This window comes from Myotis yumanensis, unplaced genomic scaffold (assembly GCF_028538775.1).
Source record: "Myotis yumanensis isolate MYYU_CA2020_CCGP unplaced genomic scaffold, mMyoYum1.0.hap1 SCAF_28, whole genome shotgun sequence".
NCBI classification, from domain to species: Eukaryota; Metazoa; Chordata; class Mammalia; order Chiroptera; family Vespertilionidae; genus Myotis; species Myotis yumanensis.
In genome coordinates this window covers 316118-460296 of record NW_027223779.1, presented here as the reverse complement: position 1 = coordinate 460296, position 144179 = coordinate 316118, and the positions used below count along the sequence as shown (strand labels likewise).

The window sequence follows — 144179 nt, the reverse complement described above, 5'->3', positions numbered from 1 at the left end:
AGATAAACAATCCAATTAAAAAAAATGGGCAAAGGACCTAAATAGACACTTTTCGAAAGAGAACATACAGAAGGCCGAGAGACATATGAAAAATGCTCAAAGTCACTAATCATCCGAGATGCAAATCAAAACATCAATGAGATACCATCTCACACCTGTCAGAATGGTCATCATCAATAAATCAACAAACGACAAGTGCTGGTGAAGATGTGGAGAAAAAGGAACCCTTGTGCACTGCTGGTGGGAATGCAGACTAGAACAGCCACTGTGGAAAACAGTATGGAGTTTCCTCAAAAAATTAAAAATGGGATCAGATCCTCATCAGTTCCTAACCAGAACTCCGACCAGAACTTTGGCTGGAGATCCTGGCTATAGGTCCTGACTAGGCTGCTGATCAACTGAAGGCTGTCTTCGTGTCATTCCTTCTTCGCCGACTCCGTCCACACCTTTGGGGACCCCTGGACCCGCTGGGATTGGACCCCAGCAGTTGTTCATGAAAGAATGTCTCGGTTGTTGAACAACACTTTGGTTCTCTGCCTAACAACACTTTCATGCTGATATGACTCAGTTTACCACTAAACCTTGCATTGTTAACATCTCATAAAATTGTGCTTTGGCTATTTTTTGTGCCTTTGTTGCTGCTTATTATTATTAAACTAGGGGCCCAGTGCATGAATTCATGCACCTTGAAAGGAACTGTGGGCCGCGAGGCTGCAGTAGGCACAGGGGCGGGTCTTAGCCCATACTCCGCGTGCCTGCCCAGCCTCTCCAGCCATGGCCCCCAGTCCCCTGTCTGCCAGCAGCCCTGCTCCTGCTGCTGCCACTCCCATGTGCTGGCAGTGCCAGCCCTGCTCGCACCTGCTGACAGTGTGGAGTGATTGGGGCCGGCGCCAGCAGTGGATGTGAGTAGTGGCTGCTGCCCCAATTGCCCCTCAGGAGCAGGGGGAGGTGGAGAAGCCCCTCAGGGGTGATCAGGGCTGGCAGCCGCTGCTTGCACCCGCTGATGGCGCTGAGCAATCGGGACCGGTGCCGGGCACCGGCACCTGGTGCGAGCAGGGCTGGCCGATTCCCACCATGTTCCGCGTACACCCCCTGATGGTCAACGCACATCATAGCGACTGGTTGTTTGGTTGTTCAGTTGTTCTGGTTGTTCCACCGTTTGATCTATTTGCATATTAGCCTTTTATTATATAGGATTGTACAATAAGTCATTCTAGGTCCTAAGAAGGTTAGTGATAACAGCAAAGTGAAAAGGAAAGATGTGAGAACAACAGTAGAGCTTAAAAAAGAAAAATTTAAAACATAAAGAGGCCATCAAGAGTGCTAATGTTGCCTTAGCCACTTTGCTCAGTGGTTATAGTGTCGGCCCACAAGCTGAAGGTCCCAGATTTGATTCCAGTCAAGGGCACGTACCTCAGTTGCAGCCTCGATCCCTGGCCCTGGTCAGGTGCATGTGGGAGGCAACCAATCAATCTGTCTCTCTCACATTTATGTTTCTATATATATATCTTCCCCTCCCTTCCACTCTCTTTAAAAATCAATGGAAAAAATATACTCGGGTAAGGATTAACAACAACAACAAAAAGAGTGCTGATGTTATGTTGCTAAGGGTGTGAAAGTGCTGATGAAACAACGATCACGAGTAATTGAGAAAGGTTAAAACAGAATCCTTTGGGGATCTAGAATGGATTAATCCCATTTACACTATTTCTAATGGGAAAAAAATGATTCAGTTTTTTAGCAAATCACTTCTTGAACAGCCTTCTGGAACAAATTAAGTTCAAGAACTGAGGTTCCACTATGATAGCTTCAGCCCTCTCCTTCAAGCCTTGTTCCAGAGAAAATGATGAGGGCATTTATTTCAATTTGTTTAGTTATTGAGTATCCTTATATAAAACATTATGTTATGCAAAGCCCTTTGAGCAATTGAAAGATAAACACTTTCTTGCCCTTAAAGAACTTCCAGTCTGAGGGGGATGAAAAAGGGTACGTATGTATGGTACTCTAAATTTAAAAATGAGTTCCAAGGCCCATAAAAAGGATGATTAAGGAGGGCTTGAAGAGATTGTGGGTATCAGTAAAATTTTCATGGGATTAGCATTTCAGAGGACCATGAAGGATAGGTAGGATTTTAGTCCCTTTATTTCTCTGCTCTTACCATAGTTAAAATACTTTAAAGAAAGAAAGAAAGAAAATGAAACATTCAAAACTGACAGCAGGAAGAAGGAGAAAGAGGAACACTTGGACAATCCACATGTTGGATGATGGAGCCCACTAATAGAGACTGCATTTTTCCCTGCATGCTTATATCCCATGGTCTAATACATTCACATCTTTTCATTCATTTATCAAATATTTACTGAAAACCTATTATATGCTCAGCACCATTTTATAGGCTTGGAGTACAACAGAGGAACAAAAGAGCCCTGCCAACATGTAGCTTACATTCTAGAGGGGAAAGCAGACAATGAACAACAGACACAATAAATTATATACTATGTTTAAAAAGTTAGAAGTACCATGGAAAAGGAAACGAAGAGCAGAATAAGGGGGACAGGAAGTGGTATTGGGGGAGGGGGGTCAGGGAAATGCAGTTTTTGATAGGATATTTCGTATAAGGCCCATGGAGAAAATCACATTTGAGCAAATCCTCAGTGGTGAGGGAGTCAGCCATGCAGAAATCTGGGGGAAGAACATTTCAGGTAAAATCAGTGCAAAGGTTCTAAAGTTAAAATGTGCCTGGTGTGTATGAGAAACAGCAAGGAAATCAATCTGTTGAAGCAGAGCGAGGGAGGGGCGAGAGTATGTAGGGGTTGAAGTCATAGAGGTAAGTGGGACACAGGGTGTCTAGTCATGGGTTCTTATTGTGAGTGAAATAGAGAGCCATTAGAGAATTCTGAGCAGAGGAATGACATGATCCGACTTATTTTAACAGGATCACTCCAGTTACTGAGTTGAACGAGGCTGCCAACCATAGAAATGAGAACTAGCAAGAGTGTCACATTATATAGTTGTGTGGTGATAGTGGCATGAACCGAGGCAATAGCGTTGTAATCTAGATATACTATGAAGGTAAAACCCTCAGAATTTCCTGATGGACTAGATTGGGGAAGATGGGGAGCAGTGTCCTGTTCTGTAGCCCCAAGTGCCATTGAGGACCACTTTGTAGCATGATTGATAAGTTGCTGTTAGACTAAGGCATCAAAAACACATGACCAGGTTGCTTTTAGCTTTTGAGTTGAAAGCATAGTCATTCTTGGAGGACTTTGTTGAAGCAAATTAAATTGACAAAAAGAGAAGTAACAAGTTAGTGGGAAATGAGAGTGGTGTCCCTGACCCTTGAGGAGCCTGAGGGACAAGTCTCTGGCTAAATGTTGTGAAAAGAGGAGCATAGGTAAAGAAGGGGAGGAAATGAGGACCTATACACTTGGAGCCTTCTAAGGAGCCTTCTCTTCTCTAGGGGAACATTTGGACTTGGCATTTTAGAAAGGTCTTTTTCAGAGTTCTAAGCAAAGGGTCATCTCTGAGTCCCTTTGTGTTTCCTAAATCCCCTAAGGTAGTGAGTGAGTCACTGATGTTGGAATCTTATGAGATGGCCCAATTATTTTATTTCCTGAGGTTTTAGAGTCAAGTGATTTATAGCCTTCCCCACCTCCCTATTATCTAAAAAAAAAGAAAAGAAAAAAAAATGGAACTCCCATTTGACCCAGTGATCCCACTTCTAGAAATATATCCCAAAAAATCAGAAGCACCAATCAGAAAGGACATATGTTCACAGCAGCACAATTTACCATAGCTAAGATTTGGAAACAGCCTAAGTGCCCATCAGCAGATGAGTGGATTAGAAAACTGTGGTACATCTACACAATGGAATACTACGCTGCTATAAAACAGAAGGAACTTTTAGCATTTGCAACAGCATGGAGGGACATGAAGAGCATTATGCTAAGCGAAATAAACCAGTCACAGAAAGATAAATATCACATGATATCACTCATTTGTGGAATATAATGAACAACATAAACTGATGAACAAAAATAGATCCAGAGACAGGGGACAGACCACCAAACCTCAGAGGGAAAGGGGGGTAGGGGGGAGATAAGAGCTCAACTAAATAAGGAAGAATTAGAAAATCTAAATAGACCAATCAGCAGCGAGGAAATTGAAACAACCATAAAAACCTCCCAAAAAGCCAAAGTCCGGGACCAGATGGCTTCCCCAGTGAATTCCACCAAGCGTTCAAGGAAGATTTAAAGCCTGTGCTTCTCAACTCTTCCAGAAAATTGAAGAAGAGGCGACACTTCCTATGAGGACAACATAACCCTGATACCAGAACCTGGCAAAGAAAGAAAACTACGGACCATTATCTGTGATGAATACAGATGCAAAAACCCTAAACAAAGTACCAGCAAATCAAACACAGCAGTACATCCAAAAAACAGTACATTACGATCAAGTAGGGTTCGTTTCAGGGGCAAATCAGTCAATGAACTACACAAAATTAACAACAGAAAGGGTAAAAATCATATGATCTTATTGATAGATGCAGAAAAACCATTTGGCAAGATACAACACCCACTTATGAATAAAACACTCAGTACAATAGGACTAGAAAGAAAATACCTCAGCATAATAATGGCCATATATGATAAACCCTCAGCTAATAACACACTCAATGGTGAAAAACTGAAAGCTTTCCCTCTACAAACAGGAACAAGACAAGAATGTGCACTCTCACCACTCTTATTCCACATAGTTCTCGAAGGCCTAGTCAGAGCAATGAGGCAAGAGAAAGAAATAAAAGGATCCAAATAGAGAAGGAAGAAGTCAAACTGTCATTTTGGCGAATGACATGATTCTGTATGTAGAAAACCATAAAGACTCTACCAAAAATCTATTAGAAACAATAAACAAATACAGTCAAGTTGCAGGATACAAAACCAATGTGCAAAAATCCATTGCCTTTCTGTATACTAATGTTACCGGAAACCCCCGGTTGGGCTCAGGCTGCCTGTGGCTGGGTCCAATAACGAAGGCAGGGCTGAATCATATTACACATTTATTGAGGAGGCCAGCCAACCAAGAAGACAGGGCGCTTACAAGCATCAAATCCTGCCTTCCAGCAGGTGCAGGGGACAGGACTACATGGGGGGAGGGGCTAGGGTGCTATGTGCAGGCCCGCGGGTCCGTAGACGTCAGCTATTGTCCTTAGTCATCAGGTGATGAGATGATGTTGATGAGATGATGTTTTGATTCCTGGTGGGTTGCCTAACCGTGCTTATCGGTTCTGCTTGCTGGATTCACAGCTCAGTCACCTCCTCAATCGCTTCGCACAGGCCTTGGAAAGGAAACTTGAAGAAAAGCTTAACCCTCTATTCACATAAACATATGTGTTCTAAGATTTAAAGTAATATGATTACTTTTCTGATTAATTCAGGTTCTCTATCTATTACATAGAGTATAAGTCCCCCCATTACTAACTGTGGGGCACGGTTATGGTGTTTTGGCCAGGTTCAAGCCTCGGACTAATGAAAGGACAGGGTCTTCTCATTGCCATGTGCAAGTCCCAGCTGGAGGGCAGGGCCCTCCCAGCACAATCATAGCCAACCGCTGTGGTTGTAAGTTTGAACCTATGGTCCGAACAAGTAGCCCCACGTGCCTTGTGATAGAGTTCAGGTGCATGTAGTTGAGTGAGGTTGAAACTCACCAGAATGCTGTAAACAACGTGATCACGCCCCTACTTTGCCTCGTGGCATCTGCTATAAAATAAAGACACGGCTTGTGGGCCCAGGCGCTGTCTCCTCATCAGGAAGCAGCGTCCCACCGAGGCCCAGCTATTATTCTCTTGTCTGTCTTTCCTTAATCCTTTCACCCCCACCACTCGGGATCACCCTTGGTCATGCTGGTGTGGCACAACAAAACTTTAGAAAAATAAATGAAAAAAAATCATTTTGCAATACAACCAAAAGAATAAAATACCTAGGAATAAACTTAACAAAGAACATGAAATACCTATACAGCGGGGCCTTGACTTACGAGTGTCCCGACTAACGAGTTTTTCGAGATACCAGCTGTCTCTCGGCCAATTTTTTGCTTTGAGTTGCGAGCTAAAATTCGGGTTACGAGCCAGCTTCAGATACCCCACCGCTAGTTGGCGCAGTGAACGTCACAGTGAACGCCACAACATCAGCCCAGCATCATGTGTCTCACTCACTCACTTTTGATTTGACATACGAGTAATTTGAGTTACGAGCTTCGTCACGGAACGAATTAAACTCCTAAGTCAAGGCTCCACTGAAAATTATAAAGCATTATTAAAAGAGATCGAAGAAGATATAACAAAATGGAAAAATATCCCATATTTGTGGATTAGAAGAATTAACATAAAATGGCTATATTACCCAAAACAATATACAGATTCAATGCATTCCCCATCAAAATCCCAATGTCATTTTTTAAGGAAAAAGGAGAAATCATCAAATTTGTATGGAACCACACAAGACCCCAAATAGCCAAAGCAATCCTGAGAAAAAAGAACTGACTTCAAATTATACCACAGAGCTAAGATCATCAAAACAGCATGGTATCGGCAGAGAAACAGACACACAGATCAATGGAACAGAACAGAGTCCAGCTATAAAACCACATGCTGATTTTCAACAAAAGAGCCAAAAACAACCAATGGAGTACAGATAATCTCTTCAATAAATGGTGCTGAGAACACTAGAAAGCCACATACAAACAAATGAAACTGGATTAGTTTGTCCCCATGTACAAAAATCAATTCAAAATCGATCAAAGACCTAAATATAAGACCTGAAACAATAAGTTACATAGAAGAAAATACAGGCACCAAACTTATGGACCTTGGTCATAGAAGATTTTTATTAATGTGATCCCAAAGGCAAGGGAAGTAAAGTAACAAATAAGCAAATGGGACTGTGTCAAACTCAAACGCTTCTGCACAGCAACAGAAACGGACAGCAAAACACAGAGGCAGCAAACCATATGGGAGATGACATTTGCAAACAGTAGCTCCGACAAAGGTTTAATTTTCAAAATATATAAAGAACTCATAAAACTCAACAGCAAACAACCCAATCAAAAGGTGGGCAGAGGACCTGAAAATACACGTCTCCCAAGGAGAGCTACGAACAATAAGGATGTTCAACGTCACTTGCAATTAGGGACGTGCAGTGAGATGCCACCTCACACTGGTTAGAGTGGCCATTATCAACAAGACAAGCAATAACAAGTGTTGGAGAGGCTGCGGAGAAGAGGGAACTCTCATCCACTGCTGGTGGGAAGGTAGACAGTGCAGCCACTGTGGAAAGCAGCCCGGAGATTCCTCAAAAAATTAAGAATAGAGCTACCATACGGCCCAGCAATCCCTCTCCTGGGTATACACCCGAATGCTCCATATTCACCTCAGCATCATGTATTCCCAAAGATACACGCACCCCTGTGTCCACTGTAGCATTATTCAAGGTGGCCAAGACACGGAAACAACCAAATGCCCACGACAGAGGACTAGATCAAGAAGATGTGGTCCATCCACACAATGGCATCTACTCAGCAAGAAGAAAGATGAAACAGCTCCATTCGCAACACCATAGATGGACCTTGAGAACATATGCTAAGTCAGCGGTTCTCAACCTGTGGGTCGCAACCCCTTTGGGGGGTCGAACGACCCTTTCACAGGGGTCGCCTAAGAACATCGGAAAACACATATATAATTACATATTGTTTTTGTGATTAATCACTATGCTTTAATTATGTTCAATTTGTAACAATGAAAATACATCCTTCATATCAGATATTTACATTACGATTCATAACAGTAGCAAAATGACAGTTATGAAGTAGCAACAAAAATAATTTTATGGTTGGGGGTCACCACAACATGAGGAACTGTATTAAAGGGTCGCAGCATTAGGAAGGTTGAGAACCACTGTGCTAAGTGAAATAAGTCAGACAGAAAAAGCTAAAAACCATATGATTCCACTCAGATGTGGAATATCAAACTGAAATTCATGTACACAAACAGCAGTGTTATGGTTGCCAGAGGGAAGGGGGTGGGGGGAGAAGGGAGCCTAATATAAGGTGACAGGAGAAGATCTGGCTTTGAGTGGTGGGCACATGGGCAATATACAGATCTTGTCACATAGAACCCACACCTGAAACCTATGTGTTCATTTGACCAATGTCACCCCAATCAATTTAATAAATATTACATATATATAATCTTTTTTTGCTGCTTTCTCCTTTTAAAATATTTAACTGGAAAAATATACTTGACATTGTCTCATTTTAATTTTTAAATGTCCCGTATTTAGAGAAAGAGGAAGGGAGAGGGAGAGACACCTGTGCTATCCCACTATTGACACCTTCACTCTGGCCAGCTGGGACAATGCTCTAACGCACTGAGCGGCCTGGCCAGGGCCATGACATTTTAAATAAATGCTCAAGAAAACTTCGGTTGCTTTCAATCACCATTCCTGTTATATAAAAGTAAATATAAAAAAAGGAATAAAGAAGACGTTTTAAAATTCTTAGAGACTTTATATCTTTAAAGAGAAGCTTTGTTCTTACAAGAGAAATAATATAATAGTTTCCATTTTAAACTTGGGCCGTACATGGTAGCTTCTAACAAAGCTAATGTGATAGAATTGACCTGGGAGATGTCAAATTGTTGGGGAACATAAAAATACATTTGGGGGGAGGGGGGCTAGCAATCTGAATCTGTGCCATAACCTGCCTTCTAATGCACATTCTTGCTAGTTGATAATTAACTCACTGCCCTTCCTTAATTATCTGGTCTTGCAAGACCTATTTACCTAAATACTCCCGTTTTACAGAGGCTGTAAACCATGAACCATACACAACCCCTGGAGGTGCTATCAGCGCTGGCACCAGGCCAGGCCTTCAGGTGTGGTCTCACAACCCCCATCCCAACACACGGGGCTTTTTGCAGAGCCTGAGAAAGGTCCGGAAGTCTGATCCTTATTTGGGGGACAAAGAAACCAAAGGGTATAAGGGGAAAGCTTGCTCCATATTCACAGACTCAGGATTTGGAGAACTGAGCCCCTGAGTCACTGTACAAGTACAGGTGAAACATCTGAAAATAAATGGGTTCATCCTGAATCTCTGAGTACTCCTGTGTATCTTTTGGTCGCCTAGTAAATTCTGTAACAAAATCAATAATAAAATAAAATAAAAAAGCTGTGGGACATTTATACCATGGAATACTATAAAAAAGAGGGATTTGCCCTAGATGGTTTGGCTCGCTGGATAGAGCATCAGCCTACGGTCCAAAGGGTCCCGGGTTCAATTCTGGTCAAGGGCTTGTACCTTGGTTGCAGGCTCCTTCCCGGCCCGGGCTCTGGTCAGGGCTCTGGTCAGGGCTTGTGGAGGAGGCAACCAATTGATGTGTTTCTCTCACATTGATGTTTCTCTCTGTCTTTCCCTCTCCCTTCCACTCTCCTTAAAAGTTAATGGAAAAATAGCCTCAAGTAAGGACTAACAAAGAAAAAGAGAAAAGAAAAGAAAGAAAAAAATAAGAGGGATCTCTAACCCTTTGGGACAGCATGGAGGGACTTGGGAAATATTATGCTAAGTTAAATAAGCCAACTGAGAGACAAATAGCACATGATCTCACTTATTTGTGGAATCTAATGAACAAAATGAACTGACCAACCAAGTAAGACCGGAAGCAGGGAGGCATGGAACAGACTGACATGCTTCAATGTGGGGTTGGGGGACGAGAAGAGATAAACCCAATAACTTACATACTTCCATGCACAGCCCATGGACACGGGCAATAGGGGGTGAAGACCTGGCGGGGGCGGGGGCGGGGGGCGGTAGGGGCTGGGAGGAGAGGGATAAGGGGGGATGGGAGATATCTGTAAATATTATCAACAATAAAAATATATTTAGCCGAGGCCGGTTTGGCTTAGTGGATAGAGCGTTGGCCTGCGGACTGGAAGGTCCCGGGTTCGATTCCGGTCAAGGGCATGTGCCTGGGTTGCGGACATATCCCCAGTAAGAGATGTGCAGGAGGCAGCTGATCAATGTTTCTCTCTCGTCGATGTTTCTAACTCTCTATCTCTCTCCCTTCCTCTCTGTAAAAAATCAATAAAATATATTAAAAAATATATATATATTTAAATGCAAAAGTAAAAATAAATAATATAAAAATAATTAAAAATGAGAAATAAATATTTTAAATATAGAAACTATCTTTATGTACAGAGGACTAGTGAGTATACTGAAAATTCATCAGGATGAATATATATACTATCGAGTTCACAATAAAAAATTGTATATCATTTAAAAAGTAGTTCAAAATGTATATTATTCTTGTCTCAGTATGAAAAATTTGTAAACTTGGATCTTATCTGCAGAAAAGCAATCACAAAATTCAGCAAGTAAGAGAAAAGGAAGTTTGAGCAAGTGATGAGAACTGTGTTTTCTCCTCAGAAACGCTCTGACTGTTTCAACCGTGAGTCGGCAGGTGGGTAAGCACTCTCATCACTTACACTGTAACTTACGTGTGTGTGTTTCCGCCTGGGGGGCCGTGTGAGCAGAGGCTGCAATGCAGATCCCTCATTGTCAGAGGAGGGCTTGGTTGGGGCAAATGCCAGGAACTGACACCACAGGAACCCGAGGCCTGGAGACGGGGAGCAGACCGAGCAGTCTCAGAGGGAAGGGGGCAGGAGGAGATGAACGAAAGAACTTACCTGCAAATACGCATCCGCCCTGGGCACAGACCGCAGGGCGGTGAAGGCCTGGGCAGGTGGGAACCTGGCGGCCGGGGGCAATGGGCGCGGGTATCTGTAATGCTCTCAACAGTTCAGATTCAAAAAGAGCTGGTCACATAAATTCATGTGTCCATGCGGCCGCCTGTGATTCCTGGTGCCAGCTGCTTTCGGGGTGACAGTGTGGGAGGGGAACAGGCCCCCGCTTTTCCCGGCTGCCCCTGCGGTGCTGCTGGGATGTGTTCCGTGTGTCAGCGCAGGTGTGGACACTGACTCCGCCTCGCGTCCCGGTGCCTCTTACGCCGCGCCCTTCGGTCCCCTCGCTGTCCGCAGTGAGCACAGCCAAGTCTTCCCGCTGAGACTCTGTTCCGCAAATGTAGCCGTAACTATTTTCGTGAGAAATGGCTGGAATGGCATGGCCGCCGAGAGAAGTCTCAAATCGGTGATAGTACCGGTCATAAGCAGTCACCCATCACAAGGCCACCAGGCGGTGGCCCCTGGCACTGCTGCGCTCTGTGTCCCGCCATCCTGTCCGCCCTTGGTACCGGATCCCGCTGTTTAAAAGGGCGGTGACAGGGTTCTTTTAGCCGAGAATACTTTATGCTGAACGACTGGGTCCTCTGTCTGCTCTGACCCTACAACCTGCGAGTGAATTACCCTTTGATAAATTCCTTTATATCTTTTTTTTTTAAATCCACACACGAGGATATTTTTTCCATTGCTTTTTAGAGAAAGTGGAAGAGAGTGGGGAGGGGAGAGAGAGCGTAAGAAATAGAGAGACAGACAGAGAGAGAGAGACATCAATGTGACAGAGACACATCAATTTGTTGCCTCCCACATGCGCCCCGACCAGGCCAGAGATCGAACCTGCAGCCCAGGTACAAGCCCTTGACTGGGAATTGAACCTGTGACCCTACAGGGCGTCAACTAACTCTCTAACCTTTGAGCAACACCGGCCAGGTGTCATGTTCTAGTAAATAAATAAAAATAAATAAAATGCGTTATTAATGAACAACCATATGCCAACCAGCTGGACAATGTAGATGAAATGGACAAATCCCACCCCCCCAAATACAATCTTTCAAAACTGAATCAGGAAGAATCAGAAAACCTGAATAGGCCAATAACAACTGAGGAAATTGAAGCAGTAATCAAAAAACTCCCAGCAAACGAAAGCCCTGGTCCAGATGGCTTCACAGAACAGTTTTACCAAACTTTCAAAGAGAGCTAGTACATGTCCTCCTCAAACTATTTCAGAAAATCCAAGAGGAAGGAATACTTCCAAGCTCTTTTTATGAGGCCAGCATTACCCTAATTCCAAAACCAGATAAAGACACTACAAAGAAAGAGAATTACAGACGAATATCCCTGATGAACACAGATGCTAAAATCCTCAACAAAATATTAGCAAATCGATGAAGCAATATGTAAAAAAGATCATACACCATGACCAAGTAGGATTTATTCCAGGGATGCAAGACTGGTACAATATTCACAAATCAATAAATGTGATACACCACGTAAACGAATTGAAAGACAAAAAACACATGATCATATCAATAGACACAGGAAAAGCATTTTACAAAACCCAAAACCCTTTTTTGATAAAAACTCTCAGCAAAGTGGGAATAGAGGGATCACACCTCAACATAATAAAGGCCATATATGACAAACCCACAGCCAACATCATACTCAATGGGCAAAAACTGAAACCATTTCTCCTAAGAGCAGGAACAAGACAGGAATGTCTGCTTTCATCACTCTTATTTAACACTAGAGGCCAGATGCACAAAATTTGTGCAAGAATAGGCCTTCCTTCCCCCGGCTGCCGGCATCAGCTTCCCTCTACACCCAGGACCCAGGCTTCCCTCGCAGCCCCGGCTTCATCCAGAAGGTTGTCCGGAAGGACGTCCAGTCTAATTAGCATATTACGCTTTTATTATTATAGATAGTACTGGAGTGCTAACCACAGTGATCAGACAAGAAGAAAACATAAAAGACATCAAAATTGGAAAGGAGAAAATAAAGCTCTCATTATTCGCAGATGATATAGTATATATAGAAAACCCTAAAGAATCCACCAAAAACCTACTACATTTAATAAACAAATTCATAAATGTAGCAGGATACAAAATTAACACCAAGAAATTGATGGCATTTTTATTCACCAATAATAAATTCTCAGAAAGAGAAACTAATCAAACAATCCCATTTACCACTGCAACAAAAATATTAAGATACTTAGGAATAAATTTAACCAAGAAGGTAAAAGACTTTCACTCAGAAAACTATAGGATATTGAAAAAAGAAGTAGAGGATGATATAAACAAGTGGAAGAATACACTAAGTTAATGGATTAAACATTAAAATGCCCATACTACCCCAGGCAACCTCTAGAGTCAATGTAATCCCTATTAAAATGCCAATGGCATATTTCACAGAACTAGAACAAATACTCCAAGCATTTATATGGAACCACAAATAGTGGCAACAATCTCGAGAAAGAACAAAGTTGCAAGGATCACAATACCAGATATCAAGTTATACTACAAAGCCACTGTAATCAAAAAAGCCGGTTACGCACAAGAGTAGGAGTATAGACAATGGAACAGAACAGAGACCCCAGAATTGACCCAAGCCATCACCCTCATTTAATATTTGACAAAGGAGGCAAGAGCATACAATGTTGTCAAGACAGTCTCCTTAATAAATGGTGTTGGGAAAATCGGACAGATACATGTAAACAAAACAAAACTAGACCACCAACTGATTCCATGCACATGAATGGATAAAAGACTAAAATAAGACTAAAATAAATGTAAGCTGTGAAACCATAAAAATCTTAGTTGAAACCATAGGCAGCAAAATCTCAGACATCTCTAGTAGCAATATGCTTACCAATGCATCTCCTAGGGCAGTGGTCAGCAAACTGCAGCTCGAGAGCCACATGTGGCTCTTTGGCCCCTTGAGTGTGGCTCTTCCACAAAATACCACATGCGGATGCGCACGTACAGTGCAATTGAAACTTCGTGGTCCATGCGCAGAAGTCGGTATTTTGTGGAAGAGCCACACTCAAGGGGCCAAAGAGCCGCATGTGGCTCACGAGCCGCAGTTTGCCGAGCCCTAGTTTGCCAACCACTGTCCTAGGGCAAAGGGAAGTGAGGAGAAAGTAAACGAATGGGACTGGGACCACATCAAAATAAAAAGCTTCTGCATAGCAACAGAAACCATCAGCAAATGGAAAGGGAGCCCGCTGTATGGGAGAACATATTTGCCAATGATACACCTGATAATCTCCAAAATATATAAGGAACTCAGACAACTTAACAAAAGGAAGACAAGCATCCAATCAAAACGTGGGCAAAGGACCTGAATGGACACTTCTTCAAAGAGGACATACAGAGGCCAAGAGACATATGAAAAAGTGCTCAAAGTCACTGATCATCAGAGAGATGCAAACTAAAATGACATGAGGTACCACCTCACACCTGTCAGAATGGCTACCATCAACAAATCAACAAATGACAAGTGCTGGCGAGGATGCGAAGAAAAGGGGACCCTCGTGCACTGCTGGTGGGATGCAGACTGGTGCAGCCACTGTGGAGAACAGTATGGAGTTTCCTCAAACAATTAAATTTGGAACTGCCATTTGACCCAGTGGTCTCACTTCTAGGAATATATCCTAAGAAAACCGAAACACCAATCAGAAAGAATGTGCGCAACCGTATGTTCATAGCAGTGCAATTTACAATAGCGAAGATCTGGAAACAGCCCAAGTGCCCATCAGTAGGTGAGTGGATAAAAAAGCTGTGGTTGCCTGACCAGTGTGGCTCAGTGGTTGAGCGTCAACTTATGAACCAGGAGGTCACAGTTAGATTTCCGGTCAGGGCACATGCCCAGGATGTGGGCTCAATCCCCTGTGGTGGGGTGTGCAAGAGGCAACCGATCAGTGGTTCTATCTCATCATTGTTGTTTTTCTCTCTCTCCCTCTCCTTTCCTCTCTGAAATCAATAAAAAAAAAATACTTTTTTTAAAAAGCTGTGGTACATTTACACCATGGAATACTACGCAGCAGTGAAAAAGAAGGATCTCTTACCCTGTGAGACAGCATGGCGGGACCTGGAGCGTATTATGCTGAGTGAAATAAGTCAGTCAGAGAAAGACAAGTATCACATGGTCTCACTCATATGTGGAATCTAGTGAACAAAATAAACTGATGAACAAAATAGATCCAGAGACATGGAAGCATGGAACACACTGATGAATCTCAGAGGGAAGGCGTGGGTGGGTGGGGAGAGATCAAGCAAAGAACTTGTATGCACTATGCATGGCCCATGGACACAGCCGATAGGGTGGGGAGGGCCTAAGGTGGGGAGGGGGGCTGGAGGGTGTCTATGGGGGGGAAAGGGTGACATATGTAATACTTTCAACAATAAAAAATAAAGTAAAATGCTTTATTAACCCGATAAGTGCACTTGGCTTTTTGAATCTTTTCTTCATAGTGAGTGAATTTTTAAAAACCTATTCATTTTTTAAATTGTAGCTGCGGAACATTTAATTATATGATTCAAATGCATGACTTACATATTTCTCTCCGTTTTGATAATAATGGTGCTGGCGCCATGTGCACTCCTGCTGTGCTTCCTTGTTGTGTAAGTGAAGTGTCTGCTCAACAGCGGGGCCAAACGTTTGAAAAGCACCTGCTGGCGAAGGGCTGATGTGGCCCATGCTCTGCCCACTCTTCAAATTTGGGGAAAATGTTGGTCAGCGACAAAAGTTTCAGGGCAAAGTCAAGGAGACATTTACTAATGTTTCTATTGTCTGCAAATCATGCCACTGAATAATCGTGACGAATGGAGAGCCAATTGCAACATTTTCCTTCATTAATTGTGTGGAATGGCATTTCCTGAACGCGCTGTGTTCCAGGCCTTTCCCACGGTCGGAGGCGGCGGGAGCCGGTGCTGTGGCCCCTGCGGGGAGTGGTTTGGCACACAGGGTAGCCACCCGCAAGGCAGGGGTTCTCCCGGGACAGAGACTGGGCGCTGCTGCCCGGGAGCTCGCACAGCACAGGGGGTGCTCGGTCCCCTGGGCTGGAGGCAGAGCCGGCTGCGGCAGCCTGTGCCCCCGCCCGGCAGGCAGTCCCGCTCTCCAGGCTTGGGGCTCCCCGCGGGACAGAGTGGCTGGGGCAGCCGTGGCCAAGCCCCGCGTGTCCTCTCTTTCCGGGTGTGTGAGGCGGGCACTGTCCCGCGTGTCCTCTGTTTCCTGGTGTGTGAGACGGGCTCTGTCCCCGCGGGGCCAGCGCACAGTGGGGGGCGGAGGGAGGAGGGGCTTGGCGAGCGGCTGACTGCGGGGAAGAGGAGGCAAACCTCAGCGCCTGCCTCTCCGCGGCTCCATCCCACCACTGACCCCCGACTCTGCAGCTCTGATCGCACCCCAGGCGCCCCCAGAACCCAGACCCAGCCTTCAGCTCGAGGAGCTAGTGGCCTCCAGTGTGTGGGCCTCCGCTCACAAGGCTGCCCGGGTTGTCCCTGCTTCCAGCCCCGCTGCCCCTGCCCCCGCTGGCCCCGCCCCCGCTGTCCCCGCCTCCGCTGGCCCCTGCCCCCGCTGCCCCTGCCCTCGCTGCCCCTGCCCCCGCTGGCCCCGACCCCACTGCCCCTGCCCCCAGCCCCTGCTCCCAGCTCCACTGCCCCTGCCTCCGCTGCCTCTGCCCCCAGCCCCGCTGTCCCCTGCCTCCGCTGCCTCTGCCCCCAGCCCCGCTGTCCGGAGGAGGGCCGGGCCCTGGGCGCCTGGGGGTCTGCTGAGGCCACAAGGGAGGGCTCCAGCCCAGTGGGGGGCAGGTGGCTGCCAATGACCCGGCTCCCAAGTGGCCTGGCCGCCTCGCTGGCAGGGCGGGGGTGGGGAGTGGGGTGAGGGTGGGGGCTCAGGGACGTAGGGGTCCGAGCACCGCGGAGTTCACCCCCAGGGCAGCTCACTGGGTCCTCAGTCCCGAGCACCGTGTCCCTGGTGCCCCGTAAAGCCCCCCAGACTGCGGCGGGGCTGCAACCCCCAGGTTGGCAGCTTGTCTTCGGGAGCCCCAGGTGCTCACTGAGCCGGTGTGGTGGGCGCTCCTGGGGCTGGGCTCCCCGGAAGGTCTCGGGGACCCTGCACAGCGACGGCTGTTCCACGCTGAGCAGAGGGGTTCGCTCCCGCTGGCGGAGGGCCCCGCCCCGCATCAGGGAAGTTTCTTCATGGAGGACGGGCCCTTCCCAGCTTGGCTGCGGGGAAACTTACCCAGTGAGCAGGGCCTCCTCTGAGCCATCACCGCAGCGGGGGCGGCACTGGCTGCGGGACCTGCTCAGGGCAGCGTGGGGGGGAGTGGGGGAGGGTGGGTCGTCAGGGCCGGAGGGGCTTCCCCAGCCGGGCTTCCTGGCCACACTCGGGGCATGGAGATGCCCCACGGGCACAGGGTGGGGTCCTGTCCCCCAGGCTGTGGGGCAGGTGCTGCACCCGAAGGCCTGGTTCCCCTTGTGGCTGTGGCTTTCTCCCCCCACCCCGCCCCCACCCCACACGGCCTGAAGCCAGGCCCTCCCCCAGAAAGCAGCCGCAGGGCTCCCGAGGGCGCTTTGCCCAAGGAGGGTGGGAGGGCGCAGCTGCAGGGCGCCCCCCAGAGGGAGCCTTGTCTGTGGGGGCGCGTGGCCAGGACCCGGATTGTCCCCTGTTCGCACCCTAATGATTCTTCTGCCCTCGGAAACACTGTGCGCGGTTTGCTATCTGTAGCTCCGAGGATCCAGCAGCCCCAAGGAATTTTTTTCCCCTCTTTTTCTTTTTGGGTTTGTTTTGGCATTATAAATATATGTATTATTGATTTCAGAGAGGAAGGGGCAGAGAGAGGGAGAAACATCAGTGATGAAGAGAATCAAGGATCGGCTGCCTCCTGCCCACCCCCACTGAGGATCGAGCCTCTGCCCTGACCCAGAATCCAGTCTGCAGGCCGAGGTGCTATCCACTGAGTGAACCGGCCAGGGCTGTTTTAGCAATTTTGGCCTCAGGGCTTGTCCGCAGTGAATGGACAGGGACTGGAATGTTTGCAGGCGGCAGAGGAAAGAGGCTAGTGGTGAGAAAGGCTGCCTCGCAGACAGGCTTCCCACTGGGCACCATGCAGGCCCGCCCTGTAGCTCGGGGGGCCCAGCACCGGTGGCCCCACCAGGAGCTCAGAGAGCAGGGCCTGCGCTCGGGTTCCCCACCAGGAGCTCAGCGAGCAGGGGTTCCCCACCCGAGCCGACTGAGGCTGCAGTAAATGCCGAGAGAATCAGAGAGGCTGAGGCATTTGGAGAAAGAGGTCAACAAAGTAAGAGGGAGTGACTGTCGGTTAGGAGTCTGTACACGGGGACCTGACAGGGGAACCGGCCAGGCCTGGGGGAGCCTGTGAGGGTGCTGGGCTGGGAGCTGGGCTGGGGGCAGGGCTGGGCTTGGCCGGAGGTGCACCTGAGCCTGGCGGCCCGCGGGCGGGGAATAGCGGGCTAGGGCAGCCACCAGCTGATGTGCGATCACGATCACTTGGCTGGATGGCAAACTGGTCCCGGCCGGTCCGCATTGGAAGCAGGTGAGGCAAGAGGCACGCTGAGAGCCTCCTGGCCCTGAGCTGAGAACGTGAAGGTGCAGTCTTTCAGCCCCGCATCTCCACGGCCCTCATGAAACTCCGACCGGCTCCAAACAGCCCAGGTTTCCCAGGAAGCCTGGCCTTGCCTTGAGCTCAGCAGAGCCTGGTGGTGAGTGTGCTGGCCCTGCCTCCTGGCACGAAGCACTGTGTAAAGACAGTCTCTCCAACACACGGTCCTGGGAACATTGCACAGTACATGCAAAAGAGTGAAACCAGACCACCAACTCACACCACACACAAGAATAAACTCAAAATGGATAAAAGACGTAAGTCATGAAACATAAAAATACTAGAAGATAATGTAGGCAACTAAATCTCAGACATCTCACGGAGCAGAGTGTTTGCTAATACATTGCCTAGGGTTAGAGAAACTAAGGAAAAAATAAACAAGTGGGACCACATCAAACTCAAAACTTCTGCACAGCAAAATAAACCAGCATCAAAAGGAAAAGGGAGCCCACTGTGTGGGAGAATTTATTTGCCAATGATACATCTGTAAGGGGTTAATTTCCAAAAAACTAAAGTGCTCATACAAGTCAACAAAAGGAAAACAAACAATCCAATTAAAACAGGAGCCCTGGCCGGTGTGGCTAAATGGATAGAGTGTCAGCCTGTGGACTGAAGGGTCCTGGATTTGATTCTAGTCAAGGGCACATGGCCAGCTTGCGGGCTCAATCCCCAGTACTGGGTGTGCAGGAGGCAGCCGATCAATAATTCTCTCTCATCATTGATGTTTCTATCTCTCTCCTCTCCCTTTCTCTCTGAAATCAATAAAAAAATATATTTTTTAAAAAAAATATGAGCAGAGAACCTGAATAGACATTTTCCTAAAGAGGACAAACAGATGGCCAAGAGACCTATGAAAACATTCTCAATGTCACTACTCATCTGAGAGATACAAATTAAAACGACAATGAGGTACCATCTCACACCTGTCAGGCTGGCTATCATCAACAAATTACAAGTGCTGGAGAGGATGTGGAGAAAAGGGAACCCTCATGCACTGCTGGTGGGAATGCAGACTGGGGCAGCCACTGTGGAAAACAGTGCAGAGTTTCCTCAAAAAGTTAAATATGGAACTGCCATGTGACCCAGTGACCCCACTTCTAGGAATATATCCCAAGAAACCCAAAACACCAATCAGAAAGAATGTGTGCACCCCTATGTTCATAGGGACACTATTTACAGTAGATAACATCTGGAAACAGCCCAAGTGCCCATCAGCAGATGAGTGGATAAGAAAAACTGAAGTACATTTACACCATGGAATACTATGTGAAAGGGCGAGGGCTATGCCCTCCATCTTGCCCCAAATCCTCCATTTTTGGGCAGCAGCCATGTGCTCAGCAAGGATCCTCTTCCTGGAAGCCCAAGCCTCTGCTAGCCACACCTAGGATTTCTTTAAACTAACCAATGATAATCAAGGGATGTGCGCGCCATAGATATGACCACATCCTGTGTAACAAGACACCGACTTGCGCCTGGCCAATCAGCAGGGCCCACAGTCCTCTCTCCTCCCCTTACTCCAACCCCCTATAAAACCCCTCTACCCACAAAGCTCTCTCTCTCTCTGCCCCCTGCTGCTGCGTCGGCGAGTGTGGTGGACGGAGAGCACGAGCTAGCTCGAATAAAGACTCTTATGCTTTTGCATCAGACTCGGCTGGCTCCCTGGTGGTCTCTTGGGGATCCTGAAATCTAGGCATAACACTATGCAGATATAAAAGAGAAGAATCTCTTACCCTTTGAGACAGCATGGAGGGTCCTGAGATGTTTATGCTAAGTGAAATAAGCCAGTCAGAAAAAGACAAATATCACATGATCTCACTTATATGTGGAATCTAATGAACACAATAAATGATGAATAAAATAGAACCGGAGGCATGGAGACATGGAACAGACTGAGGCATCTCAGAGGGAAGGGGGGCGGGGCCCAGGGGGGCAGTGGGAAGAGATTTACCAACGAATTATATGCATATGCATTGTCCATGGACATAGACCGTAGGGTGGTGAAGGCCTGGCACGGGGTGGGAACCGGGTGCATGGGGCAATGGGGGAAAATGGGGGAGAGATTTGTAATACTCTCAACAATAAAGATTAAAAAATAAAAGACATCAATTAACTTAGGTCGCCCATTTAGAGTCTTGGTGATTAGTGCATGGCTTTAGTGCGCTCAAAGCCGAGCAGTTTAATTACCCACTGTCCTTGTCAATGTTGAAGAAGGTGGGGAAACTATGGGAGATATCAGGCTTGAGCAACTTCAGTCGCTTTCGTGTTGTTGTTTTTTATTTTATATTCACCCTAAAATATGTTAATTGGCTTTAGAGGGAGGAAGGGTGAGAGAAAGAGAGACATCAACGTGAGAGAAACAGCAATTGACTACCTCCTGGAGGACTGAATCAGCAATGCGGGTATGTGCCCTGACCGGGAATCAAACCTGCAGGTTTCTGGTGCCCAGGACAATGTTCCAATGAGCTGAATACGGGCCAGGGCTGCCCCTTCAGTTTCTCAGAATGCTACCTCCTTTCTTCCCATTGAGGGCATGGGCAGGAGCCTCTGTTAGTCCCACAGCCTGTATGGGGCTGGCGATGGCGTTAATCCCCACCCCCCCCCCCCCCCCTTGTTCCCAGGCCTGCAGCAGCTCCTGGACCTCCAAAAGGGGGATGTAGAGTTTCAAGACTTGCTTTCTCATCTTTTTTCTTTTTAAAAAAATATATTTAATTGATTTTTTACAGAGAGGAAGGGAGAGGGATAGAGAGTTAGAAACATCGATCAGCTGCCTTCTGCGCACCCCCCACTGGGGATGTGCCTGAAACCCAGGTACATGCATTGACCGGAATTGAACCTGGGACTCTTCAGTCCACAGGCCAACCTTCTAGCCACTGAGCCAAACTGGTCAGTGCTCATCTTTTTTCTTGTTTCTGAATTTTACTATCTGGGAGGGAGGGAGATTTTTTCCACCTTTTTGAACCATCAATTTAGATCCTTTCTGAGTAGAAAACTTATAATCTAACAACATGAAAGTTTGCACATAAGAGATCTTATTCCGTCTACTAGACCTTTAGCCAAACAAGTCCAGTTCGTTATCGGCTTATAGCTGTAAGTCGAACAGGCAGCTAGAATGCGACCTAATGGACACTCTGGTGTAATTGCGACTGAATCACCCAATTTAAAACAGAAACAAAGTTCAAAAGACAAAAACTAAGTTCAAAGAAACAAATGATCCCAACTCAATCCTGTTGGGAGGAGGGCCCGAGACACCCGCCTTAGGCGCACCTTACACCCATCGATGCCATGAGTGACCTTCACGAGGCCCAAATGCCACAAAGCCAAACGGCAGCAGCACAGGACTCCCGGGTGCACAGACAGCAGCCCCCGAACCAAGTCTGCCAAGTATAAGAAAGCAAGCAAATAGCAACTGTAACCAAAGAGACATTCCAGACAGATGGGGCTCTCAAATCAAACCCAAAATCCTCCCGTGGGAAAACCCGATTAAAGCCACTGAGCTCTGTTCCTTGCTAACCAACCCGGAAATGCCTCGTTGCTGAGTCCAGACAGCAGCCAGCCCAGGCGGCAGTGAGAGGGCTTTTGGTGTATGCCAGCTGGACTTGCTCAATCTTGGAGCCAGCTGACCCCCCAAAGACCATTTACTTTCACCAGCAAATCATTTATAGGGCGCTGATGTGGTGAGAGGGACAGGGAGAGTCCCTGAGATTTAAAAGACCCCTCCACAGCTCTGGGAAGTCCCTGTGAGTTCCTGGCACAGAGTCAGAGGGCCACAAGCAGCTGAGCGAGCCTCTGGGGCTGCTCGCCAAATCCTGATTGCAAACCAGGTTCAGCTGCTGGCCACTTTGAAAGCCGGTCCCAAGAGGCAGGGGCTGGTGTGAGGAAAATGGTTTATTCAAGTGCCAGCTGCCTGAGAAGATGGTAGACTCCCATCCCAAAGACCACTCTACTGTCCCGTTCATGCAGGATTTTTATAGGGAGGGAGAAGGCAAGAGAAACAGAGAGACCTGGCGGAGGGGCTGTGAACACGCGGAGTGTCCTTGCTGGTCCTGATACAATCTTCAATGTCAGCACCTGGAACAGGTCCTGCGAGCCACATTCCTGTGGTTGAGAGCCTGTGTAAGCCAGCATCATGTGGCCAACGCCATTCCTTGTACAGCCTGAAGCTGCTGGTGCCTGCAGGATGCTCATAAGGAAACATTAGTGTAGAGGTCCTTCGTGTAAGTTCGTTAGTACATTTTATTCTAGTTCAATTTCATGGTTAGTCAGAGTATAAAGTTATTATTCCCCGTCACATTACTAAAATCATTAGATATTGTATGTCTAAAACAAACATAGAGAGGCTCTGAAAGGTGGAGAGAATCAGTAATTAATGAGAGATCTCCAACCCAAAACATGAGAAGGTGAGGAGTGGCTGGGGTTTCCTCTCACAGTTACTTGCGAGTGAGGGTGTTGGGAGTGTGTCCTCATGCGCCAGTGCCTGTCGGAATGTGCTTACGAGCCTCTGCCTGGGGTTTCTGTCTGCGTGTTGTCTGACACAGACTTGGTCCCGAAGAAGCTTGTAACCCAGAAACACAAACAAGTACAGACAAAAATGCCCTTCAAAGAAGCCGCTTTCTCTATCCAAAAAGCTAGGAAAGTGGTATCTCACAAAGACAGAAATCTTTTAGGTAATAACTACCCTGCTTCATCCAAACACCCTGGCCTGGGCCGCCATGACGCACCGGGTGTGGGAGATTGTAGCTCCACTGCAACAGGAATAACGAATCCTCTGACCCTTCTGCGGGCCGGGCCAGAGAGCTGAGCTGGGTTTCTAACCCCAGTGGTGTAGGGCGAGGGGGGCGCTCGTCCATGGGAAGGAACCTGCTCCCTCCAGCGCCAAGGAAAGCTGGGAGGAGACTTGAAATTCCCTGGAGGGTGTCAGTCTGCCAGCTGCAGCGGGAGGAGTTAAATAAGCCCGAGTCTCATAGCACAACAACTGCATGTCCAAGTTTCAAATAAATATTGCTCATTGTGCCAAGAAACAGAAAGCCCTCAATCTAAACTAAAAAAAAAGAAAAGTCAATAAAGAAATGCCAGTGATATCAGGATTATCTGACAAAGATTTTAAGGCTTCCATTATGAAAGTACTTAAATAAGAAATTATAAACATGTTTGAAGCTACTAAAAAGTATAAAGCATTCAAATTTCTGTAAAAAACACCAGAATATATAAGAACTAATAGAAATTTTAGAACTACATATAATACAATTTTAAAATTATATAACTCTGTCTGGGGTGTTGGAACTAAGACAGATTGGAACTAAGACAATATATGATGTAAACGAACCAAGCAATGCTTAGAGAGATGGAGTTGCACTTTATTATTATTATTATTATTATTATTATTATTATTGTTACTAGAGGCCCGGTGCACAAAAATTTGTGCACTGGGGGGGAGGGGGGGAGAGGGGTCCCTCAGCCCTGCCTGTGCCCTCTTGCAGTCTGGGACCCCTCAGGAGATAACGACCTGCTGGCTTAGGCCTGCTCCTGGGTGGCAGAGGGCAGGCCCAATCCCTAGGTGCAGCCCCTGGTTGGGCTCAGAGCAGGGCTGATTGGGGAGTTGGGGAGCCGCCCCCTGTCATGCACAGAGCAGGGCCGATCAGGGGGTTGGTGCGCCGCACCCTGTCAACCACAGAGCCACAGGGCAATCAGGGGGTTGGGGAGCTCCCCCCATCAGGCACAGAGCAGGGCTGATCAGGGGGTTGGGGCACCTTCCCCTGTCACGAAGAGTGCAGGGCGGATAGGGAGGTTGTGGCCCCGCCCCCTGTCACACACAGAGCCCCAGGGTGATCAGGGGGTTTGGGCGCTGCCCCCTGTCACGCTGATCCAGTGCCAGGAGGCCTCAAGGCTCTGCTGATCCCAGTGCTGGGAGGCATATTACCCTTTTTCTATATAGGATAGAGGCCTGAGGGCCCGCTGGTTTGCCCTGAAGGGTGTCCTGGATCAGGGTGGGGGTCCCCACTGGGGTGTCTGGCCAGCCTGGATGAGGGGATGATGGCTGTTTGCAGCTGGTCACACACCCTTCAGGGTGGGGGTCCCCACTGGGGTGCCTGGCCAGTCTGGGTGAGGGGCTGAGGGCTGCTTTCAGGCTGGCGGTTGTTGACTGAAGCTCCCAACCACTCCTTTTTTTTCTCTTTTTTTATTTTATTCTGGGCCAGCTTTAGCTCTGGCTCTAGCTCTGAGGCTTCCTATCTGGTTTGTTTGCCGTTCTATAATCGAAACAATGTATAACTTCAGCTCTGAGATCCCGGCAGGCTGAAAGCTGGTTTCTGGGGTTTTGTTTAGCTTCTTATTTGCAACATAGTACATAGTTGCTTAGAGTTGCAACTCAGAGGCCGGCAAGTCAGGCGGGGAACGTTGGAGTCTGCAGTCACTGGAGCAAGCAAGCCTCATGTTCGCTTCCAGCTGCCTGGCTTCCGGCCGCCATCTTGGCTGACAGTTAATTTGCATAAGGATATGCTGATTAGCCAATGGGAAGGGTAGCGGTCGTACGCTAATTACCATGTTTCTCTTTTATTAGTGTAGATTATTATTATCATGTGCAGGCTGAGAGAAAACTGTATTTCAAATTCTGGGCCCCAACATGGAGGAACTTTCCCTATTTATACCATTTCACCTTCTTTGTCTCCCAAATATGGGGTTTTTCCGGTCCCCTTTGCAAGTTCTTAAAGAGCCCTATGTGCTGGGGCTTTGAGACCTCAACCAAAGGCTTGGCCTGGTGCCAGCACTGGTAACTTTGTCTGGGGAAGGTTTATGGCTTCTCTGAAATGAGAGTAGTCTTATTTTCCTTATTATTTAAGCAAGCAAGTATTTACAGGAGCCAAAACAGCACAGTTAAAATTTTAAATAGCAGTTTTTATATAAGACTAGAGGCCTGCTGCATGAAGAGATTCGTGCAATAGGCCTTCCTTTCCCCTGGCTGCTGGCACCAGTTTGCCTCCAGCACCTGGGGCCCAGGCCTTCGCTCTGTCTGAGTTCTGGGTGGAGCTGGCCCCGGAAACGTTAGGCTTCGCTGCTCCGCCAGCCCCGGGGCCATCAGGCCTCGCTGCTCCGCTGGCCCAGGAAACGTCAGACCTCGCTGCTCCGCTGGCCCAGGAAACGTCAGGCGTCACTGCTCTGCAGGCCCGGGGCCATCAGGCTTCGCTCCACCACTTGGAGCCTACTTAAGCAAATTAACTGCCATCTTTGTTGGCGGTTAATTTGCATATCGTGCTGATTAGCCAATGAGAGGTGTAGTGAAGGTACGGTCAATTACCATGTTTGTCTATTATTAGATAGGATGGATGCTTCAAAAGGAAAGCAGACATAAATATATTAATATCAGATCAAGTTGACCAGAGAAAATTACCAGCAAATGAAAAAGATATTGTATAATGAATCAATTTTTCAATAAAACAACATAGCAATCTGAAATGTGCATGCACCAAGAAACAGACCTATAGTCCTGAGGTGAAACCTAAAAGAACTGAAAGAAATGAACAAATTTACAATGACATGTGGAGACTTCCACATCACTCAGTTCACACCACTAGACAAAAACCAACAAAATACACAACTCAAAAATACCACCAGCCAAGCCCACCCGACCCACATTTACAGAGCACTGTACACAACACAGGACACGCGTGTTTCCAGGCCACAGAACATGTGTCTGTGCCGTGAATGAGCCTGCGCCCACCTGAAAGGACCAAGGCCGCCAGTGTGCTGCCAAACTGCCTGGAAACAGAGCAGCGAGCACAGGAAGCAGCAGAAGGGCCACGGCGCACTGAGCTCACCCGGTCACAGCAGCGCCTCTCGGTAGCCCAGGGTCAGAGGGAGCCAAGGGGAATAATATATTGAACTAAATGAAATACAGCTGAGGTGGCACGAGTTGAAAGAACTTCTCCCAGATGGTATTTCCTTGCTGTCATGCACTCGCTCACCCAAATCCCTAATGATGACCTGATGCTCCCCCCACCCACACAGAACCCGGAATACTGACGTTCAGAAGGTAAGAGAATTGTGGGTAAGAAGCTGGTGAAGAGACTGTGAAAGGCCCTCGCTGGTGTGGCTCAGTGGATAGAGCCTGTGGTCCTGAGTTTGATTCCGGTCAAGGGCACAGGCCTGGGTTGCGGGTTCAATGCCTAGTGGGGGGCATCCAGGAGGCAGCTGATCCATGATTCTCTCTCATCATTGATGTTTCTATTTCTCTCTCCCTCTCCCTTCCTCCCTGAAATCAATTATATATATATATATATATATATATATATATATAATTTTTTTAAAGAGGCTGTGGAAGACTTGTCAGGACACTTCACTGGAAGATACAGAAAACCCCATGACCAGCCACAGGCTGCCCTCGCGCTGTGGACACTGTCTCCTCATTGACAGAGGCACCTGGCCAGCAACTGGGAGCTGCATGAGGATGACACGCTGCAGAGCTGGGGCGTCAGGAGGGAACGTTCGCACATTCTTGTCACAGTCACTGTAGCTGCTGCCAGCAGCTCCCAGGCTTTCTCAAATAGGATCCATTGAAAGAAAATAGACTGCTGTGTGTGTTATAAAAATTAGTGCTTTTTATTTATTTTTAAAGTTTACTTCAAGGAGAAAGCGTGGGGGACAGACTTCCCAGTCTCTCCAGGGTGACCTCACCGCCTCCCAGGGACTTGGGGACGGGCCGAGCCAGTCAGTGACCCAGGAGAGGAGACCGCTGCTCCCTGACCTTCCAGGGACCCGGGGAGCCGGGACCCAGGCCCTCGGGCGATTTCGCACCTTCTCCCGCTTTTCATTTCTTAAGAAATGACTAAACGTGCTCAGAGCTTCCGGCAAGAACTGGAAGCGAGGCGGTTCCTCCCGCGCCTGGAAATGAAGTCGTTGGTGAGTGAAGGGCTGGTCCCGCAGGTCCCCAGCCGCCCGCACAGTCACAGGAGGGACCTGTCACTCAGGAGGCAGAGGTTCTGCCTCCTCACAAGCTGCCACCTCCCTGTGGTCAAAGGGCCCCGCTCCGCCCTCCCCTGCCCTGGCCCTTTCTGCCCTGCCCTCCCTGCCCTCCCCTGCCCTGCCCTGCCCTCCCTGCCCTGAGACTTTCTGCCCTGCCCTGCCCTCCCTGCCCTGCCCTGCCCTCCCTGCCCTGAGACTTTCTGCCCTGCCCTGCCCTCCCTGCCCTGCCCTGCCCTCCCTGCCCTGAGACTTTCTGCCCTGCCCTGCCCTCCCTGCCCTGCCCTGCCCTCCCTGCCCTGAGACTTTCTGCCCTGCCCTGCCCTCCCTGCCCTGCCCTGCCCTCCCTGCCCTGAGACTTTCTGCCCTGCCCTGCCCTCCCTGCCCTCCCCTGCCCTGCCCTGAGACTTTCTGCCCTGCCCTCCCTGCCCTGGCCCCCCCCCCCCTGCCCTGCCCTGCCCTCCCTGCCCTGGCCCCCCCCTGCCCTGCCCTGCCCTCGCTGCCCTGGCCCCCCCCTGCCCTGCCCTGGCCCCCCCCCTGCCCTGCCCTGCCCTCCTCTGCCCTCCCTGCCCTGGCCCCCCCTGTCCTGCCCTGGCCCCCCCCCTGCCCTGCCCTGCCCTCCCCTGCCCTCCCTGCCCTGGCCCCCCCCCTGCCCTGCCCTGGCCCCCCCCTGCCCTCCCCTGCCCTCCCTGCCCTGGCCCCCCCCTGCCCTTCCCTCCCCGGGGAGAATCCCGCAGCTCCGCTGGAACTTTCTGAGAAGGGCGCACGCTAAGCCTTTCTCCCAGCCTCCCCTCTCCCCACCGGCGGCCAGTCTCCGGCCCGACAGCCCCTCCCGTGTCTCCCCGCCCCTTCCTCCGGGAAAGCTCTGCCCAGGCTCCTTCTCCCCAAACAGCGAGCGCCACCCCCTTGTGAGCGACCATCGTGCTTAAGGCCCCAGCACAGTCCCACCTGCAAGGACCTGTCAGGGTGCAATATTTGAAATTGGCAAAAAAGGAAAGAAAGACACTCACATATCACAAAGGAACGATGTCAGTGACTGAAACTGCTGGAAGGCAGGGGCTGGGAGACTGGGGGGCTGCACGGAGGAGGGGGCTGGTGGTGGATGTGGCCAGCAGCCACCTTGAAGCCGCTGACGCTGCAGAAAGGAGCCGCTTCCAAGGGAAGGAACACCTGCGGCTCACCTAGGGCAGCGCAGAGACACCGAGGAGCCCGGGAGCTGAGGCTGCAGGCATCGTGGCCGCAGGCTCTTTAGGCAGAGGAGCCTGCAGCAGCGGAAGGGCAGGGGAGGCACCAATTGAAGACTGGGTCAGGCAGTATTTGACCTTTTTATTTTATTTAAAAAAATATATATTTTATTGATTTTTTACAGAGAAGAAGGGAGAGGGATAGAGAGTTAGAAACATTGATGAGAGAGATCGATCAGCTGCCTCCTGCACGCCCCCCACTGGGGATGTGCCCGCAACCAGGGTACAGGCCCTTGACCGGAATCGAACCCGGGACCCTTGAGTCTGCAGGCCGACGCTCTATCCACTGAGCCAAACCGGTTCGGCGTATTTGACCTTTTTAAATCTCAAAAAACGGCAGTGCAGTCCTGGCCGAGGCTCAGTGGTTAGAGCGTCGGCGTGTGCACCGAAGGGTCAAGGGTTTGATTCCGGGTCAAGGGCACCTACCTCGGTTTCAGGCTCGATCCCTGGCCCTGATCAGGGAGCGTGCAGGAGGCAACCAATCAATGTGTCTCTCTCACCGATGTTTCTCTCTCTCTTTCCCCCCTTCCCTCTCCTACTCTCTCTAAAAAAAAAAAAAAACAATGGAAAAACATCCTCGGGAAGGGTTAACAGCTGTGAAAGACTGGAAACATATTTAGACTTTACCTAAAAGAGATGAAGCACTCGGCACCAGGCAGTTAGCACTTTCCCTCCTGCCTCTGCTCAGGGGCCCGGGCAGGGCTCCTCTGAGGATGAGCCCGGGGGACAGTGGCAGGAGCTGCTGAAGCTGGGGATGCTGTCTCCCAGGCGACCCCGTTTGAAATCTGCGCTTAATGTCCGCGCCCCACATTCCCAGGGCAACACACTGGGACGTTGGTGAGCAGAACGGCCCCTCCACCCCTTCATGGTGGCAGGGAAGATGCCCGCTAAGGCGGGGTCAGTCTGGAGGCTGCGAGACTTTCTGGCGGAGGTACCACCTGGGAAGTCTGAGTCCTCAGCAGCCTGGCACAGAGCGGCACAGGGGCAATGCTGGGCTCACTGCACAGCGAGAGAAACCCGGTGCCAGCAGCCAGCACAAGGTGAAGCCAGCACCCAGCACGAGGTGAGGCCGGCACCCGCTGCGGCCCCTCCCGCCCCAGGGAGAGGCTCGCCCGCAGGGAAAGCTCCAGGAAGCTCTTCTGATGTCAGCTGTGGCCCGGCTGTGTAGAAACGGCAGCTTCTACTCAAGTTAAACACACCTGTGCCAGCAGCTCAGTGCCCAGGCACACACTCAACGCACATGTCCACACACAAAAAGGGAGCATTAAATCTCATCGAAACTATTCATAACCATCCCAAACGGGAACCAACCTATCTGTCCATCCAAAGAGGAGGAATCACACAGACTAGGAGGCTTATTCGGGTAAATGGCACAGCAATTGAAATGCATAAACTACCGACTCCCACAACTCTATCAAGAAATGTCAAAAACCCGTGTTGAAAGGATGAAGCTGGCCAAGAAGGGTCCATAGAGGCATGAGGCCAGTATATAAAGTTCAAGGACGGGCAAGACTTGTTCGTGACAACAAGTCAGCACCCTGCTCGCCGCCGGGGCCTGAGCTGGTGGTGAGGAATTGGGGAAAGAGGCAGGAGGGGCCTGCTGAGGTGGCGGGATGTTCTCTTGATCTGAGAGGTGTTAGGTTAGGTGGCTCAGGAGGCGGCGCAAGAAATAGAGAGTCCAGTGAATCAGAAAAGAAAGGAAAGGAAAAGGTTTATTTGTGCGTCCCCGGGAGACCCACGTACCCCCAAAGACAGGGCACGTGGATTCACACCAACAAGGAGGGGGCGCCTTTTCTACACTGCGGTTGGGTGAGGGGCGGGGACATGAGCTGAGGCATTCAGCGAGGAAATCTCAGCTGCAGGGGGGCCAGCCAGGTATTCAGGAATGAGTCAGCATCCGCGTGGGGGTTGGTGTTGATTCAGGGAGAAGCCAGTATCTGTGTCTGGCATGCTGATCTGCCAGACATGCCAGGGGGGTCCACTATCTCGTCACATGTCTGCATGTATCCGATCCTGGGCTCTCTCCGACCTAAGAGGAGTTACATGGCGTCCACCAAGATGTAAGCTTAAGATTCTGCATTTTACTGCATGTTCATTGTGCCTTAATTTAAGAAAAAATTATCTGGTGAGACCCATTAAATATCAGCCTAACCTCACACTTACAGGAAAGAACCGAGCCCCGAGAACTGAGTAACTCGATTCGGACTTGGAAGTTGGGTGGAATTGCAAGCTGGCCTGTCTGGCTGGAGGCACGAGCGGCCTCCAGCAGGTGCAGGTTAACGAAGCTCAGTTCTGCCCGTGGTGGGGAAGGCCTTCTTCCCAATGTCACAGCGGCGAGCTCAGAGCACCGAACGCTAGCTCTGAAGGAAGAGAGAAAGGAAGGGTGGTTCCTGGACACTTGCCCCAGGTTCCTTCGGTGGCACCTCTCAACTCCCCACCTTTGTGGGCACCTCGGGACCAGGAAGTGCCCTCCGGGACCTGGGATGGCCCCTGGCTGAGCTGCCTTCCCACTGCTCTTCCTTCTGGCAGCATCAGGAAGGCGTGTCCTGGCCCAAAGCTGGCCTCTCCGCCCAGTCCCCTCGGGACATAGGAGCCGGCACAGGAGGCCCCTTCCTTTGCCTGAACATACACGTGAGGTCCTCCCCCTCCTTCCCCATTGTTTTCCTATTCCCTCTGGGCTTCCTTCTCCTCCTTCTGGATGAGGGGCTTCCTTCTCTTTATTTTGTAAATATAGACCTTCCGCTGTTCCCAGCTCCTCATTCTATGGAAATGCACCTGTTGTAGCTTTTCAGCTCCCCATTCTATGGAAATATACCTTCTGCTCTGCAGCCCTGTGCTTCTTCCATGGTCCCCTTAATTTCTAAACTTTCCTAAACCTGTCTTTTTCACCCCCCAAAGTTCCTGTTTCAGTAGTACCATTAATGAAAACAGTGAATGAGGGAGGAAGAGTAAGTTTCCCTGAATATGGATTTAATTTTTCACCCATTCAATCTGAAATGCCAGATAAGCATGTAGCTTGGAAGACTGGTATGTGTTGAGAACAAATTTGTCATAAATATATGAAATTTAGAGCAATGAAAGAAGACGGCAAGAAAAAGTAAACGAAGTGAGAATGAACGTAGGCCTCTAAAAACCTTCCAACATCTAAATTAAAGGTTTTTTTCGTTTCAATGCTCACAAAGCCCACTGAGACTCTGCAGGCAGCCACGTCTTCACCTCTGTTAAAGCCACACCTGCACGTTTGCACGCAGTTTAGAGGAGAGGCACAGGCCTCATGATGCCCATCGGTGTAAGGCCTCCTGGTTTAAGAGAGGAGGGCAGAGCAGGACACCCTGAAAGCAATGGCCACGGAGATGAGAGAACCGCCAAATAGCGCTGCTGTGGAGGAGGGCGTAAGAGGACGTTGCAGCCAGCTGAGCCCAGACCAGGCAGGGCCGTGTGCCTCCGGCTGAGAACTTTGCTTGGTCCTAAGGGCCATGAACAGGGAGTGAGGTTTTAGACGACATTGTCTATAACACTTCATTTGATCTGATGAAAAGGAACCCCAGGACCAACTACATCAATGATGCTAAAATGAATCACTGTCTTTCTCCCTCATGAGAAAAGGTGATGTATCCGTGCTCTTTGTATTTCCTCTGAGAGGAGGAAAACCGTGATCCATTCTGAGAGGCGCCAACATAATCAGGAGGGTCAGAAGGGACAGACGGAGCAAACGGCACCAGGGTAATTAGGAAAGGTCAGAAGGGGCAGATGAAACAAACAACTTTTATGGGGGATAGCTGCAGCCAGGGAGGTTACGGGAGATGGCTGCAGCCCGGGAGGGAACTAAAAAGCAAACGCCTGATAAGAAACCAGACAGGCATTAACTCACTTAGAAAGCCAGATCATTAGTGAAAAATTCCAAACTACATTCCCTCCCCGCCAAAAGCAGATAGGTATGTTGACACGGCGCTAGATCTCCAATGGAATGACCCCAGGTTACTTGCCCTGTTTGCTGAAAGGTATATAACCTGTGTTTAAACTCTTGGTCGGGGCTCACGGCCGCTGCTCTGCCGCGTTCAGAGTGAGTTGTTGTGGGCCCCAACATGTTGGAAGCTAAATAAACCCCTTGCGTTTGCATAGAAAGCGTCTCTTGGTTCTTTGTGACAGCGGCTTGCACCCCGGACTTTACAATTCATAAAAAGGTTCCCTGACATTCCAATGAATCCCTAGGCCCAGCGTTTTCTGAGGGGGGTTCCTTAAGGCCAGAGCAGGCGGGAGAGCTGGCCAAGTGGCTTGTTTCCCAGAGAAAAGCGGGAAACGGCAAAGGACAGCGTACACTGCCCCCGGGAAGCGCAGGAGCACATCACACAGGCCAGATACACAAGGTGTACGTTTACATGGTTGCTAAAAACCCAAAGCTTCCATTTTCATAGAAAGGCAGGTTTATTTCGATAGAGACATGCTAAATATAAAGGGCTGAAATAAATGAATCATCGTTAACATAAAATAATAGAACATTTTAATAAAAATTAATATTTTATCTTGAACATTAACTTACTAGACACTGAATAACTGCACAGATTAATAAGTGTAATGCAAATAAACCCATTTTTCTGGTTCTCCGAAAGCGAAATGTTTCCTGTTGCGCACACCAAACAAGTCAGTACAAGACTAATGAGCCCTAACCGGTTTGGCTCGATGGATAGAGCATTGGCCTGCGGACTCAAAGGTCCCAGGTTCGATTCCAGTCAAGGGCATGTACCTTAGTGAATTTCATGCACCGGGCCTCTAGTCCTATATAATAAAAGGCTAATATGCAAATAGACTAAATGGCAGAACAACGGAACAGCTGGTTGCTATGATGTGTACTGACCACCAGGGGGCATGCGCCGAACATGGCAGGCACTGGCTGCATCAGGATGGTGAAGCTGGTGAGTGGGGGGGTCAGACCAAGACAGGCCGCTGGTCGCAGTCAACTGGGCGAGCCTCTGGTGGTTACTGAAAATTCTTTGCTCCTGTGCGCCACAGTCCCTCCCAGCATGCGTGTGCACCTGCTGCTGGCCTCCAGCGCCAGCCCCGATTGCTCGGTGCCGTCATGGGGTGCGAGCAGGCAGCGACTGCCTGCCCCGATTGCCCCTGAGGGCTTCTTCACCTCCCCCACTGAAAGGCGATCAGGCCTGGCAGCCGCTGGTCACACCGCAGTGCTGGCTGCTGGTGCGAGCAGGGCCAGCACCATCAGTGGGTGTGAGAGGTGGCTGCCGGAGCAGCCTGCAGCAGATAGGGGACCTGGGCTACAGCAGGAGGGGCTGGGTGGGGTTAAGGAGGATGGGCCGAGACCCGTCCCTGTGCCCACCGCAGCCTCATGGCCCACAGTTCCTTTCAAGGTGCACAGATTCGTTATGTATAACAGGATATTGTAAAAATTAAGTTACTAAGTTTTTATTAAAACCTTTCTACATACCATTATATTGGCTGGGCTACAAAAATATTCATTGTGGGCCACATGCGGTCCACAGGTTGCGAGTTTGACATGCTTAGCTTAAATGAATCAGACAGCATGGAGCAATCAGGAGAGAAATTGTCTTCTATGATCTCTCTGACCATTTTTAATTATTGAAGCTAAAAATATGAATGAATACTCTATTGCAACGGTTCTCAACCTGTGGGTAGAGACCCCTTTGGGGGTTGAATGACCCTTTCACAGGGGTTGCCTAAGACCATTGGAAAACACATATTGAATATATAATTACATATTGTTTTTGTGATTAATCACAATGCTTTAATTATGTTCAATTTGTAACAATGAAAATATATCCTGCATATCAGATATTTACATTACGATTCATAACAGTAGCAAAATTACAGTTATGAAGTAGAAACAAAAATAATTTTATGGTTGGGGGTCACCACAACATGAGGAACTGTATGAAAGGTTTGCGGCATTAGGAAGATTGAGAACCACTGCTCTATTGCATAAGCATGAACCAAAGTTAACCAACCCTACCACTCCTTTATATTATACTAGTGACCCAGTGCACAAATTCCTACACATTGAAAAAAAATCTACTTATACAAAAACCATAAGTGGTGTTCATCACATACAGACGAACAGCGACCGAGCAGAAGGAAGTCAGTCCTACAGGAGTTGTCCTGGCAATGGCTTCACCCTCCCCCAGGCTGTTTCCTGGAGCTGTTTTCTGTAAGGGCAGAGTTTGAGGCAGGAACCTGCCCTGGGAGTGTGGAGGCAGATCTTTCTAAAGTGTGCCGCGCCAGCACGGGGTGAACCTGAGTGGGGCGGCTGAAAGGCTTAGAAAAGACAGACAAGAGAATGAAAGCGGGGTCTCGGTGGGACGCTGCTTCTCTGAGAGACAGTGACCACGCCCACAGCCATGCCTTTATTTTATAGCAGATGCTACCAGGCAAAGTAAGGGCGTGACCAAGATGTTTACAAACGTTCTCCTGGGTTTTAATCCTACTCAACTACATGTACCTGAACTCTATCAAGCCCACATCACTCACACATGTGGGGCCACTTGTTCAGACCATAGGTTCAAGCTTACAACTACAGCTGTTGGCTATAATTGTGCTGGGAGGGCCCCGCCCTCCAAGCTGGGACTTGCACGTGGCAATGAGAGGACGGTGCCCTCTCATCAGTCCAAGGCTTGAACCTGTCCAAAACACTGTAGCGGCTCCCCACAATAAAGTTTTAATTCTGTTTCTTTGTTACTAATGTTGGGGCCCCACCCCATAACAATGAAACAAAGGAAAATTTCCCCATCGAATTTCTGAATAGTATTACTCCTTCGGGAATGCCATGTCATAAATTAAAATTGAAAGTGGGTGCAATCATTATGCTATTGAGAAATCTTAATAGTAAATGGGGTCTTTGTAATGGTACCAGATTTATTATCAAAAGATTACAACCTAACATTATCGAAGCTGAAGTATTAACAGGATCTGCAGAGGGAGAGGCTGTTCTGATTCTAAGAATTGATTTGTCCCCATCTGACACTGGCCTCCCATTTAAATTGATTAGATGACAGTTTCCCGTGATGCCAGCATTTGCGATGACTATTAATAAATCACAAGGACAAACTCTAGACAGAGTGTGCATGTTCCTACCTGAACTCGTTTTTGCACATGGTCAGTTATATGTTGCTTTCTCTCGAGTTTGTGACGTTACAGTTAAAGTTCTAAGTACTTCATCACAAGGGAAATTAGTCAAGCACTCTGAAAGTGTTTTCACTCTTCATGTGGTGTACAGGGAGATATTAGAATAAGTTTAATCACTTTATCAGTCATTGTTTGCATCACTGTTGTTTTTATGTCATGTTTTTGTTGTTTTCATATCATGTTTTTGTCATTTTTATGTCATGCCTCTGTTGTTGTTATATCCTTTTGTTACTGCTTATTTATTAATAAATTTATATATTATTTTCATATACATTTTACTAATTTCCTTTCATCTCTCACACTTCTATTATAGAGAAAGGGCAAATAGCAATGTTAAAATATATCTGCTAATTAATTCCTTTTTAAAAAATATATTTTATTGATTTTTACAGAGAGGAAGGGAGAGGGATAGAGAGTTAGAAACATTGATGAGAGACAAACATCGATCAGCTGCCTCCTGCACACCCCCCACTGGGGATGTGCCCACAACCAAGGTACATGCCCTTGACCAGAATCGAACCTGAGACCCTTGAGTCCGAAGGCCAATGCTCTATCCACTGAGCCAAACCAGTTAGGGCAATTAATTCCCTTTTAATGTGCACGAATTTCGTGCACTGGGCTACTAGTTAATTAGAAGAATTATTTTAATATTGCTATTCGCCCATTCTCTATAATAGAAGTATCAACCAAATTCACAATTGACAATGACAGATGGAAACATACGCATGCGACTGGCACCAGCGAGAGCTTTGTATGTACCATGCATGCGCGAGTCAACTTACCTTTTATAGATATAGAATAAACTTGCTTAATTAGACATGCTTTCTGATGTAGCTAACCTTTTTTCCAGTCAGTGAAGCACCCCAACTTCTCTTTCAGGTAATTGTCAGCAACACAGCAATAAATATCAACACAAAGCAGGTTATATTTTGGATCACGCAGGGAGAACAAAGGGTGAAATATTTAACTGCAGCAGAGTCTGACTCTATTCTGCGCAGTGAGAAAAACTGAAGTCATTTTCAAGGTCCACCATTTCTTCTCTTCAGTTGGGTCAAGTTTCTAAGCTTTCTAAATCTCCATTTTCCGGCTAATGAAAAGAAAATAGGATTCCACCAAGTCTCCTATCTACCTACTCCAGGACTTCTGTGCAGATGAAATGAGATGAGGCATGAGAAAATGCTCCACAGACATTTGGTTAAAGTGTGAAATGTTTCTACTTGGCTATGAAGCAAGTTGTCATAGTGACTGGACCAGTGGTCACTTAGCATATTAGCCTTTTATATATATAGACTAGAGGCCTGGTGCATGAAATTCATGCAGGGCAGGGGGGTCCCTCAGCCAGGCCTGCACTCTCTCCAATCCAGGAACCCTCTCACAATCCGGAACCACTGACTCCTAACCGCTCACCTGCCTTCATGCCTGATGCCCCTAACTGCTCCCCTGCCGGCCTGATTGCCCTAATTGCTCTCCCCTCCTGGCCTGATCCCCCTGACTGCCTAACTGCTGCCTTCTCCCTTCTGCCTTCTCCTGTGGTATCTTCCCTCAAGGCCTCTGCAAAAGGGACCTCGGCGCTGGACCGGCCCTCACAGCCGCAGTGGTTTTGTCTAGAAGAATGTCCCAAAGGACGTCCGGAAGATGTCCAATCTAATTAGCATATTATCCTTTTATTAGTATAGATTGCTTGAATTTATTCATATGTTAACAGCAATGATAATTCAGACTGGAAAGGAGAATTCTCACTTGTATTTAACTATGAATTCTGACTGAATAAAGCTACAAATAGGAGGAGCAGACAACACTCTGAGGAGGCAGCCACTCACATCAGTGCTCAGTGACCTGGAAAGAGAAGATAAGAAAACGAGCTCCAGTGAACTTACATAGACTGTGAGGTGTCCTGAGGGGCCACAACGGACTGGTGGGTGAGAAAGTTCAGGGTGCAAAGCCAAGAGTCAGATAACCAGGACCTGGATTCCAGGCCCTCCCCAGTGCTCAGAATACAGCTCCCTGCTTACAAGGGCCTCACTGTGCCCTGGGGAGTATGACCTGTAACTTCACTTATCATTCAATGGCAGCAGGACGATGAGCTGATGTCTATGAAAGGAATGTAAGTATTGAGAGGAAAGGGATTACCCAAACAAAAAATGGTCAAAGTTCATAAAAATATTACTTACACTGCTCTTCTCAGGAGTCCTGGGAGGTTGGAAAAGTCAGTTCACTGAAGCTCAGAACAAGCAATGTAAGGAGCACTTTGAGAAGAACATGGCCAGCACCTCGCTGTTGTTCTGCATGGAGCTCTAGAAACCAGAGCTTGGGAACGTGACCTGCTCTCACTGGGCTCTGTGAGGTAGAGAAGCGTGCTGCTTCCACAGGCCACTGGCGGCTTCCTCGACCTCCTGGAGGTCTGTGAACAATGCCCTGGACATTCTTACTCTTGAATGTATGATTTGCTCATTTGGATGAGCCCAATGTGACTGCATTTACCCAGCACAAATATCCAACATGTCCCTTCTCTCTCTGCAGGTTGTGAGTGTTCAGATTAACTTCAGTACACAGCATGTAACATACAATATACATTTAATAATTTGTTCCATCTACATATCCTCTTCCCATCTTCTGTTATAATTAGAATTGGAAAGTTTCTTTCAAAAGTTCTGTACAATACAATCCTACCTAGAAAAAAGGCCAACTCCATTCACTTGATGACAGACACATACTGAGTGCCTTACTCATGCTGAGAAATGGAAAGCATCAAAAGGTGACAAACAAGGCTCCGTCCCCCAGGAAGGGTGCAGCTAGGAGTGAACCAGACAGGAAGGTCCTGCTGCCCCGAGTGAGTCAATGTGAAGAGACAGGTTGAATCTTTGTGGTGGTTTACTCACATGGCCCGTGATCCGAGAGGAGCAGGCATAATACCCTGAAAGAAAGCGCTCAGACATTTCATTTCAAACCAGCCCTTACCATAGGGTTAGAGGGTGGGAAAAGTCTAACACTAGTGATTCCCAGGGTCTGTTTTCTACCATCCTCCTTGCAAAGATGGGCCTGGGAACCTGCAAAGATGAGCCCAGAATGTGGTCTCCCTTGAGATAGGCCCTGCCTTTGACCTGCATTTAAAATGTATCTTCTTCTCTGAGTAATGGCCCCACCTGGGCTCATGGCCGCATTATCTTTTCAGCCCTGCTTGTCTTTTTGCAGCACGTCCTCCAGTGCCCCAGGGTCTGCAAGAACAATCCCTTTCTACAGCTAATATAGTGAACTAGTGGCCTGGTGCACAGATTCCTGAACATTGAAAGGAAATTAGTTAGAAGGTGGCTGGCAGGGCGGGACTGGGTGAGATGGGATGGACACACCCTGGAGCCAACCTCCCGTGGTCCCTCCCTGGCTGGCACACCTGGGGTGGCACCGCAGCTCAAAGGGTGTCTACGATCACCGCAGCTCAGTGGTAAACCAGATTCGGGGCTGACAGTGCCCCAGCAACAACATAACCCATGGCCAAAGGTGGAATTGCATGGCCCTGCGAGGAATCGGGCTCCCTCCTCTCTGGTTCTGGGTACGTCACCTGAGAACCACTGCTGTCAAGTCACTGCAATTCAGCAACTCCTGCATTGAGTGTCTTCCCCCAGGTGGTCAGTGCGCATCATGGCTACTGCTGGTCAGATGGTTGCTTAGCCTTTTATATACATAAATAGCTTATTAAACAACTGAGATTCTATTCTTATAGCTGCCCTTCCCCTAACGGCTAGAACTGTAGCATGGGCCCAAGTGAACTGTATTTCAAACAAACTGGTGATACCGGAACTGAGAGCAAGAATTGTTCCTGGGGTCTCATCTCCCAGGAGGGAGATTCACATGGGTTGCCCCCAAGCCTTCTGCTCTCCCCTTATGTCAGGTAACGCTGCTCCCTGTGGTGCCTCTCACTGATTGGTTCCTGGCCTTTTAGAAACATTTTATCACTTGCAAGAAAATGTTTGTCACTTGTAAGAAAAACATCCTTGTTTCAAAACACCCTGTGTTTCTGCTACCCGTCATGTTTTCCTGCCTTCCTGTTGCCTGCAAAACACATTTTCGGTTTGTTTCAGCCCATTCATCCTCTCCCACCTCCCCTCTCCACCCAATTCTGCTCTAACTCCTTTCACTCTGGTGCTCACTTCATGGGCTAAGAGCTGCACTGGGTCATAGAGACGCGGGAGTTTTGGACTGGAACATGCAGTGTCCCTCTGGGCAGGATGGTTCCTGGGTTCTTTGTCCTTTGGAGTCCATCAATGAATCCACGAAAGGAAGGTGGTATAGCAAAGGTGGCAATGTATTGAAGAACAAATGCAGACTCCCATGAGGGAGGGGGAAGACTCTCACAGCACAGACTCCCCTGTGGGGAGGAGAAGACTCTCACAGCACAGACTCCCATGAGGGAGGGGGAAGACTCTCACAGCACAGACTACCACATGGGGAGGGGATAGACTCTCACAGCACAGACTCCTGCGTGGGGAGGGAAAGACTCTCACAACACAGACTACCACATGGGGAGGGGATAGACTCTCACAGCACAGACTCCCGCGTGGGGAGGGGAAGACTCTCACAGCACAGACTCCCACGTGGGGAGGGGATAGACTCTCACAGCACAGACTCCCCTGTGGGGAGGAGATAGACTCTCACAGCACAGATTCCCCTGTGGGGAGGGGAAGACTCTCACAGCACAGACTCCCGCGGGGGGAGGGGAAGACTCTCACAGCACAGACTCCCACGTGGGGAGGGGATAGACTCTCACAGCACAGACTCCCCTGTGGGGAGGGGAGACTCTCACAGCACAGACTCCCACGTGGGGAGGGGAAGACTCTCACAGCACAGACTCCCGCGGGGGGAGGGGAAGACTCTCACAGCACAGACTCCCGCGTGGGGAGGGGAAGACTCTCACAGCACAGACTCCCACGTGGGGAGGGGAAGACTCTCACAGCACAGACTCCCGCGGGGGGAGGGGAAGACTCTCACAGCACAGACTCCCGCGGGGGGAGGGGAAGACTCTCACAGCACAGACTCCCGCGTGGGGAGGGGATAGACTCTCACAGCACAGACTCCCGCGTGGGGAGGGATAGACTCTCACAGCACAGACTCCCGCGTGGGGAGGGGATAGACTCTCACAGCACAGACTCCCCCGTGGGGAGGGGAAGACTCTCACAGCACAGACTCCCCTGTGGGGAGGGGAAGACTTTCACAGCACAGACTCCCCTGTGGGGAGGGAAAGACTCTCACAACACAGACTACCACATGGGGAGGGATAGACTCGCACAGCACAGACTCCCACGTGGGGAGGGATAGACTCTCACAACACAGACTCCCGCGTGGGAAGGGGAAGACTCTCACAGCACAGATTCCCACGTGGGGAGGGGAAGACTCGCACAGCACAGACTCCCACGTGGGGAGGGGAAGACTCTCACAGCACACATTCCCACGTGGGGAGGGGAAGACTCGCACAGCACAGACTCTCACGTGGGGAGGGGAAAGACTCTCACAGCACAGACTCCCGCGTGGGGAGGGGAAGACTTTCACAGCACAGACTCCCGCGTGGGGAGGGGAAGAGTTCCACTGACCTCCTTTTCCCTGCGGCCTATAAAGGCTGCAGATCCTGGTGCTTTGATACCCCCTCCCCCCCCCCATTGGTCACTATAGTAACTTCTGAGCTCAAAGGTCGAACCTCACAGGGGACACCTGAGGTCCTGCCCCCTCCTTCCTTATTGTTTTCCTATTCCCTCTGGACTTCCTTCTCCTCCTTCTGGATGGGAGGCTTCCTACTCTGTATTTTGTAAATATAGACCTTCCCGTTCCCAGCTCCTCATTCTATGGAAATGCCCCTGATGCAGCTTTTCAGCTCCCCATTCTATGGAAATTTACCTGCTGCTACTTTGCAGCTGTGTATTTTTGTTACTGTCCCCTTAACTTCTAAAAGTTCTGAAAGTTCCTAAACCTGTCTGTTTTAAGCCTAAAAATCCTCGTTTCAATATTTTCAATAGAGAAGAAAAAGCCCCATGGGATGGAGCCACAGAAACAGGAGGAAACGGGGACGTGACCCGGGCATCTCCCTGCAGCCCGGCCCTGGCCACTAGTGCTGCACCCGGTCCGCCCGGCAGGTCCTCTCCCCATCACCGCAGTGCAGGCGGCCTCCCTAACCAGTTACAGGCCACCTTGAAACAAACCCGCTTGAACTGAGCAAGTCCACGTATACCCAGCTTTTTATACAATATCGTCTCTTCCTTATGATTCTCTTAACCCTTCGTACGCCATAAGCGTCTACAGACGCAGTGGGGATGGTTTCCGTTTTGGATGCGTGGCAGTTACCTGGTTAATAACATGTTCTCTCTAACTCATTTTTAAAAAAATATATTTTATTAATTTTTTTTTGTTTTTTACAGAGAGGAAGGGAGAGGGATAGAGAGTTAGAAACATCAATGAGAGAGAAACATCGATCAGCTGCCTCCTGCACACCCCCTACTGGGGATGTGCCCGCAACCAAGGTACATGCCCTTGACCCGAATCCACCTGGGACCTTTCAGTCCGCAGGCCGACGCTCTATCCACTGAGCCAAACCGGTTACGACTCTAACTCACTTTATTGGAAGAGCACAGTCTGTAACATGTAACACACAAATGCGTGCCACTTGACTGTTTGTTATTGGTAAGGCTCCGGTCACCAGCAGGCGACTGGGAGTTGGCTTGGGGGGATCAGAAGTCAACGCAGGTGTTTGACTGCGAGGGGGTTGGCGCCCCTGACCTTGCGTTGTTTAAGGGTCAACTGTGTTTCTAAAACCTCACAAGGTCACTTCCTTCAGAGGTTCGAGAGGTTCGAGAAGGCCCAGCGACCCTTCAAGACCCAGGGGAGTAATTCTTCAACAGCAAAGCCCAAGGGGGGGGGGCATTCAGGAGAGAGGGGAGCAGGTCTCTCTCTTATCCCCCTCCCCCCACCTCTAGGGCCAAGTGCTAGGTCTCTTTCTATAACAGTCACTAGTTAATTCTAAACGAATAAAACATGTCACTCATGCTCTTATAAAGTTAAAAAGCTGTGGCTAATAGCTTGAATTAGAGAAAAAGTACAAAATAAGAGGAAAAATGTATTTTACTTTGAAGCATCCATTTTTCCCTCCAAGCGGTAGGCTGCTCCAGGTTCTCAGGCAGATTTCCTAGAAGCAGAAACTGAGGTAAGGACTCCTGGCACCTCGATGACAGAGGCAGGAGGAAGCATGACCAAGGGCGGGAGGATCACACGGGAGTGTTGTTCAGGGAAACAGCTGGGTGCGGAGGTGGGGTGGGGGCGGGGGCCGCAGAGGCTGTTCTGCCTGGAGCCTGCGGCCCAGTGTGGGGAGCGATGGGGCCTGTTTCACTCCCGGGCGGGCGCCCTGAGCAGAGGGGCAGGAGGCTGGGGGCTGAGCCTGAGCTGCGGCACCTGCAGCCGCTGGGCTGGGCCTGCATCCACCAGGAAGCACCCCCAGGGCTTGGGCCGCATCGCACCTGCCAAGACTAGGCGTTTCCAGAGAAACAAAAGGTAAGAAAAACCTGTCAACAGAGAAGGAAAAGTTCATGAGTAAACAGGAAAAGAAACGGGAGGGACGCTCCAAGCTGCCCGGGTCCTAATTCCACCCACAGCAAAGCTTGTGCAGGAGGTGGGAGCTCTGAGACAGGGGTCGGGTTGGGGGGTCAGGTTGGGGGGCAGACCAGCTTGGCGGCTCACGTGGTGTCGCCCGAGATCACAAAGGTGGACGCCCTCACCTTTCCACCATGCGCTGCCTGAACCCTGAGCTGACCGTGATCACCGCGGATTGCAGGAGGCCCTCTCACCTGCAGGAAACCGACCATTGTCCTCCTCCTCAGGTCTCCCACTCAGCCCTCCCTCCGCTCGGGAGAGTCACTCCCGTCTCCTGTGGACACAGCCCCCAGCGCGGTACCTGCACTCACTTCCCAGGACGCACAGCTCCATAGGGAGTTCACGGTCCACATGCGAGGAGCTGGTACCATATTATTGTGATTCAGTAAAAGTTTCAAAGGCACCATGTATAGCAACGGATCCCTACACCCAAAGGACGGCTAATGAGAAGTCCTCAGGGTTGGTCAGAACCCAGGCTGGGCCCAGGAGTCAAGGCAAAAAGAGAAATCGTTTTCACTAACTTTTGAACAAAGGAATTCCAGTCCATTGAGAGAAGTAAAGCTTTTAGGTTCATTTTTGTCTTGCTTTTCCCCCTAATTCTTTTATATTTTGGGAAATCCTCACCCAAGGATATTTTCTGCCCTTGATTTTTAGAGGGTGGAAGGCAGGTGAGAGACAGAGGGAAACACTGACATGAGAGACACTTCGATTGGTTGCCTCCTGCACTTGCCCTGACCGGCCGAGGATCGAGCCTGCAATGGAGGTAAGTGCCCTTGGCTGGAGCTGAACCCGACCCCTCGGCCTGCAGCCGATGCTCTAACCCCCAGTGAAACGGGCGGGGCCATGTCTGCCTGGTTTGTGTTGCTGTTGTCTGGGATGGAACTCTCAGAGGCCACACACAGGCACTAAGAGAACCTTCCTGCCTGTTTTCCGCCTTCTCACTAGTAGCTTTAGGGGCCATTCTCACAACAGACTGACAACTTCTTTCTGTATTTTTGCTTCAAAGCCCAGGAGAGAACCTAACCAGCCTCACCCAGCTGCTCTCTCTCCAGCCATCTAGTGGGAGAAGTTCATAGTTCCAGGGCTGAGGAGAGGGGCAGAGAGGGTCCAGGCCCTTTCCCATGGCATCTGGGCCTGTCACCCCCCCAGAACATCACGTGCTCACCACCCACTGAAGCTTCAGTGGCCAGAGCTTTCTTGGGGCCTTAGCCAGTCTCCCCTCCCTGCAGGTTGGGGATGGGCCTGAAAAAGTTCCCACCCTCTAGCCATGCGCTTCTTCCGGGTGTGGCCAGCCCGCTCCACTGGGAGACTATCCCAGGGCCCCCTGGCCCCTCATTAGCATCTGCCCAGGTGTGGTGGGGAGGGACTCCTCATGAATAAGCAAGGGCGCTCCAACCACAGGCACTTCCAAAGGTTAGGAGCTCTGTGCCAGGAAGAGAAACAGGAGCAGAGCGATGGCTGTTCTCTTGTATCACAGGACGACAGGGAAGTTGGCTGGTGACCAATCGCACTTAGCATTTGAAGGGACAATGGAGAGGAACCGGCCTATGGAGAGCTGGTCAGCCAGGAGGAGGGGGCCCCGAGGGAGGAGGAAAGCGGCTCTCAGGAGCCAGGCTGCTCCGGAAACGAGCCCACAGCCGCCTCTGGAGTGAGCCCCAAGGAGGAAGCAGGTGGGGCGAGTCCTAACGCAACCCCCCCTGTCACTCCCTTTGCTTTTGAGACAACCTGTTTAAGAGCCGTGAAGAGACGCCTGTTGGTAGGAACACTACACGCTCCAGCAGGAAGGAACCTCCTCTCATGAGCCAGTTTGTTTTATTCTTTAAACCCAGAGCGGAGCCTGTCGGTTTCTGGGCCGGGAGGGTCCCATCCGGGACCTCGTGGGTCACAGCCACAGGCCTGCCCTCCGGCCGCCAGGAAGTGGCTCGCTGCTGCCATCTGTCACCCCTGCACTCGGCGTAGACCTCCCAGGAGAGACAGCTGAAGCGCCTGCGCCTTATCCCATGAGCACAGGTGACACGTGAGAGCTGGCCCTGACCCTTGTTGCATTGATGCCGAGGGCAGGGCCAGCAGCACCCAGCGCTCGGATTGGCGAGGCCCGGGGTGTCGCTCCGGATCGGCGGGGCCCGGGGTGCCGCAGTCGGGGGAGGACCCCAGCGCTCGGATTGGCGGGGCCGGGGTGCCGCAGTCGGGGGAGGGCCGAGGCCAGGAAGCGCCTGAGTGCGAAGTCCCAAACCACAGGCCGGCTCGGGGCGGGGCCACCAGGTAGCGGCTTTTCCCTGCCCCGCGCAGGCTCCCAGGAGGCTGCGGTCAGAGGCTGCCTGTAGGGTGTCCGACCACAGCTCTGTGCTGACTGAGAGCCCGCAGTCTGTGGGAATAGCACTCGACTCCCGACACCAATGGCCTTGAGCAGAATGGAGCTGAAATGGGATGGGACAGAGCGCATGACTGTGGACTATGTGAAGGGAATCCTGCAACCCACGCCCACCTGCGACAGCTGGGACCAGATCTGGGACTTCCAGGCCAGGCCCGAGGACCTGCTCATCTGCACCTACCCTGAAGCAGGTGGGGCGGGCAGGGAGCAGGGGAGGGGGCGGGAAATGCCTTAATAGTGAAATAAAGAGATGACCGGGTTTCAGAGGAGGCTGCTGGCTGGGCAGAGTGAGGCCACAGCAAATCGCCGTGGAAACTGAAACTAAAATGACCTACAAGTTTTAAGCGATTAATTCTTCCAGCAACGCACATTTCGTTTTACTTCCTCAGAAGGGCGTGAATAAAACAGCAAAGAACAAAAGGGCTCTAGACTTGGTGACTGATTCGTTCCCCAGGCAGGCCTTCCTGTGGGCCTGGTACAAAGCCGCTCTGTGTGGGTGAGCAGGAAAGGGACCCAGGCTGATTTGGGGACGAGTAGGGGAGCTGTGGTTCTGCACTGCTGACCTGCTCAGCAGCCCTCAAATCTGCAGGTCAGGAGCGGAGAGCTGTTCTTCCTAAGTGTCCCAGTTATGCCCCAATTAATTAATGATCTGTCTAGATTTAGTGGGACATACGCAGGTGACCAGGGGTCAGCAATAACGGCCTACCCCCTGGTACTTCAAACCTAGACAGTTGAGCCGAGCCGGAACACATGAACACACAGACAGAATTAGTATGCAATCACAACTATTCCTAGTGGGTCCTAGGCTCCAGCAAATGCGCCCGGCGATGCGCACCGAAAGACGGACGATGAAGACAGAGACAGACGGGCGGCCGCAGTTGGGTCAGGCTCACACAGCACAGCAGTCAATCAGGGGCTCGTCTCACGGAGTGACGTGGAGTCCGCCTCTCATCAGGCAGGAGATGTCCACTGAAGAAAATCTGCTCTTATACAGCCAGTAGTAAACAACTTGTGTCTTATCCGTGTGGGCCAGACGGTGTGCCTTATGCTAGGAGCAGGGTGTTTACACTTTAAGGGCTTAGGGCATTCACATCAAGATAGTGGGGCATTCACCACATTTTGGAAGTTACAGAGTATTGGGGTCTTCACACAGCAAACATTTCACACAGTAATTATTTCCACACATTAGAGGGGTTTCCTTATGACCATAACATTATTATAACATTCCACCTGGTGGTCCCCGAGGGACATATGGGGAGGGGGACCACAGGGAGCCAAAAATTAATTTTATTTTTTTTTTGTTTCTTTTTTTTTTTTTTTTTTTTAAATTAAATCTTTATTGTTCAGATTATTACATTTGTTCCTCTTTTTTCCCCCCATAACTCCCCTCCTTCCAGCTCCCACCCCACCCTCCACCCTCACTCCCCACCCACTGTGTTCATCCATAGGTGCATGATTTTTGTCCAGTCACTTCCCGCATCTCCCACACCCCTTTTTCCCCCAAGAATAGTCAGTCTATTCCCTTTCTATGCCCCTGATTCTATTATAATCACCAGTTCATTCTGTACATCAGGTTATTTATTCACTTGATTCTTAGATTCATTTGTTGATAGATGCATGTTTGTTGTTCATAATTTGTATCTTTACCTTTTTCTTCTTCTTCCTCTTCTTAAAGGATACCTTTCAGCATTTCATATAATACTGGTTTGGCGGTGATGAACTCCTTTAGCTTTTCCTTATCTGTGAAGCTCTTTATCTGACCTTCAATTCTGAATGATAGCTTTGCTGGATAAAGTAATCTTGGTTGTAGGTTCTTGGTATTCAGCACTTTGAATATTTCTTGCCATTCCCTTCTGGCCTGCAAAGTTTCTGTTGAGAAATCAGCTGACAGTCTTATGGGTATTCCCTTGTAGGTAATTGAGCCTCTTTCTCTTGCTGCTTTTAAGATTTTCTCTTTGTCTTTTGCCCTTGGCATTTTAATGATGATGTGTCTTGGTGTGGTCCTCTTTGGATTCCTTTTGTTTGGGGTTCTCTGTGCTTCTTGGACCTGTAAGTCCATTTCTTTCACCAGGTGGGGGAAGTTTTCTGCCATTATTTCTTGAAATAGGTTTTCAATATCTTGCTGTCTCTCATCTTCTGGCACTCCAATGACTCTGATATTAGACCGCTTAAAGCTGTCCCAGAGGCTCCTTACACTATCTTCACACTTTCGGATTCTTTTTTCATTTTGCTTTTCCAATTGGGTGTTTTTTGTCGAATCTTTGGTTTGATTATTGTACTCCTCTGGTCTGCTATTGGGTATAATATTCTTTATTTCAGTCCGTGTATGCTTACTTTCTAATTTCTTTATCGTAGCATCGAGGGTCTCATTAGTTTTCGTGAGGTTCTGCACAAATTTATGGCAAGCCCTCAAAATTGCGATTCTTAGCTCCATATCCTCCATTTCTGTCATGTTTTTTTGTCTCCGCATCTTTTATGCTTTCTTGGTGCACCCCCTTGTGGTCTCTGTGCGCAGTCTTGTTCTAGCCAAGCCTTAATTGTTGTAGTTAACACTAGAGGGATTTGACCCTCAGGCCGACTGGCTATAGGAATCAGCTGTGCGGAAAACGTCTGTCTTCTGGGGAGGCGCTAATCCAGCCTTTGCCTGAGGCGATCGGCAAATGGCTGTGCGCAGGCTTTGGGCGGGGCGGGCTCAACAGGGCGGGCGGAGGGAGCAGTTATGGCCGCGCTCAGTCCCGTTCCCAGAGGCTCTGCTTCTCAGAACCCCGGCAGCCGCTGCAAACCTCGGAGAGAAAGCTGCCCTCAGGTTCCAACTGATGCCGGGTAATCCCGCTTCTCCCGTTTGAGTCTGGGTCCCTAGAGATTCGCCCGGATCTGGAGCCCAGAGTCTGAGACTCACTCCCGACAGAAAACGACAACCGCGCCCTCAGCCACCAGCCCGCTTTCGCGCGCACCTCGGTACCTTTGTATTTTCCACACTGCGCCGCCTCTGAGCCTCGATTTGCTGTTCTCTTTCCTTCTAGTTGTAGAGTCTCTCTTCAGCCAGCCTTCCTGTGGTTCTGGGTGATGTCCGTTCAGTCTTTTAGTTGTATTTTTGAAATGGTTGTTTGCGGCAGCGGTCTCCGGTGTTTACCTACGCCGCCATCTTGGTCGACCCCTAATTTTATTTTTTCTGCAGCGTAGGAATCTAATGAAGAAGGAGAGGAGGTAGATAATGGCTAAGACAAATAAAATGGTTTTAGCTGTTTGCCAAGTAGAGGTGACAGAGTTCCATCCTTTTTGGATGTAATAGAGGGGGTTAAAGAGATTCCAGTGTGGGGTGCAAGGTACAGTCCTCCAGAGAGAAGCGATGGTGGTCCTGAAGTCGCAGTGTTTGTCAAGGTCGGCCAGGTCTGCAGCTGTGTTGAGGGTCATGCTGTTGGGTGTCAGGAGTAGGTGGTCGATGGCTTTCAATGTTGCTCCAAGTTTCTTGATGGTGTCATCAGAGTGTTTCTGGAGTTCTTTTAACTTAGAAATGGTGTTATTAATGGAAACGGGTTGGTGTAATGCTTCAGGGAGATAGAGAATTGGATAGGTACAGAGGGATGAAAATATAGGGAAGTTCTTTCAATAAAGGAGGAATATTGGGTGTCATTAAGATATATAATATTCATAGGGTGAGAAAGAAGGGTGCAGTTATTAGAAGAATCAAGAGGAAGGTCAGAATTAGAGGTATAATCATAATATGTAATATTCACAAAGCAGGTAAGGAAATAAAAATGGCCGAAGTTATATATAAGGGGTTCTGGGGTATGGGGGTTCATGGGGACTGAGAAGAGGGACAGTTGAAGTGGGTTGGCAGCAATGTAGATATTAGGTGTGAATTCAACAAGGGAGTTTCGGGGGGAGAAGTAAGGTTCAGCATAAAGTAGGTCAGAATCGGGTTTAGCCCACGTACCGTCAGGTAAGAGTGCAGGGAGATTTAGGGCAGAATATCCGACCAGGTGTTCGCCACCTATTGTAGGAAGAATAGTTAGTTGGCAAGAGAATAAATCGCAGCCAACAGGTTTAGAGAAATCAACCATAGCGGTTGAATCACTCCAGGTTGGGTTGAAGCCATGTCCCAGAAGCATAGGGTATGAATGTCTTTAAGAGCACAGTGAGGAAGTTTTGGGTTTGTTGGCAGGAATAAAGTAGTTGGAAGTCTGAGAACCTGGTATTGAGATCCTGAAGGTCTACGTGAAGCTGGCGGATGTTGTCATCCATGGTTTTTGCTCCGGCTGAGAGTAGTTTCAGTTGCTGTTGGGTTTGGATTGCTAATTCATAGGCTGAGTGGAAATTTCTAGATATAAGGTGTAAGCGTTCATTATATCTAGAGTTTTGAAGTTTGGTGTATTTTTGTAGGTCTAAAGATATTTCGGCAATTTTGACAGTGTTAGCTAAAGAGACCGTGAGAGAAAGAGCTGCAACAGCGAGTCCAAGTTGAAGCAAGTGTCTGCGGTTGGTTTGTCCAATAGATGGCAGTGATGGAAGGTTAACTTGGAGTTTATTTCTGAGGGGTGCGCATTGGGGAATGATAGTAGTTACTAGAAAATCTTGTTTTGTAAAAATAATAGTTGTAGAGTGGATTATAGGTCTGTAGATAATTCTCATTGGGTTGTTTGTTTGGGTTATAATTGGTGGTGGTGGAGATGTAGAAGGTTGAGGGTTGGTGATGCCATAAGAGAATAGTGGTTGGTAGTGGTATGTTCTAAGGCATACTGTGCTGTTATAACATCCTCTATGAATAACGCAAGGTTGAAGAGGGTTTTTTGTAAAGCAATCCGCAAAAGAGAGTTGTGTGTAATACAGTGTGGTTTGTAATGGGTGAGTAAGAGTGTAGGTATAATTTGTTCCATGCACCATCCATATAGTGGAGCATGTATTGTTGGTATCTTTGTGATAGGGTTCCTGAAAGTCTGTGTGTGTTTGTTGGATTAATGTTTGCTCCAAAATTGTAGAACCATGCAATAGGTTTCAGACCATATGAGATGTTATATGTAAGGTTTACAAGGTCGTCCTGAATATTTAAACATGAATGGTGTCTTAGGTCAGGATTAGAGATGATATTAGGTCTGATTACAGTTTTAGGGTATTGATAAATGTATGTGGTGGAGTCGCTGGGTGAATTGGCAGTGTCTACGCTATTGCCAGTAGTGAATTTGAAAGGAATAGAAAAGTTAGTCCAGGAGGTAATAGGGAATGGGCCATAAGAATATGGATTTGTGTGAAGAGAATTGAAGGAAGAAGCATAGGTTTGATGTGTCTGGAGTAGGTAGGGTAGTTTGAATCCCACGAATTGGAGGTGAGAGACACAGCCACCTGTAAGGCTATACATGGGCGTAGTCCTTTTAAGTAGGAAGACTGGGAATTTGTAGTTTCCTTTCGACCATGAAACATTTGCCCATGTGTAAGGGTCTCCATCAAGGGTGTAGTAGAGAGTGTTTCTGAGGGTATTGTAGATATTGCTGTGTGTTATATTAGGAAGTTTCACAATGGGGAGTTTAGGGTATGTTGCATGAAAGTTGGGAGATAGGGGTATGTTAGTGAGATTTGCAAGAATGTATGCTCTGTGTCTGGTTGCTGTAGTGTTACAGAGGTGAGATCCATTAAAGGAGTAAACAGGTTTGTCTTCAAGTAATGTGTGTGTGTTGGATATGACTCCTGGGAAATGTGGTGTTGTGAAGTTTGTTTTCCAAAATCCCCAAAATTCGGGTTGGGATACTTTCCATTTAACGGATTCGTGTTGTCTGACAGTGTGTGCCTGGAGAAGCCATAAGACTTGAGGAGAGACTTTCTCCATGGCATTGAAGCAATTGAGAACCGTAAGAAGTTCAATGTATGCTCCAAGAACTAAATCAGAGTCATCATTTTTTTCTGTTTAAAGAAATTTTCTATGTTGGACTGGGTGTCATTCGGGATAAATGCAATGAAGCATATGCGAGCTATTTTACCAAGTTTAAGATTGTTATTAATTTGGAGTAAAGGATTGTTGAAATTTTTAAATACAAGTGGTGTAATGAGATCTGTAAGAACTTGTGGAATATGTATGGCCAGAAATTTTAGTCTGAGGTTAAAAATTCCTGAGGGGTTATGACGTCCTCTAGTGGTGTTGTAAGAGGTGATATAAGTGTTGGTGACATGAGTCAATGCAGAAGTTGCCGAAGATTGGAAAGTTAGGAAAGCCTATGAGGTAGTATTGATAATATGTAATACTGTTTTCTGTGATTATATGAGTCATATTAAAATGTTCCATTTCATTGAATCCTAGTGGGAGAGTTGGGTTTAGTAGGTGGTGAAAAGAATGGATGTCTGTTAAAGATAGGTATTCCTGTAGGTGTTGTTGTAGGTGTAGATGTTGTAATTGTGTCATTTGTGTATTCATCATAACCCAAATTCTCATAATCCTCAAAATTGTCTCCCTCTTCACCCATGTACCAGAAATGCATTAGTCTTTCCATAAAGGGAATGACATTGAGATTTGCTCTTTGTATACATGAGTAACAAAGGGATCTATGTTTTGGATGGGTTGAGAATAAGAGGATTTGTTAATGGTTTTATATGTTGTAGTTGATGGTTCACAATGCTGTGTGTCTATGATTGATATTGATCTAGTGGTGAGTGCATCTTGAAACCATTGAAGTGGTGTGCAGTTTTTCAGTTGGGTGTAGTAATGAGCTCTAAGAGTCGTTTGCTCAGAATTTAGTGCAAGGGTTTGGCAAGAGTGTGCAGGAAGGTATGCAGGGCAGAGTTTATAGGTGCTATGGTAGTAGATCGAGGTATTAAAATCAAAGTGTCCTATAGAGTATGAGAATAAGGAAGTATTATTTGTCACTATGTGTACAGTTGGGTACACATAGTGTTTTCCCGATTTTTTTCAGTTTAGGTATATGGGTAGGATGTGTAAGAAAGATAAGTGAAGGGATTGTTGTTGTGGTAGTAGAGGGAGCAGTGGTAGGGTTCGAGATAGAAGTAGTGATTATAGAAGTATGGGTTGAGGCATTGGAGGTATCAATAGTAGTGGTAGCATTAGCAGAGGTGGCAGTAATAAGGGAGAGCATAAAGACTAGCGGTAACAGAAAATATCTAATTGCATGTCTCCCTGTTCTAAATCCTGAATGATGTCTTGTGCTAAAGTGCATGGTGATTTCTTCCTGAGTGATACTGGGTATGCATTCCCATATTGGCAGCGTGAGGGGAAATGGTGGGGATTGATAGTGGAGCATAAGAAGCAATGAAGGAGGTTGCTAATGAGAGTAGTTGGGATAGGATCTGGGTCTCTATTAGGAGAGTAGATGGCTGCCTCCACCAAGCGAGTGTAGTGCTGTAAGAGGTGGAGGTAATTAATAGTAATTTGCTCTGGGAGATATTCAGCAAATGCTTGAATATCTGCCGAAACCAGTTTGGCTCAGTGGATAGAGCGTCGGCCTGCGGACTGAAAGGTCCCAGGTTCGATTCCGGTCAAGGGCATGTACCTGGGTTGTGGGCACATCCCCAGTAGGGGGTGTGCAGGAGGCAGCTGATCGATGTTTCTCTCTCATTGATGTTTCTAACTCTCTATCTCTCTCCCTTCCTCTCTGTAAAAAAATCAATAAAATATATTTTAAAAAATGCTTGAATATCATCCAGCAGGTTATGGAGACTTTGTCTCACTGGGCCTGTGAGGCTAGTCTGTAGGTTTGCTGGGTTTTCAGAATAAGAGTTGGGTATCCAGCAGTACCAAGAATCATTACATATCAGGGGGTGAAGTCGTATGCGATAATTGTCAAGAGCAATACCAGGGTAAGGAGGAATTGTTGGGTATGGGGCTCGTTCTGAAGGAGGGTTAATTGGAAGTGGGGTAGAGAGAACAGTAGGGTAAGTGGGGGATTGGTTTGGTGTGGATTGTGGGGGTACTGGGACTGCTGAGATTTCTTCTAGAAATTCATCTAGTTGTTCCGGGTTTCCAGTGCCTGATCACTGAAAAAGAGAGGGGTACTATTTGTTTAGGATGCAGAGGGTATAGTTATAAAGAGCGGAGCAGGGGTTTTTTAAGGTCTCTAGCGTCGCGTGGACGGTGATGGCGGGCTCGGTGGTGGTGGTATTGTCACATGAAAGATACGGACACCACACCACATCCAATGGAGTGTCAGTGGGGTTGCTAAGAGTGCTATAAGGAGGAGGAATCCAAAGAGGGAGATGCAGACAGTCCTTAAGCACATTGTTAAGGAGGCATTTGAGAGTCAACACTAGAACTAGTGTGGGAAGGATTGAGAAGGGGAGTGAGAGAAGTGTGTAGAGATCAATATAGAAGCTTTTGGGTGAGCAGTTGGGTCATGCCAGAGGGTAGAGTTCTGTAGTTTGGTTTGTTGTAGGTGTCCTAGACTGTTTACAGTCCAGAAGAGCGATGATCCAGAGTGGGCGATTATTTCCTGTGGGGATAAGGAGCCAGCCTTAGCGGATTTGGTTAAGATTTTATAGGGTAATTTTTTGGTGATATTGAGGGGTGGTTCATGATCTGCAATGGAATTATTTACAACTAGAGGCCCGGTGCACAAAAATTTGTGCACTGGGGGGGGTGTCCCTCAGCCCGGCCTGTGCCCTCTTGCAGTCTGGGACCCCTCAGGAGATAACGACCTGCTGGCTTAGGCCTGCTCCTGGGTGGTAGAGGGCAGGCCCAATCCCTAGGTGCAGCCCCTGGTCAGGCTCAGAGCAGGGCTGATTGGGGAGTTGGGGCGCCACCCCCTGTCATGCACAGAGCAGAGCGGATTGGGAGGTTGCGATGCCACCCTCAGTCACGCTCAGGGTGGGGCCGATTAGGGGGTTGGGGCAACGCCCCCTGTCACACTCAAGGCAGGGTCGATGAGGAGGTTGCGGCGCCACCCCCTGTCACGCACAGAGCAGGGCCAATCAGGGGGTTGGGGCGCCGCCACTGTCACACTCAGGGCTGGGCCGATGGGGAGGTTATGGCTCTACCCTGTCACACACAGAGCAGGGTAGATAGGGAGGTTGTGGCCCCGTCCCCTGTCACACACAGAGCTGCATGGCGATCAGGGGGTTTGGGCGCTGCCCCCTGTCACACTGATCCGGTGCCAGGAGGCCTCGAGGCTCCGCTGATCCCGGTGCTGGGAGGCATATTACCCTTTTACTATATAGGATAGAGGCCTGGAGGCCAGCTGGTTTGCCCTGAAGGGTGTCCTGGATCAGGGTGGGGGTCCCCACTGGGGTGCCAGCCTGGATGAGGGGATGATGGCTGTTTGCAGCTGGTCACACACCCTTCAGGGTGGGGGTCCCCACTGGGGTGCCTGGCCAGTCTGGGTGAGGGGCTGAGGGCTGCTTTCAGGCTGGCGGTTGTTGACTGAAGCTCCCAACCACTCCTTTTTTTTCTCTTTTTTTTTATTTTATTCTGGTCCAGCTTTAGCTCTGGCTCTAGCTCTGAGGCTTCCTATCTGGTTTGTTTGCCGTTCTATAATCGAAACAATGTATAACTTCAGCTCTGAGATCCCGGCAGGCTGAAAGCTGGTTTCTGGGGTTTTGTTTAGCTTCTTATTTGCAACATAGTACATAGTTGCTTAGAGTTGCAACTCAGAGGCCGGCAAGTCAGGCGGGGAACGTTGGAGTCTGCAGTCACTGGAGCAAGCAAGCCTCATGTTCGCTTCCAGCTGCCTGGCTTCCGGCCGCCATCTTGGCTGACAGTTAATTTGCATATACTCACTGATTAGCCAATGGGAAAGGTAGCGGTCGTACGCTAATTACCATGTTTCTCTTTTATTAGTGTAGATGTGTGGTTGGAGTAATTCTTCTATTGGGGAAAGTCTATTTGCCTTAGGTGTGGAGTTTAGTTGTAGACATGCTTTGTCTAGTAATTCTTGTAGTGTCTTGAATGACCTGTCCATGAGTAGTGTTTGCTGTTTGTGTTTGAGGAGGCCATTGTGTCTATGTGTCCAGCTGCTTGTGGGTTATAAGGCAGGTGGAAATTCCAATCGATGGCTAAGTCTTGTGCTTCTTGTTGGACTGATGATGCTGTGAAGTGTGTGCCTTGGTCTGATTGAAAGATTTGCAGTGGTCCATAGAATGAGAACCATGTTGAGAGTGCTTGAATAGTGGTTTTTGCATTTGGATGTCTTGAGGCATAAGCATAAAGTATTCCAGTTGCTGTATCAACAATAGTGCATGCATATTTGTCTGCAAAGGGTACCTGAAGTGGTCCAATAAAATCAATTTGTAAGGCTTGATTAGGCAAGCCTAATCAAGTCTTAGGCACAAATGCATTAGTCAGTCTGGGTGTTATAAGAGATTTAAACGTGTGAGTGCCTTTGCATTGTTCACAGGAATTGATTGCTTGCTTGATGAGTTTAATGGGTGCCTTTAGGTTCCTCTTAGCAGGGGTCCTCAAACTACAGCCCACGGGCCACATGCAATACAAATACTGTATTTGTTCCCGTTTTGTTTTTTTACTTCAAAATAAGATATGTGCAGTGTGCATAGGAATTTGTTCATAGTTTTTTTTAAATTATAGTCCGGCCCTCCAACAATCTGAGGGACAGTGAACTGGACCCCTGTTTAAAAAGTTTGAGGACCCCTGCATCTTAAGGAACCAAGGGGCAAGAGAAGAATGTTTGAGGTATCCTAATGTTGTACGTATCTGTTGTATAGATTGTGGTGCAAAGGTGAGTTCTGACGTAGATGGGAGCAATTTGTATTTGCCATTTTCTTTCCTAAATTTAAGTTTAGGAAGAAGGGTGATGGACTAGTCATTATTTTCATTTCTTACTAATTTTAGATTAATTGCTAATGATTTTGATTTGTCCACGATAGTGATGTTGTCTTCAGGTGTGATGCCTTCTGCTAATGTATCTGCTATTGGGTTGTGGAGCATGTGGGTGTTTTGTCTGTGGCGTGAGCGTTGACATGCATCATTGTATATTTTATTTTATTTTAAACTTAAAGAATGTTTATTGAAAGATACACAAAGGGAGTCAAAGACATTTGGAAGAAGATACATGCATCACATATAATAGGCAAAGGGCCACCCACCCAATGGGCAAAAACATGGCCAATAAACATGAAAATATGCTATGCTTTGCTAGTAATTGAACAAATGAACATGTAAACCCCATGAGAAAACATTTTATACCAACCAGACTGGCAATCAAAAACAATATTGTAATAGCAATGATTAGCAAAGGGTATAGAACACCAATGTATTTCTGGTGACAATGTAAACTGGTATAATTCTCTTTAGAAACCAAATTCAGTTTACCATTATTTAATAACTTTGAAGGTATATCCAATGAACCAGCAATTCCACACCAAGAAATACACCCTGGAAAAATCGTTGCATAGGTGTACTTAGGGAAATATACAAAAGAGCTCCTAGCAGCATTATTTCTAATAGCAAAATAAATAGAAATAACCCAGATGCTAATCAATAGCTAAATGGATTAATTAATACCAGTTACACAGAACCACACAAGTGAGTCTCAGAAATATAATGCTGAACAAAAAAAAGTGCCTTGTAAAAGAATGCATGAAAATGATTCCTTTTATATTACGAGAAAAAAAAACCATGCAAAATTGTTCAAGATGTTTTTGGGACAAAGCCTAGGTGATAAATCTATGAAGAAATACAAAGGAATAATAAACAAAAAGCTCTCAATGGGGGTTATCTCTGAGAGGGGTGGGGGGGGGGGGATTTAAGGGATAGTCCTGTTGCCCATCATAAATGTAAGGTCTGGGGCTGGGAAAATAGGGTCTTTCCTGATCCCACCAGCTGAGTTGAACAAAACAACCCAGAACTGCCGAGCCACATCCTGCTGGACAATAGCTGCCATCCTGGGACCCACCAGAGCATCCTGTTGTGCTGATGGCCAATAAATAACCACCGGAGACTTCTCAAGATGGCCAGGGTGCAGCTGTACCAACTTCCCGCTCATCAATCACCCTCCACAAGCTACCTCAGATAAACCTGATTGGTCCAACAGCAGCATAAAAAAGCTCTGCCAGGCATAGCGGGTGTGACTCCCCCGGCCTGCACCCCCAGACCGTGGGACCTTGCCCGAGAGCTTCCAATAAACGCGATATTTTGCTCTTACCCTGCTTGTCTTGGTCAATTTATTGGCTTTGGTCAGATTAAATCTTAAATCTCAGATTAAACCTTACATTAAACCTAACAATAAACTGGGAGGTGAGTTCATAGGTGTTCATTTTATCATAAGTCTTTATGCCTTAGATTCATTTTCCTTTTTCTTTTTTTTTAAATTAAATCTTTATTGTTCAGATTATTACAGTTGTTCCTCTTTTTTCCCCCCATAGCTCTCCTCCACCCAGGTCCCACCCCACCCTCTGCCCTTAACCCTCCCACTGTCCTCATCCATAGGTGTATGATTTTTGTCCAGTCTCTTCCTGCACCCCCACACCCCTTTCCCCCCAAGAATTATCAGTCCACTCCCTTTCCATGCCCCTGGTTCTATTATATTCACCAGTTTACTCTGTTCATCAGATTTTTTATTCACTTGATTTTTAGATTCACTTGTTGATAGATATGTATTTGCTGTACATAATTTTTATCTTTACCTTTTTCTTCTTCCTCTTCTTAAAGGATACCTTTCAGCATTTCATATAATGCTGGTTTGGGGTGATGAACTCCTTTAGCTTTTTCTTATCTGTGAAGCTCTTTATCTGACCTTCAATTCTGAATGATAGCTTTGCTGGATAAAGTAATCTTGGTTGTGGGTTCTTGCTATTCATCACTTTGAATATTTCTTGCCACTCTCTTCTGGCCTGCATAGTTTCTGTTGAGAAATCAGCTGACAGTCATATGGGTACTCCCTTGTAGGTAACTGACTTTCTTTCTCTTGCTGCTTTTAAGATTCTCCCTTTGTCTTTTGCTCTTGGCATTTTATTTTATTTTATTTATTTATTTTTTTTAAATATATTTTATTGATTTTTTACAGAGAGGAAGGGAGAGAGATAGAGAGTTAGAAACATCGATGAGAGAGAAACATCGATCAGCTGCCTCCTGCACATCTCCTACTGGGGATGTGCCCGCAACCCAGGTACATGCCCTTGACCGGAATCGAACCTGGGACCTTTCAGTCCGCAGGTCGACGCTCTATCCACTGAGCCAAACCGGTTTCGGCTGCTCTTGGCATTTTAATTATGATGTGTCTTGGTGTGGTCCTCTTTGGATTCCTTTTGTTTGGGGTTCTCTGCACTTCCTGGACCTGTAAGTCTATTTCTTTCACCAGGTAGAGGAAGTTTTCTGTCATTATTTCTTCAAATAGGTTTTCAATATCTTGCCCTCTTTCTTCTTCTGGCACCCCTATAATTCAGATGTTGGTACACTTGAAGTCCCAGAGGCTCCTTACACTATCTTCATATTTTTGGATTCTTTTTTCTTTTCTTTTTTTTAAAATTAAATCTTTATTGTTCAGATTACATTTGTTCCTCCCCCCCCCCATAACTCCCCTCCTCCCAGTTCCCGCCCCACCCTCCGCCCTCATTCCTCACCCACTGTCCTCATCCATAGGTGCATGATTTTTGTCCAGTCTCTTCCCGCATCTCCCATTCCCCTTCCCCCCCCCCCCCCCAAGAATAGTCTGCCCATTCCCTTTCTATGTCCCTGATTCATTATAATCACCAGTTCATTCTGTACATCAGATTATTTATTCACTTGATTCTTAGATTCACTTGTTGATAGATGCATGTTTGTTGTACACAATTTGTATCTTTACCTTTTTCTTCTTCCTCTTCTTAAAGGATACCTTTCAGCATTTCATATAATGCTGGTTTGGTGGTGATGAACTCCTTTAGCTTTTCCTTATCTGTGAAGCTCTTTATCTGACCTTCAATTCTGAATGATAGCTTTGCTGGATAAAGTACTCTTGGTTGTAGGTTCTTGGTATTCAGCACTTTGAATATTTCTTGCCATTCCCTTCTGGCCAGCAAAGTTTCTGTTGAGAAATCAGCTGACAGTCGTATGGGTATTCCCTTGTTTGTAATTGAGTCTCTTTCTCTTGCTGCTTTTAAGATTCTCTCTTTGTCTTTTGCTCTTGGCATTTTAATTATGATGTGTCTTGGTGTGGTCCTCTTTGGATTCCTTTTGTTTGGGGTTCTCTGTGCTTCTTGGACCTGTAAGTCCATTTCTTTCACCAGGTGGGGGAAGTTTTCTGCCATTATTTCTTCAAATAGGTTTTCAATATCTTGCTGTCTCTCATCTTCTGGCACCCCAATAATTCTGACATTAGTGCGCTTGAAGCTGTCCCAGAGGCTCCTTACACTATCTTCGTATTTTCGGATTCTTTTTTCATTTTGCTTTTCCGGTTGGGTGTTTTTTGCTTCTTCGAATTTCAAATCTTTGGCTTGATTCTTGCACTCCTCTGGTCTGCTATTGGGTATAATATTCTTTATTTCAGTCCTTGTATGCTTAATTTCTAGTTTCTTTATCGTAGCATCGAGGGTCTCATTATTTTTTGTGAGGCTCTCCACAAGTTTATTGCAAGCCCTCAAAATTGCGTTTTTTAGCTCCATATCCTCCATTTCTGTCATGTTTTTTTTGTCTCCGCATTTTTTATGCTTTCTTGGTGCACCCCCTTGTGGTCTTTGTGCGCAGTCTTGTTCTAGTTAAGCCTTGATTTTTTTAGTTAATACTGAGGGATTTGACCACCAGGCTGACTGGCTGTGAGAATCAGCTGTGTGGAAAACTTCCGTCCTCTGGGGAGGTGCTAATCTAGCCTTTGCCTGAGGCAATCCGGCAAATGGCTCTGTGCAGGGCTTGGGCGGGGCGGGATCAACAGGGCGGGTGGAGGGAGCTGTTGTGGCTGCTCTCAGTCCCTTCCCAGAGGCTCTGCTTCTCAGAACCCCGGCAGCCGCTGCAAACCTCGGAGAGAAAGCTGTCCTCAGATTCCAACTGATGCCGGACAATCCCGCTTCTCCCGTCTGAGTCTGAGTCCCTAGAGATTCGCCCGGATCTGGAGCTCAGAGTCTGAGACTCCCTCCCGACTGAAAACGACAACGGCGCCCTCAGCCACCAGCCCGCTTTGCGCGCGCACCTCGGTACCTTTGTATTTTCCACACTGCGCCTCCTCTGAGCCTCGGTTTGCTGTTGTCTTTCCTTCTAGTTGAAGAGTCTCTCCTCAGCCAGCTTTCCTGTGGTTCTGGGTGATGTCTGTTCCGTCTTTTAGTTGTATTTTTGAAGTGGTTGTTTGCGGCGGCAGTCTTGGTGTTTACCTATGCCGCCATCTTGGTTCTCCTGGATTCTTTTTTGTTTTTGCTTTTCCGGTTGGGTATTTTAAATCTTTGACTTGATTCTTGGGATCCTCTTGTCTGCTGTTGGATCTCTGTATATTATTCTTTATTTCAGTCAGTGTATGCTTAATTTCTAGTTGGTCTTTTTTCATATCCTCCAGGGTCTCACTAAATTTGTCAGCAGTTTCCAGAAAATTCTTGAAAAACCTTATAACCGTGGTTTTGAACTCTATATCCAGTAGTTTGCTTTCCTCCATTTCTGTCATTTGTGACCTGTTTCCTTTGTCTCCACATTTTTTATGTTTCCCTGAGTGGCTTTGTGCACTAGGTGTCCTATAGGGCCCAGTGGCTCAGCCTCTCCAATTACCTGAGGTGGACACTCTTGGTGCACCCCTTTGTGGGCTTTGTGCACAGTCTTGTGTAGTTAAGCCTTGATTGTTGTAGGTATCACTGAGAGGAATTGACCTCCAGGCCAATTGGCTGTGAGAATCAGCTGTGTCTGCAGTGGGAGAACTTCTGTGCTGAAGACACCCTTCTGGGGCAAGACTTGCTTCAGTGGGGCTTTGGTGCTCACTGAGTCTGCCCCCTGAGTGTGTCCCTTATGGATCTGAGGAGTTGTAATCTGGATGGTCCCACTCTGACCACTGGGTACACTGGGTCTTGGATCTAAGGAGTTGCTAATTTAGCCTCTTCCTGAGGCTACCCAGCAGGAGCTACAAAGAAATCTGCAGATTCCCCTTTCTTTCTTGGGGTTTGGAGGTGCCCAGATGAGGCCCAGCTGTGAAGCAATGTAAGCCGCTGTGGGGCCTGGGGACTTCTCTTGGAATTTCTGGGTCTGTCTGGCCCAGTTGCAATTTGTTAGGTAATTTTCAGATTGCGAAGGGCCAGGGCATTCCTATGCAAAAGCCTCTGCTGCAGCCTGGGTCGGGTGGGGTCTCAGGGAATCAGCAGGGCAGGGCAAGCAGCTATGGCTGATCCTCAGCCCTGCCCTAAGGGGCCCCACGTCTCAGTGTCCTGGTAATCGCTGCAAGCACCTTTGAGAGAAAGCAGCCCTTGAGTTCAGAGTTCTGCCTTTGCCAGACAGTCCAGTTTCTCCCCGTATGAGTCTGGGTCCCCAGAGACTTCCCGCAACTAGAGTTCAGAGCAGTCGGGAGCTTGAGACTCCCTCCCGATTAAAAAAGACAGCAGCATCCTCAGGTGCCAGCCCCTTTCCGAGCGCTCAAGCCTCCGTACCTCTGCACTCCACCTCCGCAGCTCCTCTGAGTCTCGGTATGCTTTTCTCTTTCCTTCTAGTTGTAGAATTTCCACTCAGCCAGCCTTCCTGTAGTTCTGGATGATGTCCGTTTTGTCTTTTCGTTGTACTTTTGAAGTTGTTGTGGGAGGCAGCAATTTCTGGTGTTTACCTATGCCGCCATTTTGGTTTCTCGTGTCATGTATATTTTAATTTGCTTGGAGAGGCCGTAGAGTTTTATCCAATAGTCTTGTGACCATAAAGGTTTGCGATTAATTAACCAGCCTTTTTACCATTCAGTGATTCCTTTACAGACTGCCCATGAGTCGGAAAAGACATAAATTTTGAGCTTATGATTGTCAATTGAGTCCTTAAAGGCTAAATATGTAGCTATGAGTTCAGCATGTTAAGCAGATTTGGACCTACTAGTCGTCGTTAGCACTTGTGATGTCGCTGGATTGAAGGCTGCTGCTCTCCATTCGCACGGGTCACCGGTTACAGAAACTGATCTGTCTGTAAACCAGGCGTTGTTAAGTTCAGGGCTATATTGTGGCCCTTTCACACTGATCGGATTGGGTGGTCTTACAAACTTGTTGGCACGGGTAGGTGGTTCCACCTCAAGTTTGTTGACCTCCTTGGTGAGGAGGGCTGGTTCACTGGAGCCAGAGGTTTCTCGTGTGTTAATGTACCACTTCCCCGAGAGAACCTTTTCATCCATTTGGGAACCTGCCAATTCTTCAGCTGACATTTTGAGCCATGCCTTAAGGGGCAATGTGCTGTGCACGGTTATTGGGTTAAGTCCAGTCAGGGGCTCCATGTGCAAAATGCCACATAGAGTGTCCAGGTTAGTTTCTGAAAATGAGAGAATTTGTGGTAAGAGTTAGGGAATCTCTGAGTCCAGAATCCTACAGGCATTAGTTTTTCGTCTTCTGTTCCTCTTTTGTCTAGTCCCCAGCTAGTTTCATGTTCTGCCATGAAACTAATGCCTAGTATTATTTTGTCTCCTGGTCTGATACTTTGTAGGGATTGAAAGTGGTGTATGTAATCCTTTAATTGTTTAAATGCTTGTTCCTGTTCTTGGGTTCATATGAAAGATACTGCTTTCCTGGTGACTTTGTATATGGGTTTTGCAATGTCTGCCAGATATGGTATGTGTTGTCTCCAGTACATGAAAAGTCCCATTAATTGTTGTGTTTCTTTTTTGTTGGTTGGGCCTTTTAGGTTTAGCAATTTCTCTATTACTTTGTTCAGTATGTTTCCGCCTGCAGAACTCCAGTGGATGCCTAAAAATGTTGTTTTGGTGTCTGGGGGCTGGATTTTGTCAGGATTAATTATCCAGCCTAGTGATCTCAAATGAGATACTAGTGCGTCTAAGTCAGTTTGAAGGGTATCCTTGTCATTGTTATAGAGTAGGATGTCGTCTATGTATTGTATAATTGTAGATTTACATTTGGTGGGGTCGATGTTATTGGCAAGTAAATTGTGTGCAACTGTAGGTGAATTTTTGTATCCTTGTGGAAGTCTTTTGAATTGCGATTGCTTACCTTGCCATGTAGATGTGGTAATAGGTCTGGATTCCTTAGCTATTGGGATGGCGGAAAACATGTCTGATAGGTCAATTGCTGCCATGCGTTTTGGGTCGGCTTTTTGGGTCATATTGATTACATCTTGTGCGTCAGGCAGGCAGCCATCTCTCTTTGGTGAGGCCTTATTCAGGTTGCGATAGTCTATTGTGATCCTGTAGGTGCCGTTAGGCTTTTTTACAGGCCAGATTGAGCTGTTATAAATGTGTGACCTGCCTGGTTCTATTTTAGCCTCTTCCAGAAGTTTTTTAAGTGCTTTGGTTCCATCATCATGTCCTCCTTTTAGAGGGCTTTGAGGTGTGAATGAATGTGTATTTGGTTCTGGTAATGTTAATGGAGGTATTTGTAGTGCTGTTAAGAATGTCTGTATGTTATGTAATGTAGGTTTATGTATGATGTGACTAAAGAGTTGTGGGATTAAGTCCATACCTATAATGTTTTGAATTTCTGGTGCTATCAAAAAGGTTGCTGGGATTTTCTTTCCTTTATATGCGTCCAGGAGTGGGTGCTGTTCAGATTACATTGCCCATTACTCCTTCTGTGACTACTTTGTTGTGTGTTACTGTGCCTTTTAGTAAAGAGACTTGTGTTCCTGTATCTACTAAAAATGAGTGGTTTTGAAAATGACTTCCATGTAGTGATACTTGTAGTGTTATGTATGGTCTATTGTCATGTTCCATGAGAAATGTTTCTGTAATATTTATGTTGGGGAGGGTTCCAAAGGGTAGGGGTGGGTAAATTTGTTTGTGCCCCCTACTGCTGAACTTGCTGTGGTCGGTGGGAGCCCTACCAGTTTCCCTGATTTGATTTGAGTTTTGTTTAAAGGGGTTAGTGCCTTGTCCATTTTGGAAGGGGTTGGGATTTCGTTTAAAGTTTCGATTTCTAAATAAGTTATTGTTCCCAAAAGGGTCATTTTGTCTGAATGGGTTTTGTGGCTGGGTGGATTGATTATTCCTGAATAGATTATTATTTCTAAATGGATTACTATTGTCTCTGACTGAGTTGTTATTATTACTTCTGAATGGATTATTGTTCTTGAAGAATGAATTGTTCCTTCTCCAGTAATTAGCTTGTCCTTGTCTGTACTGGTCATTCTGCCTGTTTTGATTGGTTTGGCGTGTTTGTAAGGGCTTTGGAGGTCCCCTATACTGTTGCATGGGGAATGAATATTTCTTTGATTCCTCTGCTGTGAAGGCGAATTTCTTTTCTGCTAACAGGTCTTGGTGCAGTTGGATTTTCCTTTTAAAATCCTCTGCAGTGCTGGACCCTGCGATAAGGTTCTGAGGCTGCATTTTGTAGCCATCTGGGCGTTTCTTATTAGTACCTTGACTATCCCTTCTACCTCTGAATTTTCCCATGGTGGTTTAGAGAGGCTTGTTAGAATCACCCATTTCCTTAACTGGGTCTGTAATTGTGTAAGAGACCCCAATGTTCTGACAACTGTCCTGAAGACAGGTCCACTGCTGGGAATGCTCTTCTCCACACATCTCCTATCCAGCTCCATAATGATCTTACTGTATTTGAATGTTGTTCTGCAATTTCCTTTAGTGCTGTTTTTAATTTGGCTAATTGTATTGCATCTATTACTACTGTGAGTTCATCTGCACTTAACATAGATGTGTCGCCTCCAAGTTCATACTATGTCCGTTAATTCTCCTTTAATCAATCGTTTTCTGAGTTCTGCTAATTCCTGCCTTGAAAAGGAGGTGCATTCTACTGATTGCTTCATTTTCCAATCTGATTACCTTCTTTTTTACTACTACTGGCTTGCTGGAGTATTTTGCAACGACCTTCTGTGCTAGTGATCTTCCCTTGTCAGTGTCCTCCTGCAGGTGATGGATTGTCTGTAGTAATATTCTTACTACCTCCTGTGGCCTTCTTTCTATTATTGCAGTGGTTCTCAACCTTCTGGCCCTTTAAATACAATTCCTCAAGTTGTGACCCCCAACCATAAAATTATTTTTGTTGCTACTTCATAACTGTAATTTTGCTACTGTTATGAATCATAATGTAAATATCTGATATGCAGGATGGTCTTAGGCAACCCCTGTGAAAGTCGTTCAAAGGCCAAAGGGGTCGCGACCCACAGGTTGAGAACCACTGTATTATTGGACTCAGATTGTTAGGATCTACTATGTTTTTGCTGAGGCCAGGGGCTGTCTGGATTTTATATTTGGCCCTCAGGGCGTCCTCTACCGTCTCCATTTGCTTTCTGATGGTATGTTAGGCTCGGCAGGGTTGTTTCTTTTGAAAGCTTGTTGAAGAAGTCTTTAACCTTCTGCATGGTGTTGAGTGAGGCGGAGTCTTGGTGCGTACCCACCAAACCGACAGAATCCTTGTGTATGCGGTGTGTTCCTATTGCAGTACGTGGTTTCTAGATGGAGCGTTGTTAGTTTTCTTAGAAAATTAGGGAGAGTTTTAACTAGTTTCTTCAAAATTCTGTTCATAAGTTCTGCTCTGCTGTAAATTTATTCTTCAAAAAAAATTCATTTTCCTTTTACTTTCAGTTTCCTTTAATTTAAATCTCTTAATTTGAAGGGGAGTTTTGATTTTGGACTGAACCCGGTTACGCTCCGGTGTCGAGTCTCCGGATTGGGAACAGGTTGGTTGCTGTAATCCGCCAACTCGGCTCCACTAGGACAGAGAGGCTGCTGCGACCCTCAGGCCTCAGCCAGTCGGGAGTCAGACTCTCCTGGGCAGGCCCTGGCGGTGGACGACCACTGACCCGTGTCCTTAGAGACTAGTTCGCTTTCAGTTGGTGCCAGATTAATCCCCTTTAAACTCGGTGGCTGTTTCCTTAATACTCTGACTGAAACTTGAGTGTCTTTTTGTTGTTGTTGTTTTGTTTTTTTGAGCAGTGGTTCTCAACCATCTGGCCCTTTATTTTATTTATTTCTTTTAATTTTGTTTTATTGCTTAAAGTATTACAAAGATTATTACATATGTCTCCTTTTTTTTCCCTGCTTGACATTCCCCCTGCCTCCCCTACCCCCCAGTGTCTTGTGTCCATTGGTTATGCTTATATGTATGCATACTAAGTCCTTCGGTTGATCTCTTACCCCCGCTTCCACCCCCCAACCCTCCCCAACCTTCCCGCTGTAGTTTGACAGTCTGTTCGATGCTGCTCTGCCTCTGTATCTATTTTTGTTCATCAGTTTATAATGGTCTTTATTATCCATGAATGAGTGAGATCATGTGGTATTTTTCTTTCATTGCCTGGCTTATTTCACTAAGCATAATGCTCTCCAGTTCCATCCATGCTGTTGCAAATGGGTAAGAGTTCCTTCTTTTTTTACAGCAGCATAGTATTCCATTGTGTAGATGTACCACAGTTTTCTAATCCATTCATCTGCTGATGGGCACTTGGGCTGTTTCTAGATCTTCGCTATGGTAAATTGTGCTGCTATGAACATAGGGGTACATATAGCCTTTCTGATTGGTGTTTCTGGTTTCTTGGGATATATTCCTAGAAGTGGGATCACTGGGTCAAATCACTGGGAGTTCCATTTTTAACTTTTTGAGGAAATTCCATATTGTCTTCCACAGTGGCTGCACCAGTCTGCATTCCCACCAGCAGTACACGAGTGTTCCCTTTTCTCCACGTCTTCTCCAGCACTTGTTGTTTGTTGATGTGTTGATGATAGCCATTCTGACAGGTGTGAGATGGTACCTCATTGTTGTTTTGATTTGCATTTCTCCGATGATTAGTGACTTTGAGCATGTTTTCATATGTCTCTTGCCTTTCTGAATGTCCTCTTTTGAAAAATGTCTATTTAGGTCCTTTGCCCATTTTTTGATTGGGCTGTTTATCTTCCTTTTGTTAAGTTGTGTGAGTGCCCTATATATGTTGGAGATTAAACCCTTATCGGTGATAACATTGGCAAATACGTTCTCCAATGCAGTGGACTTTCTTGTTGTTTTGTTGATGGTTTCTTTTGCTGTGTAGAAGCTTTTTATTTTGATGTAGTCTTATTTGTTTTATCTTTAGTTTCCAATGCCCTAGGAGCTGTATCAGTGAAGAAATTGCCTCGGCGTATGTATGAGATTTTGTTGCGTTTGGATTCCTCTAATATTTTTATGGTTTCCCATCTTACATTTAAGTCCTTTATTCATTTTGAGTTTATTTTTGTGTATGGTGTAAGTTGGTGGTCTAGTTTCATCTTTTTGCATGTATCTGTCCAATTTTCCCAACACCATTTATTGAAGAGACTGTCTTGACTCCATTGTATGTTCTTGTCTCCTTTGTCAAATATTAATTGAGCATATTGGTTCTGGTCGATTTCTGGGTTCTCTATTCTATTCCATTGATCTATATGTCTGTTCTTGTGCCAGTACCAGGCAGTTTTGAAAACAGTGGCTTTGTAATACAGTTTGATATCTGGTATTGAGATCCCACCTACTTTGTTCTTCTTTCTCAAGATCGCTGTAGCTATTCGGGGTCTTTTTTTATTCCAGATGAATTTTTGGAGAGTTCATTCTAGGTCTGTGAAATATGCCCATTGGTATTTTAATGGGTAGTGCGTTGAATTTATAGATTGCTTTGGGTAGTATGGACATTTTGATGATGTTGATTCTACCAATCCATGAACATGGTATGTTCTTCCATCTGTTTATGTGTTCCTCTATCTCTTTTTTCAATGTCCTGTAGTTTTCCGCATATAAGTCTGTTACCTCCTTAGTTAAGTTTATTCCTAGGTATCTTAATTTTTTTGATGATATGGTAAATGGGATTGCTTTTTTAGTCTCTCTTTCTGTAATTCACTATTGGTGTATAGAAATGCCATACATTTCTTGGCATTAATTTTGTATCCTGCTACATTGCTGAATTCATTTATTAAGTCTAATAGTTTTTTGATGGAGTCTTTTGGGTTTTCTATGTACAATATCATGTCATCTGAGAATAAGGACAGTTTTATTTCTTCTTTTTCAATTTGGATGCCTTTTATTTCTTCTTCTTGTCTAATTGCAATGGCTAGTACTTCCAGTACTATGTCAAACAGGAATGGTGAGAGTGGGCATTCCTGTCTTGTTCCTGTTCTTAAGGGAAATGGTTTTAGTTTTTGCCCATTGAGTATGATGTTGGCTGTGGGCTTGTCATCTATGGCTTTTATTATGTTGAGGTATGATCCTTCTATTCCCACGTTGCTGAGAGTTTTTATCAAAAATGGGTGTTGGATTTTGTCAAATGTTTTTTCTGCATCAATTGAAATGACTATGTGGTCTTTTTCTCTCAATTTGTTTATGTGATGTATCACGTTTATTGATTTGCGGATATTGTACCATCCTTGCACCCCTGGGGTAAATCCTACTTGGTCATAGTGTATGATCTTTCTGATGTACTGCTGGATCCGATTTGCTAGGATTTTGTTGAGGATTTTGGCATCTATGTTCATGAGGGATATTGGCCTGTAATTCTCTTTCATTGTGTTGTCTTTATCTGGTTTTGGTGTTAGGGTGATGCTGGCTTCATAGAATGAGCTTGGAAGTGTTCCTTCCTCTTGAATTTTTTGGAATAGTCTGAGGAGGATAGGTTTTAGTTCTTCCTTGAATGTTTGGTAAAACTCCCCTGTGAAGCAGTCTGGCCCTGGGCTTTTGTTTGCTGGAAGCTTTTTGATGACTGCTTCAATTTCTTCCATAGCTATTGGTCTATTGAGATTTTTAGATTCTTCCTGATTGAGTTTTGGAAGGTTGTATTTTTCTAGGAATATGTCCATTTCCTCCAGGTTGTCTAGTTTGTTGGAGTAGAGTTGTTCATAATATTTTTTAACAATAATTTGTATTTCTGTGGGGTCTGTTGTTATTTCACCTCTATCATTTCTGATTTTGTTTATTTGGGTCCTCTCTCTTTGCTTCTTGGTGAGCCTGGCTAGAGGTTCATCAAACTTGTTTATCCTTTCAAAGAACCAGCTCTTGGTTTCATTGATCTTATGTGTTGTTTTTTTGGTCTCTAGGTCATTCATTTCTGCTCTGATCTTTATTATCTCCTTCCTTCTGCTCACTCTGGGCTTTTCTTGTTGCTCTCTTTCTAATTCTTTGAGTTGTAGAGTTAGATGATTTACTACCATTTTTTCTTGTTTTTTGAGGTAGGCCTGTAGAGCTATAAACTTCCCTCTGAGGACTGCTTTCATTGTGTCCCGTAGGTTTTGGATTGTTGTGTTTTCATTGTCATTAGTTTCCAGGATGTTTTTAATTTCTTCTTTGATCTCATTGGTAACTTGAGTGTTTTTGACAATTTTAAATAATTATCCGCCTGCGCTGCAGAGAAATTTGTTTTGGAATCCTGCTGGCTACGCCAATTATCCCAATTATGCCCCAATTAATTAGTTATCTGTCTAGATTTAGTGGGACATATGCAGATGACCAGGGGTCAACAATAACGGCCTATCCCTGGTACTTCAAACCTAGACAGTTGAGCCAAACCAGAACACATGAACACACAAGACAGAATTAGTATGCAATCACACAGGGTTTATTTACTTATTCCTAGTGGGTCCTAGGCTCCAGCAAAGGCCACCAGGCAATGCACACCGAAAGATGGACGACGAAGATGGAGACAGACAGGTGGCCACAGTTGGGTCAGGCTCATACAGCACAGCAATCAGTCAGGGGCTCGTCTCACGGAGTGAAAGTCCACGGAGTCTCATGTGGAGTCCACCTCTCATCAGGCAGGAAACGTTCACTGAAGAAAAATATGGTGCTTATATAGCCAGTAGTAAACAACTTGTGTCTTATCAGTGTGGGCCAGACGGTGTGTCTTATGCTAGGAGCAGGGTGTTTACACTTTAAGGGCTTAGGACATTCACATGAAGATAGTGGGGCATTCACCACATTTTGGAAGTTACAGAGTATTGGGGTCTTCACACAGCTAACATTTCACACATTAATTATTTCCACACCTTAGAGGGGCTTTCTTATGACCATAACATATTATAACACTAAGGAACAGTGCAGCTCAGTCAACAGGACAGCAGCCCAGTGAATAGCTGTGGCAGGAAACAATGAACTGCACATAAGTCTACTTCACATTGGAGCTTTTTCATAAAAATCATACTATGGTAAAACAAGGTATAAAGAATGACGTTTTCTTAATTCCATCACAAACCTGGCTTCACAATGCACACAGATGTCTAACAAACACTTGGCCATCTTTAAGGATACAGTATCCTAATGGTCTCCTCATTTCTACCTCCCTGTGGAACAAGGGACCATGTGGACTCAGGAGATGGTGGACTTAATACAAAATGAAGGTGATGTTGACCCAACTCAACGAGCACCTACTCACATGAGTTTTCCTTTCATCGAATGGTTAATCCCGTCCATAGGATCGGGTGAGTGTGGAATAACTTCACTTGATTATACTCCTAAATGCAGACTCAGAATGCTGACTATCAAATAGCCTCCCAAAACTCTAGACATTCACACAAGTATATCAATATACTTGTGACTGTCTTTTTAAAAAACTGTATCTGGCCCATGCTGTTCTCCAGCCATCTCTTCTAATGGAGTCACTGTTCATATGGAAGGAAGTTAAATGTTGATCCTCTAATTAGACATTAATTGTACTCCACAAGGAGGAGCCTAAGTGATTTTCTGGTCAACAGGTTGGGATTTGGGTTCTTATTTATTTGGTTTGCTGTTTGTTATGGTTAGACATTGTTCAAGCCAGAACATTAATTCGTCGGTTGGACACATCCTCGTGGGTCAGACCACAGAGCTGCCTGACATTGTCCAGTTGGCCCTCAGGTGGTGAAGTGAAAGCAGCATATTGTGAAGCACAGCGAACAATAGTGGGAAATGATTAGAATCATTTTACAGGCTTGGAACAAGCTAATGCGATGCCCTCACCACGGACCCTGAAAACACACCTTCCCTTCTAACTGCTGCCTCCGTCTTTCCTGGTGAAAAACTGTCAGGTAAAGAGCAACAGGAGTTCTGAGTGACACTCTGGTCTTCAATCTACTTCCTCGGAAAGCTCTTCACTTATTAAAGGAAAACCCTTCACTTCTTCCCAACAACCGCGTGCACACGGCTCTGAGCCTTTCACCTCCCAACACCCACATCCGGGATCCTCATCCGAAAGACGGACAGACGGACGGATGGATGGATGGATGGACAGACGGAGCTTGTGGACACTAACCAGCGCGCAGCGGCCTCACGGGCTATTTCTCTCCCCCCTCTCCCCGCAGATAATCTATGTGGCAAGAAACCCCAAGGACAACCTGGTGTCTTACTATCATTTCCACAGGATGAATAAAGCGCTTCTGGCCCCTGGGACCTGGGAGGAGTATTTTGAGAGCTTTCTGACTGGGAAAGGTATGAGCATTCAGCTCTGAACCCCTTTCTAAGCCTCCAACACCATCAAAAGGGTCATTTCCTGAGGACTCATGGGACCTGCCTTCTTGGATGTGAGGGGATCACCACCTGACACTGGGAGCTCTCTCCTTGGTGGAGTGTCAGCTGGTGAGTGGGACTCACCCTGTTCCCCTTCCCATTCGCCTGGCCCTGTTCCCATCCCATTCCCCTGTCCCTGTCCCTGTCCCCATCCCATTCCCCTGGCCCTGTCCCCATCCCATTCCCCTGGCCCTGTCCCCCGTCCCATTCCCCTGTCCCCTATCCCATTCCCCTGGCCCTATCCCATTCCACTGGCCCTGTTCCCCATCCCATTCCCCTGTCCCCATCCCATTCCCCTGTCCCTGTCCCCATCCCATTCCCCTGGCCCTGTCCCCATCCCATTCCCCTGGCCCTGCTCCCTGTCCCATTCCCCTGGCCTCCATCCTATTTCCCTGGCCCCATCCCCACCTTGTCTTGCAGTGTGCTGGGGCTCTGGGAAGCCAGAGACCAACACCACATCCTCTACCTCTTCTAAGAGGACCTGAAGATGGTGAGGGGCGGCACGTTCCTATTTGACCATGAAATATTACATCATAGCGTAGCGGCTGCATCAGGGAACAGGGAACAGAGAACGGCTGCATTTCACTGGCGACAGCTGTCCCTGTGCGCAATGCACTGGGCTGTCCTGGCTCCTGCATCGCTTCTCCCGCAGCCCCCGGCTGCTGGTCCCTCGCCTCGCCTTCCAGCACATGTATTTTAAATTCTGCTTAGGAGGGAAACGTTTTTATAACACATTTTTTCCATTGAGGAACATCAATTTCAAGAAACAGTTTAAGAAATGATGGTATAATGGGAAAATACTAATGATTTAGAGTCAGAATTATTGAATTCAAATTCTAGCTTTACTGCCAGATATAAAATATTGAGAGTGAAAAAACACAGAATCGTTTTCTATGTTTTGAATCGAGATAATTGAGGTGTAATATAGTGTTAGTTTCAGGTATACAACAGGATGACTTGATATTTGTACACCTTGCAAAATGAGCACCACAATAAGTCTACTTAACATCTGCACCAAATATAGTTATAATTATTCCTTATAGTGCAGCTCCTCTCAGGTATGCAACGCAGTATTATTAACCACAGTTGCCTGCTACACATACACTCCAGGACTGACTGAGCGGACAGCTGGGCGTCTGTACCTCTGACCCCTCACCCACTCCGCGCAGCCCCGTCCTGCCCCTGCACCCCCAGTCTGTTCCCCACGTCTATGAGTTCTTCTTTTGTTTTAAATTGCACTTTATGGTTTTTCAAAATAAATAACTTATTACATTTCTAATATTCTAATACACAGGCAGTCTAACCTCAGAGTCCCTAAACCCTTTTACATGTTCTGTGGTCTTATTCTGGAATATTCCCTGAACGTAGTCACACAAAGCTCAGTTTTCCGCACTCTTGCTGATTCCTACTCTGTAGGCCAATTAAATTAAGCACTTTCTGTTGTCATTAATCTTCACCCAAGTGTATGTTTTTTCCCATTGGCTTTCTGAGAGGGTGGGAGGGAGGGGGAGAGAGAGAAACATAGATGTGAGAGACACATGGATTAGCTGCTTTCCCCACGTGGCTTGACTGGGGCCGGGGATCCAGCCTGCAATTGAGGTACGTGCCCCTGAGCAGAATTGAACCTGTGGCCCTTCAGATCACAGGCAGGGGCTCTAACCACTGAGCCCCCAGCCTGGGCAAATTAAACATCCAACCTTTTAAAGCAGAAGCTCATCATAAAGCAAAAGATACAGTCTTGGGGTAAACTCCTCCACTTGCCCTCCCCCCACTCCTTCTAGAAACAGGTACGTCCCACGGCCACAATCTCCCAGGGCTCTGCCTCCCTCTGACGAGAGAACACTGCTCCCTAGGCACTGAGACACCTACGCACCGGTCAGACGGGCTGGGCCTGGAGTCGTCAGCCATGAGCGCCTCTCAGTCGCCTCCTGAGTGCAACAGGTCCTCTCCATCCTCTGCCGCACAGCACTGTCTGGGCGCGTTTCTGTCAAAGTCAGAGCCAGCAGCAGCCTCCCCCGTCAGGCCTCCATCGCCTGCCCCGTGCCTCTGTGGTATCTTCATTCTCATCACCAGGCTACAGACTCTCCCTGCTGCACACGTGGCCGACCAAGACCCTCCAGGAACGGCCCGAGCAGGACATTTGGAAATAAATTTAGGGCAGCATTCCCACACACTGCATCATACTCAGTGGTGCTTCCATCTCAGAACAGGAAAAGCTTAATAATTATGGTCAATTTTTCTTTTTCTTTTTTTAAAAATTTTTTAAAAAGTGGTTTCAGAGAGGAAGGGAGAAGGAGAGAGAGAGAAACATCAATGATGAGAGAGAATCATTGATTGGCTGCCTCCTGCATGCCCCCAACTGGGGATCGAGCCCGCAACCTGGCCATATGCCCTTGACTGGAATCAAACCTGGGCCCTTCAGTCCTCAGGCTAACACTGTATCCATTGAGCCAAACCGGCTAGGGCATGGTTAATTTTTTAAAAAATAAATCTTTATTCTTCAGATTATTACAGATGTCCATCTTTTTTCTGCCCATAGCTCCCCTCCACTTGGTTCCCACCCGACCCAATGCCCTTACCTCCAGCCACTGTCCTCACCCATAGGTGTAAGATTTTTGTCCAATCTCTTCCCGCACCTCCCACACCCCCTTCCCCCTGAGAATTGTCAGTCCACTCCCTTCCTATGCCCCTGCTTCTATTATATTCACCAGTTTACTCTGTTCATCAGGTTTTTTATTCACTTAATTTTTAGATTCACTTGTTGATAGATATGTATTTTTTTTAATTTTGTTTTATTGCTTAAAGTATTACAAAGAGTATTACATAGGTCTCCTCCCCCCACCCCCCCTTGAGAGTCCCCTGGTCTCCCCTACCCCCCAGTGTCTTGTGTCCATTGGTTATGCTTATATGCATGCATACAAGTCCTTCGGTTGATCTCTTACCCCCCCCCCCCAGATATGTATTTGTTGTTTATAATTTTTATCTTTACCTTTTTCTTCTTCCTCTTCTTAAAGAATACCCTTCAGCATTTTATAAATCCTGGTTTGGTGGTGATGAACTTCTTTAGCTTTTTCTTGTCTGTGAAGCTCTTTATCTGACCTTCAATTCTACGTGATAGCTTTGCTGGGTAGAGTAATCTTGGTTGTAGGTCCTTCCTATTCATCACTTTGAATATTTCTTGCCACTCCCTTCTGGTCTGCATGGTTTCTGTTGAGAAATCAGCTGACAGTCACATGGGTACTCCCTTGTAGGTACCTAACTGTTTTTCTCTTGCTGCTTTTAAGATTCTCTCTTTGTCTTTTGCCCTTGGCATTTTAATTATGATGTGTCTTGGTGTGGTCCTCTTTGAATTCCTCTAAATTGGAGTTCTCTTTGCTTCCTGGACTTGTAAGTCTATTTCTTTCATCAGGTAGGGGAAGTTTTCTGTTATTATTTCTTCTAATAGGCTTTCAATATCTTTTTTAAAAAATATATACTTTATTGATTTTTTACAGAGAGGGAGGGAGAGGAATAGAGAGTTAGAAACATCGATGAGAGAGAAACATCGATCAGCTGCCTCCTGCACACCCCCCACTGGGGATGTGCCCACAACCAAGGTATATGTCCTTGACCGGAATCAAACCTGGGACCATTGAGTCCGCAGGCTGACGCTCTATCCACTGAGCCAAATCGGTCAGGGCAAGCTTTCAATATTTTGCTCTCTCTCTTCTTCTGGCACTCCCATAATTTGGATGTTAGTATGTTTGAAGTTGTCCCAGAGGCTCCGTACACTATCTTCATATTTTTGGATTCTTTTTTCTTTTCTGGATGGGTGTTTTTTGCTTCCTCGTATTTCAAATCTTTGACTTGATTCTTGCGACCCTCTAGTCTGCTGTTGGATCTCTGTATAATATTCTTTATTTCAGTCAGTGTATGCTTAATTTCTGACTGGTCCTTTTCCATTTTTTTTTTGGCATTCTCATTAAGATCCTTAAAGGTCTCACTAAGTTCCTCCTCGGAAGTTTGTAGAAGATTCTTGAGTAACCTTATAACTGTGGTTTTGAACTCAAAATCCAGTAATTTGCTTTCCTCCATTTCTTTAATTTGTGACATGTTTGTCTCCGCATTTTAGTTGCTTCCCTGTGTTGATAGTGGCTTTGTGTGGTAGGTGTTGTATTGGGCCCAGTGGCTCAGCCTCCCCAATCACCTGAGGTGGACACCCTTAGTGCACCCCTTTGTGGGCTGGGTGCACAGTCTTGTTGTAGTTAAGCCTTGATTGCTGTTGGTATGCCTGGGAGGAAATGACCTCCAGGCCAATTGACTGCAAGGACCCACTGTGTCTATAGTGGAAGAACTGCTGTGCTGGAGACACCCTTATGGGGCAGGACTTGCTTCAATGGGTCTTTGGTGCTCACTGAGTCTGCCTCTTGAGTGTGTCACTTATGGTATCTGACCACTGGGTACACACACTGCCTCCTGGATCTCCAAGGAGGTGCAAATTCAACCAATGTGTGAGTCCACCTAGCAGGAGCTACCGTGAGATCTGCAGATTTCTCCTCTTTGTTTGGGGTTTGGAAATTTTGGAGCTCTCTGACCCAGCTGCAGTTTGTTAGGTTAGGCTGCAAAAGGACAGGCAATTCATTTGCATCGCTGCACACAGCTTGGGTGGGGTTATAAATTGGGTGGGGCGGGGTCTCAGAGAATCACCAGGGTGGATCAAACAGCGATGCCTGTCGGTCAGCCATCTCCAGGTCCCCACGTCGCCGAGTCCCCGAGTCCCGTGCCCCCACAGTAACAATGATCCCTGTGAGCAGTTCTGCAATAAAGCCACCCTCGCTTTCCGACCTGATGCCAGACCCTCCAGTTTCTCCCCGTAGGAGTCTGGGTCCCCAGAGTCTCGCCGGAAATGAGCTCAGTGCAGTCCGGAGCTTATATCTCTCTTCCAGTTGAAAAAAACCGCATACCCAGGTGCATCCTGGTTTGCGCGCCTCCGTACCTCTGCTCTTGGCGCCTCCGCACCTCCTACCCAGCCTCAGTGTGCTTTTTTCTTTTCTTCTAGTTGTAGAACTTCCACTCAGCCAGCTTTCCCGTGATTCTGGATGATAGCCCTTTTGTCTTTTAGTTGTAGTTTTAATGTGGTTATGGGGGGCAGCAGGTACAGGTATATACCTTATGCTGCCATCTTGGTTGTCTATGGTTAATTTTTAAAAATCTGTGTCACTGTATTAAAATGAGTCATTTCTGGAAAGTTGAGCATTTGGGAGGCAGTATTGTTTTTTATTTTATGTTATTTATCACCATTATTAATTTAATGCAATATTTTTTAAACTGTTTTATATCAAATCTTCACTTTTCTTTTCACTCTGATCACAGAACCCAAAGCATGAAATCTGGAAGCTGGGAGAATTTATTGGGAAAAAGCTGGATGACAGCATCCTGGGTAAAATTGTCCATCACACTTCGTTTGATGCTATGAAGCAAAATCCCATGGCGAACTACTCGGCAGTCCCCTCGGAGGTCATGGACTGCTCGGTGTCTCCGATCATGAGGAAAGGTGATTCTCTCTGTGCGTCACGACCTTGAAAGAACTGCCGAGGACCCCAGAGCCTGTGGGGAGGTTTCTGTGGATAAGACAAGGTCCATAATAAATGATACTGGGGAAGGAGTATTTAAGAGACCACAGACGAAATGAAACCAATGTGTAGCCACAACTAGAGAGTACGGTTTAGTGCCTAAACCCACCGCCTTATCTCACTCCCCTCCAGAGTTCTCAATAATAAGGTGGAAATACACTTAGGTCCGATGGAGCAAAGCATCCATGATATAGATGGCTCTGTGCTATCTGACATGCAAGAGGACGGGGAAAGACAGGAGAGCCCCCAGGCCTGCGGTTTTAACGTGGTGTCCCCCCCTTTTACCCCCGCCATAATGTGGCTCAGGGGCAGCAGGCTCTCCTGGCCTCACAATCAGACAGATGTCCTCTTCCCTTCAGATGGAAAGGGATGGGCTGGCAGGAAGAATGCCGAGCCCAGCCCTGCCCTCCTGCAGGGTGAGTGGACACCGCATACAAGAGCAGGACAGAGGGCACACAGTCCTCCAGTAGCTCTGACTTCCACGTCTTTTCAGGGGCAGTTGGAGACTGGAAGAATCACTTCACTGTGGCTCAGAACGAGAGGTTTGACTAAGACTACCAGCGGAGAATGGCTGGGACAAGTCTAATTTTCCACTTCTAGTTCTAGAGAGAGAAAGTGTTCAGTTTATTACCCAACTCACTGGGCAGCAACCCATAGCAGCTTCCTTCCCAGACCACACAGCATTGGGCCCAGGTTCTCAGACCAGTTGTTTGTCATGTTAGCTTTTGTTCACTCGACAAAGAAAAGATTAGAGTTAGCAGTGAGGGGGGAGGTGGGGAGTGGGAACTGTGGGGAGAAGGTTCAATAAACTACTAGTTACAAACATGGCATTGGTACTAATGATCATTCTGCTAAAGCTTACGATCATGTGCTTGTTAACATTAACAATGCTCCAGTCCTCACATAAAAACACACTCGAGTTTTCAGATTAAGTCTTGGTTAAAGGTAGCATCTTTTTATTGATTGATTTTAGAAGGTGGGGGGTTGAGATAAACATCAATTTGCTGTTCTACTTATGTATCCATTGGTCGCTTCTTGCATGTGCCCTGACTGGGGATCAAACCTGCAACCTCTGCGTAATGAAGACACTCCTTCTCTCTTCCCTGCACATGGGCAGCATGCCCAGCCCCCGCGCCTCCTGCTCCTGAAGAGACTCCTGTCCCTCTGACTCCTCTACACTTGGTATAATATGCCTTTTTATTAATATTAAAGCATATTGTGCTGTCGCTGGTCTGTCTATGTTGTCTTTCCTGTGCTTGTTTAAACTTCCTCTGTGTATTTTTCTCCAAGATAGGGACGACATACCTCATTGCACACTAAACAGCATGCACCCTGCACAGAAATAAGGAACTGGAAGAACATACACTCAAGAAAATTCTAAAAAGCTAACTGTTTATATCCTAAGGAGCCCTAAAATGGCTCCTCTGTAGCTAGCTGTGCAGCACCACGGGAGTAACCACGCACGGCTGTGTGATCAGCATTTACACTCCAGCTCCTCACTCTCACCAGCCAGGTTTCCAGGGCTCAAGAGCATGTAACTGGGCCTATCATTTGGACAGCGCGTTTTTTAAATATATACTTTATTGATTTTTTTACAGAGAGGAAGGAGAGGGGATAGAGAGTTAGAAACATCGATGAGCGAGAGAAACATCGATCAGCTGCCTCCTGCACACCCCCTACCGAGGATGTGCCCACAACCAAGGTACATGCCCCCTTGACTGGAATCAAACCTGGGACCCTTCAGTCTGCAGGTCGACGCTCTATCCACTGAGCCAACTGGTTAGGGCCACCATTTCTTCTTTTCAGTAGGGTCAAGTTTCTAAGCTTTCTAAATCTCCATTTTCTGGTTAATGAAAAGAAAATAGGATTCCACTGAGTCTCCTATCTACTTACTCCAAGACTTCCATGAGGATCAAAAGAGATGAGGCATGGGAAAACACTTCACAGATATTTGGTTGAAGTGTGAAAAGTTTCCATCTGTGTTCCTGGAACTCCAAGGAGGCTAGTCACTAGGGACAGGAAGCTGGGCGTTGCTACCTGACATCATTACTTGGCGGCCACAGCCACCGTTTCCAGGATGGGCTGGGCTATGGGCTGCATTTTGCGCCACGGGGTCTTGGCAGCGTCCACTGTGATTTGGTGGGGTGTCGCTCTGGGGTGGTGGTGGTGTGCTAGGGTGAGGGACTGCGCCATGGAAGGGTTACAGAATGTTACAGAATGTGCTGGGAGGGGGGACTGACGTATGGAGAAGGATTGTGTTGCCAGGATATGAGGATTGTGTATGTGCTGGGAGGAGGGACTGATGAATGGAGGGGAGTTGCAGGGTTAGGAACCATGGAAGAAAAATTGCTAGATTGTCTTAGACCAGCCAGGTGTGACTCTGTTTACCCCCCCTTTGTGCTTATGAACTTTCTGTGAGCTTCTAAGGTAACACTGTTTTGTTATAAAAATCATAATGCACACTTGCTCTTTGCCACATGCCGCGAGGCTTCCCAGAGGGGGAAGGTACGGGCTGTGGTCAGCTGGCCAGCTTAATAAACGGCTTTCAAATTTAAATTCTGAGTCGGTGGTCTATCTCGTTGAGCCAACCCATAACATTTGGAGGCCCGCAGCGAGATACCCGGCAGAGAGGAGAGGGACCCCTTACTTAGGGCTGGAGGCTCTCCCCCGGCAGGGGTGAGAGGGACCCCCTATTTAAGGCAGGAGGCTCTCCCCCAGCAGGGGTGAGAGGGACCCCTTGTTTAGGGCAGGAGGCTCTCCCCCGGAAGGGAGGAGAGGGACCCCCTATTCAAGGCAGGAGGCTCTCCCCCAGTTGTCGCCGGGCACTCAGCGAGATACCCCACACCTGTGGAGAACGATTACCAAGGAGGCCTCCAGTCCACCCAAAACTTTCAATTCGGAAACCAAGCCACCTGGACTCTCGAGAGAGGTAAGGACCGGTCGTTAAACAGGAATTGGGACGTCCCACGGAAGGACCTATACGGAGGGCTGGACGCAGCGGTACTCCTGGTCCTGACCCGCGGCCACGACGGTGGCCGGGGTCCCTGGTTCGTGCGGCTGTAGGCTGCACTGGGTTTGTCTGTCTGGTATTTGTTTGTCTTGGTATTTGTTGTCAAGAAGTTGTCTGCTTCTGTGCACACCCTGCTGCAATGTTTTTTGAAAATTTTCAGGACTCCAAGGAGCAAGCTGCAGGTTCCGGGCAACCTTAGGTTGCATTTGGCTGATTTATTTTGTCTTTGTTATTTGTTGTCTTTGTCTTTGTCAAATGGGATAGGGTCAGTCATCTTTGTCGACCCCCTATCAGTCAGGCCCACTCTGGGTGAGTGGAAGGGGAGCTTGATCACCTCCCTGGAAGCTATAGAGCTCCCTCAGGAATCAGGAAATGGTTAGGAATTGGGTGGATTGTTTAAACTCTGAGTGAATGTCTGGTGAAAGTGTGTGAGTGTGGAGGGAGGGGGCCTGCCCTCTCCTCTCCTTTATGTGGCTCCACGACTTCGGTTACGGAGTCCGAGTGGGCCCCAACCTGCGGTTCCGCGATTCGTCATATGGCATAACGGTGACTCACCCCCACATGGAGGTGACCAGGCCCGGGGTTTATACGGGTGCACCTTAGCTACGACGAATCTAAGCTCCCAAGGGACGCGGCCAGGCGGGCACCTGCGTGAGGATCTGTGAAAACAGGTCACCCCTTCCCTTGTCTGTCTCTCGCCACCGGTCATCATGGGGTCGGGGCAAAGTTTGTTTGTGTGGGACTGGCCAAATTACTACAGAGAAGGGAGACTGGATACAGCTCCAGCCTGGGCTGGTCTATTAAGAAAGTGTAAATCATTACTGGTCTGTGTAAAGTAAGAGCTACTTTGATTTATTCTGCTTTCTGTTGATACGCTTGGCTGAACGTTTGGGCTGGCCCCTTGGCAGTCTGCAAAGTCTCTTGGCAGCTGCGAGAATTATTTTTCTCAGAGTCTTTTGCTCACTGTTAAGGAGAATCAGCCCACTTAGTTAATAAAGATTTCTGTCTATCAGCTGCTCTTACCTAGGTTGTAATTTACTGTATTAAACTGAAGTTCTAGGGTAAATTTAAAGGTTATAATATTAATGCTTTTGATTTACAGCGATTCTGTGAATGGGAGTGGCCCACTTTCCAGGAGGGGTGGCCGGATGCAGGGTCTTTTGATCTGACCACTGCCTACCGGGTCCATTACGTCATAACGGCCGCCCGGGGCATCCTAATCAAATTCCTTATATTCAAGTTTAGGTTGACATATTGTCCAAGAAACCCCGGTAAATGAGGGCTTGCCTCCCGAGGAAAAATTGGGACAGAGACAGACAATTCTTTTGGCCAGGCCCCAGAAGGGAAAAGCTCCCCCGGTCCTTCAGGGAGAGAGGGGGAGAACCTCCAGGACCTTGCGACATCTGCCAGTCCTGCAGTTCCTACAGCAAGCCGGCCCTCTAGATCTGGGGCTAGACAGGCAGCCCTCTGGGGAAGCAAGGCAGACCAAGGCGCTATTCCCAGCTCCAGACCAGATTGGGGAGTGAATGAACAAAGAAGGGAGGCTGGATGCCTAAGCTGCCTGCAGTGGCCCTAAAAAAAGAAAAAAAAGAAGCAGCAGCAGCAGTAGCAGCGAGAAAGTACTTGGGCCTTTGGCTTGCAGGCTACAGCAGTTAAGCCGTAAGCCAGTGACTGGTACTAGCCTTCCTACAGCCCCAGGAATAGAGCAGCAAGCCTGAGATCTATGAAAGCTGCAGATAGAGTTAGTAAAAGCTCCCTGCTTGCAAATGTACTGAAAGGGGTTAGTACCTGTTGCTGCTGGAAGAGGAGGGGCTGATATCCCCTTCCAGTACACTCCCTTCAAAGAGGCCTGGTCACTGTTCTGCCATAAAGAGGACTGGTGGGAAGACAAGGAAAGCAGGGCCCTGTAACTAATAAACAGAGAAGGGCACTCTCCCTAGACCTGGGAGCCATCGGGACTTTGAAATTCTCCAAGAGAGGAGAAGTCTGACTCAGAGACTGGCCGAAAAATCGTTGGGTTAGGAGGACCGGAGGCTGCATATTGAACTTATAGACTGCAATTTGCTAGGCAGAGGTCCAAGCCCAGTTGTATAGGGATTAAGCTACCTATGTACAGCAAAACAACTTTCTCCTGTGCCAGAATACATTTTAAGGAAATTGGACAAACTGTATTTGTGGCTAGAAAGAACTGGCCTATGTGTAAACTGTCCTGGAAAAAGGCTATGTGGAATGAACCCAAAAAGTAAAAGGTGTCTAGCTGCCGAGAGGGCAGTTGCCCAGGTGGGCAAAGAAGAATACCCATTAAATTTTGGTCTCTATTGAGAGACAGTTGACAGTTAGCAACCTGTATACTGTCTTACAGGCCTGTGTGACCATGCCCATGTCAGGGGTGGCACAAAACCTCAACTGTAGGAAACTGGGGAAGGCCTGTCTAGAACAGAGGGGTTAATAAAGTGGTGAATACTAGCCCTCTGTTACAGGAATTTCAGACCCTGTGAGGTCCTGTGACATATAAGACCCTGTAGGGAAATAAAGCTCCTTTAGTCCATTCTGAAAGAATAAATAAAAGACAGATTAAAGGCTCTGTTTCCCTCCAGGCAACCCAACTGGAACCCCAATAGTGAGAGGGGAAAGGAGGCTCTCGATCGGTATCGCCAGACTCTATTAGGGGGCATCCGAGCTGCTGCTTGGAGACCCACAAACCTCTCTAAGGTGACAGAGACAGTCCAGGGGCCTAACCCTGATGCCCTGGAAAGTCGGAGGGCTGTCAATGTTGCATTTGTTTCCCAGTCGGCCCCAAATATTAGGAAAAAATGACAAAAGTTAAAAGGCTTTGAGGGGAAATCAATCTCTAAGTTGGTTGAGGTGGCCCAGAAGGTTTTTGACAATCAGGAGGACCCGACAGCAGGTTTAAACACCCGGATGGCCAAGGTCCTCCTGGCCCTAAACGAGGAGGAAGGCCCAAGGGGCCGGAGAGACAACAAGGGCAAAGAAAAGCCTCGAGGAAGAAAAGGAGTCCCCCCCGACTTGGGAAAAATCAATGTGCATTTTGCAGAAAGGAAGGACATTGGAAAAGGGAGTGCCCTGAACGTGCGGGGGAACTGACTCCCTCCCATGCTGGTGGAGGAGGTGGATTGGGGTTGTCGGAGCTCAGCTGGCCCCCAGGAGCCCAGAATAACCCTGACAGTGGGGGGCCAAAAGGTGGACTTCCTTGTGGAACTCATAGCACTCACTCAGGCCCTCTGGTAGGGAAAGGGAAAAAGAGTAAACATTTCAGCTTCCTGAAAACAGCTGCCTTGAACCCTGCCACACTCCTCCCTGACGAGAAGGCAGAGGCCCCTTTGCCTGACTGCAAGGAGACACTGACTACCCTCACTTCCCTCTGTGAGGACCTTGTGGACCAGCCCTGCAGAATCCGGATGAGACCCTCTACACGGACGACGGGAGCAGCTTCGTAGAGGAAGGTACCCGGTAGCGGGGGGCACATGAGGAGGAGCCAGGGGAGATATAAGAAGCCCTGGTAAGCGCCCCGGCACTGGCCCTGCCAGACCTACCCAGGGACTACAGGGATATATCTCCTCACACTGCCCTTACAGGAGGACACGGGAGCCACCTTAAAGAAGTCTCCTGACCTCAGGAGGAAAGGAAAAAGCTCCTGAGATACTTAACCACCTGGCAGCCATATAGGGGCCAAGGAATTGACTAAAAGACCAGTAGGGCCCCTAGAAGTTCTCGTAGCCCTGCCAGCACAAAGGCTCCCAGAGAAGCCTACTCATCTGCCAGAGGAGCAGAGGCTAGCTGAGAAACTAAGGGCCCGGGAAGGAGAGGCTGAATGGCTAATTCTGCCAGATGGGAGGCCTATAATGCCAGAAGCCCTGCGGCAGACCATTACTTCCCAGACCCACCAGAGCACCCACCTCAGGGGAATGAAGCTATCAGAACTACTGGGAAGAGAATTTTACATCCCAGGGCTCCAGAAAATATCTCAAGAGTTGGCTAGAAGGTCCCAAGTGTGTGCCCGAATGAATCAAGGGCCCCCTGTTGTGGCCACGCTGGGACAGCGATTCCGAGGTCAGAACCCCGGAGAACACTGGGAAGTGGACTTCACCGAGATACCAGGAGGACAAGGAGGGTATAAGTACCTGCTGGTTTTTGTTGATACCTTCTCTGGCTGGCCTGAGGCATACCCAACCAAGGCAGAGACAGCACAGGTAGTAGTTAGAAAACTCCTCACTAAAATTGTCCCCCGGTTTAGCCTGCCACTATGCATGGGGTCCGACGATGGCCTGGCGTTTATCGCCAATGTTACAATCCATAGTTAAGCCCCTAAGAGTTACTTGAAAATTGCATTGTGTTTATAGACCACAGAGTTCTGGACAGGTAGAGAGAATAAATTGGATCTTAAAAAAAACATTAACTAAATTAAAATTAGAGACTGGCGAAAACTGGGTAAGTCTCCTTCCTTTTGCCCTCCTCAGAGCTAGGTGCACCCCGTATATAAAAGGACTCACCCCTTTTGAAATTATATTTGGTAGGCTGCCACCTCTTCTTCCCCGCCTAAGGGAGGAAGAAATTGCCAGGCTGTCTACCCGAAATTTGCTTAAGTCCTTACAGGCTTTGCAGAGCAGCGCCACGTCAGCACAACGGGTGGTGAGAGCCGTAAGGGAGGAGGACGCACCGAGAACCAGTCCAACGCAGCCTGCCTTCTCTCCAGGTGACCTCGTCTGGGTGAAACGTCACGACCCTAGCAGCCTGGAACCTAGATGGGATGGACCCTACCAGGTGGTGCTGAGCACTCCAACCACCATCAAAGTCGCAGGAAAGAGGCACTGGAAATTGTAACCCCGTCCTCCTCATGCCTCACACCTGGTGAACTGACCAATGGGAAGGAGAAAGACATGGGAACTAAGACTCTATGTCAGTGGCCGAGACCCTGGCCAATTCTTCACCATCAAATGCCAGACTCTTCCCCGGCGGCTTGACCCCTACATTGCCAAATGCCTCCTCAATTTCATAACATAGAGGAGGGCGCTGAATCAAAGATTTGATTCGGGCATAAGACCAGTAGGGAATGTGCTAGGGTGAGGGACTGCGCCATGGAAGGGTTACAGAATGTTACAGAATGTGCTGGGAGGGGGGACTGACGTATGGAGAAGGATTGTGTTGCCAGGATATGAGGATTGTGTATGTGCTGGGAGGAGGGACTGATGAATGGAGGGGAGTTGCAGGGTTAGGAACCATGGAAGAAAAATTGCTAGATTGTCTTAGACCAGCCAGGTGTGACTCTGTTTACCCCCCCTTTGTGCTTATGAACTTTCTGTGAGCTTCTAAGGTAACACTGTTTTGTTATAAAAATCATAATGCACACTTGCTCTTTGCCACATGCCGCGAGGCTTCCCAGAGGGGGAAGGTACGGGCTGTGGTCAGCTGGCCAGCTTAATAAACGGCTTTCAAATTTAAATTCTGAGTCGGTGGTCTATCTCGTTGAGCCAACCCATAACAGTGGGCCCTGTGTCCCACTTGGGGGAAGCCACGCATTGCTTTCTGGGTGCCAGGTACATGGTGTCATTTCTCTGTGCACGTCACGGCAGCTCCTGCATTGAGCATCTGCCCCCTGGTGGTCAGTGTGGGTCATATTGACTGGTTGGAAGGTGGGAAGGACACTTAGCATATTAGCCTTTTATATAGATAGACTAGAGGCCCGGTGCATGAATTTGTGCATGGGTGGGGTCCCTCGGCCTGGCTGGCGATTGAAGTCCTGGGGTGGGGGGGACCTGCTGGCCAGTGGCAGCAACCCCGGAAAGTTGGCCAGCCGGCCCCCCAATCATGGCCTATGGGGGGCGGTGCCGGCCGGCAGGGGTGGGTGCGGGAAGTTGTCTGTGGGAGCGCACTGACCACCAGAGGGCAGCTCCTGCATTGAGCATCTGGCCCCTGGTGATCAGTGCGCATCATAGCGACTGGTCGACCAGTCATTCCAGTCATTCGGTTGTAACGGTCACTTAGCTTTTATATATATAGACTAGAGGTCTGGTGCACAAGAATTTGTGCACTCGGGGGAGGGGGTGTCCCGCAGCCTGGCCTGCGCCCATTCACAGTCCAGGACCCCTTGGGGGAGGTCCACCTGTCAACTTAGGCCCACTCCCCAGGGGATCAGGCCTAAGCTTGCAGTCAGACATCCTTCTGGCAGCCAGGGAGCCCTTGGGGGATGTCCAACTAAAGGCTTAGGCCCTCAAGGGATCGGGTCTAAATCGTTAGTTGGACATTCTTAGTGCTGCCACAAAGGTGGGAGAGGCTCCTGCCACTACCACTGCGCTGGCCAGCCATGAGCCAGCTTCTGGCTGAGTGGCACTCCCCATATGGAAGTGCACTGACCACCAGGGGGCAGCTCCTGCATTGAGCATCTGCCCCCTGGTGGCCAGTGCGCATCATAGCAACCGGCCATTCTGCCGTTCAGTCAATGTGCATATTAGCCTTTTATTATTATATAGGATGTCCCTATTTCCCCCTTTTTGCCCCCTCTACCCAGCTCTTGTCCCCCACTTCTCTCTGGCCATCACCATACTGTTGTCTGTGTCCATGGGTTGTGCATATATTTTCTTTGGCTAATCCCTTCTTTAAATTCACTTCTTTAAATTTTTATTTTCAGATAAGTGCTTATAACTGCCCTATTATATATTTTCTATTATATCATTTAGAATTAAGATATTTTTTAATTGAACCCTTGTGAATTTTAGCACAATTTAATAAATTATGCTAGAACCAATTAGGAGATTTTTCATGTAATGCAGATACATTTCAATTAATATTTTATTAATTTTTAATTTTTTAATATTTTAATTTGAAATAATCGCATACATGTAAAAAAAAACCTATAAAATACTGCAGCATATTATATGTACCCTTCACCCAATTTCTTAGGTGTTAATAATTTAAACATAACCATTATACAACTAACAAAATTTGGAATATATTTTTCTTATAATCTCTTTAATGTTACTTAATCCATTTACTTTGCTTTTGTTAATCTTCACCCAAGGATATTTTTCCATTGAATTTTAGAGAGAGTGAAGGGGAAGGGAGAGACACATTGATTGGTTGCCTCCTGCATATGCTCTGATAGGGACTGGGGATCCAGCCAGCAACTAAGGTACATGCCCTTGACTGGAATCGAACCTGGGACCCTTCAGTCCATGGGCTAATGCTCTATCCACTGAGCAAAACAGGCTGCAGCTTAATTCATTTACTTTTAATCTATATGTGTCTTTATATTTAAAGTGAGTTTTTTTTTAATTCACCCTCATAATCTGTCTTTTAATTGGTGCATTTATGCCACTGACTTTCAGAGTGCTTACTGATAGAGTTACTACCATATCGGGCAGCTTCTGGGGCTGGCCTGCTCTGGATGGCGGTGCGCTGTCCCGCCCTGCCTGCAGTATGCAAATTAGCCGCCATTTTTGTTGGTGGTTAATTTGCATAGTGTGCCGATTAGCCAATGGAAGGCATAGGGAAGGTGTGGTTGATTACCATGTTTGTCTATTATTAGATAGGATTATTGGATTATTTCCCAGATGAAGGACTGTAACCCTCCTTTCACCCCCTGTGTGTCCCAGGTGCTCCCTGGAAATGCGGCCTTATGGCCTGGACTGGGCCGGCTGCACTTCCTCCCGGGTCTGCAGCAAAGGCCCAGGCCTGGTGGGTGGGAGTCATTGAGGCGCCTGCTAATTACAAACAACTCAACAGTGTTTCCGGAGCTCCTGGTTGAAGTTTTCAAACTCCTGGAGGGAGGGAGGGGGAAAGAGAGGGAGGGAGGGGGAAGGAGAGGGAGGGAGGGGGAGGGAGGGAAGGAGGAAGACGGAGGGAGGGGGAAGGAGGCAGGGGAAAGGAGACGGAGGGAGGAGAAGGGAGAGAGGGGGAAGGAGAGGGAGGGAGGGAGGAAGACGGAGGGAGTGGGAGGCTCTGGATATGGAACTTTGATATTTAGATGTTTGAATGTGAAAAAGTTGATTCTCATTGTTCTCATCATGATGTCACCGCAAACACGGAGTTGTCTCAGACATGTTATGTCTGATACATGTGATTGATGGTTAAGGCTGCGCTCGCTGCCAGCAGCCCTATAACTCTGGCAAACCTCTCATGTGTTCCCTGTTATGCCCAGAGTTCGGGGTCCCCAATAATTCACCACCAGGGAGCCTCTTCCGATGCAAAAGCAAAGAGTCGTTTATTCAAACCCAGGTTTGGCTCCCGGTCTCTGTCCGACTCAGCGGTGAAAGGAGAGAGCGTGTCCCGGGAGAACAAAGGTTATATAGGGCAAGTTATTTAGGTGGGCTTTAGGGGTGACGTGAGTTACAGAGATTGGTCATTTAGGTCAGAAGGGTTAGGGAGTGAGGTGACCAACACATTCTGAAGGTTAGAGCCGTCCTCCTCTACAGCCTTATTAGGACCTGAGCTGCATTTCTGGAGCTTCATTGGTCCATTCAGGTAGTGATTGGGGGAGTTAGGACAATACCAGCATTCTTGCAGTCACTCTCAGAAAAGCGGGGGGGCTTGGGCTGAGGGCCCAGCCTTTGCAAGACAAGATAGAGGAGAGGGAGGAGAGTGTGTCTCTGCTCTGTCCTTGAAAAGGGAGGAGGGCATGTTCCTGCTTTGTTCTTTCATTCCCCTCAGGCTGTCCCAGGGCCTTGAGCCAGGACCCTGGGCAGACCTCCACACCTGGGAGCATGTCCACAGCAAACCCACCAGCAGCAGCACAGACGTGGGGAAGGCGGGGCACCGTGGGGGGAGGGGGCCCTGTGGGGTGAGTGCTTGGGTCCAATCCCAGCAGGTCCAGGGGTCCCCAAAGGTGTGGACGGAGTCGGCGAAGAAGGAATGACATGGAGACTGGGTTCAGTTCATCAGCATAGCGAGGTTCTCCCTCCAGGATCTCCAGCCAAGTTTTGTCCAGCGAAGTTCTGGCTAGGATGTCCAGCGAAGTTCTGGTTAGGTTCTCCAGCCAGGTTCTGTCTTGGATCTCCAGCCAGGTTCTGTCTAGGTTCTCCAGCCAAGTTCTAGCCAGGTTCGGTCGTCAGGTTCTGTCCAGGTCCTCCTGCCATGTTCTGCCTCTAGGTTCTCTAGCCAAGTTCTGTAGCCATGTTCTGTCCAGGATCTTTTGCCATGTTCTCTTGCTATGTTCTGTCTCTAGGTTCTGTCTCTAGGTTCTTCAGCCAGGTTCTCTCGCTAGGTTCTGTGTTCTGTTGTCTTGTTACATCTGTATTTATACCAGTTGATTTTAATCCTTTCAACTTCCATTCCAAAGGTTAGGGTGTTTCTTATCTCCATTCCAGGGAGTAAAGATTATGTAGCTTAAGCGTGATTGTTCGTAGTTAAAGTGATTAACTACCCGCCTGGCACTTAGTTAAGGGGTTTTATTCCCTCCCTAACTTCAGGGAAAAATCCTTAGCTGGGGAAACAACCTTTCTTGGAGAGGTGACCTTGGTTAAAACACATAGCGCCAAGAAGGGGAGCAAACATATTAAGAACAGTATGCCATATACGCCAGGTCCCTTGAAACATATGTTGTGCAGATGTTTTTTCTCTGCAGCGACTGTGTCAAGCAGCAAGGATGGACCAGCTCCCGGCAGGTGAGAGCTGTGGACCGAGGGCAGGTGCCCCTGTGCAGCCCCCGAGGGACATCCAGGGCAGTGCCTGCCACTTTCCCAGGGAGCCTGCCCGGGAGGCCAGGGGCCGGGGCTGGTGCGGGCGAGGGCTGCACCCCAGGGAGCAGGGCCGGGGAGCCTGCGATCGGAAAGGAGAGGCCGCTGCTTGGACGCAGGCCTGTCCTGCAGTAGCGGGGTTGGGGGGGGTAGAGGGCGGCGGGGGGGCCTGCTGCCAGCAGCCACTTCCAGGCTCTGTGGCCACTGCAGTGCGATGGCCAAAGGCAGACCTCCGCCGGGGCCTTGTGTGCCGGGGAGGGGGCGGCCCGCGGGGCTCCCCTGCTCACACCTGGTGTGTCCCTGCCCGTGCAGGGCGAGCATCCCTCCCGGCGACCCGCCTCCGCCCGGTCCCACCGCCCAGACCCCATCTCCCTCCAGGTCCCGGGCGCCCAGGAAAAGCGCATCAGACCCACAGACGCTCAGCTGAAGCGCTAAACACTGGGAACTCCGGAGGCAGAGCAGTGCTCTGGCAGCAGAGGGCACGGCCCCCCGCAGGACCACGTGACAGCAGGGGAGGGGGGCGAGCTGAGGGGGGCTGGGGAAAGACGGCTTAGGAGGGGCGGGGTGAGGAGGGGCCCCAGGCGGAGGGACAGGGGCGATGGCAGGAGCGGCTCAGAGCAGAGGAGAGGGAGTGGCAGGGGCCACACCCCGTGCGCGGCCTGTGCAGCAGCAGAGAACCCGGGACAGGCCCGCAATCCACGCAGGACGGCGCCTCGGCCTTGCTCCTCCCTCTGCTCTCTCTCGCCCTCCCTCCTAGTCACGCTTTTTATTTGCTGTTTAATGTCCTGCTGCGGGGCTTGGGGAGACTCTATCAGTGGTTCTCAACCTCCCTAATGCCGGGGCCCTTTAATACAGTGACCCCCAACCATAAAATTATTTTTGTTGCTACTTCATCACTGTAATGTTGCTACTGTTATGAATCCTAATGTAAATATCTGATCTGCTGTATGTGTTTTCTGATGGTCGTGACCCACAGGTTGAGAACCGCTGCGTGGATGCAGACCTTCATAGGCATGGGGGGGGGGGGGGCTGCCTTCGAGTGAACCCTCACCCCCACCCACAGTCCCACTGGCTGCCTCCCAAGGCGCCAGTCCCAACTGAGGCCAGGAAGGCAAGCCCGCACCCCCTTCCTGCAGCTGCCCCCCCAGGGCAGGGCCCCTCTGAGCCGAGACTCCTGGTCAAGGCGGGAGGCTCCCCCCGAGTCGCTATTCAGTCCGTGGTGGGGCGGGAATCTTGTCCCCAGACCTGAGTCCTGCCCTGCCCACCCCTGCTCTCCAGGTCCTGGCTGTGGGGGACCCTGTGGTCAGGTGACCCTGCCTTTCCTTCCTGTGGGACATCCGTTGGCCCTGTCTTAACCGTGGCTGTAGTTTTCTACAACCTTTCACAGGGGGACACGGTCATAGACTAAGAGGTGTGCCAGGGAGTCCCCCACGTTCAGGATACAGTCCTGCCTGCCCCACTGCGGAGCAGCAGCCCGACTCCCACCCGAGACCTGTTGTTCCAGCCACTAGCGCCATCCTCCCCGTCAGAGCGGCTCAGCGGTTCCAGGAGCCCCACTAGCCAGGGGCCCAATTCCACGGCCGGTTCATTGCAACGCAGGACCATGTGACTCGTCCCCACGGGGACAGGGAGGTCATGGCCGTGCGACTCGTCCCCACGGGGACAGGGAGGTCATGGCCGTGTGACTCGTCCCCATAGGGACAGGGAGGTCATGGCCGTGTGACTCGTCCCCATAGGGACAGGGAGGTCATGGCCGTGCGACTCGTCCCCACGGGGACAGGCAGGTCATGGCCGTGCGACTCGTCCCCACGGGGACAGGTGAGTCCGGCACCTCCACGCCTGCAGAGGCCGCTGCAGAGACATAAAGAAGGAGGTACTTGCGGTTTGGGCAGGAGAGTGATGGGCGCTCCCCCGGACCTGTGCATCCCGGCAATGCAGGAGCGGCCCCGCATCCTGGCTGCTGGCTTGTGGTCAGCACTCCATCCTGGAGGCAGCACCGGCTTCCCGCCTCCCAGCTGCACGCGGCTGAGCGGCGAGGATGCAAGCGCTGGTCTAGGGAGCCCGCTGTTTCTCTGATGAAGCCGGGACTCCATGGCTTGAGCCCCTGGGGCAGCGCCCTCGCCGGGAAGCGAGCTGTCTGTGTGCAGCGCTGAGGAGCCCCCTGGGAGCTCTGAGCGGTGGTGCTGGTACCTGAGCTGTGGGCAGGGCGGCCCCCAGTCCAGAATCAGTGCCTGTCCCTGGGAGGAGTGGCTGCCCCTTCAAGACAGTGAGTGTCGGCTGCGTTCAGTCTCCACGGTGACCCACGGCTCCCTCGCAGGTGGAAGGGCCATCCTCGGGGTCAGCTGACCTCAGTGTGGCTCTCCACCCTGGGAGGGAAGACCATGATTAAGCCCGTGCACAGCTGCCACTGTGCTAGGGGCAGGGACCATGGGGGAGAAAAATTGCTAATTATCTCTCTAGAAAAGCAATATGTTATGATTAAACCCAGCCAGGTGTGACCTTGCTCATAAATTTTATGTAAACTTTTTACCCTGCCAGTACCAGGAACGGCTAATGAACCGCTTTGCAGTTTGTTTTTCCTTTTTTAAAAAAATACTTTGAAGTATTTACAGATAAAAGGTCTTGCTGTACTCTCCTACGGCACTGCAAGCTGTGAGGCTCTTACCGGAGGGACACAGGTGGTAGTCAGCTGGCCAGCTTAATAGAGGCTCTTAAAATTTAAATTCTGAGTCGGTGGTCTATCTCGCTGAGCTAACCCATAACACCACCATGTCCCGTGGCCCCTGTGCAGCCCCCCGGGAGGGAGACGGAAGGGAGGGTCCGGCCTCCCCCACAGGCGGCCTTGGTGGTGGGTGGCTGAGACTTCCTGTGCCACAGAGCCCTCTAGTGGGCGTGCCGTGCAGATGCACCCACAGCCAGGCCTGTGGCTTTTCCTGCTCTGCCAGCGGGTCCCAGGGAACCTCCCACCCCAGGAGCTCAGAAGGGTGGACAGGGGGAGGCCGCAGAGGGGAGCGGCCCATTGGAGTGTGAGGCGTGAATTCACGCAGCTCAGTGCCTTTCACTCATGCCCGGCTGGCCTTCCATTTAACACCTTCTCATTTCATCATGAAATGCACTGCTGACCTCCAATTCTCACCCTCAGGTAACAGCCACTTCGAAACGTTCATTCGGCTGCAAAGTGAGAGCACTTGCCCAGCTGTCAGTCTCCCAGGACCGAACCCCCAGGCAAACTGCTTTCCAGACCAAGCCCGTGGCTGAACCCCCAGGCAAACTGCTTTCCAGACCAGCCTGTGGTGTGGTGGGGAGGGGCTGTCCTCCTGCAGTTCTCCCACTCACCAGGGGCTCCCACATCTCCATCAGCGTCAGCGCAGCACTGCCCTGGGCTGGCTTGGCGACAGAGCCCCGCATCAGGGCAGCTGGCCATGCAGACCATCTGTTTAAGGGCTACCTGGTTGGAGCAGCACAGCCAAACCCCAACGTGCAAAGAGACTCGCCACTCATTTAAATGTACCCTTGAGTCAGGAATCAGAAATCTTAAGTTTTTTAAAGGAATTTGTGGAAATTTTATAGCATTTAACAAGGTGCCTGGAGCTGAAGACACATATTATTCCTCTCCCTGACCATGTTAAGGTGCCATGACATCGTGAATTGGTTGTCGGGTTCCCAGGGAGGGAGGGGCTGCGGGCTCCCCCAGGGGCTGGGGCTGGGCTCCTCCTGGGAAGCTGCCGGCAGAGGCTGGCCCTTAGGAGGCAGGTCGGTCTCCTCTTCCAGTTGCCATGAGAGCCCGAGGTTGGTGATGTCACCTGCACTCCGCGCCTGGAAGAGTGTTGGAAGATTTGTTTTCTTTCTTCAAGGCCTGATCTTCCCCTTCCTTCTAGGGATCTTAAAATGAAGGCCCCAGAACGTCATTGTCTTCAAAAGTGGGTGATGGCGTTTCTCATAGAAACAGCTGACTTGGGGAGGCCCCTGCAGACCGGCTTGGGAGACTTGCTTTCCCTCTGCCGCTCAGACTGGGCTGGGAACGGTCTGAGGGAGCATCAGCCCCCTCCAGGAGGGAACGCCCTGAAGTCGCCAGAGGCCGCCTCTGTCCCAGGGCCAGCGCTGCCCGCGGTTCCCAGGAGGCCGAGGCTGCGCCCACAACCGGCCCAGCGCCAAGTGTGGTGATGTGACAGGTCACCTGGGCTTTTGTAAAAAAGAAAAAGCAGGAACAAAGCCTTTGGTGTTTATAATTATGTGTCAGATCTCATGTATCTCAGAAATAGTCATTGCTGGGAACCCTATTTCTTGCAACTCTTTTTAAATGAACATTTTCTTAAAAAATAAACACCAGCTGTTGGGATGGCAAACATCTGTTTTCCTCACTATACTTTAAGGAGCTGTAAACTTTTCACTATTTATTCTCAGAAAACTATATAAAAAGGCATATGGCACTTTCAAAAATATTGTAAACAAATCAATGGAAAAATGCTAACTAAGCTTGATAGGAAAAAAATCTTAGTATTTATCCTATTTAGAAGAAATAGGCAATGACTTTTACAAAACAAACACTGTCTTTATTAAAGCAATAAATGAAAGATGTCAATTTACTGCCATTTTGGGTTAATACTTTTCCAGTTAGAATAATTTTTCTGTCTGACAGTGGAAATCAGCTAATCTCATTCCTGCAAAAGGCTCCCTTAAATGTTGTCTTGGGAACAAACACATAAGCACACACACAGACAAGCTGACCTCCGCCAACCAGTAAAAAACACACCAAGATGTTTTTCTGACCAGAATCCTCTCCCATTTATCACTTCTTATCAAGTCAACCTCAGAGAAATTAGGGGAAATGTTAGTCCCTAATGCAGGGTGTCCCCAAAAGATGCCCACACACTGACCAGCCGAGAGCTCAGTTCTGAAAGGACACATGTGTTCACAGACGCTGCATCTATAGTCACTCAGGCCCTGACTGGTTTGGCTAGGTGGATAGAGCGTCGGCCTGCGTACTGAAGGGTCCCGGGTTTGATTCTGGTCAAGGGCATATATACCTTGGTTGTGGGCACATCCCCAGTAGGGAGTGTGCAGGAGGCAGCTGATCGATGTTTCTCTCTCATCGATGTTTCTCTCTCATCGATGTTTCTAACCCTCTATCCCTTTCCCTTACTCTCTGTAAAAAATCAATAAAACATATTTATAGTCACTCAGTGTGTGCGTGCGCTTCCGGGACGCCCTGCATTGTGCTGGATGATGTAGTGTTTAGTGCTGGTGTGAACCTTACAGATATGAACCAAGGAGGGCCCGGCGTGCCTTCGCACCGTACTGTACAATTTACTTTTGCCGTAATTCAAAGAATGGCAGGCAATGCGACCGTTTTATCTGTCAGAGCGTCTGTCGGTGAATATGTGATTTTCTCCGCAGTGAGAGCCCGCGCTGTGACAGATGCTGCTCTGTGTCCCTTCTAGGCAGAGAGGGAGCTTTGTGAGACTGTCGCTGGGGGTGGGGGCTGTCCCTGGGGCCTGGGCCCAAGGGGTTGGAGGAGGCCTGGTCGGTGCTGCCGCTGGACACCGGGTCCGGGGGCTTTGCTTCCTAGACTGTCCGGGCTCGGTGACACTGCAGTGACCTGAGGAGGGGACACGGAGGCCGAGCAGGTCTCCTAAGAGCTGCACACACGGCTCCAGAGGAGAGACTGTGCTGGGACGTGGGGCGGGCGCCCAGGGTGAAGGGTGGGTGGTGCCCAGGCAGAGGGAGCCTGTGTCTCCGCCCCTGGAACTCCTGGGTGTGGAAACTGCCTCAGAATCTCGCCTCCAGGCTGGACCAAGGACCTTTGTGTGAGCTCAGCACCAGCTCAGGTGCTGGACTCGGCTCATGAGCCCGGCCCCCCAGCCCCGGCCGGCGCTGATAGTCCTGCCAACGACACTCGACACTCGATGTGAAGAGAGAGACCAGCTGGGACCATACACCCTGAAGGCGCCGTCTCCTCTAGAGAGAGAGAGAGAGCACCTCTGTCCTCAACTCGTGCGGGACTCAGCCCCCGGCCTGCAGGCGCCTGCGGGTTAGTGATCTGATCGGGCGGCTCTCCCACAGGATTCACGGGAACCCCCGCTGTGCCGCCGGGGACCTGGGATGGGACTGAGGTGAGGCAACTGGGGCCTAAGCACTGAGGCATCTGATTCCTCGGCAGAGAAGCCTGTGCCAGGGAAAGGGCAGGCGTGTGCCAGGAGCCCGTCCTCCGGGGCGGGGGTGGGGGGGGACTGGGGGGTGAGGGGAGGGGTTAACAGCAAGAGCCCGGGGCCCTTTCTCCAGTGACTGGGCAGAAGCGTCCAGAAGGGAGCGGGAGGCGCCGGCAGACGAGTGCCCCCCCCCACCCCCCCGCCATGAGACCTGGTTAGTCTCACTCGGGGGCGCAGACACCCCCAGCGGCCCCCCCCCATCGGGCACCTCAGAACAGTCCACTGGACAGACAGGCCCCTCCCGAGAAAGGGAAAGGGGCGCAGGAGCGCCCTAAAGGGCTTGTCCGTATCCTCCGCCTGCAGCGCCCGCTCTCCTGTGATCACCGCCCCCCGCGCCCGTGCTGCTCAGTGTGACGCGGAGGCGCTGTGGCCCCGCCAGGACCCTGTTCCCACGGACGCGCTGTGGTCCTGCTCGCAGACCAGCTGCCGCGTGGACACCGCCTTTGGACAGCGGCTTTCACCAGGCGCTCTCCTGCTGCCAATTCCCACCCAGAGGGACCGCCCGCCCTCTGCGCCCCCAGGACGCCCCGCGGGGGACCCGTTCGCGCCCCCAGGACGCCCCTGGCTCCCAGACTCCCCACCCCGCGCTCCAGGACGCCCCGGCTCCCGGACGCCCCGCCCCGCGCCCCCAGGACGCCCCTGGCTCCCGGACGCCCCGCCCCGCGCCCCCAGGACGTCCCTGGCTCCCGGACGCCCCGCCCCGCGCCCCCAGGATGCCCCTGGCTCCCGGACTCCCCGCCCCGCGCCCCCAGGACGCCCCCGGCTCTCGAACCCCCCTCCCCGCGCGGGCCGCAGCCTCGCGGCCTGTTTCCTCCGCCCCTGAGGGCGCGCCTGCTCCGGGAGCCCCAGGCCTCCCTCCGGGCCGCTGACCCTCTTCGCTCCCAGATTCTTCAGGACTTTGTTCCAGGAAATCACCGCGTCAGCCTCTCGGACGCCCTGCCGGAGACTGCCGCTCGGGCCAACACTCACGATCCCCCAGAGCCGCGGCAGCAGCGGGAGCAGCTCCCAGGCCCTGTGGCTTGATGGGTTTTCTATCCCAAAGTAACTTCCATGGCAGCCACGTCCTGGGCGCTGCTGACCCATCACATGCGGGCAGGTGTCGTGGTGACTCGGAATGAAGCCGCTGCGGAAGTTTGCGCAGGTTGTTGTGTGGATGTGAACTTTACAGCAGCTGGTGCGCTAGTGAGGAGCGTGACTTCTGGGTCAGAGGGCTCGGTCCCAGCCCCTTGGCCAAGCTCCCAGCCCCCCTGGAGCTCGGGCGTCTGGGCAGAGGCTTCCTCCCTCTGCTTTCTGGAGGCAGCGTCCCCGTGTCGGCCCACCTGGCAGAGCAGGAGAAGGCGGTTCCTGATGATGCAGTCCGCGCGGAGGAGACTAGACGGGAGAGTGAAAGGAAGCACAGGGGGGACACAGGCACCCACAGGAGAGGGCAGCAGCCCGGAAGGTGGTCCGTCACAGGGGAGAACAGTTTTAACAATCTCGCCCTCCGACCCAGAAGTCACGCTCCTCACTAGTGCACCAGCTGCTGTGAAGCTCACGTCCACACAACCTGCGCGAACGTCTGCAGCGGCTTCATTCCGAATCACCAAGACACCTGCCCGCAGGTGATGGATCAGCAGAGCGTGGGCGTGGCTGCCATGGAACGTTCTTCTGGGATAGAAAACCCATCAAGCCACAAAAAACATGGATACTAAGTGAAATAGGCCAGTCTAAAAAGTCTGTACATTATTCTCATCAATTACGTGGCAACATGGAGAAGGCAGAACTATGGAAATGTTACAGCGGTCAGTGTTGCCCAAGGGTGGAGGGTGGGAGGGCTGAGTACGCAGTGCACACGGGGATTTAGGGCAGCAAACTGCTCTGAAGGAGACAGCACTGGTGGAGATGGGACCCTCCCCGGGGTCTGCAGGGCGTGGGGGTTCCCTGCCGGTGAGATGGCAGCCTGATCACAGTAGCTGCCTGGCCAACAGCAACAGGCATCCCGGCCTCAAGGTGTTAGGACCTAGGGGAGAGCCCAGCCGGCCTAACTCAGTGGTTGAGCATTGACCTATGAATCGGGAAGTCAGGGTTTGATGTCGGGTCAGGGTACATGCCTGTTGCGGGCTCGATTCCCAGTGTGGGGCGTTCAGGAGGCAGCTGATAGTGATTTTCTCTCATTGTTAATGTTTCTCTCTCCCTCTCCCTTCCTCTTTGAAATCAATACAAAATGTATTAAAAAGGAACCAGGGGTGAGATTCAAGAAGACTGCAGGGTACCCTGAGGCTGCTGCCCTCACTCCCAGCCAGGACCTGCATTTACAACTAAAACATTGTGCAGGCAACTTTAAAAGCAAAGCAGCAGGATACAAAGTTAACATCCACACATTGATGGCATTTTTATCTCCCAGGAATAAACTCTCAGAAAGAGAAACCAGTAGAACAATTTCATTTACCATGGCAACAGCAAAATGATGCCTAGGAATAAAGTGAACCCAGGAGGTAAAAGGCCTGGAGACTAGAACATTGAAAAAGAGACAGTGAAAGATACAAACAAGTGGAAGCATACACCTAGTTCACGTTTGGAAGAATCAACTTCATTAAAATGTCCGTACTACCCAAGGCAATCTACAGATTCAGTGCAATTCCTATTAAAATACCATTGCATATTCCACAGATCTAGAACAAATATTCCTAAAACTTATATGGAACTGGAAAAGACCTTGAATAGCTGCAGCAATCTTGAGAAAGAACAAAACTGAAGTGATCACAATACCTGATAGCAAACTATATTACAAAGCCACTGTAATCAAAACAGCCTGGCCGAAACCGGTTTGGCTCAATGGATAGAGCGTCAGCCTGCGGACTGAAAGATCCCAGGTTCGATTCCGGTCAAGGGCATGTACCTGGGTTGCGGTCACATCCCCAGTAGGAGATGTGCAGGAGGCAGCTGGTCGATGTTTCTCTCTCATCGATGTTTCTAACTCTCTATCTCTCTCCCTTCCTCTCTGTAAAAAATCAATAAAATATATTAAAAAAAACAACAACAACAACAGCCTGGTACTGGCACCAGAACAGGCATATAGAACAATGGAACACAGCAGAGACCACAGAATTCAATCGAAGTCATTACGGTCAATTAATATTTGACAAAGAAGCCAAGAGCATACAATGGAGTCAAGACAGTCTCTTCAATAAATGGTGTTGGGAAAATTGGACATGCAAAAAAATGAAACTAGACCACCAACTAACACCATACACAAAAATAAACTCAAAATGGATAAAAGACTTAAATGTAAGTCACAAAACCATAAAAATCCAGAAGAAAATATAGGCAGTGATATCTCAGACATCACATGCAACAGAATTTTTGCCGATACATCTCCTAGGGCAGTGGTCAGCAAACTCATTAGTCAACAGAGCCACATATCAACAGTACAATGATTGAAATTTCTTTTGAGAGCCAAATTTTTTAAACTATATAGGTAGGTACATTGTTGTTAACTTAATTAGGGCACTCCTAAGCTGGCCTTTGCTAAAAACGTCCTCTTCCAACTCTCCCATCCACACTCTTCTATCTGAAACAAGTATACAAGGCGAGTGTGGATGGGAACGTTGGAAGGGGTCGACCTCAGCGAAAGTACCTCAATCAGATTGAGGACGTTTTTAGCAAAGGCCAGCTTAGGAGTGCCCTAATTAAATTAATAACAATGTACCTACCCCACAGACTCCGTCCCAGCCCCTCCCCCCACCGGGCACCACGTTCCCTGTCCTTTTAGTCTGAACCCCCGCTCTCCCCGCACCCCACTCCCATGGGACACCCCCTTCCAGAGCTCAGGCCTGATGGGCCGGGGCAGAGGGGGCAGGAAGAGCAGGGGGGGCAGGAGGGGCAGGTGGGCGGGGGGGGCAGGAGGGGGCAGTCGGGCTGCGGTGCTGCTGGGGGTTCCTTCCTCTGTGCTCTCCGGGGCCTGGGGCGCTGCATCCAGTGCAATGGCTGCGTGGCCGCTGTAAGGACCAAGGAGCCAGCGCTGAGCTCAGGGGAGCTCCTGAAAGGACAGAACAGGACTGATAGCTGTGTCCTTAATCCCTCTTCCAAGAAAAAGCCACAGAATGTATCAGTTACTCAGCCTGCCCTTATCTCGGCCAATGGGAAAGTGGGGAAAACTAGCCCAAGGCCAAGAGTATGCTAGCCACCCCCCTGTCTTTGTGTAACCAGACCCTAGCTGCACCCTGCCCTTGCATCACTAGCCCCCCCCTCCGCCCTCACTCAACCAACTGGAATCGACCAAATCAGTGGTCAGAGTGTGCCCCCACCCCCCAACCCCAAGCCCTATAAATCTTTGTTCTCTTGGAACTCGGGGCTCTCTTTTGCATCCAGTAATGGAGGCGGGGGTGGGGGGGGGTGGGGGGTGGGTGGAGGGGGGGGAGACCAAGTCCAGGGCTTGAATAAAAGACCCTTTGCTTTTGCATCGGAAAAGGCTCCCTGGTGGTGGATTATTGGGGACCCCGAACTCTGGGCATAACATTTGGGGGCGCGTCCGGGATTCCCAAAATCCATGAGGGACCCCAATCCGGGGAGTCTGCCTGACCGCGGTAAGTGTCTGTGTGTTGTCTATTCTGTCCTGTGTGAGCTCACTTTTGAAATCTGTAATGCCCAAAACGGCCTCAGTGGACACACAGGGGGACCACGGGTGGGAGGAGTCAGGGGACGCCCCGATCCCCCATCTGGAGGGGTGCAGAAACCCCTCAATCTGAGTTGGCGCATGGCCATCGTCTAATCTGTAGTTTTGCTTCCACGGAGTCGGAAGGTTGTTTTGGTTTTGCTTCCATAGAGTTGGAAGACTGTATTTGTCTGTGTGTGTGTGTTTTTTCTTTCTGTTTTCTGTGGACTTACTGGACGGACGTTATGGGACAGACTCAAACTACTCCTTTAAGCATTATAGTCATTTTAAAATCAAGAGCTGGGCCAAACCTGCTTGCCAGCCTCAGGTGTGGTTTTCCAGAACTGCTGGGAACTTGGGACCTTGAAGGTTACTGAATTCGAATGATAAAAAACTTATGTCTTGCATTTTTGAAGTTTATTCTTAAAAATGTTACAGCTTAAGAAATGCTGAATATTTGACTTGCCAGCTAAAAGTTTAAGGTTCGGATTGAATTGGGAAAAACTGTGTGTTGTGGTAGCTAAATGCCTTTGCTGAATGAATGTCTGGTGAAAGTGTGTGAGTGTGGTAGGAGGGGGCCTGCCCTCTCCTCTCCTTTGTGTGGCTTCACAACTTTGGTCAGGCGGGCATCTGAGAGAGGATCTGTGAAAACGGGTCACCCCCTCCCTTGTCTGTCTCTCGTCACCGATCATCATGGGTTCGGGACAAAGTTTGTTTGTGTGGGACTAGCCAATTTACTACAGAGAAGGGGGACTGGACCTGGTCTGTGTAAAGCGAAAGCTACTCTGTGCTATCTGTCTGTACACATAAGGAAAAACCCTGCTTTAAGGGGAAGACAGTAGAGAACTTTTAATTGCTTTACTCTGAGGTATAATCTTGCTGCATCAGGTTAAAATTTTAAAAATCTAGGATTAATTTAAAGGTGTAAGATTGCAACCCAAAGAAGTTTAACAAAGGCTGGCTAGATTCCAAGATTGCTTAGTTCTGAGATTGCTTATAAAAAAAGCAAGAGAGAAGTCTTTTCAAGTTACCTATTTGCTTAGCAAATTAACAAAGTAGCAAATTTCAAAGAACTTGTTATTCATGGTTTTCTTATCTCTGGTGGACAGCTCCGTAGGACAGACTGTATTTTGTTTAACTTGCTGTTTTCAATTGTTTATTAGAATCCTCATAGAGGCTTTCCCTTCCTCCCTCATCCGGATTCTGAAAGCATCTGTAACTGGATTTCAGATAGTCTCCAGGCTTTCTGTCTGCAAGAAACCTCCCTATGCACACCCATTGTCTTCCCAGGCCGACTCTGTGAGGAAAAGCAATCGGGCCTGGGCTGAGAGAAGGGGGGCGGGGGTGTTGGCAGTTGTTAAGTTGCTGGCTGCAAACCTAACAGGTCTTATCAATGAACCTCAAGGTCACAGAGAGTAACTAAGCACAGCCTTTCTCTGCCCTGGTTTATTCTTTTTAACCCCTCCAGTGCTGAATCAGACCGATACCTGCTCTTAGTTTTATTTATTTATTTATTTATTAAAATATTTTATTGATTTTCTATAGAGAGGAAAGGAGAGAGATAGAGAGTTAGAAACATCGATGAGAGAGAAACATCGATCAGCTGCCTCCTGCATATCTCCCACTGGGGGTGTGCTCGCAACCCAGGTACATGCCCTTGACCGGAATCGAACCTGGGACCTTTCAGTCCGCAGGCCGACGCTCTATCCACTGAGCCAAACCGGTTTCGGCTGTTCTTAGTTTTATCATTAAAGGATTAAGGTTTCTAAGAATAAAATTCTAATACATTAAAAAAACAACTAAACTCCCGCTAGAAAAGCAGAGGAGGAACAAGGCTAAAGTCCGCAGCCGCCCTGGTGATTTAGAACTGTTTTGCTAGGCAGACTCAACCCCTGAGAGCCAGGTCAAAGAAGGGGGCGCTGAATGCCTGAGCTGCTCACAAGGCCCGGAAGCCCCTGGTGGAGAAGCGGCACACGGATCAACGAGAGCCTACAGGAGCTGCAGCAGCTGCTGGCGGGCACCGAGGTGAGGCTGGCGGGCCGGTGCCCAGGGGATGCTGGCGAGCAGATGGGGGTCAGGGCATTGCCTGGCCTCACCTCCCTCCCCCACCTGGTGCCCCAGTCAGCACAGGTGCAGGCTAAGCTGGAGAATGCCGAGGTGCTGGAGCTGACGGTGCAGCGCGTGCTGCAGGAGTGCTGCAGGGCAGGGCTTGCGGGCGTGAGCAGCTGCAGGCAGAAGCCAGCAAGCGCTTCACTGCCGGCTACATCCAGTGAACCCCCTATTTGAGTCCATACTGAAAGGGCGAGGGCTAGGCCCTCCACCTTGCCCCAGGGTAAGTGCTCCATCTTACCTTGGCCACATGCTTGGCAAGGAGCTTCTTCCTGGAAGTCTAAGCCTCTGCTAGCCACACCCAGGAACAAGACACAGACTTGTGCCTGGCCAATCAGCAGAGCACAGTCCTTTCTCCTCCCCTTACTCCAACTCCGCCTATATAACCCGTCTCCACACAGAGTTATCTCTCTCTCTGCTTCCTGCTGCTGTGTCAGCAAGGTGGGGGAGCCGAGCTAGCTCGAATAAAGACTCTTATGCTTTTGCATCGGACATGGCTGGCTCCCTGATGTGGTTTTTTGGGGATCCTGAAATCTGGGCATAACATTTGGGGGCTCGTCTGGGATTCCCAAGACCATCCAGGGATACCCAGTTCGAAGAGTCTGACTGGCCGCGGTAAGTGTTTGTGTGTTGTGTATTCTGTTCTGTGTGATATATGTTATCTCTAAGGGACTCATCCTGTATCTGGAGGAATGGCTTCTAGATGGTACTCACCATCAAAACTCAGACTGGCTAAGGGTTCGAATCTGGCCTATCTTTTAAAAAAGGTAGAAGAGAAGCATTCCTAGGCAGTTTTCTACTGCCTCTGTTCAGGGACTTGTTCTGTATCTGTTCTTTGTGAGCTCACTTCTGGAACCTGTGCCTGAGGGGTCCAGGCGGACGCGCCGTGTACGACCACAGGCGGGGGAGAGTTAGAAGACGTTCTGCTCCCCACGAGGAATGTGTATTCTTCTCACGGATTTGAGGGATGCGTATTCCCCTCATGAGAGATGCGTATTCCTCTCGTGGATTTGAGATGAGGCGGGTCGCTCCCGCCTGTTTGGCGTAAGGCCATCTTCTAGTTGCTTCCATGGAGTTGGAAGGCTGTTCTTTGGGGCCCTGTTTGTCTGTGTCTGTGTTTTTGTTTTCTGTGGACTTACTGGACGGATGTTATGGGACGGACTCAGACTGCTCCTTTGGGTATTGTGATTGATCATTTCAAGGAGATTGGGGGAGGCTGTAGAGCTCCCTCAGGAGTTGGAAAGTTGTTATTGTTTAAACTCTGAGTGAATGTCTGGTGAAAGTGTGTGAGTGTGGAGGGAGGGGGCCTGCCCTCTCCCCTCCTTTGTGTGGCTCCACAACTTCGGTCAGGTGGGCATCTGAGTGAGGATCTGTGAAAACAGGTCACCCCCTCCCCAAGTAAATGCGTCTGGGATTTCTGTGCACGTGTAGAGAGAAAAGCTGGCTTAAAACTAATGCGCGCACTGTCCGATTTTGGATAGAGTTTTGAGCTAGAGTCTCTTTGCAGATGTGCAGGATGGAGCCCAAGACTGATCATTTACCCAAAAAAAAAACACAAAACGGATGCTAGCTAGATTCTAGACTGATTGAGAAATGCTGAATATTTTGACTTGCCAGCTAAAAGTTTAAGGTTCGGATTCAATTGGGAAAAATTGTGTTATTGTGGTAACTAAATGCCTTTGCTTATTGGTACAGCCACCATTTTGGGCTGCAAGCTTTGGCAGCCGCCATGTTGGCCGCATGGTTTGCCGCTCCCCTGGCGGCCGCCATCTTGAAACAGCAAAGGCCCCTCCCTCTGATTTAGTCAGGGGTGGAGCTTTAAGGCGGAGTTTTACGGGGCAGAAGTAAGCTTGCCTCGTGGATTTATTTTTAAGAAAAGGGACTGATAGCTGTAATCCAATTTCTAAAGTCAGATAGAGACTGTGGTTTCATGCTGATATTCAAGGGCATATTTTTCCTTTGCCTGGGAGGGACAGTGCAGCTGTCCCAGGGTCGGGAGGGCTCCAGCTAACTTGCAACTCAGTATTCGGGAGACCCAGGATATGCCTAAGTTTAACCTAGGTTACCCAAGGACTCTAGATAATGTGTTTACCCACAGCTGTGGTTTGGATTGCATGCTGCCTCTGCTTCTGTAAATTGATCTGTCCTTATTGCTTAAATATGTATCCTTGTTGTTAAATTTGAATGTATTGTTAATCTGAGGAATGTTAATTATTTACATGTCACCTAAAAATTAAGGCTAAAAGTTTTAACTAACTGAAAAGCATGGCTTTGGTGTGATGGGAGGAAAGAAATTTTGAATGGATGGTAGGCCAGTAAGCTGGAACTGGTCACTGGTGGTGGATTGTGAGAAGGGCTGGACATTGCCTAACTTCTCCTTCCTTGGTACCCCTGAAACATCAGAGGGTACTTCTGGCCTTGGTTTTCTTGGTTTCTGGTTTTGGATTTGTTTGTTTGTTTGTTTGTGATGAAAACCGTTTCTATCTGAATGAGACATAGGTCAAGAATCCTGTCCTGGAATGTGGGAAAGGGAAGACCCCCACATCTGTTCCTGTCAGGCCCCCATCAGGGGACTCGGGCGATGTTCCTGTTATCAGCTCAAGAGCCCAAGACTGTAAAAATACTTGTTCACTGAAAAGGTGTAAGTGTAAATGTTTATTTGATGTTTGTAAGCATCTCTGTTTGTTTGCTGGGAACTTTGATTTGCTATGTGATATTCTGTGCTGGGTTGGGATTTTGGAATTCTGGGGTAAAATTAAAAGGTATTTGTGGCTTTTCTAGTCTGATTGGGGTATTTAAGGATGGGGCTCACAGTTCCTCAAGGACGCCGACTGGGGACCAGCCCCGAAGCCTCAGCCTTCCACCAGAAAGTCCTGAGCCTGACGAGGCCCTGGCAGCCCTGCATGTGCGACCTAGGTCCATCACACCCACGTCCGGTCAGCGGACCCATCCATGATCCAGAAAGACTTCATCACCAAATGGAGTGTCAATCAAGATCAACGCAACCTGCTACCTGCCTAATGCTGGTAACATTGCTCGCGATCACTCCTGCTACTGGGAGCCCCCACAATACTGTGTAATAGACTGAGATGATGCCTGCATCTTCATGGACATGGCTCCAAAGAGACAAGGATAATTCATAGGAAGGTCAAGAATAGACTTTAGTAGGATTTGGCTGCCTGAAGCGGCCATGATGCCAATATTATGTTTCATTGTATTGATATGTTATATTGACCTTTGATCCTCTTGCAGGTTTGAATGTATGTTGGCTGTCCTGGAAGGGGACTGTGTGGGGTGAACCCCAAGAGTAGAGGGTGTCTGGCTGCCAAGAGGGCAGGTGCCCAACTGGGCAGGAACAGTGCCCATCAGGTTTTGGTCTCTGTTGAGAGACAGCTAACAGTTGGCAGCCTGTAATACTGTCTTGCAGGCCTTTGTGACGATGCCCATGTCAGGGGTAGTAAGCTGGAAAAGTCCTGATTAGAATAGAAGGTCTAAGGTATGATTATGCATAGAAAGAAAATTTAATGCCAACAAGTACTGTTTTATCAAAAAGAATTGGCAAGGAAAGTCAGAAAATCTTAGAGTAGATCAGTATGTCTTTCTTCTTATGTAATTCCTCCGAAATTTGGCAATGCTAACATGGCAATGCATTTCTTTGCATAGATTCAATAAGACCGGTTCCTAATAGTGGTTTTATTAATGGAAAACTTTGACTGGAGTATCATGTTTTAAAGAGCCCTGTCTGAGCTCTAAAGACTTGAAGTCAGTAAGAATGCCACGAAGAAAGCCTGGTATCCTGCTTGGAAGCCCTGAAGATGGCTGGCGCTGGTGTTATGCCCAGATTTCAGGATCCCCAAGAAACCACATCAGGGAGCCAGCCATGTCCGATGCAAAAGCATAAGAGTCTTTATTCGAGCTAGCTCGGCTCCCCCACCTTGCCGACACAGCAGCAGGAAGCAGAGAGAGAGATAACTCTGTGTGGAGACGGGTTATATAGGCGGAGTTGGAGTAAGGGGAGGAGAAAGGACTGTGCTCTGCTGATTGGCCAGGCACAAGTCTGTGTCTTGTTCCTGGGTGTGGCTAGCAGAGGCTTAGACTTCCAGGAAGAAGCTCCTTGCCAAGCATGTGGCCAAGGTAAGATGGAGCACTTACCCTGGGGCAAGGTGGAGGGCATAGCCCTTACCCTGGGGCAAGGTGGAGGGCCTAGCCCTTACCCTGGGGCAAGGTGGAGGGCCTAGCCCTCGCCCTTTCATTCCCCCCTTTGTCTTGGAACTTCCGGCTCAATCATGAGACGGACTGCTTTTCTATTCCACCGTTGCTAGAGGCCCGTACTGGGCATATCTTAACAAATGGTCTGGTGGAAGGAAAAGAAAACATTTTAGCTTTAACAACTTCTATTGAAATAGGATTTTTCTTCTTAAAATTCCTCCATGGCTATCAACAAAACAAATCAAGATTAATTTATCTACTGTCCTGATATTTGCCTAAACACAACAAGAATGGTAACTGACTACCTTTGCTGGAATCTCATGGTTGAATCTTAATGTGCCCCGTAGGGCCAGGAAGCCGCGCCACCCAGCTGCCATCAGGCCTGCCTGCAGTATCTGCTGAGTTAGGTGAATCCTTCACCTGTAGCAACTCCACCTGAGCCCACGCTCTAGGCTTTAAGCCCATCTCAGTAGCCCTCCTACTTGTTGTGGCCCAGAGTGTGTGGGGGTTCCTCAGGAACGCAGAGGCATCCTTACTGCTCCCCTTCTACTCTTACCAACCGCCAATAATGGTAGGGCATGGGCCTGACGCTCCAGCGCCAGCCATCTTCAGGGCTTCCAAGCAGGATACCAGGCTTTCTTCGTGGCATTTTTACTGGCTTCAAGTCTTTAGAGCTCAGACAGGGCTCTTTAAAACATGATACTCCAGTCAAAGTTTTCGATTAATAAAACCACTATTAGGTACCAGTCTTATTGAATCTATGCAAAGAAATGTATTGCCATGACTTATTTAGCATTGCCAATATTTCAGAGGAATTATGTAAGGAGAAAAACATACTGATCTGCTCTAAGATTTTTCTGATTTTTCCTTGCCAATTCCTTTTCATGGAGTTATAACAAAACAGTAACTGTTGGCATTAAACTTTCTTTCTATGCATAACCATGCCTTAGACCTTCTATTCCAAACAGGCCTTTCCCAGCTTTCTACAGTTGAGGTTTGTACTACCCCTGACATGGGCATGGTTACGCAGGCCTGCAAGACAATATACAGGCTGCCAACCATCAACTGTCTCTCAACAGAGACCAAAACCTGATGGGAACTGTTCCTGCCCAGTTGGGCACCTGCCCTCTTGGCAGCCAGACACCCTCTACTCTTGGGGTTCACCCCACACAGTCCCCTTCCAGGACAGCCAACATACATTCAAACCTGCAAGAGGATCAAAGGTCAATATAACATATCAATACAATGAAACATAATATTGGCATCATGGCCGCTTCAGGCAGCCAAATCCTACTAAAGTCTATTCTTGACCTTCCTATGAATTATCCTTGTCTCTTTGGAGCCATGTCCATGAAGATGCAGGCATCATCTCAGTCTATTACACAGTATTGTGGGGGCTCCCGGTAGCAGGAGTGATCGCGAGCAATGTTACCAGCATCAGGCAGGTCAAGCATGCCGTAGCTTGAGCTTGAGCGGGTTGCGTTGATCTCAATCGATGCTCCATTTGGTGACGAAGTCTTCCCGGATCACAAATGGACCCAGGTCTCGACGCCGTCTACCTTGAGAGCGGTGGGGGTCGTCAGCACCACAGTGTAGGGACCCTTCCAACGTGGCTCAAGGGTCTCCTGGCGGTGCCTTCTGCTGTAGACCCAATCTCCTGGTCTGTGCTGATGAGGAGGAGTTGGGGTTGGGGCTGGTCTCGTACAGATTCTAGGGCCCGTTGCCTTCCTTTCACAGGCAGGGGGAAGGGCCCATGAAATCTCTGCCTTGAGGAACTGTGAGCCCCATCCTTAAATGTCCCAATCAGACTAGAAAAGCCACAAATACCTTTTAAATTTACCCCAGAATTCCAAAATCCCAACCCAGCACAGAATATCACATAGCAAATCAAAGTTCCCAGCATACAAACAGAGATGCTTACAAACATCAAATAAACATTTACACTTACACCTTTTCAGTGAACAAGTATTTTTACAGTCTTGGGCTCTTGAGCTGATAACAGGAACATCGCCCAAGTCCCCTGATGGGGGCCTGACAGGAACAGATGTGGGGGTCTTCCCTTTCCCACATTCCAGGACAGGATTCTTGACCTATGTCTCATTCAGATAGAAACGGTTTTCATCACAAACAAAAACAAATCCAAAACCAGAAACCAAGAAAACCAAGGCCAGAAGTACCCTCTGATGTTTCAGGGGTACCAAGGAAGGAGAAGTTAGGCAGTGTCCAGCCCTTCTCACAATCCACCACCAGTGACCAGTTCCAGCTTACTGGCCTACCATCCATTCAAAATTTCTTTCCTCCCATCACACCAAAGCCATGCTTTTCAGTTAGTTAAAACTTTTAGCCTTAATTTTTAGGTGACATGTAAATAATTAACATTCCTCAGATTAGCAATACATTCAAATTTAACAACAAGGATACATATTTAAGCAATAAGGACAGATCAATTTACAGAAGCAGAGACAGCATGCAATCCAAACCACAGCTGTGGTTAAACAGATTATCTAGAGTACTTGGGTAACCTAGGTTCAGCATGAAACCACAGTCTCTATCTGACTTTAGAAATTGGATTCCTGCTATCAGTCCCTTTTAAAGACTTTGACATAACCTTTGATTGTCCTTAGTTTAAGGAAAGCAGGGTTTTCTAGATTTAAGAGATTAGCTTAAAAAATAAATCCACAAAGCAAGCACATTTGCAGCCCCATAAAACTTTGCCTTAAAGCTCCACCCCTGACTAAATCAGAGGGAGGGGCCTTTGCTGTTTCAAGATGGCAGCCCCCAGGTGAGTGGCAAACCATGCGGCCAACATGGCGGCTGCCAAAGCTTGCAGCCCAAAATGGTGGCTGTACCAATAAGCAAAGGCATTTAGTTACCACAATAACACAATTTTTCCCAATTCAATCCGAACCTTAAACTTTTAGCTGGCAAGTCAAAATATTCAGCATTTCTCAATCAGTCTAGAATCTAGCTAGCATCCATTTTTTTCTTTGGGTAAATGATCAGTCTTGGGCTCCATCCTGCACATCTGCAAAGAGACTCTAGCTCAAAACTCTATCCAAAATCGGACAGTGCGCGCATTAGTTTTAAGCCAGCTTTTCTCTCTACACGTGCACAGAAATCCCAGACGCATTTACTTGGGGAGGGGGTGACCTGTTTTCACAGATCCTCACTCAGATGCCCACCTGACCGAAGTCGTGGAGCCACACAAAGGAGGGGAGAGGGCAGGCCCCCTCCCTCCACACTCACACACTTTCACCAGACATTCACTCAGAGTTTAAACAATAACAACTTCCCAACTCCTGAGGGAGCTCTACAGCCTCCCCCAGTCTCCTTGAAATGATCAATCACAATACCCAAAGGAGCAGTCTGAGTCTGTCCCATAACATCCGTCCAGTAAGTCCACAGAAAACAGAAAAACACAGACACAGACAAACAGAGGGCCCCAAAGAACAGCCTTCCAACTCCATGGAAGCAACTAGAAGATGGCCTTACGCCAAACCGGCGGGAGCGACCCGCCTCGTCTCAGATTCTCAGATTGAGGGGGTTCCTACAGACCTTCCGACTCCGCGGAAGCAAAACTACACCCCTCCAGATGGAGGGTCGAGGCGTCCCCCGACTCCTCCCGCCCTTGATCCCCCTGTGCGTCCACTTAGATCATTGTGGGCGATTGCAGATTTCAGAAGTGAGCTCACACAGAACAGATACAGAACAAGTCCCTGAACAGAGGCAGTAGAAAACTGCCTAGGAATGCTTCTCTTCTACCTTTTTTAAAAGATAGGCCAGATTCGAACCCTTAGCCAGTCCGAGTTTTGACGGTGAGTACCATCTAGAAGCCATTCCTCCAGATACAGGATGAGTCCCTTAGAGATAACATATATCACACAGAACAGAATACACAACACACAGACACTTACCGCGGCCAGTCAGACTCTTCGAACTGGGGATCCCTGGATGGTCTTGGGAATCCCGGACGAGCCCCCAAATGTTATGCCCAGATTTCAGGATCCCCAAGAAACCACATCAGGGAGCCAGCCATGTCCGATGCAAAAGCATAAGAGTCTTTATTCGAGCTAGCTCGGCTCCCCCACCTTGCCGACACAGCAGCAGGAAGCAGAGAGAGAGATAACTCTGTGTGGAGACCGGTTATATAGGGGGAGTTGGAGGAAGGGGAGGAGAAAGGACTGTGCTCTGCCGATTGGCCAGGCACAAGTCTGTGTCTTGTTCCTGGGTGTGGCTAGCAGAGGCTTAGACTTCCGGGAAGAAGCTCCTTGCCAAGCATGTGGCCAAGGTAAGATGGAGCACTTACCCTGGGGCAAGGTGGAGGGCGTAGCCCTTACCCTGGGGCAAGGTGGAGGGCCTAGCCCTCGCCCTTTCAGCTGGAGTGTCAGGCTGATGCCCTACCATCACTGGCGGTTGGTAAGAGTAGAAGGGGAGCAGTAAGGATGCCTCTGCGTTCCTGCGGAACCCCCACACACTCTGGGCCGCAACAAGTAGGAGGGCTACTGAGATGGGCTTAAAGCCTGGAGCGTGGGCTCAGGTGGAGTTGCTACAGGTGAAGGATTCACCTAACTCAGCAGATACTGCAGGCAGGCCTGATGGCAACTGGATGGCTTGGCTTCCTGGCCCTATGGGGCACATTAAGATTCAACCATGAGATTCCAGCAAAGGTAGTCGGTTACCATTCTTGTTGTGTTTATGCAAACATCAGGCCAAAGTGAATATAGTAGATAAATTAATCTTGATTTGTTTTGTTGATAGCCATGGAGGAATTTTAAGAAGAAAAATCCTATTTCAATAGAAGTTGTTAAAGCTAAAATGGTTTCTTTCCCTTCCACAGGACCATTTGTTAAGCATATAGGGATAGTTCAGTTGATAGTTCTGTGTGCCCAGTTCAGGCCTCTAGCAACGGTGGAATAGAAATGCAGTCCCGTCTCATGATTGAGCCGGAAGTTCCAAGACAAAGGGGGGAATGAAAGGGAGAGGGCTAGGCCCTCCACCTTGCCCCAGGGTAAGGGCTACGCCCTCCATCTTGCCCCAGGGTAAGTGCTCCATCTTACCTTGGCCACATGCTTGGCAAGGAGCATCTTCCTGGAAGTCTAAGCCTCTGCTAGCCACACCCAGGAACAAGACACAGACTTGTGCCTGGCCAATCAGCAGAGCACAGTCCTTTCTCCTGCCCTTACTCCAACTCCGCCTATATAACCCGTCTCCACACAGAGTTATCTCTCTCTCTGCTTCCTGCTGCTGTGTCGGCAAGGTGGGGGAGCCGAGCTAGCTTGAATAAAGACTCTTATGCTTTTGCATCGGACATGGCTGGCTCCCTGATGTGGTTTCTTGGGGATCCTGAAATCTGGGCATAACACATACCACTGCGAAAGGGCAGCGGCTTCTGGGTTTTGCTGGAGGACGCTCTGGCCGGGCCCCCTGGAGACCCTAGGCGGAGCAGCTGGCTCACAGGAGGGGCTGATATCCCCTTCAAGTGCACTCCCTTGAAAGAGGCCTGGTTGCTGCTCTGCCACAAAGGGAATATGAATGATAAATATATGTTAAGTAATTTTAATTTCTTGCTCTGTAGAAAGGCAAGAAAGCAGGGCCCTAAGGGTTAACAAAAGGGCACTCTCCCTGGACCTGGGAGCCATCAGGACTTTGAAATTCTCCAAGAGAGGAGGAGTCTGACTCAGAGACTGGCCGAAACCTCGTTGGGTTGGAAGAACCGGAGGCTGCATATTGAACTTATAGACTGCAGTTTGCTGGGCAGAGGTCCAAGCCCAGTTATATAGGGGTTAAACTACCTGTGTACAGCAAAACAACTTTCTCCTGTGCCAGAATACATTTTAAGAAAATTGAATGCATAATAGACCAGTAAGCTGGAACAAGTAGAATAGGGAAACTGAGCAGAAATCCTATCTTCCCTAAACCAATGACACTTGGGAGTAAATGCTTTGCATTTGCCTCCCTAAACAAAGGTTCAATCGTTTATGTCAATCTGATTAGTGTCATTTATTGTCCACACCCAGGGACAAATGAAGTTAGAAAATAAGCCTTATTTTGATTGGTTCTTTTATTCAGGAGGAGCCAACCCTGTCCCTCCCTGCAACATGAATGATAAAATATATGTTAAGTAATTTTAAAATTGCTCAAACCTCGCTGCCTTGGGTCCAGTTCTGCGTGTGTAGGAAGGGACAGAGTAAAGTTTAGTAGCAGGCCAGAAGAAGCTGGCAAGGCCATCCAAACCACCCAGCCGCTATTGGCCAGAGCCGCCTGAGGCAGACCTCCTCAGACTGGCAACAGCTGACTCTGTCTAGGACAGACTGGGCTTTTTCCAACTGGGCCCCCATGAGCCGATGGTCAAAATGAAGATCGGGGGCCAGACTGTGAACTTTATGGGTGATACGGCGGCAGAGCACTCAGTAGTTACTCAGAAGGTAGTTCCCCTCTCAGGACAGGAAGTCACCGGGACCACAGCTGCAGACTGTTCTGCCGCCCCCGCCGATGTCAGTTAGGCGGCCATCAGGTGGTTCATGAATTCCTATATTTACCAGTTGACCTGGTCACTCTAATGGAAGCAGAAACCACTTTTGCCCCAGATGGCTCAGCACAGCCTTGCCTAGGTGAAGAGACCTCTCCAATAATCCTGTCTTAAGCAGTGCCGAGAGAGGAAGAATGGAGACTTTATACCCCCCAGCCAAAGGCCCTCACATCTGTTCTTGTCAGGCCTCCATCAGGGGACTTGGGCAGTGTTCCTGTTATCTGCCAAAATTCCCAAGACTGTAAAAGTACTTGTTCACTAAAAAGGTATAAATATGAATGTTTATTTAATATTTACATGTCTACTTAGATATAAATATTTATAAATAAATAAAACCCCCGGTTAGTTTCCTGGTGTATTCTGGAGCAGCCTATTCAGTCTTGACAGAGCCAATGGGACCAGTACCATCTAAGAAGACACCAGTTCTAGGAGCCACCGGACAAACTGCCTTTTTCCTTGGACATCAAAGAGGACTGAGGACCTCAGAAAGAACACGATAACTCATACGTTTCTAGTCATGCCAGAATGCCTGTACCCCTTACTTGGACGTGATCTCTTACAGAAATTACAAGCCACCCATAAGCTTGTTCGAGATGCCCTGCCAGTGCCACCTCGGACTCTGTACATCCTTTCCAGCCTGGGGACTCGATGTGGGTAAAGAAGTTCACGACCCCAGGACTCACCCCAACTTGAAAAGGACTATACCTGCAGAAAATTGTATAACAGACTCAGATGATGCCTGCATCTTCATAGACATGGCTTCAGAAAGACAAGGGGGGAATGAAAGGACAGAACAGGACTGGTAGCTGTGTCCTTAACCCCTCTTCCAAGAAAAAGCCGCAGAATGTATCAATTACTCAGCCTGCCCTTATCTTGGCCAATGGGAAAGTGGGGAAAACTAGCCCAAGGCCAAGAGTATGCTAGCCACCCCCCTGTCTTTGTGTAACCAGACCCTAGCTGCACCCTGCCCTTGCGTCACTAGCCCCCTCCCCCCGCCCCTCACTCAACCAACCAGAATCGGTCAAATCAGTGGTCAGAGTGTGCCCCCACCCCCCAACCCCTATAAATCTTTGTTCTCTTGGAACTCGGGGTTCTCTTTTGCATCCAGTAATGGAGGCGGGGAGGCAGGAGGGGGACCAAGTCCCAGGCTTGAATAAAAGACCTTTTGCTTTTGCATCGGAACAGGCTCCCTGGTGGTGGATTATTGGGGACCCCGAACTCTGGGCATAACACCCCTCCCCCCCCCCCCCCCCCCCCCCCGCAGGCCTGTCAGGGGCAGAGCTGAGCTGAGCGTGTGGGAAACTTCAGGGACTCCCTCCCCCCGCCCCCCCCAGCCGGGTTTGGGCTCCCGGAGAGACAGGGGCCGGACTGGGAGGTGGAAATCTCTCCCCAGCTCCTGCCTGTGTCTCCTCTCCAAGGAGCCCCTTCCCTCGGCTTGGAGCCGGCGCTCAAGGCGGGGTGGGGCTGGGGTGTGTGTGTGGGGGGACTTGAGAAACACAGGCTCCCCATCATCTTACCTGAAGAGTCACCTCAGGGAGGGGGCGCCCTCACCGCCTCGGGCAGTAAGAACAGTCCCTCCCCAAGTACCGGCCCGGGGGAGGCCTCCCGATGAGACCGAGGGAGAGAAGCGCCCACAGGAGACGGGCCTGCCGGGAGCCAGGTCCCCCTCGGGGCGGGGCGGCGGGTTCAGCGCGATCCCGGGCGGTGAGGAGCCGCTGCTCCGAGGAAGCGGACGGGAGGGGGCGCTGCCGGCACCTGCCCCCCCCCCCCCCCAGGTGGCACGTGACCAAGCCGCTGCCTTCTGACCTCCGCCTCCTCAGGCCCCGGCAGCACGGGGGTCCCTGGTGCTCAGGGGAGGGGGCCGCTGGGCCTCAGAGCAGAGGGTCCAGCCCTGGCGCCTCCTCCGAGTGCCCTGTGGCCCCTGCAAAGGGCGGGGAGGGAGGGAGGAGGGGAGGGGGTGAGCAGGGGAGGGAGGGGGTGGAGGGGAGGGAGGGGTGGGGATGGGAGGGGGATGGGAGGGGGACGGAGGGGTGCAGCTGGGACCTGGCGCTGCTGCAGGTGGGGGTGAGTCAGAAGGAGGAGGTGGTCCCCCTTTCGTCCTGCTGTCCTGGTCCCTGAGGGCTCCGCCCTTAGAGGACGGCTGTGTCTTCCGGGCTCCAAGGCCCCGGGCAGGCGGAGGTGGGGCCCGGGGACAGGAGGGGACCCCAGTCCTGGCTGAGAAGCAGGGCACCTGCTCCATGAGGAGCCTGGGGGCCACCAGGCGGGAAGGGCCTGTCCCCGGAGGGGGCGTCCCCGCGGCCTGTGAGCCCCTCGGAGCCGTCAGAGGGGCGCCCCGACCGGCTGGGTTCCGGCCGGCGGGTGAGCGGCTCCCGGAGCCCATCGGAGCCTCCTGTGCAGCGGAGACCCGCCCTGTGGTCCTCACCTGTGGGATCCAAAGAGCAAGACAGCCCGACAGGCAGCGACTCACAGATGCAGGAGCGGGACAGCCGCCAGGGCGGGGTGGGGGGGCCTGGAGCGGAGCCCTGTGTGCGGGACCCGTGGCACTGGGACCGGAGGGCGCTCCGTGAGGACGGTGGCCTCGCCCGTGCTGTGCGCCGACACCGACAGGAACACGGGGCTGTGAGCTGGAGCTGGATGTGAAAGGACGTGGAAAAGGCTGCGGCTGAGGCGTGGTTCCCGCGGGCTGAGCGTCAGAATCACCCGGAGGCCGGCTCACACGCAGCGAGACGGAGTTTCTGGACTGGAACCCGGATTCTTTGTCCGCTGGAATCCAAGAATGAATCCCGGGACAGAGAGTGAGGCAGCAAAGGTGAAGATTCCTTGGAGAACTAGTGCAGACTCCCACGTGGGGAGGGGGAGAGGGTCCCCCTGAGCTCCTTTCCCTGCGGCCTAGAAAGGCTGCAGACCCTGGTGCCTTCGTGTCCCCCCTGACCGGTCACTATTCCCTTGGACTGGTCACTACAGCAACTCCTGGGCTCAAGGTCCAACCTCACAGGGGATACGTGAGTTCCTCCCTCCTTATTGTTTTCCTGTTCCCTCTGGGCTTCCTTCTCCTCCTTCTGGATGCGGGGCTTCCTTCCCTTTATTTTGTAAATATAGACCTTCCGCTGTTCCCAGCTCCCCATTCTATGGAAATGCACCTGTTGCAGCTTTTCAGCTCCCCATTCTATGGAAATATACCTTCTGCTGCTCTGCAGCCCTGTGCTTCCTCCATGGTCCCCGTGATTTCTAAACTTTCCTGAACCTGTCCTATATTTTACCCCTAAAAATTCCTGTTTCAGCAGGACACGGGCACAGCCCCCAGAGCTTTAAGGTCAGGAAGTCGGGGTAGGGCCCCAAAACTTGCCTTTCCTACAGGGTTCCAGGCAAAGCAGACACTGCTGGTCCCCAGGCCACTGGGAAGCAAGCACTCAGCTGAGGCGACGGCAGCCACACCCGCTGCCCAGGACCAGCGCTCCCAGCAGGAGGGACAGGGCCTCCAGCAGCCCCTCCCTCCCCCCAGCTCCCTGCTGCCCAGGACCAGCACTCCCAGCAGGAGGGACAGCGCCTCCAGCAGCCCCTCCCTGAGCAGAACCTCGGCCTCACAAGCCCTGGCTCCTGGAAATGCACGCACACCCTGTGAGTGCCTTTAAGATCTCCATGTTGCAGGTGAGGAAACTGGACAAGGAGCAGGGGAGGGCCTGGCTCAGTCCCAAGCGGCTGAATCAACCCTGAGCCTAAGGCTCTCTGACTCCGATCACACACGGAGACCCAGGCCCAGACCCGGTGCCAGGTCGCCCGGAGTGCAGGGGGCCCTGGGCCCAGACTCAGGTCTGCGCTTTCGGCGGCTGTGCGTTCCTCCTGCCTCTCCCTCTCCCTCCCCTGCGCTGACAGGTGAAGGGGGGCCGGCTGTGCGTTCCTCCTGCCTCTCCCTCTCCCTCTCCCTCCCCTGCGCTGACAGGTGAAGGGGGCTGGCACGGATTCGGCTGGAGAGCAGCCATTTCCCAGGGTCTTATCTCAGGGAATCGAAGAGTGAAGCAGGACCAGAGGCTTCAAACAAGGGGAGTTACTGCAAACACACAGGCCCCCCTGGGTGGGGATGGGGGGTCACAAGGGCCGCCCCAGCCTCCGCCCTCCCCTGGCATCTGCCAAAGCCGCTCTCCTGGGCCATCTCTGATGGCTCCTGCCTCTTTGCAACATTGTTTTCTTTCACTTGCAGGACAAACACCCTGGTTTCAAAACACCCTGCTTGTCTGCAGAACACATTTTGTTTGTTTCAGCTGCGCCACCAGCCCTCCCTCCGCCCACTCTGTCCACCTAGTTCTGCTTAACTCCCAGCCCTGCGGGGCGCACAGTTCACCCAAGAGGAGGTGTCAGCCCCTCAGAATGAAAAACCATCAGACCCAAGGCACCTGGTGGGCGCTTCCTCCACCTCGCACAGCCCAAAGGGGGCGGGGGGAGGGCCGCTGGGACAGGGACGGGTGGGGTGGCCCCCGCGGGGTGCAGCCTCCAGCGCCAGGAGCCTCATTCCTGCGCTGACCCTTCAAGGACTCCGCGAGGACACGGCTGCTGCCTGCGCCCGGTGTCCTGCTAACTCCGGCCTCACAGTGACCAGGTGGGCAAGGCCTCGCCTCAGAAGGAGAAAGAAATAAAATCCTCGTCGGGGATGGCGGAAGGCCTTGTGGAGAAGGTTTTAAGGGCCAGTGTCATCATGGTGGCCTTCGGGGTGTAATTTAAATCGGGAGGTCAGGGTGGGCCCCGAGAGAACAGCTGTGCTAACCTGGACAACAGAAGGACCCGGTGTTTGAAGAGCTGAGGGGAGAGCGATGGGCACAGCAGGCACAGCCGTGCGAAGGCTCCAGGCAGAAGCAAGCCCGGAATCTGCAGGAGAGAAAGGAAGCGGTGGCGGTGGTGCAGGAGAGGAGGGGGCGGGCGGGTCACAGGCCGCGTGGGCGCTGTGGCCGAGGCCGTGACGGACTCACGCGGAGCCTGACACGGGCGCCGGTGCGGGCGGCCTGGGGCCAAGCAGAGGCTCGGGGCGGGCTGGTCACTAGGAGCCGCAGCGGCGGCCTGGGCCTCTCGGGCCCGCCCTTCGCCGCAGGTGCCGGGCGCTCAGGGCTCCCAAGCGGAAGCCTGGCCTGGGCGTCCCGGCCTTTTCGCGGGAGGCGAGCCTGTCCACCCGCGGCCTCTGGCTCCGGGCTCTGGCTCTGCCCTCGCGGGCGGTGCTCCAGGAACCTTCCGAGGAGGCGGGGAGGGGGGCGGGGGGCTGAGCCTGGCCGCTGGCGCCCTGCCCGGCCCTGCGCCCCTCTCCGGGCTCCCAGGTGCGGCTCCCCGCTGGCCCCAGGCCCTCGCGCTCCAGGTCCCACAGGCGCGGCACTGAGAAGCCGGAGGAAAACGGCTCAGCGGCTGGAGTCCCAGCCTCACCCACAGGAGGCCCTGAGGAGGGACGGTCCCGGGCGGCGGCGGCGCTGGCAGGGCCATCTGGGCTCCTGTCAGGAACCACTGGGCCTGGGCGGGTCTGGGTCACGGGGAGCCGCGGGCTCTGGCCGACAGCGCCACGACCATGGCCTCAGGGGGAACTCGAGCCGTGCCCAGGGTGACCTCCCCTGTCCTGCTGAATCCCTCCCCGCGGGTGCTAAGGAGCCTTCACGCGGTGTCGCTAAATCTTTGTGAGCCCCGTTCTGGGGACAAGGAGACAGCGGCTGGAGGGGATCAGCAGGGGCCCAGGGCCCCAGCCTGGAGCTGAGGTCAGCGGCTCTAGGAGTCTGAGCAGGTCCCGCCTCCACACCCTGCACCACCGTCCTGGGCACCGCATCGTCCTGTGCTCGCTGCGGGGACAGAGCAGCCCCGCCCGGCCTCGTGGTGAGAGCAGCTCCCTTCCTCCACCCAGAGCCCGGTGCTCGGTCAGCCCCGCAGACGGCGGCACTCCAGGCCCGTGCTGAGTGCAGACGGACAGAAACCGGCAAAACCACAGCTTCTTTAGTGGGAGGGGCTGGAGCCCAGGCTGTGACGATGAGAGAACTTGCTGGAAAGGCAGGTCCCAGCGCAGTGGGCTCGGCTGCTGGCCTGGCTCTTCACCCAGATGCTCCTTAAGACCAGGTTCCTCACCTTTGGAGGATCATGTGCCCTTCCTGACCCAGACGCTGTATGAATGTGCAGTTTCAGGGTATAAGTCATTCTAAAGCCTGCATGGCCCAGGGTGACCGGGCCTTACAGGGGAGTGTGAGTGCTTAGACCAGTGGTTTGGGGGTCGAAAGACCCTTTCACAGGGGTCGCCTAAGACTATCGGAAAACACATATATAATTACGTATTGTTTTTGTGATTAATCACTATGCTTTAATTATGTTCAATTTGTAACAATGAAAATACATCCTGCATATCAGATATTTACATTAGGATTCATAACAATAGCAAAATTACAGTGATGAAGTAGCAACGAAAATAATTTTATGGTTGGGGGTCACCACAACATGAGGAACTGTATTAAATGGTCGCGGCATTAGGAAGGTTGAGAACCACAGGCTTAGACCCTGACAGGGCCCTGGGCAGGGTGCAGGGGAGGGCAGGCACTGGGGAGGATGCAGGGGAGGGTGGGCACCGGGGAGGGTGGACACCAGGGAGGATGCAGGGGAGAGCAGGCACTGGGGAGGGTGGGCACCAGGGAGGCACCACCCTGCCCTGCATCCTCCCCAGGGCCCTGGATTGGTGACAGGCATCCTACCCCTAACTTCTGTTTGGTGAGCAGGTACTATTCAGCTTTACTAGAACTCTTCCTGTTCAGCATGATCCCAGTTCGGCCTCTAGCTGCCTGCACCCTGGCAGCCTCCTCTATCCAGCCCTTCAGGTCTGGCCACCCCAGGCCACAGCCTCCTGTGCACCCAGCCTTCGAGTTTCTCCAAGAGCCCGGTAGGGCCTGGCCCCAGCATAATCTCCCGCCCCTGCACCAGCCCTCCTCATCAGTATACTCATCATTTCACAGCTGTTTCAATGTGAGTTTTCAGTTTGAACACTGCCACAAAGATATTAAGGCTCTATTTACATGTATTCTTAGCATATCATATTCAATCCTATACAAATCCAGGTTCTATCATTTTGAATTCTAAGAGTTTTAATCACACTCACATAGTTTTCTGAGCTCTGTTAGAACACTGCCCCACAGATACTAAGGCTCTATTTACAGGTATTTCTAGCGATTCATATACATTCCTATACAATTACAGGTTCTATCATTTTGAATTCTAAGAGTTTCAATCAAACTCACATAGTGTTCTGAGCTCTATAGACTTGAATTCTTAAGGGTTTTCAGCAGGTTCCTTTAAATACGCCAAGTCATTGAACGGAAACATAAATGTAATCAGTATACTCTTCATTTCACAGCAGTTTCAACCTGAATTTTCAGTTTGAACACTGCCCCACAGACATTAAGGCTCTATGTACATGTATTCCTAGTGTTTCATATACATTCCTATACAATTCCAGACAGCTATCATTTTGAATTTTAAGAGTTTTACTCAAACTCACATAGTGTTCTGAGCTTTATACACTTGAATCCTTAAGGGTTTAAAGCAGGTTACTTTAAAAACGCCAAATTATTGATCAGAATTATGAATGTAAACAGTATACTCCTCATTTCACAGCTGTTTGAAAGTGAGTTTTAACTCTTTGAACACTGCCCCACAGACATGAAGGCTCTAATTACATGTATTCCTAGTGTTTCATACACATTCCTATACAATTCCAGGTTCTATGATTTTGAATTCTAAGAGTTTTAATCAAACTCACATAGTGTTCTGAGCTCTATAGACTTGAATTCTTAAGGGTTTTAAGCAGGTTCCTTTGAAAAGGCCAAGTCATTGAACCAGAAATATAAACGTAATCAGTATCCTCGTCATTTCACAGCTGTTTGAACTTGTTTTAAGTGTTTGAACACTGCCCCACAGACATTAAGGCTCTTTGTACATGTACTCCTAGCATTTCATATGCATTCCTATACAATTCCAGGTTCAATCATTTTGAATTCTAAGAGTTTTAATCTAACTAACATAGTGTTTTGAGCTCTATAGACTTGAATTCTTTTTTTTAAAAAATTCTTTATTAGTTAAGGTATTAAAAATGTGCCCTCATCCCCCCCCTATTTAATTACCCTCCCCATCCACTCATGCTCTCATCCCCCTGTTGTCCATTGGTTTGGCTTATTTGCATGCATACAAGTACTTTGGTTGATCCCTTCCCCTTGTCCCCTCCTTCCCCTACTTTCCCTGTAGGGATTAATAGTCTGATCGCTGTTTCTCTGTCTTTGGATCTGTCTCTGTTCATCAGTCTATGTTGTTCTCTATATTCCACAAATGAGTGAAATCATGAGGTATTTATCTTTCTCTGACTGGCTTATTTCACTTAGCATAATGCTCTCCAGTTCCATCCATGCTGTTGCAAAAGGCAAGAGTTCCTTCTTTTTTACCGCAGCATAGTATTCCATTGTGTAGAAGTACCACAGACTTTTAATCCATTCATCTGTTGAAGGGCACTTAGGCTGTTTCCAAATCTTAGCTATGGTGAATTGTGCTGCTATGAACATAGGAGTGCATATATCCTTTCTGATTGGTGTTTCTGGCTGCTTGGGATATATTCCTAGAAGTGGGATCACTGGGTCAAATGGGAGTTCCATTTTTAGTTTTTTGAGGAAGCTCCATACTGTTCTCCACAGTGGCTGCACCAGTCTGCATTCCCACCAGCAGTGCACAAGGGTTCCTTTTTCTCCACATCCTCACCAGCACTTGTCGTTTGTTGATTTATTGATGATGACCATTCTGACAGGTGTGAGATGGTATCTCATTGATGTTTTGATTTGCATCTCGGATGATTAGTGACTTTGACTATGTTTTCATGTCTTTTGGCCTTCTGTATGTCTGTCCTCTTTCGAAAAGTTTCTATCTAGGGCCATTGCCCATTTTTTGATTGGATTGTTTATCTTTCTATTGTTAAGTTTCATGAGTTCCCTGTAAATGTTGAAGATTAAACCCTTATCGGTGATATCATTGGCAAATATGTTCTCCCATTCAGTGGGTCTTCTTGTTGTTTTGTTGATGGTTTCCTTTGCTGTGCAAAAGCTCTTTATTTTGATGTAGTCCCATCTGTTTATTTTCTCTTTAGTTTCCATTGCCCTAGGAGCAGTATCAGAGAAGAAATTCCTTCGGCATATGTTTGCGATTTTGCTGCCTGTGGATTCCTCTAGTATTTTTATGGTTTCTCATCTTAGGATTAAGACTTTTATCCATTTTGAGTTTATTTTTGTGTATGGTGTGAGTTGGTGGTCTAGTTTCATCCTTTTGCATGTATCTGTCCAATTTTCCCAACACCATTTATTGAAGAGACTGTCTTGACTCCATTGTATGTTCTTGCCTCCTTTGTCGAATATTAATTGAGCATAGTGGTTTGGGTCGATTTCTGGGGTCTCTATTCTATTCCATTGATCTATATGTCTGTTCTTGTGCCAGTACCAAGCTGTTTTAAGAACAGTGGCTTTGTAACACAGTTTGATATCTGGTATTGAGATCCCACCTACTTTGTTCTTCTATCTCAGGATTGCTGCAGCTATTCGAGGTCTTTTTTTATTCCAGATGAATTTTTGGAACATTCGTTCTAGATCTGTGAAATATGCCGTTGGTAATTTAATTGGGATTGTATTGAATTTATAGATTGCTTTGGGTAGTATGGACATTCTGATGATGTTGATTCTACCAATCCATGAACATGGTATGTTCTTCCATCTGTTTATGCCTTCCTCTATCTCTTTTTTCAACGTCCTGTAGTTTTCCGCATATAAGTCTTTTACCTCCTTAGTTAAGTTTATTCCTAGGTATCTTAATTTTTTTTGATGAGATGGTAAATGGGATGGCTTTTTTAGTCTAACTTTCTGTAAGTTCACTATTGGTGTAAAGAAATGCCATAGATTTCTTGGTATTAATTTTGTATCCTGCTACATTGCTGGATTCATTTATTAAGTCTAATAATTTTTTTATTATTAAATCTTTATTGTTCAGATTATTACATTGGTTCCTCTTTTTTCCCACCATACATCCCCTCCACCCACTTCCCACCCCACCCTCTGCCCTCACTCCCCACCCACTGTCCGCATCCATAGGTCACGATTATTGTCCAATCTCTTCCCGCATCCCCCACACCCTTCCCCCCCCCAAGAATAGTCAGTCCATTCCCTTTCTATGTCCCTGATTCTATTATAATCACCAGTTCATACTGTTCACCAGATTATTTGTTCACTTGATTTTTATTTTTTTAAAAATATATTTTATTGATTTTTTTACAGAGAGGAAGGGAGAGGGATAGAGAGTTAGAAACATCAATGAGAGAGAAACATCGATCAGCTGCCTCTTGCACACCCCCTCCTGGGGATGTGCCCGCAACCAAGGTACATGCCCTTGACTGGAATTGAACCCGGGACCCTTCAGTCTGCAGGCCGACGCTCTATCCACTGAGCCAAACCGGTTAGGGCAATTCGCTTGATTTTTAGATTCACTTGTTGATAGATGTGTATTTGTTGTTCATAATTTTTATCTTTACCTTTTTCTTCTTCCTCTTCTTAAAGAATACCCTTCAGCATTTCATAAATCCTGGTTTGGTGGTGATGAACTCCTTTAGCTTTTCCTTATCTGTGAAGCTCTTTATTTGACCTTCAATTCTGAATGATAGCTTTGCTGGATAAAGTAATCTTGGTTGTAGGTTCTTTTTTTTTTTTAAATATATTTTATTGATTTTTTACAGAGAGGAAGGGAGAGAGATAGAGAGTTAGAAACATCGATGAGAGAGAAACATCGACCAGCTGCCTCCTGCACATCTCCCACTGGGGATATGCCCACAACCAAGGTACATGCCCTTGACCGGAATCAAACCCGGGACCTTTCAGTCCGCAGGCCAATGCTCTATCCACTGAGCCAAACCGGTTTCGGCTGTAGGTTCTTGCTATTCATCACTTTGAATATTTCTTGCCACTCTCTTCTGGCCTGCATAGTTTCTGTTGAGAAATCAGCTGACAGTCATATGGGTACTCCCTTGTAGGTAATTGACATTTTTTGTCTTGCTGCTTTTAAGATTCTCTCTTTGTCTTTTGCTCTTGGCATTTTAATTATGATGTGTCTTGGTGTGGTCCTCTTTGGATTCCTTTTGTTTGGGGTTCTCTTCGCTTCCTGGACTTGTAAGTCTATTTCTATCACCAGGTAGGGGAGGATTTCTGTCATTATTTCTTCAAACAGGTTTTCAATATCTTGCCTTCTTTCTTCTTCTGGCACCCCTATAATTCTGATGTTGGTACTCTTGAAGTTGTCCCAGAGGCTCCTTACACTATCTTCATATTTTTGGGTTCTTTTTTCTTTCTGCTTTTCCAGTTGGGTATTTTTTTTTCTTCATATTTCAAATGTTTGACTTGATTCTTGGGATCCTCTTGTCTGCTGTTGGGTCTCTGTATATTATTCTTTATTTCAGTCAGTGTATGCTTAATTTCTAGTTGGTCTTTTTTCATATCCTCCAGGGTCTCACTAAATTTATCGGCGGTTTCCAGAAAATTCTTGAAAAACCTTATAAACATGGTTTTGAACTCTATATCCAATCATTTGCTTTCCTCCATTTCTGCCATTTTTGACCTGTTTCTTTGTCTCTGCATTTTTTATGCTTCCCTGTGTTGGTAGAGTGGCTTTGTGTGCTAGGTGTCCTATAGGGCCCAGTGGCTCAGTTTCCCCAATTACCTGAGGTGGACACTCTTGGTGCACCCCTTTGTGGGCTGTGTGCACAGTCTTGTTGTAGTTAAGCCTTGATTGTTGTAGTTATCACTGGGAGGAATTGACCTCCAGGCCAATGGCTGTGAGAATCAACTGTGTCTGCAGTGGGAGAACTTCTGTGCTGAAGATACCCTTCTGGGGCAAGACTTGCTTCAGTAGGACTTTGGTGCTCACTGAGTATGCCCCCTGAGTGTGTTCCTTATGGATCTGAGAAGTTGTAATCTGGATGGTCCCACTCTGACCACTGGGTACACTGGCTCTTGGTTCTAAGGAGGTGCTAATTTAGCCTCTGCCTAAGGTTACCCAGCAGGAGCTACGAAGAGATCTGCAGATTCCCCTTCCTTTTTTGGGGGGTTTGGAGGTGCCCAGATGAGGCCCAGCTGTGAAGCAATGCAAGCTGCTGTGGGGCCTTGGGTCTTTTTTTAGAAGTTCTAGGTCTGTCTGGCCCAGCTGCAGTTTGTTAGTTACTTTTCAGATTGCAAAGGGCCAGGGCATTCATATGCAAAAGTTTCTGCCACAGCCTGGGTGTGGTGGGGTCTCGGAAGCAACAGGGTGGAGCAAGCAGCTATGGCTGCTCCTCAGCTGTGCCTTAAGGGGCCGTGTGTCGCAGTGTCCCGGTAATTGCTGCAACCACCTCTGAGGGAAATCCGCCCTCGAGTTCCGAGTTCTGCCCTTTGCCAGACAGTCCAGTTTCTCCCCGTATGAGTCCTGGGTCCCCAGAGACCTCCCAGAACTGGAGTTCAGAGCAGTTGGGAGCTTGTGACTCCCTCCTGATTCAAAAAGACAGCCGCATCCTCAGGTGCCCGCCCCTTTCCACGCACGCACTTGAGCCTCTGTACCTCTGCACTTTACTTCTGCAGCTCCTCTGGGTCTCAGTGTGCTTTTCTCTTTCCTTCTAGTTGTAGAATTTCCACTCAGCCAGCCTTCCTGTAGTTCTGGATGATGTCCGTTTTGTCTTTTCATTGTATTTTTGAAGTTGTTTTCGGAGGCAGCAATTTCCAGTGTTTATCTATGCCACCATCTTGGTTTCTCCAAGTCTAATAATTTTTTGATGGAGTCTTTAGAGTTCTCTATGTACAGTATCATGTCATCTGCAAATAAGGACAGTTTTGCTTCTTCTTTTCCAATTTGGATGCCTTTTATTTCTTCTTCTTGTCTGATCACAATGGCTAGTACTTCCAGTACTAGGTTGAACAGGAGTGGTGAGAGGGGGCATCCCTGTCTTGTTCCTGTTCTTAGGGGAAATGGTTTTAGTTTTTGCCCATTGAGTATGATGTCGGCTGTGGGTTTGTCATCTATGGCTTTTATTATGTTGAGGTATGATCCTTCTATTCCTATCTTGCTGAGAGTTTTTATCAAGAAAGGGTGTTGGGCCCTGGCCGGCTTGGCTCAGTGGATAGAGTGTCAGCCTGTGGGCTGAGGGGACGCGGGTTCAATTCTGTCTGGGGGCACATGCCTGGGTTGCAGGCTCGATCCCCAGTGGGGGGCGTGCAGGAGGCAGCCAATCAATGATTCTCTCTCATCGTTGATGTTTCTATCTCTCTCTCCTTCTGTCTTCATCTGTGAAATTAATAAAGAAATATTTTTTTTTAAAAGTAAGGGCGTTGGATTTTGTCAAATACTTTTTCTGCATCAATTGATATGACTATGTGGTTTTTAGCTCTCAATTTGTTTCTGTGATGAATTACGTTTATTGATTTGCGGATGTTGTACCATCCTTGCATCCCTGGGATAAACCCAACTTGGTCATTGTGTATGATCTTTCTGATGTACTGCTGGATCCGATTTGCTAAGATTTTGTTGAGGATTTTGGCATCTATGTTCATGAAAGATATTGGCCTGTAATTCTCTTTCATTGTGTTTTCTTTACCTGGTTTTGGTATGAGGGTGATGCTGGCTTCATAGAATGAGCTTGGAAGTGTTTCTTCCTCTTGAATTTTTTGTAGTAGTCTGAGGAGGATAAGTTTTATTTCTTCCTTGAATGTTTGGTAAAATTCCCCTGTGAAGCAGTCTGGCCCTGGGCTTTTGTTTGCTGGAAGCTTTTTGATGACTGCTTCAATTTCTTCCATAGCTATTGGTCTATTGAGATTTTTAGATTCTTCCTGATTGAGTTTTGGAAGGTTGTATTTTTCTAGGAATATGTCCATTTCCTCCAGGTTGTCTAGTTTGTTGGAGTAGAATTGTTCATAGTATTTTCTAACAATCCTTTGTATTTCTGTGCGGTCTGTCGTTATTTCTCCTCTTTCATTTCTGATCTTGTTTATTTGGGTCCCCTCTCTTTGTTTATTGGTGAGCCTGGATAGAGGTTCATCAATCTTGTTTATCCTTTCAAAGAACCAGCTCTTGGTTTTGTTGATCTTTTGTATTGTTTTTTTGGTCTCTAGGTCATTTATTTCTGCTCTGATCTTTATTATTTCCTTCCTTCTGCTTACACTGGGCTTTTCTTGTTGCTCTCTTTCTAATTCTTTAAGTTGTAGGGTTAGGTGATTTATTCTCATTGTTTCTTGTTTCTTGCAGTAGGCTTGTAGAGCTATGAACTTCCCTCTCAAAACTGCTTTTGCTGTGTCCCATAAGTTTTGGATTGTTGTGTTTTCATTGTCATTTGTTGCCATGATGTTTTTTATTTCTTCTTTGATCTCTTTGGTAACCCAGTCATTTTTTAATAGCGTGTTATTTAGTCTCCAAGTGTTTGATTTTTTTTGGATTGTTTCTATTGTAGTTGATTTCTAGTTTTATGCCATTGTGATCTGAGAAGATGCTTGATATGATTTCAATTTTCTTGAACTTGAAGAGACTTTGTCTGTCACCCAATATATGGTCTATCTTTGAAAATGACCCATGTGCACTTGAGAAGAATGTATATTCTGTGGCTTTGGGGTGAAATGTTCTGAAGAGGTCAATTAATTCCATCTGATCTAGTGAGTCATTTAGGATTGATGTTTCTTTGGTGATTTTTTGTTTAGAGGATTTGTTCAGTGGTGATAATGGGGTGTTAATGTCCCCTACTATGATTGTATTGCTGTCAATCTCTCCTTTGATCTCCTCCAGAAGATTTCTTATGTATTTGGGTGCTCATATATTGGGTGAGTATATGTTTACCAGAGTTATTTCTTCTAGTTGGATTGCTCCCTTTAGTATTATGAAATGGCCTTTTTAATCTCTTTTTATGTCCTTCGATTTGAGATCAAATTTGTCAGATATAGATATTGCTACCCTGGCTTTTTTTTCATTTCCATTTGCCTGAAAAACCTTTTTCCACCCCTTCACCATAAGTCTGTGTGCGTCTTTTTTTCTGAGGTGGGTTTCCTGTAGACAGCAGATATATGGGTCATGTTTTCTTATCCACTCAGTTACCCTATGCCTTTTGATTGGGGCATTTAATCCATTTACATTTAAAGTTATTATTGATAGATACTTGTTAGTCTCCATTTTCATTCTTTACCCCTGTGTTCCTTCTTTGTTTCTTTTCTTTTCTTTTCTTTTCTTTTCTTTTTTTTTTTTTTTACAGTAGACCCTTTAGCATTTCTTGCATTGCTGGTTTGGTGGTAATAAACTCCCGAAGTCCTTTTTTGTCTATGAAGCACCTGATTTCACCCTCAATTTTGATTGATAGCCTTGCTGGGTACAGTATTCTTGGATTCAGACCCTTCCTTTTCATAACTTTATATATTTCATTTCATTCCCTTCTTGACTGATGTGTTTCTGTTTAGAAATCAGTCGCTAGTCTAATGAGGGCTCCTTTGTAGGTGACTTTCTGTCTCTCTCTGGCTGCTTTTAAGATTCTTGCTTTGTCGTTGGTGTTTGCCAATTTAGTTATAATGTGCCTTGGCGTTGGTCTTTTGGGGTTCATTTTGTTTGGGACTCTGTGAGCTTCTTGGATTTGTGTGAGTTTTTTCTTCCCTATATCATGTAAGTTTTCTGTCATTTTTTCAAATAGGTTTTCTATTCCTGCCTCAGTTTCCTCTCCTCTAGCACCCCTATTATGCAGATGTTGTTTCATTTCGTGTTGTCCCAGAATTCTCTTAGGCTCTCCTCCTGCTGTTTATTTTTTTTTTTCTAGAAGCTGTTCTGCTTGGGTATTTTTTCCTACCTTGTCTTCTAGCTCACTGATGCTGTCCTCTATTTCTTCTAGTCTACTGTTGATGCTTTCTATTGTGTTCTTTATTGCAGTGATGTCATTTTTTTATTTCTTCTTGGTTTTTCTTCATTTTCTCTTGGTTCTTACACATATTGTTGAATTTGTCTTCCATTCTTTCATCCACCTTATGACCATTTCTCTGAATTCTTTCTCTGACAGGTTGCTTGCCTCCGTTGCATCAATATGGTTTACTTCCTTTTCTGGTAATGCCTGTTTTCTTTCATATGTGGGCTGGTTCTTGGTCTCCCCATGATCTCTCTACTCCAGGCATTTGGTTATGTAGTTAACTCTCTGCTCCTCACAGAAACAGACGTTTACACTGGGCGATGCTCGTCCAACGCTGGGCTGCTGTGGTTCTTGGCTGTCAGAGCTGGTGCCTCTTAGACTTGAATTCTTAAGGGTTTTAAGTAGGCTCCTATAAAAAGGCCAACTCATTAAACCGGAATTATAAACGTAATCACTATCCTCGTCATTTCACAGCTGTTTGAACGTGTTAAGTGTTTGAACAGTGCCCCACAGACATTAAGGTTCTATTTACATGTATTCCTAGCATTTCATACACATACCTATACAATTCCAGACTCTATCATTTTGAATTCCAAGAGTTTCAATCAAACTCACATAGTCTTCTAAGCTCTATAGACTTGAATTCTTAATGGTTTTAAGCAGGTTCATTTCAATAAGACAAGTCATTGAACCGGAAATAGAAATATAATCAGCCTACTCGTTATTTCACAGATGTTTGAATGAGTTTTACGTGTTTGAACACTGCATCACAGACATTAAGGCTCTATTTACATGTACTCCTAGCGTTTCGTATGCATTCCTATACAATTCCAGGTTCTATCATTTGAATTCTAAGAGTTTCAATCAAACTCAATAGTGTTCTGAGCTCTATAGACTTGAATTCTTAAGGGTTTTAAGCAGGTTCCTTTACATCTCCAAGTCATTCACCCAGAAATAGAAATATAATCAGTATACTCGTCATTTCACAATTTTTTCAAGGTGAGTTTTCAGTTTGAACACTGCCCCACAGACATTAAGGCTTTATTTACATGTACTCATAGTGTTTCATATGCATTCCTATACATATCCAGGTTCTATTATTTTGAATTTAAGAGTTTTAATGAAACTCACATAGTGTTCTGAGCTCTATAGACTTTAATCCTCGAGGGTTTAAAGCAGGTTACTTTAAAAATGCCAACTTATTGAACCAGAAACTTAAACGTAATCAGTATACTAGTCATTTCACAGCTGTTAGAAAGTGAGTTTTAAGTCGTTGAACACTGCCCCACAGACATTGATGCTGTATGTACATGTATTCTTAGCGTTTCATATGCATTCCTATACAATTACAAGTTCTATCAATTTTGACTTCTAAGAGTTTCAATCAAGTTAACATAGTGTTCTGAGCTCTATAGACTTGAATTCTTAAGGGTTTTCAGCAGGTTCCTTTAAATATGCCAAGTCATTGAACCGGAAACATAAATGTAATCAGTATACTCTTCATTTCACAGCTGTTTCAACCTGACTTTTAAGTTTGAACACTGCCCCACAGACATTAAGGCTCTATGTACATATATTCCTAGTGTTTCATATACATTCCTATACAATTACAGACTCTATCATTTTGAATTCTAAGAGTTTTAATGAAACTCACATAGTGTTCTGAGTTATATTTACTTGAATCCTTCAGGGTTTAAAGGAGGTTACTTTAAAAATACCAACCACTTGATCAGAATTATGAATGTAAACAGTATACTCATCATATCACAGTTGTATGAAAGTGAGTTTTAAGTTTTTAAACACTTCCCCACCTTCATGAAGGCTTTATTTACATGTCATCCCAGTGTTTCATACACATTCCTATACAATTCCAGGTTCTATGATTTTGAATTCTAAGAGTTTTAATCAAACTCACATAGTGTTCTGAGCTCTATAGACTTGAATTCTTAAGGATTTTAAGCAGGTTCCTTTGAAAAGGCCAAGTCATTGAACCAGAAATATAAATGTAATCAGTATATTCGTCATTTCACAGTGTTTGAAAGTGTTTTAAGTGTTTGAACACTGCCCCACAGACATTAAGGCTCTATGTGCATGTATTCCTAGTGTTTCATGCATTCGTATACATTCCAGGTTCTATCATTTTGAATTCTAAGAATTTCACTCAAACTCACATAGTCTTCTAAGCTATATAGATATAAATTCTTAAGGGTTTTAAGGAAGTTAATTTAAATACTCCAAGTCATTGAAATGGAAATATAAATATAATCAGTATCCTAGTTATTTCACAGCTGTTTGAACGTGTTTTAACCGTTTGAACACTGTGCCACAGACATTAAGGCACTATTTACACGTACTCCCAGTGTTTCTAATGCATTCCTATACAATTCCAGGTTCTATAATTTGAATTCTAAGAGTTTCAAACAAACTCAAGAGTGTTCTGAGCTCTATAAACTTGAACTCTTAACAGGTTAAACAGGGTCCTTGAAAAACGCTAAGGCATTCAACCAGAAATATAAATATAATCAGTATACTCGTCATTTTACAGCTGTTTCAAAGTGAGTTTTTAGTTTGAGCACTGCCCCACATACATTAAGGCTCTATTTACATGTACTCATAGTGTTTTATATGCAATCCTATACATATCCAGGTTCTATTATTTTGAATTTTAAGATTATTAACAAAACTCAAATAGTCTTCTGAGCTCTATAGACTTGAATCCTTAAGGGTTTAAAGCGGGTTACTTTAAAAATGCCAACTTATTGATCAGAATTATAAATGTAAACAATATACTTGTCATATCCTAGTTGTTTGAAAGTGAGTTTCAAGTTTTTGAACACTGCACCACAGACATGAAGGCTCTATTTACATGAATTCCTAGGGTTTCATACACATTTCTATACAATTCCAGGTTCTATCATTTTGACTTCTAAGAGTTTTAATCTAACTAACATAGTGTTCTGAGCTTTATAGACTTGAATTCTTAAGGCTTTTATGCAGGGTTTTTGTTTTTTTTTAAAGCCAACTCATTGAATGAAAAAAGAAATGTAATCAGTATCCTCGTCACTTCACAGCTGTTTCAACGTGAGTTTTCATGTTTGAACATGGCCCCACAGAGCGTAATACTCTATTTACATGTATTCCAAGCGTTTCAGATATGGTCCTATACAATTCCAGTTTCTATCATTTTTACTTCTAAGAGTTTCAATCTAACTACCAGTGTTCTGAGATCTTTAGACTTAAATTTTTAAGGGTTTTAAGCAAGTTACTTTTTCAAAGCCATCTGAATGAACCGGAGTTATAAAGGTAACTTGTATACTGGTCTTTTCACAGCTGTTTGAAAGTCAGTTTTCAGTGTTGGAACTCGGCCCCATAGACAGTAACGCTCTATTTACATGTGTTTCTAGAGTTTCAGCTACAATTCTTATATAATTCCAGGTTCTATCATGTTTACTTCAAAGAGGTTCAATCTAACTAACATAGTGTTCTGTAGAGTTTTAATTTAACTAACGTAGTGTTCTGAGCTCTGTAGACTTGATTTCCTAAGGCTTTTATGCAGGGTTTTTTAAAAATGCCAACTCCTTGAACCAGAAATAGAAATGTAATCAGTATCTTTGTCAATTCCCAGCTATTTCGAAGTGAGTTTTAAGTGTTTGAACACCGCCACACAGTCAGTAAGGCTCTATTTACATGTATTTGTAGCATTTCACATACATTCTTATACAATCTAGATTCTATGATTTTGAATTCTAAGAGTTTTAATCAAACTCAGATAGTGTTCTCAGCTGTATAGACTTGAATTCTAAACAGTTTTAAGCAGGTTCCTTTGAAAAAGCCAAGTCATTGCACCAGAAATATAAATGTAATCAGGATATTCGTCATTTCACAGTTGTTTGAACATGTTTTCAGTGTTTGAACACTGCCCCACAGACATTAAGGCTCTATGTACATATATTCTTAGTGTCTCATATGCATTCCTATGCATTCCAGGTTCTATCATTTTGAAATCTAAGAGTTTTAATCAAACTCCCATAGTGTCATGAAGTCTATAGACTTGATTTTTTAAGGTTTTTAGGCAGTTCCCTTTAGAATCGCCATGTTATTTAACCAGAAATATAAATTTAATCAGTATACTCCTAATTTCACAGCTGTTTCAATGTGAGTTTTCAGTTTGAACACGACCTAAAAGACATAAAGACTTTATTTACATGTATTCCTAGCATTTCATATACATTCCAATACAATACCAGGTTCTATGATTTTGTAGTCTAAGAGTTTTAATGAAACTCTCATAGTGTTCTGAGCTCTATAGACTTGAATTCTTAATGGTTTTAGGCAGGTTCCTTTAGAAACACCACCTTATTGAACAGGAAACATAAATGTAATCAGTATACTCCTCATTTAAAAGCTGTTTCAACGTGAGTTTTCACTTTGAACACTGACCCACAGACATTAACGCTCTATTTGCATGTATTCCTAGCATTTCATATATATTCCTAAACAATAACAGTTTCTACAATTTTGACTTCTAAGAGTTTCAATCAAACTCACATAATGTTCTGAGCTCTATAGACTTGAATTCTAAAGGGTTTTAAGCAGGTTCCTTTAAATATGCCAAGTCATTGAACTGGACACATAAATGTAATCAGTATACTCTTCATTTCACAGCTGTTTCAACCTCAGTTTTCAGTTTAAACACTGCCCTAACGATATTAAGGCTCTATGAATGTGTATTTTTAGTGTTTCATATACATTCCTATCCAATTACAGACTCTCTCATTTTTAATTATAAGAGGTTTAATGAAACTCACATAGTGTTCTGAGTTCTATATGCTTGAATCCTTAAGGGTTTAAAGCATATTCCTTCAAAAATGCTAACTTATTGATCAGAATTATAAATGTAAATAGTATAGTCAATATATCACAGCTGTTTGATGTTGAGTTTTAAGTCTTTAAACACTGCCTCACAGACATGAAGACTCTATTTACATGTATTCCTAGCATTTCAGATACCTTCCTATACAATTCCGGCTTCTATCATTTTGATTTCCTAAAGGTTCAGTCTAACTCACATAGTGTTCTGAGCTCTATAGACTTGAATTTTTAGGTTTTTTTATGCCAGGTTTTTTAAAAACGACAAGTTTTTTTTAGCGGAAATAGAAATGTAATCAGTATCCTCGTGACTAAACAGCTGTTTCTATGAGAGCTTTCATTGTTTGAACACGGCCACACAGAGAGTAAGGCTCTATTTATATGTGTTCCTAGCATTTCACATACCTTACTATACAATTCCGGGATCTATCATTTTGATTTCTTAAACGTTCAGTCTAACTCACATAGTGTTCTGAGGTCTATAGATTTGAATTTTAAAGGGTGGTAACCAGGTTTCCTTTAAATATCTAACTGATTGAACAGGAATTATAAATGTAAACTGTATATTCGTCATTTCACAGCTGTTTGAAAGTCAGTTTTCTGTGTCTGAATACAGCCCCACAGACAGAAGGCTGTATTTACAGGTTTCCTAGCGCTTCAGATACAGTCCCATACAATTCTAGGTTGTATCATTTTGATTTCTAAGAGTTTTCATCTAACTAACATAGTGTTCTGAGCTCTATAGACTTGAATTTTTAAAGTATTTATGCCTGGTTTATTAAAAAAGCCAACTCCCTGAACCAGAAATAGAAATGTAATCAGTAGAGTGTCAAGTAACACTCCCTCCACATTCTGCGTGGAGTAGTGTTTGGTATCTGAAAGAGGAGCCACACAACAAATGAGAGAAAAAGACACGAGATAATTTTGCAATATTGGGGACCAGGCGGGCAAGTCCCGAAGGACTTCCACCCATGCTCAGGCTGCTCCAATCTTTTATTGATCTGGAGTAGCCCTTAGGGTAAGGAGGTTTCAATGACACAGATCAGCAGATAATTTCCAGGAATAGACAAAGTATCTGATTAGCTCATCAATAGATGATTTCCAGGAATAGGCAGAGTATCTGATCAACAATAATCAACAAGGATCTACATAAGTATCTAAGGTGGGGATGATGCTTCAACTATTATTACCTAAATTAACTGGGTGGTTCCTATAATAACTGGGTGGTACACAGTTCTGACCTTTGCTAGGACTTCAAAGGTTACTAGCTTTTGGGGGTCTCGGTCTAAACTCAGCTAGTGAAGACAATGAATGGACTCGGGCAGTAGAGTTGTGACTTCACAGCGGTTTCTATGAGAGCTTTCAGTGTTTGAACACGGCCCCACAGAAAGTAAGGCCCTATTTACATGTATTCCTAGCATTTCAGATCTGTTCCTATATAATACTGGCTTCTATCATTTTGACTTCTAAGAGTTTCATTCTAACTGTATATTCATCCTTTCACAGCAGTTTGAAAGTCAGTTTTCAGTGTCTGAACACAGCCCAGGAGACAGGAAGGCTGAATTTACAGGTTTCCTAGCGCTTCAGATACATTCCCATACAGGTCTAGATTTTATCATTTTGATTTCTAAGATTTTTCTTCTAACTAACATAGTGTTCTGAGCTCTATAGACTTGAATTTTTAAAGTTTTTATGCCTGGTTTATTAAAAACGCCAACTCCTCGAACCGGAAATAGAAATGTAATCAGTACAGTCGTGACTTCACAGCTATTTCTATGAGAGCTTTCAGTGTTTGAACACGGCACCACAGAGAGTAAGGCTCTATTTACATGTATTCCTAGCATTTCAGATACCTTCCTATAAAATTCCGGGTTCTACCATTTTGATTTCTTAAAGGTTCAGTCTAACTCTCATAGTGTTCTGAGGTCTATAGATTTGAATTTTAAAGGGTTGTAACCAGGTTACTTTTAAATATCTAACGGATTGAACAGGAATTATAAATGTAAACTGTATATTGTTCATTTCAGAGCAGTTTGAAAGTCAGCTTTCAGTGTTAGAACACGGCCCCGTCGACAGTAAGGCTGTATTTACATGTATTCCTAGCGTTTCATATACATTCCCATACAATTCCAGCTTGTGTTTTTTTGATTGCGTAGAGATTTAATCTAACAAACATAGTGTTCTGAACTCTATAGTCTTGAATTTTTAAGTTTTTTAAGCCAGGATTTAAACTGTTTCGTTCAAAAAACGCCAGCCAGATCAGCCTCACCTGCAAACATAAACAGTATACTCTTCCTTTAAAGGCGTTATACACAAATTCTAAGCACTATATATAGTAATTCTTAATGTTTGAAAGCACTTTCTTTGGAAAAAGGCAAAATACATTAGCCAGAATTGTAAACATTATCAGTATTCTCATCATTTCACAGCTTTCTACCTCTAATCTAGGTGATTGAACACGGCCATAAAGTTAGTATGGTTCTATTTACTTGTATTTCAAGTGTTTCTTACATGATCCTAATAATTTCCGTGTACTATCATTGTGTATTTTAAGAGTTTTACCAAAATGAGACAGTTTTATTAGAAATACCGAGATGAATCTTCGGGATTTAAACTGTTTCATTCAAAAAACGCCAGCCCAAACCACCTCACCTGTAAATATAAAAAGTATTGTCTTCATTTAAAGGCTTTTAAGAGAAATTCTGAGCTCTATAAATGGCAATTCTGAAGGTTTGAAAGCACTTTCTTCGGAAAAACGCCAAGTAAATTAGCCGGAATTGTACATTATCAGTATTCTCGACATTTTAGAGCTTTATACCTCTAATCTAGGTGTTTGAACAGGGCCTTAATGAAAGTATGGCTGTATTTACTTGTATTTCAACGGTTTTCAAAGGATTCTAATCATTTCCATGTACAATCATTGTGTATTATAAGAGTTTTACAACAAGAGACAGTACTCTTAGAAATACATACAAAATCTTCAGGATTTAAACTGCTTCATTCAAAAAACCCCAGCCAATTCAGGCAAAAATGTAAATATGAACGGTATTCTCTTTATTTAAAGGCTTCATACACAAATTCTAAGCTCTATGAATGGCAATTCTTCATGTTTGAAAGAATTTTCTTCAGAAAAACGCCAAGTAAGTTAGCCAGCATTGTAACATTATCAATAATCTTGTCATTTCATAGCTTTATACCTCTAATCTCGGTGTTTGAACAGGACTTTAACAAAAGTATGGCTGTATTGACTTGTATTTCAAGGGTGTTCACTCGTTTCTAATCATTTCCATTCACAATCATTGTGTATTTTAAGAGTTTTACCAACATGAGATCTTTTCTTAGAAATACATACATGAATCTTCAGGATTTAAACTGCTTCATTCAAAACACTCCAGCGAATTCAGCCAAAATAGTAAATATGAAGAGTATTCTCTTCATTTAAAGGCTTCATACACAAATTCTGAGCTCTATAAACAGAAATTCTTCATGTTTGAAAGAACTTTCTTCAAAAAAATGCCAATAAGTTAGCCAGAATTGTAACATCATCAGTAATCTTGTCATTTCACAGGTATATGCCTCTAATCTCGGTGTTTGAACAGGGCCTTAACGAAAGTATGGCTGTATTTACTTGAATTTCAAGGGTTTTAACACGTTTCTAATCATTTCCTTGTACAATCATTGTGTATTTTAAGAGTTTTAGCAACAGGAGACAGTGTTCTTAGAAATATATACATGAATCTTCAGGATTTAAAGTGCTTCATTCAAAACACTCCAGCCAATTCAGAAAAAATAGTAAATATGAACAGTACTCTCTTTATTTAAAGGCTTCATACACAAATTCTGAAGTCTATAAATGGCAATTCTTCATGTTTGAAAGAACTTTCTTCAGAAAAACGCCAAGTAAGTTAGCCAGAATTGTAACATTATCAGTATGTGGTCATTTCACAGCTTTATACCTCTAATTTCAGTGTTTGAACAGGGCCTAACGAAAGTATGTCTCTGTTTACTTGTATTTCAAGGCTTTTGACACGTTTCCAATCATTTTCATGTACAATCATTGAGTATTTTAAGAGTTTTACCAACATGAGATGTTTTCTTAGAAATATATACAAAAACATTGAAAATTTAAACTGCTTCATTCAAAACACTCCAGCCAATTCAGCCACAATAGTAAATATGAACAGTATTCTCTTTATTTAAAAACTTCATATACAAATTCTGAGCTCTATAAACAGCAATTCTTCATGTTTGAAAGAACATTCTTCAAAAAAACGCCAATAAGTTAGCCAGAATTGTAATATCATCAGTAATCTTGTCATTTCACAGGTTTATACCTCTAATATCGGTGTTTGAACAGGGCCTTACCGAAAGTATGGCTGTATTGACTTGTATTTCAAGGGTTTTCACACATTTCTAATCATTTCCATGTACAATCATTGTCTATTTTAAGAGTTTTACCAACATGAGACAGTTTTCTTAGAAATATATACATGAATCTTCAGGATTTAAACTCCTTCATTCAAAACAATCCAGCCAATTCAGCCAAAGTAGTAAATATGAACAGTATTCTCTTTATTTAAAGGCTTCATACACAAATTCTCAGCTCTATAAATGGAAATTCTTCATGTTTGAAAGAATTTTCTTCAGAAAAACATCAAGTCAGTTAGCCAGAATTGTAACATTATCAGCAATCTTGTCATTTCAAAGCTTTATACCTATAATCTCGCTGTTTGAACTGGGCCTTAACAAAAGTATGGCTGTATTTACTTGTATTTCAAGGGTTTTCACACGTTTCTAATCATTTCCATGTAAAATCATTGTGTATTTTAAGAGTTTTACCAACATGAGACAGTTTTCTTAGAAATATATAGATGAATCTTCAGGATTTAAACTGCTTCATTCAAAACACTGCAGCCAATTCAGCCACAATAGGAAATATGAACAGGATTGTCTTTATTTAAAGGCGTCATACACAAATTCTGAGCTCCATAAATGGCAAATCTTCATGTTTGAAAGAACTTTCTTCAAAAAAAAACGCTAATAAGTTAGCCAGAATTGTAACATTATCAGTAATCTTGTCATTTCACAGGTTTATACCTCTAATCTCAGTGTTTGAACAGGGCCTTAATGAAAGTATGGCTGTATTTCCTTGTATTGCAAGGGTTTTAACACGTTTCTAATCATTCCCATGTACAATCATTGTGTATTTTAAGAGTTTTACCAATAGAGACAGTTTTCCTAGAAATATATACATGAATCTTCAGGATTTAAAATGCTTCATTCAACACATTTCAGCCTGCCAATTCAGGCACAATAGTAAATATGAACAGTATTCTCTTTATTCAAAGGCTTCATACACAAATTCTGAGCTATATCAACAGCAATTTTTCATGTTTGAAAGAACTTTCTTCAAAAAAACGCCAATAAGTTAGCCAGAATTGTAACATTATCAGTAATCTTGTCATTTCACAGCTTTATACCTCTAATCTCGGTGTTTGAATAGGGCCTTAACGAAAAAATGGCTGTATTGACTTGTATTTCAAGGGTTTTTATAAGTTTGTAATAATTTTCATGTACAATCATTGTCTATCTTAAGAGTTTTACCAACATGAGACAGTTTTCTTATCAATATATACATGAATCTTCAGGATTTAAAGTGCTTCATTCAAAACAATCCAGCCAATTCAGCCACAATAGTAAATATGAACAGTATTCTCTTTATTTAAAGGCTTCATACACAAATTCTGAGGTCTATAAATGTCAATTCTTATGTTTGAAAAAATTTTCTTCAGAAAAACACCAAGTAAGTTAGCCAGAATTATAACATTATCAGTAATCTTGTCATTTCACAGCTTTATACCTCTAATTTCAGTATTTGAACAGGGCCTTAACGAAAGTATGGCTTTATTGACTTGTATTTCAACGGTTTTCAAACATTTCCAATAATTTCCATGTACAATCATTATGTATTTTAAGAGTTTTACCAACATGAGACAGTTTTCTTAGAAATATATACATGAATCATCAGGATTTAAGCTGCTTATTCAAAACACTCCAGCCAATTCAGCCACAATAGGAAATATGAACATTATTCTCTTTATTTAAAGGCATCATACACAAATCTGAGCTCTATAAACGGCAATTCTACATGTTTGAAAGACCTTTCTTCAGAAAATCTTCAAGTCAGTTAGCCAGAATTGTAACATTATCAGTAATCTTGTCATTTCACAACTTTATACATCTAATCTCGTTGTTTGAACAGTGCCTAACAAAAATATCGCCGTATTTACTTGAATTTAAAGGGTTTTCACACTTTTCCAATCATTTTCATGTACAATCATTGTGTATTTAAGAGTTTTACCAACCTGCACAGTTTTCTTAGAACTATATACATGAATCCTCAGGATTTAAACTGCTCCATTCAAAACACTCCAGCCTATTCAGCCAAAATAGTAAATATGAACAGTGTTCTCTTTATTTAAAGGCTTCATAGACAAATTCTGAGCTCTATAAACAGCAATTCTTCATGTTTGAAAGAACATTCTTCAAAAAAACGCCAATAAGTTAGCCAGCATTGTAACATTATCAGTAATCTTGTCATTTCACAGGTTTATACCTCTAGTCTCGGTGTTGGAACAGGGCCTTAACGAAAGTATGGCTGTATTGACTTGTATTTCAAGGGTTTTCACACATTTCTAACCATTTCCATGTAAAATCATTGTCTATTTTAAGAGTTTTACCAACATAAGACAGTTTTCTTAGAAATATATACATGAATCTTCAGGATTTAAACTCCTTCATTCAAAACACTTCAGCCATTTCAGCCAAAGTAGTAAATATGAACAGTATTCTCTTTATTTAAAGGCTTCATACACAAATTCTCAGCTCTATAAATGGGAATTCTTCATGTTTGAAAGAATTTTCTTCAGAAAAACATCAAGTCAGTTAGCCAGAATTGTAACATTATCAGCAATCTTGTCATTTCACAGATTTATACCTCTAATCTCGCTGTTTGAACAGGGCCTTAACAAAAGTATGGCTGTATTTACTTGTATTTCAAGGGTTTTCACACGTTTCTAATCATTTCCATGTAAAATCATTGTGTATTTTAAGAGTTTTACCAACATTATACAGTTTTCTTAGAAATATATACATGAATCTTCAGGATTTAAACTGCTTCATTCAAAACACTCCAGCCAATTCAGCCACAATAGGAAATATGAACAGCATTGTCTTTATTTAAAGGCGTCATACACAAATTCTGAGCTCCATAAATGGCTATTCTTCATGTTTGAAAGAACTTTCTTCAAAAAAACGCTAATAAGTTAGCCAGAATTGTAACATTATCAGTAATCTTGTCATTTCACAGGTTTATACCTCTAATCTCGGTGTTTGAACAGGGCCTTAAACGAAAGTATGGCTGTATTTCCTTGTATTTCAAGGGTTTTAACACGTTTCTAATCATTCCCATGTACAATCATTGTATATTTTAAGAGTTTTACCAATATGAGACAGTTTTCCTGGAAATATATACATGAATCTTCAGGATTTAAACTGCTTCATTCAACACACTTCAGCCTGCCAATTCAGGCACAATAGTAAATATGAACAGTATTCTCTTTATTCAAAGGCTTCATACACAAATTCTGAGCTATATCAACAGCAATTTTCATGTTAGAAAGAACTTTCTTCAAAAAAACGCCAATAAGTTAGCCAGAATTGTAACATTATCAGAAATCTTGTCATTTCACAGGTTTATACCTCTAATCTCGGTGTTTGAACAGAGGCTCAACGAACGTATGGCTGTATTGACTTGTATTTCAACTGTTTTTAGACGTTTCTAATCATTTCCATGTTCAATCATTGTGTATTTTAAGAGTTTTACCAACAGGAGACAGTTTTCTTAGAAATATATACATGAATCCTCAGGATTTAAAGTGCTTCATTCAAAACACTCCAGCCAATTCAGCCAAAAGAGTAAATATGCACAGTATTCTCTTTATTTAAAGGCTTCATACACAAATTCTGAGCTCTATAAATGGCAATTCTTCATGTTTGAAAGACCTTTCTTAAGGAAAACATGAAGTTAGTTAGCCAGAATTGTAACATTATCAATAATCTTGTCATTTCACAGCTTTATACCTCTAATCTCGGTGTTTGAATAGGGCCTTAACGAAAGAATGGCTGTATTGACTTGTATTTCAAGGGTTTTTATAAGTTTGTAATAATTTTCATGTATAATCATTTTCTATCTTAAGAGTTTTACCAACATGAGACAGTTTTCTTAGCAATATATACATGAATCTTCAGGATTTAAAGTGCTTCATTCAAAACACTCCAGCCAATTCAGCCACAATTGTAAATATGAACAGTATTCTCTTTATTTAAAGGCTTCATACACAAATTCTGAGGTCTATAAATGTCAATTCTTATGTTTGAAAAAATTTTCTTCAGAAAAACACCAAGTAAGTTAGCCAGAATTATAACATTATCAGTAATCTTGTCATTTCACAGCTTTATACCTCTAATTTCGGTATTTGAACAGGGCCTTAACGAAAGTATGGCTTTATTGACTTGTATTTCAATGGTTTTCAAACATTTCCAATTAGTTCCATGTACAATCATTATGTATTTTAAGAGTTTTACCAATATGAGACAGTTTTCTTAGAAATATATACATGAATCTTCAGGATTTAAACTGCTTCATTCAACACACTCCAGCCAATTCAGGCACAATAGTAAATATGAACAGTATTATCTTTATTAAAAGGCTTCATACACAAATTCTGAGCTCTATCAACAGCAATTCTTCATGTTTGAAAGAACTTTCTTCAAAAAAACGCCAAGTAAGTTAGCGAGAATTGTAACATTATCAGTAATCTTGTCATTTCAAAGGTTTATACCTCTAATCTCGGTTTTGGAACAGGGCCTTAACGAAAGTATGGATGTACTTACGTGTATTTCAAGGGTTTTCACAGGTTTCTAATCATTTCCATGTACAATCATTGTGTGTTTTAAGAGTTTTACCAACTTGATACAGTTTTCTCAGAAATATATACATGAATCTTCAAGACTTAAACAGCTTCATTTAAAACACACCAGCCAATTCAGCCAAAATAGTAAATATGAACAGTACTCTCTTTATTCAAAGGCTTCATACACAAATTCTGAGCTCTATCAACAGCAATTCTTC

General features: G+C 47.1%; 1 protein-coding gene across 1 annotated transcript; it reads left to right on the top strand.

The window, feature by feature from the left end:
- The first annotated feature begins 45631 nt into the window (after window positions 1-45631).
- Window positions 45632-78994, top strand: LOC139000769 (sulfotransferase 1C4-like). The gene is made up of 5 exons (XM_070402815.1): window positions 45632-45944; window positions 71016-71141; window positions 72000-72273; window positions 77557-77737; window positions 78310-78994. The coding sequence occupies exons 1-3, from the start codon at window positions 45779-45781 to the stop codon at window positions 72065-72067; spliced, it is 360 nt and encodes a 119-aa protein (XP_070258916.1). The 5' UTR covers window positions 45632-45778; the 3' UTR covers window positions 72068-72273; window positions 77557-77737; window positions 78310-78994.
- The last annotated feature ends 65185 nt before the right edge of the window (window positions 78995-144179 follow it).

Coding starts and splice junctions, on each gene's coding strand:
- LOC139000769 (XM_070402815.1), top strand. CDS start 45,779: ATGGCCTTGAGCAGAATGGAGCTGAAATGGGATGGGACAGAGCGCATG. Junction 45,945..71,015: donor CTGCACCTACCCTGAAGCAG/GTGGGGCGGGCA, acceptor CTGTGGAACAAG/GGACCATGTGGACTCAGGAG. Junction 71,142..71,999: donor AATCCCGTCCATAGGATCGG/GTGAGTGTGGAA, acceptor CTCTCCCCGCAG/ATAATCTATGTGGCAAGAAA.